Raw genomic sequence first — 144,179 nt, 5'->3', positions numbered from 1 at the left:
ATTTGCCTTATTCATCTAAAGGGGAATTGATGTGGAATTAGAGTGACTAGGCTGTCAGCATTACTGATCCTCTCCCAATTACACTCATTTAATTATCTTCACTCATTGCTTGTTATGGCTTGGATGAATGTTCATTACACAGAATTACAGTGGTATTGAAAAAAACCATCCTGCTGGGTGTGCCATAAATGCTATGCTGATTAAACTTCGAGACTGTTATTTTTGCTCCAGGGATTATTAGCATGAAACAAATGATTTTGCATTCAATAAGTGCTCAATAAATATTTGTTGAGTCAAATCAAGTGTTTTCTAAATGTTCAGCTTTTGACAAGTCTAAAGTACAATACGTGGTGGCATTATTTGGCATTTGATTTGGAACCAGCCTTTCTGTAGCCTGTAACCTTTTATGTAGGCTGTAATCACACTCATTCTATTTTGAAACTTGGACAATCACAAAGCTGGAGCTCACTTTGAAATCAACCAGCTTTTCGCACAGCTGCCGTAACGTCTTGTGCAATATTTCAGAGGCGGAGAATATTCTGTTGGAAAAAGCCAAATGATGTAATGAGAATTCAGATAGTCCCAAACAGGGTTAGCAGAAAAATGTTTCACATTTGCAAAGTATTTTGATCACATCACGGTGCCTGAAAATACCTACAGTGGTTGGCAAAAAAATTACACTAGTTTCAGACCATTAGAATCCATAGGGAAAGTACTCTGGTATAAATAAAGTAGTTTCTCAGAATAACTCACTTTAAGGTAGCATTAGAAGATCCTGTGAACTTTCAGCTGATATGTCTTTCTAAAGGAAAAAAAAAACATTGCATAAAGCAATGAAATATGTGTCTCAGTAGAAGGTATGAATGACTGTTAAGGCACTGTGTGAAATGAAGATGGTTTTGGCTGGTACGTTGTCACTGTACATGGTGTCAACCCGTGAAGACCATTACCTAAAGCCAGGGTCACTGTCGTTGACACCTTTTTCTGGGAATGATAAGTCCCATCAGGATGTGCTGTTCATGGAGATACCTCTAAAATGTTTCTCAAAGTAAAGGTGCCAAAGAAAAACAAATAAACAAAAATAAAAGGTTCTGTAAACAAAGTATTGTGTGGAATACGGGCTTCTGTATCCATTCCTTGGTGAATCACAACACATATTAAAGCCTGGGAGAAATCCTGAAGTAAAGAAATCATTTAAACTTTATTTCACCTAGTAGGTCCTTCTTGTTTCTTTTCATTTAACCTTGTCAATATCTCATGAACACAATCTTCTTTATACACTTTGGGAGGGGCTTCTCTGGAATGTAATCCACAAATGTTTAAGAGGATCCCTTAAACATGTCAAGTGATTCTCCCCTTTCCACTGACAAGAAAATTACTGAAAGGCCCAAGAGCACCTTTATTATATGCTTCAGAAATTGCAAACAACTGGTTTAATCGAGTAATCTATTATGGGCTCTTCTCTGATTGTAACTTCTATAGCTACTGAAGTGCTACTTTATTGCTGAACACAGAACTCCAAGGATTCTCTGACTTGGGTTTTACAATTAAAGATTTGGCCTGTCAACTCTTTTTTTACCTGGAGGAGAGAACAACTCTTACTTCTGTGTCTCCAAATAAAATTTATTATTAGTATTTAGGCAATGTGATCACTTAGTTTCAGGGTTATTTTCATGTATATTATTCAAATGATTACTATGTCACAGTAGACGTACTATACACTGGAGAATATAAAGATGATCATGTCACAGACCTTGACCCAGAAGAATTCAGAATGTAAAGAAGAAAGTTAAACAACCAATCACATCAGCATTATGATACTTTGTAGGTCATTGCAAAATACTACAACACATAGATGTTATTAGTTCTGCTTTGAAGGACTTGGGAACAATCCAAGAGGTTGATAAACAAAAGATGACTGTGCATTCCCCAGGTCAAAAATTCATTTGTTTTTAATTAATATTTATTTAAAATATTTACTGAGCACCTATTTTGTGCCATACACCCTTCTAAGCATTAGGGGCGCACAACGAACAAAAGGGACAAACACATCTGCCTCACAGAGCTTATTTTCTAGTGGTAGATATAAATTATGCATGAGAAAATCAATATATAAACAAAAATAAATAAAGCACATATTCATTTAGAAAAGGATAATTACTAGAAAATAAAGCAAGGCAAGAAAAGTAACCTGAAGAATCTGTGGCAGCAGACAAGGGTGAAATTATAGATAAGATAGCCAGGGAAATCCTCACTGAGGTGACTTTTTAGTAAAGACCTGAAAGAAGTGAGAGGGCAAGCCCAGGGAACATCTGGACACAGTTATCCGGGTAGTGGGAGTTGTGAGGGCTAAAACTACAAGCTGTGCAAATGCCTGGCATGTGCGAGGAAGTGAAGAGGCCAGTGTGGCTGCAGCAAAGGAGAGGGAGAGAGTAAAAGGAGATAAGGTCAAGAACTAAGGGGTCCAGGTCAAGGAGGCCTTGTGGGCCGCAGTAATGACTCTGGCTTTTACTTAAGTAAGATGACGAGCCATGGGTGCTGAGCAGAGAAGCACCATGAACCAAGTTACATATAACTGAATGTTAAATATAGCACTCATATTGGCATGTTGAGAGTAGATAAAAGGAAAGTAAAAGCAAAATAAGAGAAATACACTAGGACGTTATTAAAATAATATAAATGAAAGTTGATGGAAGCTCAGGTCACAATAACAGAATGGGATGGGAAGAAGTGTTTGGAGTCTGAGTATATTTTGAAGGATTTACTAGTGTATATAGAGCCTGAATAAAAAAATTAAGTCAAAACCACTCCACATTCCTTAATGGAGTTGCCATCAACTGAGTTATAGAAGACCCAGGATGAATCAGTTTTCTTAGAAGAGAAAATTTTCCTTGAAGTTTTATGGCCCCTTATTTACATGGGCCCCTTCCAAGGCCTGGGAGAGGGCCTGAAAATATGCTACATCAATCATATCTTTCCGTAAAATTTGCCAAAGTAAGATATTTTAGCCCACTGTGATTTTTCTTTATTTTGCATTCCTCTTTATCATAATCCTCCTCCTATCTGGTGGTGCTGGAATGGCCGCAGGTACTTTTGGGATCTAAATGAAGATAATTTGAGGATATTATTAGATTGAATTTAATGGAATATATGTATCACTTCTGTGTATAGTTGTTATTGCTAACCATTCTCCTATACTCCCACTACTGATGTGACAATTCATCTGGCTTTGTGACATAAAGGTATAAGGCCAGAATTTGCAAATGAACATAGTCTATTGCATACAGGAATAAAACTATGGGTAATAGAGGAGAAACAAGGGTTGAAATGTACTGAACAAGGTTTAGTCTGTGGAAAATATTTCTAGTAATCATGTATATAAGACTGTAGGCAGAAGATTCCATACTTATTGCCACCTAGTCAAAAGAGAAGTTCCCTTTTATTCTGATTATACTCAGTGATGCAGTTTATACAATTATGACCACAGAAAAATATTTTATGAGAATCATACAAAATAGAATTTATCAGAATTTCTTTATCTGTAGAAGTACTACTATAAAGATGGAGTGTATCTATGTGTGAGGTCACACATTTTATGCATTCTAATGTATCAGATCATATCTCAATATATCTGTTTCATCTTGTTCTCATGAAGCTTGGCGGTTCCTTAAAATGGTTCACAAAAGTGCCACCTTGAAACTGAACCTGAAAAATATGTGCTCCAATGACAAAGCTCCTATATATATTCATCACTAAATTAGTGGTTGTTGTATTGACTAGACTCTTGTATTTTTGATTATCCAATTCATGAAGAGAAGTGAAATCATATTAACATAAGGGAAATATATTTAACTTTACTTCTCAGTTGACACAAAATAGTGACATTAACAACAACAAATCCTCATAATATAGAACTGTTATAAAGATCAGTGACAAACTGATTAATGTCCTTGAACAATTCAAATAGTATTTAAGATTGGAGAATACTCAAGAAAACTGTGTGTTCCTTGATATCTTACAATTCAAATAAAATACTTGAAAAGGATTTTAACCAAATTTTACAATAATTCTAAAATTTTACATGGCATTTCCAATAACAGGTTGTGAAGCAAAAAGAACATTTCTAGCATATCCAAATAAGAAAAAAAAAATCATTTATGTTAGAGGAATAACCGAATTATCTTTTTCTTCTCTCTAATAAAATTGATATTATAAAATTATTGGAACATGATGAGGTAATCAAAGAATAGAGGAGGGAAAGGATTATAGAGGTTTTTCAGGCAGTTTATTAACAAAAATAGTATGCTAGTTTTCTGGATTTTGAAAAGCTTAAAGTATTCATGAGTTTATAAAATTTATAATTTGTTAATATTTCTTTTCTCATCTATTTGTTATGAGAAGCATGACAGAAAATGCCTGGATTGCTTTGAATAGGCTATTGGAAGAAATATGGTTGTTAATGACTCTGTTACTGAAGACTCAGAATAAAGTGAGGAGCTTGGTAAAGAAAATCTAAATTGCCTCAGAAAATATATGAATCGTCATGAATAAACTGTTAGCAATATGGATGTGAAAGATACTGCCAATGAGAGCTCAGAATGAAATGAGAAACGTTAGCGGAAACTGGAGGAAAGGTGATCCTTTGTTAGTGGCAGTAAGCTTAGTGGAAGTGTGTCCTGCAGTTATGTGGAAATCAGAATTTGTAAGTGATGAACTTGAATATTTAGGTGAGGAGATTTTCCAAGCAAAATGTTAAAAATACAGAAAGACTTGCATATTTATTTGGGGAAAGTGTTGAATGAACTTCTTGATGTTTATAATAAAATTTGAGAAGAAAGAGATAAATTTAGGGGAAAATTGTTAAATGAACAGGAACCAGGACTTGAGGATTTGAGAAATTTTCAAGCTATCCAGATTGCAAAAGTTGCTAAAATTAAGAGAAAGTATGCTTTAGATGGAAAACCCAGAGCATGGTTGTGTAATTTTTGCCTATGCCTCAGAAAGATCAGAAGGTCAGAGTATTCAGACATTATGTCACATAAAAGGCTCTTTAAAGAGACTAAGGAGTGTGGATCACAGATATCATTTAAACCTAAAAGGATCTAGGAAGCTTAAGGGCATTGTCCCCCAGTCATGTGAGCAAGTGGGGATGGGATTATCCAGGAAAGATCTATGGACAAGCCTCTTCCTATTGACAGGAATCTCTGTGACATACATAGGAGATTCACAAGGTTTTAAGTCCTTCATACAGCAGAAACAACACCAGCTTGGACTGAAAAGGACAAAGAAAGTACAAAATGAAAGAAGTCTGTAGCTGTGCACCCTCCTGTGCTCCAAATACTAATGGCAGGAAACAGGCTGACATAAAACAACTCAGCTGCAAACACTTGATACTTTTCATGAAAAAAGAATGACTCGGATGGGAGATGCTAGAGCCTAGAGGGTAGAACCATTAACCATAGAGGATTATCCCCAAGTCTTGAAATCTAATGGAGTTTGCCAGGCTGAGTTTCAAAAGTTCTTGGGACTGGTGACTACTCTTTTCCTTTCATTTTATCCATTTCTGAACCGTATGTCTGTAAATATTATCCTATGCCTGTCCCATATGTATTATGGGTGCAGATAATTTGTTCTTTAGTTTCACATGTCCATAGATGGAGAGGAAATATGCCAAGAATAGATTATCAGAGAATCTCAAATATACCTAATTTAGATGATACAGATGATGATATTTGGGATTTTTCACCCTATGAGATTTAGATGAGACTTTGGACTTTGAGTTGATGCAGTAATGGGTTAAAACTTTCGGGGATATTGGGATGTATTGTAAGTATTTTATATGTGGGAAATGTGGATCTTTTGGAGCCAGAGGGTGGACTGTAGTAAGTACAATAGAATAATGGTCCCTCAAGATGTCCATGTTCTAATGCCTGGAGCTTGTGAATATGTTACTCTATATGGCAATAGAGACTTTACAGATGTGATCAAGAATATGGACTCTGAGATGGAGAAATTATCCTGTATTATACGTATATATAATCATATGAGTCTTTAAAAGTGGAGAACCTTTCCTGGCTGTGGTCAAAGAAACACGTGATGATGGAAGAGGACTCAGAAAGATGACATATGACAAGGACTTGACCTGCCATTGCTGGCTTTGAAGAGGAATGAAGGGGAACATTAACCAAAGTATTCTGTGGTCTGTAGAAGCTGAGAATGACTCAGTTTATAACCAGTAAGAAAACAGGAACCTCAGTCCTGAAATTACAAGGGACTAAATTCTCCCAACAACTCAAATGAGCAAGTAAATATATCATGCCTCGGAGATGACAGAAAGGAGAAGAGCCCTACTGACATCTTTATTTAAGTGCAGTGTTACCTGGATCAGACTTGTAACCTATAGAATTGTAATATAAAAATGTTATGTTGATTAAGCCATTAAGTTTTTCATAATTTGTTATGGCAATGACAGAAAATTAATACGGATGTTATTGAAAACTGTAAGCTTGCTATTTATAAAATAGCATGAAATTCAGTGTGGCTATAGCACAAAGTATTTAGTTAGGAATGGCAAGTAAAGTGATGAAGCTACCAAGAAGGATGGGGTCAGATTATGCAAAGCTTTTCATCTAATGGGATCCTTGGTTATATTAAATGGAGACCAACCGTAGCCACTTTAGGTAAAAAGAAGAAAGATTAGTGTTTCTATTACATAAAAAAATTTAAAAATAGGAAAGAAAAAAATCAATAACCTGGTGTAAAAGTGTGCAAGAGGTGTAAACATACAGTTCTCAATAAAATGAAATGAGAAGATACAAAATGACAAAAGATAAACTTTCGCATAGGTCTAGTCAACATGTTCTTTAATACTATTAACAAGTTGTTTATTTTTTATTGAAGTATAGTTGATTTACAATATTGTGTTAGTTTCAGGTATACAGCAAAGTGATTCAGCTATATGTATATTTATTTTTTTCAGATTATTTTCTATTATAGATTGTTACAAGATACTGAATATTGTTCCTTGTACTATACAGTAAATCCTTATTGCCCATCTATTTTATGTATAGTAGTTTGTACTTGTCAATCCCATACTCCTAATTTATCCCTCCCCCTCTTTCTCCTTTGGTAACCATAAGATTGTTTTCTATGTCTGTGAGCCTATTTCTGTTTTTTCTGTTTTTGTTTTTATAATTTTTATTGGAGCGTAGTTGCTTTGCAATGTTGTGTTAGTTTCTATTGCACAGCAAAGTGAATCAACTATATGTACACATATATCCCCTCTTTTTGGATTCCTGTTTCTGTTTTGTAAATAAATTTATCTGTATTTTTTTGGATTCCCCATATAAGTGATATCATATAATATTTGTCTTTTGCTAACTTACTTCACTTACTATGATATTCTTTGTGTCCATCCATGTTGCTGCAAATGGCATTATTTTGTTCTTTTTTATGGCTGAGTAATAGTCCATTGCATGAATGTAGACAGATAGATAGGTAGATGATAGGTAGATAGATAGATAGATAGATAGATAGATAGACAGATAGATAGATAGATATAGATACTACATATTCTTAAACCAATCATCTGTTGGTGGATGTTTAGGTTGTTTCCATGTCTTGGCTATTATAAATAGTGCTACTATGAAATTAGGGGTGCGTGTGTCTCTTTTTTAAATTTTTTTAATTTAATTTTTAATTGTTTTTGGCTGCACTGGGTCTCTGTTGCTGCACCTGGGCTTTTCTCTAGTTGAGGCGAGCGGGGGCTACTCTTTGCTGCAGTGCACTGGCTTCTCATTGCGGTGGCCTCCCTAGTTGCGAAGCACCAGCTCTAGAGCGCAGGTTCAGTAGTTGTGGCTCACGGGCCTAGTTGCTCCATGGCATGTAGGATTTTCCCGGACCAGGGCTCGAACCCGTGTCCCCTGCATTGGCAGGCGGATTCTTAACCACTGCGCCACCAGGGAAGCCCACGTGTGTCTTTTTGAATTATAGTTTTGTCCTGATATATGCCCAGGAGTGGGATTGCTGGATAACATGGTAGCTCTATTTTTAGTTTTTTAGGAACCTCCATACTGTTCTCCATAGTGGTTGTACCAATTTACATTCCCACCCAGTGTAGGAGGGTTCCCTTTTCTCCATATCCTCTTCAAATTTATTGTTTATAGACTTTTTGATGATGGCCATTCTGACAGGTGTGAGGTGATACCTCATTATGGTTTTGATTTGCATTTCTCTAATAATTAGTGATGTTGAGCATCTTTTCACGTGCCTGTGGGCCAACTGTTTGTCTTCTTTGGAGAAATTTCTGTTTAGGTCTTCTGCCCATTTTTCAATTGGGTTGTTTGCTTTTTTGATATTGAGTTGTATGACCTGTTTGTATATTTTGGATATTAACCCCTTGTTGGTAGCATTGTTTGCAAATATTTTCTTGCATTCTATAGGTTGTCTTTTCGTTTTGTTGATGGTTTCCTTTGCTGTGCAAAAACTTCTAAGTTTGATTAGGTCCCATCTGTTTATCTTTGCCTTTTTTTTTTTTTGGCCTCGGGAGAGAGATCTAAGAAAATATTGCTATGATTTATGTCCAAGAATATTTTGCCTATGTTCTTGTAGGAGTCTTATGCTGTCATGCCTTAAATTTAGGTCTTTAGTCCATTTTTTTAGTTTATTTTTGTATATGGTGTGAAGGAGTGTTCTAATTTAATTGATTTACATGTAGCTGTCCAGCTTTCCCAACACCACTTGCTGGAGAGACCATTTTTAATCCATTGTATATTCCTCCCTCCTTTGTCATAGATTAATTGATCATAGGTGTGTAGGTTTATTAATAAATTGTTTTTGACACACCTCACAGTGACTGAGACACTGTAGTGCTTAAAGATCCTATAGTTTTAAGTGTTGGCTTTCTGATTTTTCTGGCTTCTGCATTAATCTCCAAACTTGCTCAAAATGCTACTATCACTTTTCCTTCTTTTCTTGTCTACCTTGCTTTCTGTCTCACTTCAACTTGGCTTGTTCCTAGAGTAAGAAATATGTGTATTTTCAATTACTTCCCTGAATCTTTATTCAATTTTACTCCTATTCCTCCTAAGTGTTGCTTCTATGACTTTGTTTTGACTACATAATTTGTCTTTCCTTCATTCTCATTGTCACTTTTAAATATTCTTTCATAATCTACTAGGATCAATGCCTGCTTCTTCTAGAGATGAAGATGGGTAAGTTGATCTTTTTGACCTGATGTTTCCTAGAAAAGAATCACTTCTAAGAAACATAGGAAAATGGAGACCTTTCTCTCTCTGAACACACAAGACACCTTCCTATTAGAAACCATTTACTATGGACTTCCAGACAACTTTTCTTTCCACTATTACTTTTTATTGTAATTATTATAACAATCTCTCATTTTTCTATATTACATAAAATCAAATGTAAACTCAACCTTTGAGATATGAAACTCTTTCCTCCAGCATGATTGGGATCAAAATTCATTTTTGTAATATTTAATTTTTAATTTAATTTTTAATGCTGACAACTTAGAAATGTTTCCACTTCATAGTTTATTAATGATAATAATATTTAAATATTTATGATTGTTGTCAAATTTGAGAAATCCTCTCTCAACTTTCTTTCATATATAAATTGTACAATTTTACAGTATTTCAAGTTTTATTGTACAGTGGCTAATCTTAAATATTCTTTCAATTGAAAACACTCATTGGCCAGTGTGCCAATAATTGGAAATGGTTATACAAATTAACTTTGCCGCCAAATAGCTCAAACATGCTTTCTCTTCCACTGTTCATATACTTTCATTGCCCAGGGCTATAGAACATATTCATATTGCAATGAGATTTCTGGCCCTAAACTTCAGGCTCACAAGTCAGGCAAATCAGCATAGTGGGTGTGAAGGGTGTTTCTGGACACCATTCCTTCACCAGGATAGCAAGCAATAAATGAACTGTAAATGAAAATGATCATAAACCATAAAATGATCATAAACCATAAATATATCCCACTAAGCTCATCTTCTGCTTGGCTGCAACCCAAACATCCCATTCCAATAACACCTAAGTAAAGAAAAAGTATAATAAGCAGGAAGTCAGTGTGATAAAAGATGGTGCGTCCTAACTAATTGCACTTAAAATACTTTACTTTTAAAGAATATATATATATATATATATATATATAATTGAATCAATTTGCTCAAAGTACACCTGAAGCTAACATAACATTGTAAATTAACTATACTTCAATTTTAAAATATGGGTATTGAAAACAATTAAAAAAAATACTTTATTTCTAAAAATTTATAAAATTGTTCAACCATGTGAATATATTACTAGGACCTCTCCCAGGGGAAGCAAAGGAATCTGAAGCTTAAGCTTTTTATTAACTTCACAATAAATCCACCTATGAGTAGAATGCATAGTTTTATGAATAGGAATCAGAACTTCTAATTCTATTTATCAACTTTATGCTCATGAAAATTGTCCAGAAGATAATGGAATATAATGCAATGAGATAATTCAATGTGATGCCCAATTAAAAATTTGTATAAGGCCATCAGATGGGCTGGGAGCAGGGCCAGGGTGAAGGGGTGGTATTGATGAGAAGAAATGCAGCTAATAGAGAAGATAAATGAATCCAGCCTAGTGATTCCAATACTCAAAAAGTTACAATGGTTCAGACCTAGTCATTTCTTCAGAGTTTACCCTAAAGCAGGCCTGTTTACCTTCTTACACTGTAAATTGGGTGGAGGCAAAAATTGCTCAATTTATGTGAACTTGTGATCATCAAAGCATTTATTAACTCACTCCACTATGAACTGTGACAATATTAAAGTGTGTGTTCTAGGCCTTAAGACACTGAAAAATCCATTCCAATAGCCCTCACTTGTAACACATTTTCTAATGTTATAAAGAATCTGTTGTATGAAATTTTTTAAAATGTGTCTATGAAATCTGGATAATTTATAGTTCTCTTTTTTTTTTCTCTAGTCTAACGAAGTGAGCAAGAGGGCTGAGAATAATTTTCTGTTTTAAATACTGTAAGTATAAATTGTCCTCAACTAAATCACCCAATAAATGAACATCTTAAGCTTATAATATTACATTTTCCTGAATAAAAGCTCTGGACAGGAAACAATAAAATATTACAAAATGTAATTAATACATATAAGCTTAAAGCATTTTTACAGAAAAAGAGGGAGAGGTTTCATTTTATTTTCAGGAATAAAACATTATTGCAGAGCTCATTGTGCAACTTAAAGTCTAAAGCTTCAGTAACATGGTCATTTAAGGCACATAAAGAGTTAAAAAACAATCTAGTATGCCAGACCCATTAACATAACAGTTTTCTACTGGTTCCATAGATAGTGAAAATTTCCTATTATACTCACGCTGGTCTTTATTACATGCCTTTTTATGAACACAATAATTTCATAGTCCATTTGGTTTGATTTTGGTCAGGAGACCAATAACAAGTGGCTCTTTATTCCCAGAAACATCTCCATCCTTAATGCAAATGAAGAGCTCATGTTCCCAAGTACTTAGAGCAAAATTATTGGAGATACAGGAGCTTGTGGCTTCAACTTCTGACTGTGAGACCTTAGAAAATATTTTATCGAGTTGTGCTTCAATCACTACAGCTTTTAAAATCAAAATGTGAGTGATGAAAGAAATAAAAATAAAACCCTAGATTATATTCAGGTGCCAAAGCTGAATTTTGAAAATCAGAAAATGCCATAAGTGCAAATACTCTATACTTACACTATATTTACATACTCCCTTACAGACTACAATTTTGCCTCCCTAAAGAGTCTATACCCACTTGGTGGCTAACTTTCCTCCTTGCTCCTGACCCCTTATGATAATAATTTACTAAAACTTAGGAAATTCCCTCAGTTTTTCCCATCCATACTTCTAGACTCATCTTCTTTTTTTCTCCTTGTTGAATACTGAGTATAACTTAGGGAATAAATGCCTATGTTCTGCCCCTACTTTAAACTCCTTCCAGTGCTTTAATATACCCATAATGTTAATATGTATATCCACAGGGTAGTCCCTGTCTATGGATTTCATATTTCATTCTGTGCTAATATGCAGATAGTTTATCTTCTTTCCCATTATGCGAAACCCGGAATCACTATCTTGACATGCATCCGTAGCTACTCTAAAAATCTACATTTAACTTGGCTCACAGAGTTTAAAAGAAGTGTAGACCCCCCATCCCAAGCTTACCCTCTGCCTTAGATAATTTCAACAAGTTATAAAAGAATGAAAAGGGACGACTATGAATTCTCAAACCAATGGTTTAAAGGCAGCCAATAAAATCTATAAAAATGCATCAGGAATCTATGCCACAGAACTGCAGACTAGAAATCACAAATAAATGTGCTCTTGCCTTTGTCATAGCCAGTTTTATGGGCTTTCAACATCTTATCTGGAATCACATTACTCTTCTCAATGAAGTGCTGAGATGCCCCCCATCTTTCTCAAAGTGCCTTTCTCTCCCATTCCACTAAATCCATATGAATGTCCATTCAATCTTTCTATCTGGTGGGACTGTCTGATCTTTTATGAGATCCTTAGAAAAGAAAAACAAGCTACTCTTCCCTGTAAGTTAACCAATTCAGGGGTTTCACTATATTTTCATTTGAGAAAAGTGCAGTAAAACTGCTCAGGCCTGGGGGACACAAATAATATCTCATATCTCTTTGATGTCCTAACAGAATCTAATACCATGCCAGCATGCAGTGTTCACTCAAAAATACTAGTGGCATACAAATTACTCGATAGCATAAATCTAAAGTATGTGGCATTTTGCTATTGCCATGGTCTCTAATGCCTCCTGTGTTGTGGTGGCCAGAGCCCCTCAATGCCACAGAGGGAAAAAAAATCAGTTAAAAAATGAAATAATTATTTACATTTTAAATTTCATGGCAGGAATGCACATTTAAGATAAATCATAAATGGGTTCAGAATTTTTCTTTAACAGATTAAAAAATTTTCATTCCTTTCCACATAGACGTGTACACACTTACACAACATAGGCTGACAAGATGTAAGCAGACAGCTCTAGCAGAAAGTAAAACACATCATCTCCCATGATAGAACATCCCCAATAATTTCTATTTTGAGAGACTTTGTATAAAAGTTAGATGTCTTGTACAAGTTCATCTTGTCTGTAAGGATTCTGCGATGTATTTTATTTTTACAGTGTTGTTGAATGTCTACTCAATATATTATTGTGTTAGGATGTCAATCACAAAGGGACGAAGTTAATATAACAATACATGGGAAACTCTGGCATGTTGAAAGTCAAGGGTCTGGCATTGAAAAACTTTTTTCCCCCTGTAGAAAACAATTTTTTACTGGGTCTAAACTGTTCAGTTGAAATTTGTTACCAGTTAGCCTGACTACACAATAATTTTCTACATGCACACTCTTTCACACTCACTCCTGCCATTACCCCTCTTTTTATCTGCACAGTTTACCAATATAAAGAAATTGCCTAATTCAAGTACAATAATGGTAATCACTATCACATTTATTATTTCCTTATATGGCACCTCACATTGTTACGGTTCAATTATCTTATTGAAAATATGCTGAACACTCACAACTACATCATTAATAAATTCTATTAAAGTTGCAGCGACCTATACTGTGTGGTTTTGGTGAGATCTGGTTTCCTAATGTCACTCTGGTCATAGGCAGATTTTGCCCTTAGCTCACTCAACACTTGGTCAATGCCCTTGCCTTTGTCTTATAATTCTAGTACATAAAATGCAATTATAGATAAAATCCCTCTTGAGACTAGTTTTTCATTGTCTCTCCAAAGTAAGTTTCCTTTATGCATTAAATCATATCCCAGGACATTCCACAACACCGGCTGCCACTTGGATTCTTGTTCTCTCTGTATCAAAGTGGCCAATTTATATTCTTACCCTAATACTTCTGAGTTCTAGTCAATTTCCCTCATATATTTGTAGCTATGTTTTTTTTTAAAAAATAGGGTTCTTGATGTGTTCATAGGTAATATAATCAATAATATACTTTAAGTAAAAATTTGAATAAAATAGATTATTTGGAAACTAAATAAATTGTAGACTATTTTTAGTATCCTAAACTTTCAACATTAAAAAAAATATTTTTCCCCTCTATGTATTGCTGCTATCAATTCTGTGGCTTTTGGCTATAATGGTGTGTTGATTTTCATCTAATCCCTATAACAACCATTTTATCTTTCTTGTTATAAGCCATATGGCCTTTGAATTTTTAGTTATCATTGCATATTATGGGCCTCACTCAATACTCCCAGATGACACTTTACTTTGTTTGTAGTGCATTTGTTTTTCTCCCTCAGTAAAATAATTATTTTAACAGAAACAGGTGGATCGAAATTGTGATCTTTATCTTTTGTATTAAAATTATATTTAAATCTTCTGCAGGTAAAAGAGCTATGTTACAAATTTCAAAGATCTAGTTAGCTTTAGTTTCTAAATGTTATCACATTTTTAAAAGCTTTTAAAATCTTTCCCCCTTCTCTTTTCCTCTCTCCCTCCCTCCTTCTTTTCATCCCCTCCTTCCTTCTTCCTGCCAGTAAATATTTACTGAACACTTATTTGGTACCAATAACATAGTAGATACTGATGTTATGGCTGGAATTAAGACAAGCACCCTCATTGGCCTTACAAGCTATTGAAATATGTTGACATATTTTTAAGTGTTAGGGTATAATTTTGGAATGCTTTGTAATTTCTTATAAACCCATTAGCTTAAAGTAAAGCTAAATGTATCATAAGAGATTAAAATTCCAATCAGATCATGTTGGAATCCTACTACTTTTTTTTTTAAGTTGTGGGCTGTTCTTTATTTTTTTTCCCAGTAATCTCTGTCTCTGCCAGTCATTCTGAGTTGGCTGCCATTTCCTTTCAGTCTCTGCCATCTTTTTGGTCCAGCAGGGTTTCTGATCCAATTTTTTTCAGTTTTATTGAGAAATAATTGACACAGATCATGTAAAAGCCTAGGGCAAACAGCATGATGGTTTGATTTGCATATTTTGTGAAATGAGTACCACTGTAGGTTCAGCTAAGAACAATCATCTCATACAGATACAATAAAAAGAAAAGGAAGAAGAATAAAGAAAAAAATTTTTTTCCCTGTGATCCATTTTAGGGTCTACTCTTTTAACAGCTTTCCTACATATCACGCAGCAGCGTTAGCTCGAGTCATCATGTTGTACACTACATCTCTAGTATTTGTCCTGTAATGGGAAGTTTGTAACTTTTGATCACCTTCCTCCAATTCCCCCTCCCCCAACCTCCTGGCTGTGGTAATCACAAGTTTGGCTTTTTTTTTGCTATGAGTTTTGTTGTTGTTGTTTTTTAGATAGAATTATATTTCTTATATACACCTGATGTTTCAGATCTACATTATTTTTGGGGGGGGGGGGAACCACATACACTGATGGGCTTATTCTTCTGATATTTAAAGGTGGATGTCTGAGTAATTATGATGATAATAAATTTGGATAAATAAGTTAAGACACAAAAAATATAATTGTCACCTCTATCTTTCCTATGAAAGAAATTCGTCTGAGCCCTAAAGGTCCCTGAGATCCAGAGTCAGCACATACAATAGTTACAAGGGTAAGTGGAGTGTGCAAGGTTATGTCTCTCCACCTGCAGGATGAGGCACATATTTTTTTCATACAAAAATGATATCTGACGGCCCAACCTTGCTCCTAAAAGCCTATAACTTCCAAGAAAGGGACTCCTTTTATTTGCTCTCCAGTAACCTGCAAGCTAATGGTGTCCTTGGATATATCTTTGAAAGTTTATCTTCCTTTCTTCAACCCGCAAATCAACCGTAACTGCCAACCTAAGGTTTTCTTTACAACAGTAAAAATGGAATGACTATGTGTTTTCTTTCTCTCTGCAAAGGCTGGAAGCCAAAAGAAAGGCAGGAACTCAAAATATTGTGGATTGTTTTGGCAGCCCAAGCAGCCAGCTGTTAACTGGAGTTCCATAGGACTAGCCAGGGATGTCAGTAGTTGACTCTGGCATCTATGTTATGAATGACATCTTGGGATAAAATCCCCCTTCTAGTTTCTTGGCAGCTTAAGAATCTCAGATGGAGATAAAAACATGGCTCTCAATGCCTTGATGAGTGGCTGGAATATTTTGGACCTGCTTGAGCCAGTATGAGATTTGTGCACATTTCTGATTTTCAACCCAGTTTTGAATTGATATTCAACACCCAAGAAGTAGAGACTTACAATGAAAAACATCTTTAATTGGTTCAAAGCTTCAAAGTTCCATTACTGTGAAGAAAGAATATTTGTACAGGTTTTTCTGATCTTTCATCTGCTCATGATTGCTTTTCCTAATCAAAAGTAGCAAGGTAAGAGTCTTTCTTATTTGCTGTTTGAAATACAGTACTAATCTCTGTAGGCAAGCAGAAGGAAATTATTCTTTTCACTAGCAATAGCTGTTTAAATTTCAAAGATTATATTAAAATGTGCATCCTCATTCTGTTTACAGTATTCTAATCCTTTCCAGTAGCAGCTTGGATATTATATCACAGTGGGGTTTTTTCTTTTTAGAAAAAAGCAGAAATGTAGACTCAGGATGCTCAGTTTGTAAGATGGGTAAACAATGATTGTTATTAGGACATGTCTGAAAACGGAGCAGGAGATGAATAGGTGAATTAAGCCACCATATGCCCAGCCAATTAAGTTAAATCCTGGAGCATTAGAAAATGCTAATCTGATTTAAATAGGAAATGTTTTGCCTAAGAACACAAAGAAATGACAATAGACATCAATCATATATTGCTGACTAGTTACAGCCTAAATGCTTTACAACTATGGAATAAAAACATTATTTTAGGAAAAGCAAACTAATTCACGATTACTTCAGAAAATTTCTTCTTACATCGAGGCCTTGTTGAAAACCTCACCCACCCAGCCATGCACACACATATACATACGTGTGTGTATGTTATATATATATATGTATATGATTACTAGTAAATACTAACATACTTCACTGCTAACGTACAAAGTCCCCAGAAGGAATAAACAACGTGTTTGGAAAAACCATGATAAAATGAAGAGTGCCTTCTACAATACTCTGCATTTGTAGTTGAAATTGTATATCTTAAGGAAAACAGTTAAAGGATGATTTTTTTTTTTTTTTTGGTCTGGAAAACTCTGTAGATCTTCTCTTAAACATCAGTGTTATGAGGAAAACAGCATTTAAAGATTTTAAAATATTTGTTGTTTCACTCGACGGGATTCTGTGGGAGTAATTACATAGCCATATGGTGATGGCTTAAGAAATTACATTTTGTCTATAATGTCTGAGATTCTATTTTTAGTCTCAGTTTGCTTGACTTCAATTATTACATTACATACATTTTAAATAACAATTTGTTGAGCACTTATTATTTTAGGCATTGTGCTAAGGAATTTATAACATTGTCTTATTTCAACCTCACAACAATCCTGTCATGTACTATGAGTATCCTTACTTGACAGATTGTAAAATAATCTTAAAAAGTTATATAATCAGCCCAAAGCTATATAGCTAGCTCTCTAATGCCTTAATTAACTCCTAATCCCATGCTATTGAAAATTACTGTATATATATTCCTCATAATTTTCATTCATTCTCAAAATTTTCTGGTAATAAGTAGACAAATATCACTGAGGTTTTATTTACATGAAAGACAGCTAGGTCCACTACAAGGCTTACTCTCATGACCGATGACTGCCGTGTAGAAGATGACTTATGCCTTGGTTGTTTATTTAGGAATGAGAAGTATAGGACCTATGTATGTCTGTCTATTCCAGACAGAACTGAGAGCAAACAACTTAGTAATGTCTTTGTCTAATAATCTGCACTGTCAACTGTGCAGTGAGGACTGCGTAGCCACAATAGCCAGTGATGAGGAAAGGGAGATGGAAATGCAGGGATCCGTTTTGAGATCACATCCTTCTAATTGGTCATGGTCAACCCAGCTCTCCTCTCCTGGATTACCCTCTATCCACACTTGATTCAGTGCAAAACAAATACCCTCTGACCACCAAAAAAGATACCCCAAAAGATATCCTCTTTTATAGTACTTTACATACAGTAGAATTAATAGAGGGCAGATTCATAACCCCAATTAACACTGGCTTAAGTGTAAGCCTGACTAATAAAAGATAAATAATCTAAAGTGCTAACTTAAAATATGAAGCAATAATTTTTTATGTTTTATTTTTATATGACACATCACAAACAATAATTTTTATGTTTTATTTTGTTATATGAGACTTCTAAATATCATAATAGTATGTTATTAATTTTCAATGATTTTCAAACTAGTGTTGAAACATCTTTAATCAGTCAAGATGATGCTCCAAGATTTATTACCCATTCTTGTATACAAATAATGTCCATATCTATTTTAACATGAGCTAAAGGTGTTTACAGTTTGGAAGAAAGCCCCAATCTTTGAAGGCAGACAGAAAATTACCCTTTTCTTTAGCAATTTAATGTATATTTGATGTTTACATTAATCATTTTTTATATATTATCTTCTCTCCCAGATTAAAGATACATCATATTTGACAGTTTTCATTAATCTCCCTCAAATTTCATTATGACTGCAGAATTCTAATGAAGGTGTATATTCACTTGTCTTTTCCGATAACCTAAAAAATGTCATTACATTTTTGGATATAAAATAGGGAAAATTTACTTTCCGGGTTAGTAAATATCTTGACCTAGATATTAAACCTTCTGAAGTACATAGGATAAGAAACAAAGTCAAAAGTTGTCCCTAGGGATGTTTATACTAGATGATAAGATTTCATTAGAATGACTGGCAAGTTTCAGCAATTTTCTACACATACTCCAAAAAGACTTTTCCCTCAATCTCAACATAGCATAAAATTCCAAAGAAATATATATGGTTTAATCAAATAATGAGATTTGAATATCCATTTTAAAGATAGTTCACCCAGTTTTCCAATTGGATTGTTACTGCCATCCTCACCACAATTGAATTTAGACACACTGGAGTGGAATATTTAAAATTAGAGTTAATAGCAAAGAAGTAATGGATGATTTGGTTATTTTTCAAATAATTGAAGAATGACTTTCCCTATATTCACTACTGATAAAGAAAAAAATTCTGCAAAATGCCCCTACAAATGAAGTACCTTAAATGCTGAGCTCTAATCACCCATTTCTCCAGTCTGTCAGTCTTAAAATACTGCAGAGCTGACTTCCCAGATGCCAGCTGGCAGCCCAATTTAAACAAGCAGCAGCCTAGAGAAGTATACAAAAGAGATTAAAAGCTATCTCCATGCTGCGTGTCATGAAGTCTGCTGCCATCTCATGAACAATCACAAAGAACACAATGCAATGAAAGAGTTAATTAGGAACTTAGACAAAACTCATGGCATGTGGCTAACTTCCTTTTTAACCCTATTTGTTTTAATATTTGTAATATGATGTTTGTGCTTTCAGACTGCATAATAAATTCATTTGAGGACTTTCTGAATATATTCATATCCTTCAATTAGATGAACAATTGAAAAAGTTATTCCTCTAAGAATGCTTTTCATCAAAAACACCATTGCAATTTCAAAGCCATTGTTTGAAGCAATCAGTTAAATATCTGGTTTTATAGAGGCCTCTCACTTTTTGGTTGCCCAAGGGAAGTCTGGCTACAGTATCCTACTGCTCTGAAATCAAAAGAAGCAAGGAAATTATAAAGGTAATTTAAATGAACCTATTGCTCAGCGATGCTCAGCAGACATAAATGAATACATTTTTTAGAAGCTGTGAATACTTTATCATAACCATTGTTCTTTTTAATGTATTTCAGAGGCATTGCAGGTATTATAATTCCAAATGATTTCCACTTAAAGTCCTCACTGCATACGGTTTGCACTTAAACTGAAATCCCAAGAAAAGGTCAAGATGAGCACGATCACCTCTACACTGGTACGCAGAATGATAAAGGTCCTAGATGTGCAATTTATAAGCATGCAAACTGCAATATACATGCTAAAAGAATGTAGGATTAACTATATGACCAGAAAAGTTTAAGTATTTAGGGTTAATTATTAGGTTTATTAAATAACCATATTTCTTTTTTTAACATCTCTTCCTTCTGATTCTCTGGTTGCCCAACTTCGAGATGTTTAATTACACGTAACTTGTTCAACAAAGCAAAAGAAAAAGGAGAGACATCTCAGTACTGCTGTAGCCTTATCCATCTTATACCAGATCTATTTTTAGATTGGTGCCAATGGTCAAAATTCTATTTTTGAGGCATTTTAAGGTTCAAGTCAAAGTTAACCCGGAAGCACCATTCATCTGTCCATTCATTTGTTCATGAGGAACAGCACAGCAGATTGGTTAGAGCTGAGAGCATTTATTTGTCCAAGTCCTAGCTCTACCACTTACTTACCCTGTGTCCTTTGATAATATGTTTAACTTTCCCCTCTACGCTTCAGGTCATCATCTTAAAAATGGGGACAATTACAGAACCTCCCACTTAAGGTTTATAAGTGAATTAAATGAGAATTCCATTTAGGTAGTACTCAGTTTAGACATGACAGAGAAAAGCCCTCAAAAACTATTACTTTTAATTGCAAAACCCTTGTTTTATATTTATTATATAACAGTGCTATGCTAGAAGCTGGAAACACAATAATGTATGATATAGCCCTCCACTCAATAGATACAGCTTAGTCGAGGAAACAAAAGCAAATGATCATAAAGGGTAGAATATTCGTGGTAAAAAATATGCAGAGATTTATAAAGGTACTTCATATAGTCAGGGGGTGAAAGGAAACGAATCCCAGAAGATGCCATCTGGGTCTATTCTTAAAGCATAAATAAATACTTTCTGAAAAGTTTCAAATTATTTGTATTTAATTAGATCCTTTCTTGCTTCTAGAAGATTTGGTCCTTTTTCCAACCTCTTTCCTGTCCTCTAATCTTTTACTCATCTGTATTAGCAGGTAGCTGAAAGGATATAATGTGAAACAGAGAGATACAAAGATGATAACAAAGAAAATCGATGAAAATTGGTCTTGGATAATAGCTTGCATCCCCCTTTGATATAATCTCCATGATGTCCTAGTGATAGGATTTCCTAGGCTTAAAACGGCTAAATGTAGTAAGTTCTAGAATTACACGAAAAGTGACCCAATATAACTTTCTAATAAAGTTAAGGGGGAAAAATCCATTTGGTAAAGAGTTTTCTATTGTATTCCAAAAACTCTGAAAAACAGGAAGGATTTGAAGGGAAGACTCAGGAAAAATAACTGTTTTAAGTATAGGAGAAAACCATGAAGTCACAGATCCCCTGATTCCAAGGGTCCCAAGAAGTCCAACCCTTTCAGTACACTTAATTGAAGTTCTCAAAGTCCCTAAGCCAAAAAAATCATCAATCACAAACATTAAGAAAGTAGTCACAATTGTCATGTCCTGTGTTAAGATTAAGCGTGGACAAATTAACTAACTATATCAGGAGAGGACAAATAGGGACCAGTGAAAATTGTATGAAACTTGCCCACCATGTTGGAACAGGTACTTTCTCTTGGAAATTTTTTGGATTAATGTTTAGGAAGGGATTGATCAGAACACTGTGGTAAAGGAGAGGGAGAGAAAGTGTATAAGCGATGACTATGTCTTGCTTTAACTTGCCCTTTTGGTTCGGCACAAGACTCAGTCTTTTAAAAGTCGGAAGGTTTTTATTTTTTTAATTTATTTTTTTAAAGCAATTATTTTTTTTTGAATTATATTTTATTTTTTTTTTATACATCAGGTTCTTATTAGTCATCCATTTTATACACATCATTGTATATGTGTCAATCCCAATCTCCAAATTCATCATACCACCAACCCCACCCGCTGCTGCTTTCCCCTCTTGGTGGCCATATGCTTCTTCTCTATATCTGTGTCTCTGTTTCTGCCCTGCAAACCGGTTCATCTGTACCATTTCTCTAGGTTCCACATATATGCGTTAATATACGATATTTGTTTTTCTCTTTCTGACTTACTTCACTCTGTATGACAGTCTCTAGATTCATCCACGTCTCTACAAATGACCCAATTTTGTACTTTTTATGGCTCAGTAATATTCCATTGCATATATGTACCACATCTTCTTTATCCATTTGTCTGTTGATGGGCATTTAGGTTGCTTCCATGACCTGCCTATTCTAAATAGCACATCAGTGAACATTGGAGTGCATGTGTCTTTTTGAATTATGGTTTTCCCCTGGTATATGCCCAGTAGTGGGATTGCTGGGTCATATGGTAATTCTATTTTTAGTTTTTTAAGGAACCTCCATACTGTTCTCCATAGTGGCTGTATCAATTTACATTCCCACCAACAGTGGAAGAGGGTTCCCTTTTCTCCACACCCTCTCCAGCATTTGTTGTTTCTAGATTTTCTGATGATGCCCATTCTAACTGGTGTGAGGTGATACCTAATTGTAGTTTTGATTTGCATTTCTCTAATAATTAGTGATGTTGGGCAGCTTTTCATGTGCTTCTTGGCCATCTATATGCCCTCTTTGGAGAAATGTCTATTTAGGTCTTCTGCCCATTTTTTGACTGGGTTGTTTGTTTTTTTAATATTGAGCTGCATGAGCTGTTTATATATTTTGGAGATTAATCCTTTGTCCGTTGATTCATTTGCAAATATTTTCTCCCATTCTGAGGGTTGTCCTTTCGTCTTGTTTGTAGTTTCCTCTGCTTTGAAAAAGTTTTTAAGTTTCATTAGGTCCCATTGTTTATTTTTGTTTTTATTAACATTACTCAAGGAGGTGGATCAAAAAAGTTCTTGCTGTGATTTGTATCAAAGAGTGTTCTTCCTATGTTTTCGGCTAAGAGTTTCATAGTGTCCGGTCTTACATTTAGGTCTCTAATCAATTTGAGTTTATTTTTGTGTATGGTGTTAGGGAGTGTTCTAATTTCATTCTTATACATGTAGCTGTCCAGTTTTCCCAGCACCACTTATTGAAGAGACTGTCTTTTCTCCATTGTATATCCTTGCCTCCTTTGTCATAGATTAGTTGACCACAGGTGCGTGGGTTTATTTGTGGGCTTTCTATACTATTCCATTGATCTATATTTCTGTTTTTGTGCCAGTACCAAACTGTCTTGATTACTGTAGCTTTGTAATATAGTCTGAACTCAGGGAGTCTGATTCCTCCAGCTCTGTTTCTTTCCCTTAAGACTGCTTTCGCTATTTGGGGTCTTTTGTGTCTCCATACAAATTTTAAGACATTTTGTTCTAGTTCTGTAAAAAATGCCATTGGTAAATTGATAGGGATTGCATTGAATCTGTAGATTGCTTTCGGTAGTATAGTCATTTTCACAATGTTGATTCTTCCAATCCAAGAACGTGGTATATCTCTCCATCTGTTGGTATCATCTTTAATTTCTTTCATCAGTGTCTTATACTTTTCTGAATACAGGTCTTTTGTCTCCTTAGGTAGGTTTATCCCTAGATATTTTATTCTTTTTGTTGCAATGGTAAATGGGAGTGTTTCCTTAATTTCTCTTTCAGATTTTTCATCATTAGTGATAGGAATGCAAGGGATTTCTGTACATTAATTTTTTATCCTGCTACTTTACCGAATTCATTGATTAGCTCTAGTAGTTTTCTGGTAGCATCTTTACGGTTCTCTATGTATAGTATCATGTCATCTGCAAACAGTGACAGTTTTACTTCTTCTTTTCCAATTTGTATTCCTTTTATTTCTTGTTCTTCTCTGACTGCCATGGCTAGGACTTCCAAAACTATGTTGAATAATAGTGGTGAGAGTGGACATCCTTGTCTTGTTCCTGATCTTAGAGGAAATGCTTTCTGTTTCTCACCATTGAGAATGATGTTTGCTGTGGGTTTGTCATATAGGGCCTTTATTATGTTGAGGTACATTCCCTCTGTGTTCACTTTCTGGAGAGTTTTTATCATAAATGGGTGTTGAATTTTGTCAAAAGCTTTTCCTGCATCTATTGAGATGATCATATGGTTTTTCTCCTTCAATTTGTTAATATGGTGTATCACGTTGATTCATTTGTGTGTATTGAAGAATCCTTGCATCCCTGGAATAAATCCCACTTGATCATGGTGTATGATCCTTTTAATGTGTTATTGGATTCTGTTTGCTAGTATTATGTGGAGGATTTTTGCATCTATATTCATCATTGATATTGGCCTATAATTTCCTTTTTTTGTAGTATCTTTGTCTGGTTTTGGTATCAGGATGATGGTGGCCTCGTAGAATGTGTTTGGGAGTGTTCCTTCCTCTGAAATTTTTTAGAAGAGTTTGAGGAGGACGGGTGTTAAGCTCTTCTGTAAATGTTTGATAGAATTCACCTGTGAAGCCATCTGGTCCTGGACTTTTGTTTGTTGGAAGAGTTTTAGTCACAGTTTCCATTTCATTACTTGTCATTTGTCTGTTCATATTTTCTATTTCTTCCTGGTTCAGTCTTGGAAGGTTATACCTTTCTAAGTATTTGTCCATTTCTTCCAGGTTGTCCATTTTATTGGCATAGAATTACTTGTAGTAGTCTCCTGGGATGCTTTGTATTTCTGCGGTGTCTGTTGTAACTTCTCCTTTTTCATTTCTAATTTTATTGATTTGGGTCCTCTCCCTTTTTTTCTTGATGAGTCTGGCTAATGGTTTATCAATTTTGTTTATCTTCTCAAAAAAACAGCTTTTAATGTTATTGATCTTTGCTAAAGTTTTCTTTGTTTCTATTTCATTTATTTCTGCTCTAATCTTTATCTTTCCTTCTGCTAACTTTGGGTTTTGTTTGTTCTTCTTTCTCTAGTTCCTTTAGGTGTAAGGTTAAATTGTTTATTTGAGATTTTTCTTGTTTCTTGAGGTAGGCTTTTATTGCTATAAACTTCCCTCTTAGAACTGCTTTTGCTGCATCCCATAGGCTTTGGATCATCGTGTTTTCATTGTCATTTGTTTCTATGTATTTTTTGATTTCCTCTTTGATTTCCTCAGTGATCTCTTGTTTATTTAGTAATGTATTGTTTAGCCTTCATGTGTTTGTGCTTTTTACGTTTTTCTCCCTGTAATTGATTTCTAATCTCATAGCATTGTGGTCAGAAAAGATGCTTGATATGATTTCAATTTTCTTAAATTTACTGAGGCTTGCTTTGTGACCCAATATGTGATCTATCCTGGAAAATGTTCCATGCACACTTGAGAAGAAAGTGTAATCTGCGGTTTTTGGATGCAATATCCTGTAAATATCAATTAAATCTATCTGGTCTATTTTGTCATTTAAAGCTTGTGTTTCCTTAGTAATTTTCTGTTTGCATGATCTGTCCATTGGTGTAAGTGAGGTGCTAAAGTCCCCCACTATTACTGTGTTACTGTCAATTTCCTCTTTTAGAGCTGTTAGCAGTTGCCTTATGTATTGAGGTGCTCCTATGTTGGGTGCATATATAATTGTTATATCTTCTTCTTGGACTGATCCCTTGATCATTATGTAGTGTCCTTCCTTGTCTCTTGTAACATTCTTTATTTTAAAGTATATTTTGTCTGATATGAGAATTGCTACTCCAGCTTTCTTTTGATTTCCATTTGCATGGAATATATTTTCCATCCCCTCACTACAGTCTGAATGTGTCCCTAGGTCTGAAGTGGGTCTTGTTTTTGTATCCACTCAGCAAGCCTGTGTCTTTTGGTTGGAGCATTTAATCCATTCACGTTTAAGGTAATTATCAATATGTATGTTCTTAATACCATTCTCTTAATTGTTTTGGGTTTGTTTTTGTAGGTGCTTTTCTTCTCTTGTGTTTTCCACTTAGAGAACTTCCCTTAGCATTTGTTGTAGAGCTGGTTTGGTGGTGTTGAATTCTCTTAGCTTTTGCTTGTCTGTAAAGCTTTGGATTTCTACATCAAATCTGAATGAGATCCTTGCTGGGTAGAGTAATCTTGGTTGTAGGTTCTTCTCTTTCATCACTTTAAGTATATCATGCCACTCCCTTCTGGCTTGTAGAGTTTCTGCTGAGAAATCAGCTGTTAACCTTTTGGGAGTTCCCTTGTATGTTATTTTTCGTTTTTCCCTTGCTGCTTTCAATAATTTTTCTTTGTCCTTAATTTTTGCCAATTTGATTACTATGTGTCTCGGCATGTTTCTCCCTGGGTTTATCCTGTATGGGACTCTCTGCGTTTCCTGGACTTGGGTGGCTATTTCCTTTCCCATGTTAGCGAAGTTTTCTACTATAATCTCTTCAAATATTTTCTCTAGTCCTTTCTCTCTCTCTTCTCCTTTTGGGACCCCTATAACGCGAATGTTCTTGCATTTAATGTTGTCCCAGAGGTCTCTTAGGCTGTCTTCATTTCTTTTCATTCTTTTTTCTTTATTCTGTTTTGCAGCAGTGAATTCCTCCATTCTGTCTTCCAGGTCACTTATCCGTTCCTCTGCCTCAGTTATTCTGCTATTGATTCCTTCTAGTGTATGTTTTAATTTCAGTTATTGTGTTGTTCATCTCTGTTTGTTTGTTCTTTAATTCTTCTAGACCTTTGTTAAACATTTCTTGCATCTTCTCGATCTTTGTCTCCATTCTTTTTCTGAGATCCTAGATCATCTTCATTCTGAATTCTTTTTCTGGAATGTTGCCTATCTCTACTGCATTTAGTTGTTTTTCTGAGGGGTTATCTTGTTCCTTCATCTGGTACATAGGCCTCTGCCTTTTCATGTTGTCTATCTTTCTGTGAATGTGGTTTTTGTTCCACAGGCTGCAGGACTGTACTTCTTCTTGCTTCTGCTGTCTGCCCTCTGGTGGTTGAGGCTATCTAAGAGGCTTGTGCAAGCTTCCTGATGGGAGGGACTGGTGGTGGGTAGAGCTGCCTGTTGCCTTGGTGGGTAGAGCTCAGTGAAACTTTAATCTGCTTGACTGCTGATGGGTGGGGCTGGGTTCCCTCCCTCTTGGTTGTTTGGCCTGAGGCAACCCAACACTGGAGACTACCTGGGCTCTTTGGTGGGGCTAATGGCAGACTCTGGGAGGGCTCACACCATGGAGTACTTCCCAGAACTTCTGCTCCCAGTGTTCTTGTCTCCACAGTGAGCCACAGCCACCCCCTACCTCTGCAGGAGACCCTCCAACCCTAGCAGGTAGATCTGGTTCAGTCTCCTATGGGGTCACTGCTCCTTCCCCTGGGTCCCGATGAGCACACTACTTTGTGTGTGCGCTCCACGAGTGGAGTCTCTATTTCCCCCACTCCTGTCAAAGTCCTGCAGTCAAATCCCACTAGCCTTCAAAGTCTGGTTCTCTAGGAATTCCTCCTTCCGTTGCTGGACCCCCAGATTGGGAAGCCTGACGTGGGACTCAGAACATTCACTCCAGTGGGTGGACTTCTGTGGTATAAGTGTTCTCCATTTTGTGAGTCACCCACCCAGAAGTTATGGGATTTGATTTTATCGTGATTGCACCCCACCTACCGTCTCATTGTGGCTTCTTCTTTGTCTTTGGATGTGGGGTATCTTTTTTGATGAGTTCCAGTGTCTTCCTGTCAATGATTATTCAGCAGTTAGTTGTAAAAGTCAGAAGGTTTAACCTGCTGTGTTACCTTTACAAAATATCTTGTGGATAGAGAACATTTGCCACAGCTCAGACAATATCTGAAAATAATACTAGTTTCTAAAGCTAAATGTAGTCTTTATATAGAACATCCATAAAACCTAGTATGACATTCGTTTTCCTTTTATAAACAGCTCTTCTAAAATATGTTTAAATAGCATTCTGCTTCAAGACAGTGAGTGAGGACCTTTTGAGATTGTATGAATTATTCCTCACTAGTCAAGTACATAGGGTGGTGAGGGAAGGTAAAAATATTAAGGGGAATTTCATAAGACTTCTAAATCCATACGGGAATGGGGTAAGAGAAGCAGGTATTTATATGCAATATGAAAGACCTAAAAGAAATAGCTCTGAGGAAAGCTTTTTGAGCACAAATGTTTATTTGTATGGACAATAAAGAAGAATCAGCAAATCCAGCAATCTAGTTCAGTCTTTTTGCTAAAGGACTGAAACAAAATCCTACTGCAGCACATATGCTCTTAAGAAGCAGCTTGAATTAACATTACTTACGTTCTTAGAACTTTTCAAAAAGATATTTTAGAGTGAGAACCAAAATATACCATGCTTCTTGAACAACGGTTAGAGCAGGCTTTGGCACATATAGACTGAAGTTTAAAAGAAATGACCACATTTACAGTGGTGATGGGCCTTTGGGGAAAAATATGTATGGATGGTAGGTGGCTAATTGGGAGAATAAGCTATTTCTGCAATTGGTTGAAGAAAAAAATGAAATGCAAAGGGTTGGAAAAGTCATGGGTGTAGAGCACAATAGAAAGGTAAGAATCAGCAATTTCTCTTTTAATTTCAAATGTCAAACATGGTTTAAGACAAAAATTTGTTTCCTGAGGACGTCGGCACTCAAGGTGGTTCTCTAGGTGAATTCACCACTGTGCAGGGCTTCAAGTTCAGAAAGCAGGTTTTTTCAGCACTAAGAGAGGAGTTTGTATACAAATTAATCAAGTTTACAGAAATTGATTTTTGAAAATCAGAGCACCTGGCAATTCACAAAATAGAAGTAAAAATGACAAACATCTGATATTATATTTAGCTTCACAAGTCATCAATAGATTAATATTAAAACCAAGTTGGTAATTTGCACATTTAAAAAATATAATTAATGGTAAAGCCAAATTGTTGTCAAGTATGTTACAAAATGAGCATTCCCAGCTAGTCCTTTTGGGTACATAAACTGATACACATGTTCAACAGAGAAATTTAACAAAATTACCAAAATCCTTTTATGAATATTTATGGGTCTAAATCTAGGAAATTATCTTGTTACAATTAGTTGGAAAGTACATAAAGCTATATATACAAGGATGATCTTCAAAACATTGCTGAAAAAAGAAAGAAATGGAAACAACCCAAACTTGAAAACATTGGTTTGGGAATAAGCTCAGGGAAGTAGAACTGGGAGAACTCTGTTTTACTGGGGAGCTCAATTTATTTTAACTCCTCTGGAAAGAGACTTACTTTATGAACAAAAGGCAGATGGTCTGCCATGGAAATGTAGGGAAAGGAGATCCATTATTCAAGACCCTTGGCTAAAGAAGGCAAAGTTGAACATTACGGCTATGTCTGAAATATCAACTGAGGAAAGACGGTCTCAGGAAAATTTATCTGAGTCACTTCTTAATATCATCTTACATTTTTGTTCTAATCATATGTCTACCAGAAAAATTCCTGATAATACAGTTGTCTATTTTTTTTTAAATAGGAAGAGATTGTATGATTGGCTCTCCAGAGAATTATGGTCTACTTGCTAGTTGGATTTATCCTTGAAATTTAATTAAATGATATTCTTTTTATTAAGCCACATTTGCTTTGATGTTAAAAATTTAAATAAACTTTTAATTTTAGAATAGTTTCAGATTAACAGAAAAGTTACCAAGTTGGTATAGTTCCCATATATCCCTCACCAAATTTCCCCTATTATTAACATCTTACATACAAATATATTATGTTACTATCTGACATTACTATATTGCGTTTGTCACAACTAAGGAATCAACACTTACACATTATTATTAACTAAATTACACACTTTATTCATGCTTTGACTTCTTCATTAAATTTATTTAAGAAGGAAATGACGTGCTTAATCTTTCCATGTTATTTGGTCAATATGCTAAATGTAAAGTTTTAGTAAATAGTTATTCATTCTTCCTGTCTAAAAAAAAAAAAAAAAAACAAACTCAAAAATTTTTTCTTTATTTCCTAAGATATACATAAATGTATGTACTAAGTACCTCCATATTGTAATATTTTAAAACTTTCCCAAATCCCTGCAGAGAGGAATAATTCTGCTCTGCAAATCAGGCAGTAATTTAAATAAAATAATTTTAATAAAATAAGATTTACTTTAAAGAATTGGCTCACAGGATAGTGGGGGCTGACAAGTTTAAAATTCATAGGGCAGGCTGGCAGGACTTAGTCAGGAGTTGACTCCAAAGTCTTGAGGCAGAATTATTTTTTCTCTGGGAAACAGTTTTTGTTCCTAAGATCTTCAAATGATTGGATTAGATCTACCCACAGTTTGAGGGCAATTCTCTTTACTTAAGCCAACTGATTACAGCTGTTAACCACACCTGCAAAATACCTTTACAAACACATCTAGATTAGTGTTTGATTAAAGTATTAGATACTACAGCTTAGCCAAGTTGGCACATAAAACTAAACATCATTGCAGGACACATAACTTCTGACCACATCCTACTAGCCATAACTCAGTTAAAAGTCACTAGAAAGATGATAGATAGTAGATAGATGGATGAAGGGAAGGAGAGAGGGAGGAAGAAATCACTGTCTCTCAGTATTTTAATTTTAAAAAGAATGGTGGTTATCAATTAAAGCAGCTTTATTTTGTCATAAAGCTAAACTTTTGCTAAACTTTACATAGGAATTATTAAATTGAATTACTTAGAATAAATGTTTATATAATAATCAGCATTCTTTTTAACAGTATTCTTTAATTGTTGCAGAAGATTTTACACCTGTATAGATCAAGGATTATTGGTCCTTGAACAATAGTCCTTTGTTGGAGCAAATCTACAAGAAAATACTTTATCATAAGTCCTTGTCACACAGCAAAATGAACATAAAGTGATGAAAGTTTATTCTATACCACATATACCTTCGTTTATATAACACCTACTTCATCACCTTCATGACAGTTGTCCTATATGTCATCAACTGCCTTGTACTTTAGGGGACTCAACACCTAATTTTTAAAATGTAAACAAAGCAGAGAGAGCACATCTCCTCATCTCTACAGAGAAATAAGTCAGACCAAAATCTCTTTTATATTTATTTCCATTATTTTGGCATTCTCACATCTATGGTAGGTATGGGAATTAAAATTAGAGTTAATATTTGAAAGTTTTTCTTAAAAAATAGAAATTTTAAAGTATTCAGTTGTCAGGCTAGTTTATTAAATAAAAACTAGCAATAGAATCCTTATATAGCCAAAATCAGCAGCAAAATAAATATCTAGAGACATTCTGTTGAAATGTCTCTAGGGTTGAAAATCAAATATTTGAACAGATTCTGATACTGAAGATTTAACAGGTAGGGAAAGGAAGTAAAGAATAACATAAAGTGTAATTCCACGATCTTGCTAAGTTACTCTAGCACTAAATGGCTCAAATGTTCAAAGAGAAATCATTGCCAAACTCATATTCTTAGCTTTTCCTCAGGTGGACATCTTCACAGTGTTTTCACAGACTCCTAGGATGAACCACTCAAAGATAATTCACTTGTCAAAAACTGACATATTAAAAGAGTGGGGAAAAAATGAGACAAGATTTTTTAATAAAACCCAACCAGGTTTTCCCTCTTTGGGAGAGGAATTATCTGAATTCTTCAGCAGCTTGGTGACTTGCAGAGTTTCTTGATGCATATTAGAATTACTTAGGGAGCTTTAAAAAATACTGATTCTAAATTAAACACATGGGGTTAGGGTGGTGTTTGGCATTGATATTTTTAAAGCTCTTCTGACTGTTTTAACAGGCAGCTGTGGTTGAAAGTTCTGAGGCAGTAGAAAAACAAATGAACCTCCAGTTAGACACCTAACTGAACATATATGTTTGCCCCCATTTGTTGCTCCTCTGAGTCCCAGCGACTGGATAAATGTGTCCATCTGGCTCCTAACAAGGACTTCACTCTTTGCAAACATACTACCTAAGCCTTTATTCTTTCTCTTAATTGTCCTTTTTGAAAACCTTTCATTTGATTTGTTTAACTACTCAGAATTCTCATGAATTAGTTGGGGGATAGTCCTGAGATTCTCAGGGCCTGAATGTTTTGTTCTATTGTCATTTGAAAATGGGTAATTTCTAGTCATTCAACGAACCTGTGTGTCATTGTCCAGTTTTCCTATGTGTACAAAGGTCAGTGGGACCAAATAGCACCAAATACTTGGAAGTTGTGGTAGGATTTTCCCCAAGACCAATTTAGAATTCCAGTGGACACCCTAGAAAACGTAAGATACACATACAATAACCCACTGTGTTGTGTCTTACAATCAAAGAGCTCATAGACTCCAAATATTCCATTGTCAGCATTTTAAAAATTGGTATGGCAGATATTCAAGATGGCAGAGGAATAGGTGGACGTGGAGTTCATCTCTCTCCACAGAGCATCAAGAATACATCTATAGATGCAATGATTCTCAAAGAACGCTGGCTGAAAACTAGCAGAAGAGCTTGGACACAAGAAAGGACTATAAAGATCTCATCATAACTGGTATCAAGAGATCAAGTTTCAACTTCTCAGATTCTTTATTTTGCTTGATAAAGCTTGCTGTAGAAGATCATTCTTCGAGGACCTTCAAACTGGCAGAGGATATAGACATGGAGATCACCTTCCTCCCCAAAAATACAACAAAAATACATCTACATGTGGAACAACTCCTACAGAACACCTACTGAACGCTGGCAGAAGACCTCAGACTTCCCAAAAGGCAAGAAACTCCCCACGTACCTGAGTAGGGCAAAAGAAAAAAGAAAAAACAGAGACAGAAGAATAGAGATGGGACCTGCACCAGTGGGAGGGAGCTGTGAAGGAGGAAAGGTTTCCACACACTAGGAAGCCCCTTCACTGGTGGAGACAGGGGCTGGGCCAGTGGGGGAAAGCTTTGGAGCCACGGAGAAGAGCACAGCAACAGGGTTGCACAGGGCAAAGCAGAAAGATTCCTGCACAGGGATTGGTGCCGACCAACACTCACCAGCCTGAGAGGCTTGTCTCCTCACCCGCCAGGGCAGGTGGGGGCTGGGAGCTGAGGCTCGGGCTTCTTCGGGGTTCAGATCCCAGGGAGATGACTGGGGTTGACTGTGTGAACACAGCCTGAAGGGGGCTAGTGCGCCACAGCTAACTGGGAGGGAGTCCGGGAAAAAGTCTGGAACTGCCTGAGTCAAGGGATCATTGTTTTGGGGTGCACAAGAAGAGGAGATACAGAACACTGCCTAAACGAGCTTCAGAGGAGGGTGCGAGACACAGGTATCAGCACGGACACCAGAGACAGGCATGATATGCTAAGGCTGCTGCTGCAGCCACCAAAAAGCCTGTATGCAAGAAAAGGTCACTATCCACACCCCTCCCGGGAGCCTGTGCAGCCTGCCACTGCCAGGGTCTCATGTTCCAGGGACAACTTCCCTGGGAGAACACAGGGCATGCCTTAGGCTATTGCAACGTCACTCTGGCCTCTGCTGCTGCAGGCTCTCTCCGCATTCCGTACCCATCCTTCCCCACAGACGGAGTGAGCCAGAGCCCACTAATCAGCCACACCTTTAACGCCCTCCTGTCTGGGCAAAGAACAGATGCCAGAAGTCGACCTACATGCAGAGGCAAAGCCAAATCCAAAGCTGGGCCCGAGGAGCTGTGCAAAAAAAAGAAGAGAAAGGGAAATTTCTCTATGCAGCCTCAGGAGCAGCAGATTAAATCTGCACAATCAATTTGATGTACCCTGCATCTCTGGAATACCTGAATAGACAATGACTCATCCCAAAATTAAGGCACTGGACTTTGGGAGGAACTGTAGACTTGGAGTTTGCTGTATGTGACTGACTAGTTTCTGATTTTTATGTTTATAATAGTATAGTTTTTACTGCTTGTTATCATTGGTGGATTTGTTTACTGGTTTGGTTGCTCTCTTATTTTTATTAGTTTTTAAACTTTTTTATTTTAATACTATAAAAATTTTTTTATTTAAATAACTTTATTTCATTTTATTTTATTTTTCGTACTTTCTTTTTTTTCTTGCTTTCTTCTGAGCCATGTGGCTGACAGGGTCATGGTGCTCCAACGGGGTATCAGGCCTGAGCCTTTGAGGTGGGAGAGCCGAGTTCAGGACATTGGACCACCAGAGACCTCTCGGCCCCACATAATATCAATTAGTGAGAGCTCTCCCAGAGGTCCATTTCAACGCTAAGACCCATCTCCACTCAACGACCAGCAAGCTACAGTGCTGGACACCCTATGAGAAACAACTAACAAGACAGGAACAAAGCCCCACTCATTAGCAGAGAGGCTGCCTAAAATCATAAGGTCACAGACACTCCAAAACACACAACCAGAGGCAGTCTGGCCCACCAGAAAGACAAGATCCAGCCTCATCCACCAGAACACAGGCACCATTCCCCTCCAGCAGGAAGCCTACACAACCACTGAACCAACCTCACCCACTGGGGGCAGACACCAAAAACAATGGGAACTATGAACTTTCAACCTGGGAAAAGGAGACCCCAGACACAGTAAGTTAAGCAAAATGAGAAGACAGAGAAATACGCAGCAGATGAAGGAACTAAGTAAAAACCCATCAGACCAAACAAATGAAGAGGAAATAGGCAGTCTACCTGAAAAATAATTCAGAGGAATGATAGGAATGATGATCCAAAATCCTGGAAATAAAATGGAGAAAATACAAGAAATGTTTAACAAGGACCTAGAAGAACTAAAGAGCAAACCAACAATGATGAGCAACACAATAAATGAAATTAAAAATTCTCTAGAAGGAATCGATACAAGAATAACTGAGGCAGAAGAACGGATAAGTGAGCTGGAAGATATATATACTGGAAATACTGGAAATAACTCCTGCAGAGCAGAATAAAGAAAAAAGAATGAAAAGAATTGAGGACAGTCTCAGAGACCTCTGGGACAACAATTAAATGCACCAACATTCGAATTATAGGGGTCCCAGAAGAAGAAGGGAAAAAGAAAAGGACTGAGAAAATATTTGAAGAAATTATAGTTGAAAACTTCCCTAATATGGGAAAGGAAATAGTCAATCAATTCCAGGAAGCAAAGAAAGTCACATACAGGATAAATCCAAGGAGAAACATGCCAAGACACATATTAATCAAACTACCAAAAATCAAATACAAAGAAAAATTATTAAAAGCAGCAAGGGAAAAGAAACAAATAACATACAAGGGAATCCCCATAAGGTTAACAGCTGATTTTTAGCAGAAACTCTGCAAGCCAGAAGGGAGTGGCAGGACATATTTAAAGTGATGAAAGGGAAAAGCCTACAACCAAGATTGCTCTACCCAGTGAGGATTTCATTCAGATTCAACAGAGAAATTAAAAACTTTACAGACAAGCAAAAGCTAAGAGAATTCAGCACCACCGAACCAGCTTTACAACAAATACTAAAGGAACTTCTCTGGCAGGAAACACAAGAGAAGGAAAAGACCTACAATTAAGAAAATGGTAATAGGAACATACATATCGATAATTACCTTAAACGTAAATGGATTAAACGCTCCAACCAAAAGACATAGACTGGCTGAATGGATACAAAAACAGGGCCTGTATATGTGCTGTCTATAAGAGACCCACTTCAGACCTAGGGACACATACAGACTGAAAGTGAGGGGATGGAAAAAGATATTCTATGCAAATGGAAATCAAAAGAAAGCTGGGGTAGCAATTCTCACATCAAACAAAATAGACTTTAAAACAAAGACTATTACAAGAGACAAAGAAGGACACCACATAATGATCAAGGGATCAATCCAAGACCAAAATATAACAATTATAAATATTTATGCATCCAACATAGGAGCACCTCAATACATAAGGCAAATGCTAACAGCCATAAAAGGGGAAATCGAAAGTAACACAATAATAGTAGGGGACTTAAACACTCCACTTTCACCAATGGACAGATCATCCAAAATGAAAAATAAGAAAACACAAGCTTTAAATGACGCATTAAACAAGATGGACTTAACTGATATTTCTAGGACATTCCATCCAAAAACAACAGAATACACTTTGTTCTCAAGTGCTCATGGAACATTCTCCAGGATAGAGCGTATCTTGGGTCACAAATCAAGTCTTGATAAATTTAAGAAAATTGAAATCGTATCACCTATGTTTTCCAACTACAACACTATGAGACTAGATATCAATTACAGGGAAAAAAACTGTAAAAAATACAAACACATGGAGGCTAAACAATACACTACTAAATAACCAAGAGATCACTATAGAAATCAAAGAGGAAATAACGAAATGAAAACACGACGACCCAAAACCTATGGGATGCAGCAAAAGCAGTTCTAACAGGGAAGTTTATAACAATACAATCCGACCTCAAAAAACAAGAAATATCTCAAATAAACAACCTAATCGTAAACCTAAAGCAATTAGAGAAAGAAGAACAAAAAGAAACAAAAGTTAGCAGAAGGCAAGAAATCATAAAGATCAGATCAGAAATAAATGAAAAAGAAATGAAGGAAATGATAGCAAAGATCAATAAAATTAAACGATGGTTCTTTGAGAAGGTAAACAAAATTGATAAACCATTAGCCAGAATCATCAAGAAAAAAATAGAGAAGACTCATATCAACAGAATTAGAAATGAAAAAGGAGAAGTAACTGACACTGCAGAAATACAAAGGGTCATGAGAGATTACTACAAGCAACTCTATGCCAATAAAATGGACAACCTGGAAGAAATGGACTAATTCTTAGAAAAACACAACCTTCTGAGACTGAACCAGGAAGAAATAGAAAATATAAACAGACCAATCACAAGCACTGAAACTGAGACTGTGATTAAAACTCTTCCAACAAATAAAAGCCCAGGACCAGATGGCTTCACAGGCGAATTCTATCAAACATTTACAGAAGAGCTAACACCTATCCTTCTCAAACTCTTCCAAAATACATCAGAGGGAGGAACACACCCAAACTCATTATACAAGGCCTCCATCACCCTGATACCAAAACCAGACACAGAGGTCACCAAAAAAGAAATCTACACGCCAATATCATTGATGAACATAGATGCAAAAATCCACAATAAAATATTAGCAAACAGAATCCAGCAGCACATTAAAAGGATCATACACCATGATCAAGTGGGGTTTCTGCCAGGAAGGCAAGGATTCTTTAATATACGCAAATTAATCAATGTGATACACCATATTAACAAGGTGAAGGATAAAAACCATATGATAATCTCAATAGATGCAGAAAAAGCTTTCAACAAAATTCAACACCCATTTATGATAAAAACCCTCCAGAATGCAGGCATAGAGGGAACTTACCTGAACATAATAAAGGCCATATATGACAAACTCACAGCCAAAATCATTCTCAAAGGGGAAAATCTGAAACCACTTCCACTAAGATCATGAACAAGACAAGTTTGCCCACTCTCACCACAATTATTCAACATTTTGGAAGTTTTAGCCACAGAAATCAGAGATGAAAAAGAAAGAAAAGGAATCCAAATTGGAAAATAAGAAGTAAAACTGTCACTGTTTGCAGATGACATGATACTATACATAGAGAACCATAGAGAATCTACCAGCAAACTAATTAAAGTGGCAGGATACAAAGTTAATGCACAGTAATCTCTTGCATTCCTATACGCTAATAATGAAAAATATGAAAGAGAAATTAAGGAAACACTCCCCCTTACTACTGCAACAAAAAGAATAAAATACCTAGGAATAATCCTACCTAAGGAGACAAAAGACCTCTATTCCGAAAACTATAAAACACTGATGAAAGAAAGTAAAGATGATAGAAACAGATGGAGAGATATACCATGTTCTTGGATTGGAAGAATCAACATTGTGAAAATGACTATACTACTGAAAGCAATCTACAGATTCAATGCAATCCCTATCAAATTACCAATGGCATTTTTCACAGAACTAGAATAAACACTCACAATTTGTATGGAAACAGAAAAGACTTCGAATAGCCAAAGCATTCTTGAGAAAGAAAAACGGAGCTGGAGGAATCAAGCTCCCTGACTTCAGACTATACTACAAAGCTACAGTAATCAACACAGTAAGGAAATGGAACAAAAACAGAAACATAGATCAATGGAACAGGAGAGAAAGCCCAGAGATAAACCCACGCACATATGGTCACCTTATCTTTGATAAAGGAGGCAAGAATATACAGTGGAGAAAAGACAGCCTCTTCAATAAGTGGTGCTGGGAAAACTGGAGAGCTACATGTAAAAGAATGAAATTAGAACACTCCCTAACACCATACACAAAAATAAACTCAAAATGGATTAAAGACCTAAATGTAAGGCCACACACTATCAAACTCTTAGAGGAAAACATAGGAGGAACACTCTTTGACATAAATCACAGCAAGATCTTTTTAACCTACCTCCTAAAGAAATGGAAATAAAAACAAAAATAAACAAATGGGACCTAATGAAAGTTAAAAGCTTTTGCATGGCAAAGGAAAACATAAACAAGAGAAAAAGACAACCCTCAGAATGGGAGAGAATATTTGCAAATGAAACAACACATCAAGGATTAATTTAGACCACTTTAGACCTAGGGACACATACAGACTGAAAGTAGGGGATGGAAAAAGATATTCCACGCAGATGGAAATCAAAAGAAAGCTGGAGTAGCTATACTCATATCAGATAAAATAGACTTTAAAATAAAGAATGTTACAAGAGACAAGGAAGGACACTACATAATGATCAAGGGATCAATCCAAGAAGAAGATATAACAATTATAAATATATATGCATCCAACATAGGAGCACCTCAATACATAAGGCAACTGCTAACAGCTATAAAAGAGGAAATTGACAGTAACACAATCATAGTGGGGGACTTTAACACCTCACTTACACCAATGGACAGATCATCCAGACAGAAAATTAATAAGGAAACAGAAGCTTTAAATGACACAATAGACCAGATAGATTTAATTGATATATATAGGACATTCCATCCAAAAACAGCAGATTACATGTTCTTCTCAAGTGCGCACGGAACATTCTCCAGGATAGATCACATCTTGGGTCACAAATCAAGCCTCAGTAATTTTAAGAAAATTGAAATCATATCAAGCATCTTTTCTGACCACAACGCTATGAGATTAGAAATGAATTACAGGGAAAAAAAAACGTAAAAAACACAAACACATGGAGGCTAAACAATACGTTACTAAATAACCAAGAGATCACTGAAGAAATCAAAGAGGAAATAAAAAAATACCTAGAGACAAATGACAATGAAAACACGACGACCCAAAACCTACGGGATGCAGCAAAAGCAGTTCTAAGAGGGAAGTTTATAGCTATACAAGCCTACCTCAAGAAACAAGAAAAATCTCAAGTAAACAATCTAACCTTACACCTAAAGAAACTAGAGAAAGAGGAACAAACAAAACCCAAAGTTAGGAGAAGGAAAGAAATCATAAAGATCAGAGCAGAAATAAATGAAATAGAAACAAAGAAAACAATAGCAAAGATCAATAAAACTAAAAGTTGGTTCTTTGAGAAGATAAACAAAATTGATAAGCCATTAGCCAGACTCATCAAGAAAAAGAGGGAGAGGACTCAAATCAATAAAATCAGAAATGAAAAAGGAGAAGTTACAACAGACACCGCAGAAATACAAAGCATCCTAAGAGACTACTACAAGCAACTTTATGCCAATAAAATGGACAACCTGGAAGAAATGGACACATTTTTAGAAAGGTATAACCTTCCAAGACTGAACCAGGAAGAAACAGAAAATATGAACAGACCAATCACAAGTAATGAAATTGTAACTGTGATTAAAAATCTTCCAACAAACAAAAGTCCAGGACCAGATGGCTTCACAGGTGAATTCTATCAAACATTTAGAGGAGAGCTAACACCTATCCTTCTCAAACTCTTCCAAAAAATTTCAGAGGAAGGAACACTCCCAAACTCATTCTATGAGGCCACCATCACCCTGATACCAAAACCAGACAAAGACACTACAAAAAAAGAAAATTACAGACCAATATCACTGATGAATACAGATGCAAAAATCCTCAACAAAATACTAGCAAACAGAATCCAACAACACATTAAAAGGATCATACACCACGATCAAGTGGGATTTATGCCAGGGATGCAAGGATTCTTCAATATATGCAAATCAATCAATGTGATACACCATATTAATAAATTGAAGAATAAAAACCATATGATCATCTCAATAGATGCAGAAAAAGCTTTTGACAAAATTCAACACCCATTTATGATAAAAACTCTCCAGAAAGTGGGCATAGAGGGAACCTACCTCAACATAATAAAGGCCATATATGACAAACCCACAGCAAACATCATTCTCATTGGTGAAAAACTGAAAGCATTTCCTCTAAGATCAGGAACGAGACAAGGATGTCCACTCTCACCACTATTATTCAACATAGTTCTGGAAGTCCTAGACACGGCAATCAGAGAAGCAAAAGAAATAAAAGGAATACAAGTTGGAAAAGAAGAAGTAAAACTGTCACTGTTTGCGGATGACATGATACTATACATAGAGAATCCTAAAACTGCCACCAGAAAACTGCTAGAGCTAATCAATGAATATGGTAACGTTGCAGGATACAAAATTAATGCACAGAAATCTCTTGTATTCCTATACACTAATGATGAAAAATCTGAAAGAGAAATTAAGGAAACACTCCCATTTACCACTGCAACAAAAAGAATAAAATACCTAGGAATAAACCTACCTAGGGATACAAAAGACCTGTATGCAGAAAACTATAAGACACTGATGAAAGAAATTAAAGATGATACCAACAGATGGAGAGATATACCATGTTCTTGGACTGGAAGACTCAACATTGTGAAAATGAGTATACTACCCAAAGCAATCTACAGATTCAATGCAATCCCTATCAAATTACCAATGGCATTTTTTATGGAGCTAGAACAAATCATCTTAAAATTTGTATGGAGATACAAAAGACCCTGAATAGCCAAAGCAGTCTTGAGGGAAAAAAATGGAGCTGGAGGAATCAGACTCCCTGACTTCAGACTATACTACAAAGCTACAGTAATCAAGACAATATGGTACTGGCACAAAAACAGAAACATAGATCAATGGAACAAGATAGAAAGCCCAGAGATTAACCCACGCACCTATGGTCAACTAAGCTATGACAAAGGAGGCAAAGATATACAATGGAGAAAAGACAGTCTCTTCAATAAGTGGTGCTGGGAAAACTGGACAGCTACATGTAAAAGAATGAAATTAGAATACTCCCTAACACCATACACAAAAATAAACTCAAAATGGATTAGAGACCTAAATATAAGACTGGACACTATAAAACTCTTAGAGAAAAACATAGGAAGAACACTCTTTGACATAAATCACAGCAAGATCTTATTTGATACACCTCCTAGAGTAATGGAAATAAAAACAAAAATAAACAAATGGGACTTAATGAAACTTCAAAGCTTTTGCACAGCAAAGGAAACCATAAACAAGACGAATAGCCAACCCTCAGAATGGGAGAAAATATTTGCAAACGAATCAACGGACAAAGGATTAATCTCCAAAACATACAAGCAACACATGCAGCTCAATATCAAAAAAACAAACAATCCAATTGAAAAATGGGCAGAAGACCTAAACAGACATTTCTCCAAAGAAGATATACTGATTGCCAACAAACACACGAAATAATGCTCAACATCATTAACCATTAGATAAATGCAAATCAAAACTACAATGAGATATCATCTCACACCAGTCAGAATGGCCATCATTCAAAAATCTACAAACAATAAATGCTGGAGAGGGTGTGGAGAAAAGGGAACCCTCTTGCACTGTTGGTGGGAATGTAAATTGATACAGCCACTACACAGAACTGTATGGGGGTTCCTTAAAAAACTACAAATAGAACTACCATACGACCCAGCAATCCCACTACTGGGCATACACCCTGAGAAAACCATAACTCAAAAAGAGTCATGTACCACAATGTTCATTGCAGCTCTATTTACAATAGCCAGGAAATGGAAGCAACCTAAGTGTCCATCAACAGATGAATGGATAAAGAAGATGTGGCACATATATACAATGGAATATTACTCAGCCATAAAAAGGAATGAAACTGTTATTTGTAGTGATGTGGATGGACCTCGAGACTGTCATACAGAGTGAAGTAAGTCAGAAAGAGAACAACAAATACGTATGCTAACACATATATATGGAATCTAAAAGAAAATAGAAAATGGTCAGAAGAACCTAGGGGCAAAACGGGAATAAAGATGCAGACCTACTAGAGAATGGAGTTGAGGATACAGGGAGGGGGAAGGGTAAGCTGGGACGAAGTGAGAGAGTGGCATGGACATATATACACTACCAAACGTAAAATAGATAGCTAGTGGGAAGCAGCCACATATCACAGGGAGATCAGATCAGTGCTTTGTGACCACCTAGAGGGGTGGGATAGGGAGGGTGGGAAGGAGGGAGATACAAGAGGGAAGAGATATGGGGACATATGTATATATATAAATGATTCACTTTTTTATAAAGCATAAACTGAAACACCATTATAAAGGATTATACTCTAATAAAGAAGTTAAAAAAAAAAAAAAGACCCTACACAACCAAAAATAAATAAAATAAATAAATTTTTAAAAAAATAGACAGTATGGAACTGGCACAAAAACAGAAATATAGAGCAGTGGAACAGAATAGATAGCCCAGAGATAAACCCATGTACATATAGTCACCTTATCTTTGATAAAGGAGGCAAGAATATACAATGGAGAAAAGACAGCCTCTTCAATAAGTGGTGCTGGGAAAACTGGACAGCTACATGTAAAAGAATGAAATTAAAACACTCCTTGGGCTTTCCTGGTGGCACAGTGGTTGAGAGTCTGCCTGCCAATGCAGGGGACACGGGTTCGAGCCCTGATCTGGGAAGATCCCACATGCCGCGGAGCAACTAGGCCCGTGAGCCACAACTACTGAGCCTGCGCATCTGGAGCCTGTGCTCCGCGACAAGACAGGCAGCGACAGTGAGAGGCCCACACACCGCGATGAAGAGTGGCCCCCACTCGCTGCAACTAGAGAAAGCCCACGCACAGAAACGAAGACCCAACACAGCCAAAAATAAATAAATAAATAAATAAAGTGTAAAATTAAAAAAAAACACTCCTTAACACCACACACAAAAATAAACTCAAAATGGATTAAAGACCTAAATGTAAAGCCAGACACTATAAAACTCTTAGAGGAAAACATAGGCAGAACATGCTATGACATAAATCACAGCAAGATCCTTTTTGACCCACCTCCTAGAGAAATGGAAAGAAAAATAAAAATAAACAGATGGGACCTAATGAAACTTAAAAGCTTTTGCACGGCAAAGGAAAACATAAACAAGACAAAAAGACAACCCTCAGAATTTGAGAAAGTATTTACAAACGAAGCAACTGACAAAGGATTAATCTCCAAAATATACAAGCAGCTCATGAAGCTCAATATCAAAAAAACAAACAACCCAATCCAAAAATGGGCAGAAGACCTAAACAGACATTTCTCCAAAGAAGATATACAGATTGCCAACACACACATGAAAGTATGCTCAACATCACTAATCATTAGAGAAATGCAAATCAAAACTACAATGAGGTATCACCTCACACTGGTCAGAATGGCCATCATCAGAAATTCTACGAACAATAAATGTTGGAGAGGGTGCGGAGAAAAAGGAACCCTCTTGCACTGTTGGTGGGAATGTAAATTGATACAGCCACTACACAGAACTGTATGGGGGTTCCTTAAAAAACTAAAAATAGAACTACCGTATAATCCAGCAATCCCACTACTGGCCATATACCCTGAGAAAACCATAATTCGAAAAGAGTCATGTACCACAATGTTCACTGCAGCACTATTTACAATAGCCAGGACATGGAAGCAACCCAAGTGTCCACCTACAGATGAATGGATAAAGAAGATGTGGCACATATACACAATGGAATATTACTCAGCCATAAAAAGAAATGAAATTGAGTTATTTTTAGCGAGGTGGATGGACCTAGAGTCTATCATACAGAGTGAAGTATGTCAGAAAGAGAAAAACAAATACTGTATGCTAACTTATATATATGGAATCTAAATAAAAATGGTTCTGAAGAACCTAGGGGCAGGACAGGAATAAAGACGCAGACATAGAGAATGGACTTGAGGACACAGGGAGGGGGAAGGGTAAGCTGGGACGAAGTGAGAGTGTGGCATGGACATATATACACTACCAAATGTAAAATAGATAGCTAGTGGGAAGCAGCCGCATAGCACAGGGAGATCAGCTCGGTGCTTTGTGTCCACCTAGAGGGGTGGGATAGGGAGGGGATAAGGTGATACATGTATATGTAGAGCTGATTCACTTTGTTATACAGCAGAAACTAACACAACATTGTAAAGCAATTATACTCCAATAAAGATGTTAAAAAAAATTGGTATGGGGAATATTTTAACAGATAGGGAAAATTAAAATTTCTTCCCTTAAGGAGTCCTTTAAAAAGACTAATAAAAACATTGAGGATCTAAAATCCAAACTTGAAGTATCCCCTCCTTCTGAGCCAACTCAGGGTTGTCCTGCCTCCTGGCTCCCTGTACATTGATTATCTTCTCCTTTGTGATCAGTGCCTCTTGCTGCACCTCCACTGGACCCTTTTCTCTTCCCTGTACTACCCCTTCCTAAACATAGCCCTCTCACTGGAAAATAACTCCTCACAGTGTCTTCTAATGTAAGTGAGGAAGAACACACAAACTCCAGTGGAATTATACCTTCAAACATTTTTCAAACTCAGACCTATAATCAGCTTTCTTAACTCTCAGACTGAAAAACAAAAATTTAATGAAGAACTGAGAATTGTCCTTAGGTCATATAGTATGAGACTTCCTGACCTTTACCAATTAATATATCCTCTTATGAGACCCAGAGATATAAAAAATCTGATTTTATTTTTTTTTAAAGTAGAATAGGTTGATTACAAAATTATATCAAACCTATGGATCAAAATTCAAAATGGGTATAAAACAGTGCAAGACCTCTTAACTGCTATCTCTGATGTCTTTTCTATGAAAGCTGTTCAGTCAAAAATTCAGTCCTGTAAACAGGGAAAAATCAAAATTACTCCAGACTTTAAAGGCATAGCACTACTATCTTTTGACATTATACCAATCTCAACAGAGGGAAAATTATATCTACCCTATGTAGCTTCTTTGTTCATGATTTTAAAACTGAGGTGGCAGATGTAGTAAGAAAACAATATAAGATGTACTATTTGCCTCCTGTCTGAATTACAAGAGCTGGCAAAAAGAACAAAGCAAAACAAAAAATATTTTGAAGATATTTTGACTACAAAAATAGAAAATATGCAGACCCAATTAATACCTTTTCAGATTAAGCAACAAGGGTTCTTCCATGTCTAATCTACACAAACATATTCATATTATAAGAAAAAGGGACACTGGAAGAACATTAGCCCTGCCTTTACTCAGAAGATATCAAAAGACAAAGGACAAATTTGTCTAACAGAATAACATGCTACAAGAATGTAGCATCTCTATTCTGCCCAAAATTGCCCTTACCACAAAAAGGAGACATTTCCATGCAACTGGCAAAAACACTATATTCCAAAACTAGCTGATCGTATGACCTTTTTATTATTCCTTCCTTGGAGGAACAAAAATATTTCATGGTAAGAATCTCAAATACCCCTCACACTTCTGTCTTCATCTCAACTACTTCCTGTCTCAACTAATTCCTGTCTGTCTGAGACATGGCAACATAATCAACATGCTTTTCTACTTAGGGATTTCACTCCAGTGAATCTGCTGGGACAAAACCTACTTTAGAAATGGGATGGCTCTATTACATTTGGATTAGACAGCCAGTTTCTAGACAAATATTCTCAGTGTGTAGTTTGATGAAAGCATAGTTGTTGCTTGAAACCACTTCTGTTAATACCTAAAGATCTGAATCTGTCTCCAAGAGCTTCTAGGCTAGAAACAGTTCAGATGCAGGACACATAAATGAGGCTGAACTCTTAATGGCCTCAATCGATCTGGCTGAGCCCTTGAAATTAGCCCAAGACCCACTAAAATGAGTGACTGCTCTAAAAAGAGCTGTGGCCCATTATATTTGTGTACCTTCGGAAACAACTCATTAGTCCTTGTATTAGACCTTGTACAACTCCTGTTCTGCCCATCAAAAAGACAAGTAGATGCAGCTACTGATTTGCACAAGTTTTAAAAGTCATTAAAAGATTGTGCTTCTCTGCTTCCCTGTGTTCCCCAACCCCAATATCATCTTTTCCTTGATCACTCACATAGCTATTTACTTTATGGTGTTAGATCTACACTCAACATTTTTCAGTATACACTTATACCCAGACTTATGGTATCTAGTTTTTGCATTCACTTGGGAAAAATCAATAATACACTTGAATAGTTAGGCCCCAGGGTTTACAGAAGTACCCTCTTACTCCTTGCTTAATACTTAATCATAAACTTAGAGACATTCTGTTCCCAGGAATCCACTCATATACAATACGTTGATGATCTTCTATTATGCTCTCTGAGAATCTTATAGACTTAATTCCCTTCACTTGAGAATAGCATTACCATAAAAGAAAGACAAAGTGTCTACCTATGAACTCTAATTTTGTCAGACCTAAGTGCATTATCTAGGCTATAACATTCGACAAAATGGAAAGTCTCTTTCTTCTCAAATACTGAAAACTATTCATGACTTTCCCTGGGTAATTACTAAAAGGATTTCTTGGTCCCATAGGCTATGTGGATATCAAATTCCTAACTTTTCTGATATGATAAATGCTGACACACATAAACCTTTTCCTTGGATAGACACTAGGTTGTCTTTAATAATTTAAAAAACTCACATAGAAAGCCTCCTTCTTTAGACTCCCCAGTTACTACAAATCTTTTTTTCTAATTGAACCTGGAAGATCAGGTCAAGTTTGGGGTGCACATACAATGGATATGAGAAACATATTACTTATCACAGCCTCTCATTGACTTTGGAGCAAAAGCTAGTCCTCTCGTTCATGTGCAGTGGTGGCAGTAAAGTTAACTGGGGCCTCTGCTGACTTAGTTTTAGAATATCTATTTTATCTTATGATTCTTCAGGCTACTCATACCTTACTCTTGACTAAAAACACCCACCATTTTTCTTCTAGATTGACCTTGCATTTAGGAACCAGACAAAGAGGCTCTTAACTTGGATATAAATCTAATCTACTCAGTCCTGCTCAAATCTAACCCTCTCCCAGAAGCCAAATCTGCACAAATAGCTGAAACTGTAGCCCTTACTTGGCCCTTCCAGTCAATGGAAATAATAGAGCAAATGTGTATAAAGATTGTACAGATACGATTTTGAGGTGAGTCATAATTTTTGTATGTTTTTTCCAGCTTCTAGAAGCATCCATTTTCCTTGGCTCATGGCCTCTTTCCACCATCTTCAAAACTAGCAACATTGCATACCTTTGATCATTCTTCCATAGTCATACTCAGCCTCTGACCATAGCCTGGAAAAGTTCTTCTCTTTTAAGGAAGAATAAGATTAGGTTGAGCCCATGCAGATAATCTCATCTCATGATCCTTAACCTTAATCACATCTGTAAAGTCCCCAAATCCACTTTGTCATGTAAGGTAACATATTCACATGTTCTGAGACATCTTTGAGGGACCATTATTCTGCTTACCACAACTGGAAATAACCCACATATTAATGTGGTAGTTTGCGTTATGTCAATTTAGTTGAGTTGGAAACTATGTTTTCTAGAATTCTCTTCCCAGCATAGTTCCATGTAAGAAGAGTTGGCTAAAAGAAGGACTTCTTTGAGATTTGGAAGGAGTAAACAAAGCAGCTGTCATTATTCTCAGACTGTTATGGTCAAGTAGATAGACCAAAAAAAAAAAATACTGTCTACTTGCTGGCCTTGTTGATCAAAGTTGGCTCCTGAACCACCACAAATCACTTGGTCTGTATGGATGAAAATACCTCCCCACAGGTCCCTTCCACTTTGGTAGTTGGATATGTTTGGCTTTTTGGTTCTACCTGAAAGTTTTGACTTGCATTATGATGCTGTTTCAGGAGGAACCTGGTTAGTGACTCTCTCTCTCTGACTCCTGAATTCTCCCTTCCAGAACTTTACTTTCCCAGCTACTCTCAAATTTGTGTAAAGTCTATTACTATACTAAATATTTTATTTTTATAATAATCATAGTTGTCCTGGTCCCCTAAAAGAATCCTGATGGATACAGCCAATAAAAAGTGAAATGGATTATTAAACTATGATATTTCTGTATGTAGAACATATCTCAAAATGAAAGAAAGAAAGGAAGGAAAGAAGGAAGGAAGAAAGGAAAGAAAGAAAATATCAGTGCATGAAATGAGTACCTGCTGCCCCAAATACATTACAAAACTTTAGTTTGAGTCTCAACCTGAGGGAAGACTTCTTTGCCTCTCTTTTTCACAGTGTTAATCCCTTGACAAAACCCAGCAGGTGAGTAACCTTAGTAAGAAGTAAGCATTTGCACCAGCACAAACTTCTCTCCCTAAGTAAACAAATTCTCCACCTGATAGGGTTTTCCTTACAAATAAAAACACCCCAGGATGAAGAAAGGGAAGGAAATTCTTTAAAAATGGATTTTATACCAAGAGTTTTCTCAGAACATAGAGCAGTGTCACTCTTATAAATGTTTCCCATTTATTGAGCTCTTACCAGTGCCCAGCCTTGTGCTTAAGCATCATTTCAATCCTCACAAAAACCCAACGGAAAGCAGACCTAGCTCCTCATTTTACATATGAAGAGACTGAAGTTCTAAGAGTTTAAATAGCTTTCCACAGGTCACACAGTGAGTGTTAGATCTGAGAAGGAAACCTAGATCAGATCTTGCTAACTCTAAAGTCTGCGTCTAACTAATATGGGATCTAAGGAAAAAACAAAAAACATATATTTTAAATAACTACAGTTTGCCTGGCTCCACAGTTAAGCTCTGAATTGTGTTCCATGACACCTGGCATTTGCTGCTTGGACAGTATTTATCATTCTCACTTTGTTCAAAGAAACCAGCCCCCCACCCTACGGAATAACTTAATAAGAGGTATGGAAGGAGGAGTCAGGTCATGTGGAGTAAAGCATAATGTACAGAGAAGTAGTGAATCACAGAGGTTTGGTCCCCTGGCTCTGGAGCTAAGATGGATCTGAGTTTTCATCCCAGCTCTGCAGAAAGAAAAATGGAAGGAACAGGAGGAAAGAAATCTTTGACAGCTTTGGTGTTTTATTATTACATCCACAATGCAACGAGATGAGTTGATCTCAAAAATATTAAATTTCATAATTTTTTTCTCACTACCTATCACTGGGTAGTATTTTGTTTTCAACTTTTTAGTCCATGTACTCTTACAACAAACATTCTTTTTATAAACAAGGTCAAACTGCTTTCTTCTAGTCCAGACTGGATATAAACACATCACATTAAGCTATGGCTTGGGTCACACTGAAAAGCTCAGGTCATGGGAGAACAACTGTGTGATCAATGGCTTCGGATGGTAATGGGACATATCAAGAAAGAAAAAGAATAGTTTAGCCCAGGACTAGACTAAGTAAAATGCTATATCATATAATTAAAGCCATGGGTTAATACCAGGCTGAATACTTGGAGATAAACACATTCAGGAAAGTTGAATGCCAGGAATTGCATATATTTGGGTGGAAAGACCATTAACAGTAATTTCATACTGAAACCAAAATCAGAATGTATCTTAAAAGAGCAACAGAGCAGTCAGCTGGCAGGGGTCCAAGTACAGGCAGTATGAAGACTGCAGGCAGATGGGCACTGCAGAAGACTGTTATTATTTCACCAAAGGAATTTTGTTAGAGCAAAGGTTAATCTGAAATCCTCTGTAACATATCCACTTTATACTCAAGGGCTAAAATTTCACTGTCTATGATATTTCCCATCCTTAATTTTACATCCAACCACATTGTGTCATAGAGCCTAGTAGGGGTTCTGCAGAGAGATCACATGACAATATTAAGAGATTCCAATAATAAAATATCACCATTATTAAGGTTGCAGGATACAAATTAATGCACAGAAATCTCTGGCATTTCTATACACCAACAATGAAAAATCAGAAAGAGAAATTAAGGAAACACTCCCATTTACCACTGCAACAAAAAGAATAAAATACGTAGGAATAAACCTGCCTAAGGAGGCGAAAGACTTGTACTCAGAAAACTATAAAACACTGATGTAAGAAATCAAAGATGACATAAACAGATGGAGAAATATACCATGTTCTTGGATCAGAAGAATCAACATTGTGAAAATAATTATACTTCCCAAAGCAATCTACAGATTCAATACAATCCCTATCAAGCTACCAATGGCATTCTTCACAGAATGAGAACAAAAAATTTTACAATTGGTATGGAAACACAAAGGACCCTGAATAGCCAAAGCAATCTTGAGAAAGAAAAACAGAGTTGGAGGAAACAGGCTCCATAACTTCAAACTACACCACAAAGCTACAGTAATCAAGACAATATGGTACTGGCACAAAAACAGAAATATAGATCAATGGTACAGGATAGAATGCCCAGAGATAAACTCATGCACACGTGGGCACCTAATTTACGACAAAGGAGGCAAGAGCATACAATGGAGAAAAGACAGCCTATACAATAAGTGGTGCTGGGAAAACTGGACAGCTACATGTAAAAGAATGAAATTAGAACACTCCCTAACACTATACACAAAAATAAATTCCAAATGGATTAAAGACTTAAATGTAAGACCAGACACTATAAAACTCTTAGAGGAAAACATAGGAAAAACACTCTATGACATAAACCACAGCAAGATCTTTTTTGACCCACCTCCTAGAGTAATGGAAATAAAAAACAAAAATAAACAAATGGCACTTAATTAAAGTTAAAAGCTTTTGTACAGCAAAGGAAACCATAAACAAGATAAAAAGACAACCCTCAGAATGGGAGAGAATATTTGCAAATGAAACAACAGATCAAGGATTAATTTCCAAAATATACAAACAGCTCATGGAGCTCAATATCAAAAAAACAAACAATCCAGTTAAAAAAATGGGCAGAAGACCTAAATAGACATTTCACCAAGGAAGACATACAGATGGCCAAGAGGTACATGAAAAGATCCTTGACATCACTAATTATTAGAAAAATGCAAATCAAAACTACAATGAGGTATCACCTCATGCCAGTCAGAATGGCCATTATCAAAAAATCTAGAAACAATAAATGCTGGAAAGGGTGTGGTGAAATGGGAACCCTCCTGCACTGTTAGTGGGAATGTAAATTGATACAACAACTATGGAAAACAGTATGGAGGTTCCTTAAAAAACTAAAAATAGAACTACCATATGATCCAGCAATCTCACTACTGGGCATATACCCTGAGAAAACCATAATTCAAAAAGAGACATGTGCCACAATGTTCGTTGCAGCACTATTTACAATAGCCAGGACATGGAAGCAACCTAAGTGTCCATCAACAGATGAATGGATAAAGAAGATGTGGCACATATATAGGAACAAAATTGAGTTATTTTTAGTGAGGTGGATGGACCTAGAGTCTGTCATACAGAGTGAAGTAAGTCAGAAAGAGAAAAACAAATACCATATGCTAATGTATATATATGGAATCTAAAAAAAAAAAAAAAAGATACTGATGAACCTAGTTGCAGGGCAGGATTAGAGATGTAGACATAGAGAATAGACTTGAGGACATGGGGTGGGAGGGGGAAGCTGGGGCAAAGTGAAAGTAGCATCGACATATATACATTACCAAATATAAAATAGTTGGCTGGTGGGAAGCAGCAGCATAGCACAAGGAGATCGATCGGCTCCATGCTTTGTGATGACCTAGAGGTGTGGGATAGGGAGGATGGGAGGGAGACACAAGGAGGAGGGGATATGGGGACATATGTATGCATATGGCTGATTCACTTTGTTGTGCAACAGAAACTAACACAGTATTGTGAAGCAATTATACTCCAATAAAGATCTATTTAAAAAACACACACACACACAAACAGAAAAATAACAGTAAAAACAAAACAAAACACCATTATAAGAGAGGCCGCACATTTGAATATAAAATCCCTTCCATTGTAAAATTTTCTGTGAAAAACTAAATCTAAAAATTAAATCTTTTTGCAAGTTAAAAATCCAAATTTAAAGTCTCGAACAAAGGCCAAACTCAAAATATCTTGCTTTTGTGAATTAATTAACATTCAATAATTATCCCCCCTCCCAGCCCTCTAATTCTGCTCTGTCTCAGCTGTTATAGTTAGGGTTCTTTTAGCAGCTGAAGCCTTGGCTTTTCACTGGAATCAGTGTGGTCTTTTAGGAATTAACTTGTTGAATTATTCAATAATAAGTTTCTCCTGAGCCTTACTTTGAAGAATTCACAGTGTTAGTAAGACACAAGATTTTCACAGCTCTGGCCCTATACCCTCCAAATTTAGAAAATAAGCCAATTCCCCGCCCATAGAACCATTGTCATAGGTAACAGTTCATAGAGCCCATGGCTTAGAACCTCAAAAGTAAGTGGGAATGTAGTTGAAGTCAGCCTACAACTGGTTTTTTTTTTTAGAATCCAAAAGTTATGAAAATAAACTCAAACGGAAGACTTAGCCCATAAAGATTTTAATTATGCTAGTCTGTTTACCTTATCTTAGAAGGGGTAGAAATCCACCAACACAAATGATTTATTCTCCTAGAGAATTGCACTGGAAAAATTACTGTCTTCTCTCAATCTATAGAAAATTTATGATGGTGATACGTGGCACTCACTAATTATAATTTGAAATGCCTTTCTTTCTCAAGTAGTACATTTCCCTCTGGTACTGAATTAAGTGGGGGACCCACATGGAAACACTGTGTCCACTCTCTCACTAGGTAGGCATTTTCAGTTCTGTATCACAAGAGCTATTTCCCCTGCCTCTTGTAAAATTGTTCAGGACTCTCTCACCTGCATTCTAAGGAACGTGTCTTCTTCACGCATCTTTCCCTGTGTCATAACACACTGCTGTGTCATGAATGGGTTACTCATTACTGAGCACTCGTGTCCTCCAGGCAGGTCATAGCCTGGTACATTTACTCCAGTGAACAGCAAATATATTATCATGTTCAGTATGTGCAATGGCATGAAAAAGGCTGGGAAACCCTGAAACCAATCCAGAACCAAATTACAAACACCTAGTGAGGTATCTCTTGAGCCTGCAGACAGCAATATGAGTACAAGATTATTTCCCTTCCTAACCCTCACTGCCGTACACAGTGAAATGCAGTTTGGAACAGGCCATCTCACTGTACCTGACCAGACCTGTCACTATCAGCTTATGTTTGGAACTTCACCAAATCTCTAAAGCTTTCACAGGAATCAGCTGCTTTGCAAGTCAAAAGCAGCAAATACTCTCTTGTACTTTATATAAGCAGAACAGCTTCCCTATAACTGAGTCCTTGCCCCTGTTGTTTCAAACTCATAAGATTGATGATAGGGTGACCATATAATTTATTATACATTTTGGGTCATAAAATGGAGCACTAAAAAGCATTACCTGAGACTTTCTTGAGCAAACTGGGACATATAGTCACCCTAGTCATTGAGGAGCAAATCAACAATCAGGAAATAAGTTAATAAGGTTAAATAAGATCCTGAGAATAGGAATTACTGACCTAGAAATAGGATTGTTTACTCGACACTGAGTCAGGGCTCCACCAACAGACGGAAGTTGAGAGGCCCAAGTTGGGAAGATTATATTACATTAGAAAGAGAGTTATTTTACTAATGGTTAGTTCTCCATCTTTATCTTCTACTTCTCAACAAATTTTGACCTGTTTGATTCTTGTTTCTTTATTGACAATCTTTATGTACTACTGGATAATCACACTTAACAGATTTTCCCATCAATTCCCGGCTTACACATTCTCAGTTGCCTTTATTGCCTCCTCCTTCTCCCCTGTCAAACTTTTAAATGTCAGACTTTCCCTGAGGACTCTCCTTGACCCTTTACTTGGTGTTCTCTCTCTTTAGGTGACTTTTACCAAATGGCTATAAATTACACTTATGCTGATGACCCTCTAAGTTACATCTCCAGACTGGTCAATTCACCTTTGCTCCAAATATCATAACTAACTACTTACTTGTCATCACCATTGCAACCTAATAAAGCCCAAGTAAAACATAAATTCTACCCTGGGAAATGCAATTAGCGTCAGACCTTCTATTTCTCAATAAATAGCACACCATTCATCTGGTATCTCAAATGTAAAAACTTGGTTTGATCCTTGAGTACTCTATTTTTTTCTCACACTCATCAACTAATCAATCACTAATTCTTCCTGTCTCTACTTCAAATATACCTCCCCAATTGGGTCATTTCTCATCTTTTTTATTGCTACAACCTACTCCAAACCATCATCATCTCTCACCTGGAATAATACATTAACTTCCTAAGAGACTTCTTTGTCTCCCACTCTTAATCCACAGTGATCCATCCTCCCCAGTGTTTTTCTGGGCTTATATCATTACTTCGTCCCTTTCTAAAAACTTACCAATAGCATCCCATGGCAACCAGAAAAAAACTTTACCACAGCTTCTAAGATCCTATAAAATCTGGCCCTTGCCTACCTCTCTGATCTAACCTCCCTTCACATTCACTACACTTTAGCCACACTCTCCTTATTTCTGTTTCTTTAAGAGGCAAAGATCATTCGCATCACTGAGGCCTTTGATCTTGCTATTTTTTCTGTTATGGATGCTATTTTCCAGAATTTTTGCGCAACTGACTTCACATTACCCAAGTCAACGTTCTCAGAGATACCTTTCTTCACCATGCTAGCTAAAGCTCTCCCCTCCCCTTGTCTATCCTATCTTTTTTTTTTTTTTAATTTATTTATTTATTTATTATGGCTGTATTGGATCTTAGTTTCTGTGCGAGGGCTTTCTCCAGTTGCGGCGAGCGGGGGTCACTCTTCATCGTGGTGCGCGGGCCTCTCACTATCATGGCTTCTCTTGTTGCGGAGCACAGGCTCCAGACGCGCAGGCTCAGTAATTGTGGCTCACGGGCCTAGTTGCTCCGCGGCATGTGGGATCTTCCCAGCCCAGGGCTCGAACCCGTGTCCCCTGAATTGGCAGGCGGATTCTCAACCACTGCACCACCAGGGAAGCCCTGTCCTATCTTATTTTATATGTCACTTATGAACACCAGAAAACCTAGGCCAGAATAACCTCCTGCATGTGGGAACTCTGAATTATTCACTGCTTAAAACAGTACCTGGCACCTAGTAAATACTCATTAGTTTTTGACTAACAAAAATGGAAAAATCTGTCATTCTGCAAAGTATAACAAAAATATCATTGAAACCACGTCTCAAAACTGTAGCCTTTATATATATTTCCCCAGATCTTTATTTTCACAAGCAATCTCAATTCCAAACCTTTTGTTCATTCCTGTTCATATTTTCATCTTCTCACATAAGTCTTATACAGCTTGCTTTATTTCAATAGTCCCCAAATCTACCATAATGGACCAATATTGTTTATAAGTTGGTAAATTTATAATATGCTTGCTTTACATATTATCACACTTAAACATGCTTATGCAGTTTTTGGTCCCTCTTTCTCCGTCATTTATTTGCTTGGCAGTTGAACATAGATATCGGTCCTGCAGGTCTCCTTCTCTAAATACAACTTCTTTGTCTTGTTCCAACCATAACCACAGGCCACCCCCCACCCCTTGCTTCTACACCACCCATCACTTCCAACATCTGGAAGTTATAGAAATCAAGAAAAAAGGAAAAATTATTCCTTTCCTATTGTGCACCTGCACTTGTTCATTCCCTGCCTATGTCAAAGAATGCCTGGATCTCAAGGATACCAACGCCTACACTCCCCTCCCAGCTCTCACTGACACTTGATGTTTTCACCCACAGTTTCGTAAATATATGCAGGCACCTTGAAAAGCTAATACTATATCATCGATTTAAAATTATATTCCTTAAATATGTTTCAAATTTTTAGAGGGTGAAAGAAGACTGATTTTTGCATTGACAAAAAGAGTATACAAAAACAACTTTGCTTCCTAGGTCTTATCCCCTGATTAAGTAGATTCCATGTTATGAAAAAATGCTACAAAGAGTTTTTTACTTTCCTGTTGTTCTTGTTGTCTTTTCAGTTTTCCTTTGCAGAGGTATGAACCAGACTGCTTCCTGAGAAGCATATTAGAGGAATTAAATTTAGATTAAATTAAATTTTATGAAAATCACTCATTCCAGGTAAACCACAGTAGACCCAGGCATTATTCCAGCTCAGATTTTAAACAGACTATAGCATCTGACTGTGGCAAAAAACATTTAGTCTATGCATCAGCACTGTGAGAATGCTTTAGTTTATTCTCTTCCTTTTCATTCAAGGGCACTGTCTACTTTGGCAGGAGTGTGGCCAATTTACATTTTTTTCAGTTATGTAAGGAGTTATGTGTGGAAACTTGGCTTAAACAGCTCTTTCATTTTAGTGATATTTCAGCTTCTCTTCTAGATGGTGCCCTGAACAATTGCTACTTGGCTGTCCTATCTCCAGATCTAACTCAGGTTTTACCATCTTGCCCAGTCTTTCTTCTTCCGTCACAAACTGTACCAGTTGCACTAACACCTTTGGGCTGGTGGTACACAGCCAACCATCCCCAGTGCTGGCTTTTCTACTGTCCTAACCCCAACTCACAGAACACATTTTATGCCTACTTGATATATTGGATTTAGAGTCGAGAGCAGGTAGATCTATACTCAGGAACCTCACAGGACAGAAGAGACAGGAATGCCAGTAAGGGAGGAACACAGTCTCAAAAGGAGAGAAAAACCAGACTCGAGAGTAGAAAAACATGGTACCAAAGAGACACAGAGAATAGAGACAGAGATGGAAAGAGAAGTTGATTAGCATTACATTGAACCAGGCAAAAAATTTAACATAGCATTGTTTTTAGATGTAAATGACCTGGATCATAGAAAAATAGAATTCTAAATTGATTCAGTTGTTTAAACCTAATGTTAATCAAGTCATATTCTTAAACCATATACTATTTATGTCTAATTACTCTGCAGGAAAGTATTACATATTGTTAAATGTCAAAGAAACCTGAGTGAGTTTTAGATGATGGTAACAATAAATCCATTCTCTCTGTGCTCTCTTCAGGGCTCCGGTGTTAGCTCCTGTGAACTAGCTCACAAAGTATGACTGCACCTGAGAAATGAGATTTCACAAAACCACAGGAAGAGTACCAATTCAGAGATTAAGAATTTTTTATAATAATCCAGTTGATAAAAGCAGAATGCAAAATATTTCAAGTACAAAAAGGGAATTGTTGGGCCAAAAAAATAAAAAGAGGGAGAGCACGACAGATTTCTTTCAGCTTTAGTTCAAGTTTGCAAATTGTAGAACTTGTTAGTAATTTCAGGTATTGGGTTTTTACAAATATCAAATCCTTTTATTTCAATTTGCTTCCATATAGACACCTATAATAAAAGGATTTGATAATCCATTTTAATGCCACACTACAATAATAGGTATTTTTTATCCCAGCAACCAACGGGAAAAAATATATTATAAAAAATCAGAAATACATATAGCTGAGAAAGAGATAGATGATAAATAACAAAAGAGAAAAACTGTTTGAAAATACTTCTTATCTATACTTTTTATCCTCTCAGTTATAAGCAAGCCTGTATTTTCTATCCCCTCTCTTTCTAAGTTATGTTCACTTCTTTCTAGTCATTCCCACCCTCTAACGGCCACCATTTAATTTGTTAAGAAAACAAAAATATATGATTAAATAACACAAATGTTTTCATAAATGTAAAATCCCATTAATCCAAGACTATAAGAAAATAAATATATTACATTTCATGTTATAGTAAATGCTTTTAAGATTGCTGTGCCTTCTTAATTCTTGTTATGTCTTGGTACTCCTTGCATGCATGTGTAGTTACATGTGTATATGTGTGTATCTGTATCATATTTTAATTTTATTCTTCAAAGCATAAGTTGATGTAAAATAATCTTAAATAGCTCATTGAAAGAAAACATGCATTGTATATGGTTGAAAATAACAATACACAATGAACATGGGCATGTAATGTAGCAAATATAAGTATTAGGCATTACTAATGCACTGGATGTCTTATAAATATAACCAAGCCAGCGAAACATAAATTATGCTTATCAAAAAACCCATCCTGACCCGAATTTCTGAATTTATAAAATTAGAATATATGCTTCCCTTCTCTGTGACCCTAAAGGCGTTAGGAACTACTAAAATAATAGAACTAAAAGGAGTGGACACTGTTTTCCTACCTCCCCTGGAGAAGAAAGCATCAGAAGCATGAGTGGAATTTGGAACAGCACCTGAACATCATATCCAGAACCTGTGTGAAAATCTTGAGCCTGAAAATATGCATCAGCATCCCTCATCCTCACTGAGGGCTCCTCAGTGCTCACTTGGTTGCCTTCCAGCATTCTTCCTTTCCTGATTTTGTCAAGAATCCATTCATCTCTAGCATAGCCCAGGTATGGTGCCTTAGTAAATCTTACCCACCCAGTTTCAGAGGTAGCCCTAATTTATTTCAGAGAATTTCCATTGACCTCCACTTGCCAGAGACTGGTCCAGGATAATCATGTGTGGCAAGCCATGGTCAGGCCTCTCAAACTAAACCTGGCGTAGGCCGGATGATTAGTAGTAAATGCAGCATGGAACAATATACTTAAATTCCCTTAGATGGTAACAGGTGGAAACAAGTGGTACATACTCCACCCAGACCCAAAACACAATAAAAGGCAACAAATTCAGCTGGCGTGGCAGATGCATCACTTTTCACAAGCTTCAGAGACCACCAGACTCTGGATGTACAGACTTCAAGAAAAGCAAGGAGAAATATTGAGATCTTATGCTCCTGAAGTACACTTTATGAGTATTTTCTCCATTGCCTATTTCCAGGTACAAGAGTAAACCAAACAGTGACATAAACCAAGCCCCGTATTTTGTTGTCACCATTTCTCAAACATGAAACTGATGATTTAATCTGGCCCTGCTCTTGGATGAGTCAACAGATTGGTTAGTACAGACAAGAAAGGACTGAAACAAGGATGAGGTCACCAGGCTATCTGGCTACCCTACTACCACTGGGATCAGGGTCGCTTGATCTGTGGAACCTGAGGGAAAATTTCTGGAAAGATACAGGTTATTTAATGACAGAAGATTTGCTAGCTCTGCCAAATCCCTTCCTTAAGCCATGACCCATCATCCCAATGCTACTAAGTTATGGGCCTCTTGAGGGAAATTTAGGAATGTGTAATTGTGAAACACCCAAACCTAAGCAAGCTGGTTATTAAGGCTTGGAACCAGAGTCTGGATTCAGGGTCTGGAGCTGGGTCTTTCTCATAGAATTTTTCAGCTGTGGTGGGATTTATACAAATGCCCATGGACCTGGGAGCACAGAGGCCAGGCCTTCTGGCTACAGGTTTACTATCCTTTATACTTTCTGGCTTCTCTTCTTGGAGGGTTCTAGGTGGGGGTTCCCAGCAGCAGTGGCAATCTCCCTTCCAGGGTCACCCTTGGGCTATAGTTTCAAGTAATATCTCATTCCTGTTGGACCTAATAGGTAATTCAAACTAATGTGGGTTCCTGTTCAAGATGGCAATGTAGGAGGATACTGAACTCACCTCTTCCCATAAACACACTGAAACTGCAGCTACGTAAAAAACAATTTCCTCTCAAAGAAACCCCCAAAATAGCTGAGCAACTCCTATACATCAGGCAAACAAGAAAAAACCCACATCAAAATGGGCAGGAGAGGCTGAGACACAATCTGGCCATAAGCCCCACCCTTGGCACAGCCACCAATGATGCAAAAGGAACTCAAAACCCTGAGCTTCTCCCTGAAGCAAAGGGTTTGAACCCCACATCCGGTACCCCAACTTTTAAGGCCTGCCTGCACCTGAGGGACGAACTCTCAAAACATATAGCTCTAAAAGTCAACAGGGCCTTCATCCATAAGACTATAGTGATCTAAGAAACACTTCTTAACGGGCTCTTGTGGGCTCACCTGACTACCTTCCTCCAACCCCCTACCCAGAGCCTGTGCAGAGGCAGCCAACTGAAATGCACAGTCTTCTGTGAAAGAGGCCTAGTCGCTTATCTTAAAGCTTGGACTTGAGGGGCAGGCACATATAATTTAACACAGATCTAGGGGCCTACTGAAATGCTCTCCAAAGATGGAGGCTGGCGGGTGCCATCTTTGCACTCTCCCTCTGTCTTGTTCCAGATCACCAGTATCTTCCAGAAAGGAGGTTGTGCAAACTTCTGGTGCTCCAGTTTTTGCAGATGCCACCCAAGGGACACCTCTTGATCACCTGGCTCTGACAGCCAGTGGGGTTTACATTTCTCAGGTCCCACAGAGCTGTAACAAGCAGAAAGAATTCTTAACAGCCACCTCCCAGGGCAGAAGACTGAAATGCTCAGTGTCTCTGGAAGAGGCCTATTATCTTCATAGCTGCAGCCTGAGGGACAGGCTTCCAATTAAACACATGTCTAAGGGCTGACTGTAATCCTCTCCAGAGACCTCAGAGGGCAGGTGCTATCTTTGTGCTCTCCCTGTGCCTTGATCCTTTACATTGGTCTTAGCGATGATTGTTTGGATTTGACACCAAAGCAGAGGCAACGAAAGCAAAAATAAACAAGTGGGACTACATCAAACTAAAAAGATTCTGCACAGCAAAGGAAATAATCAACAAAATGAAAAGACAATTCACCAAATAGGAGAAAATATTTGCAAATCATAAAGCTAATGGGTTAATATGCAAAATATATAAAGAACTCCTACAACTCAATAACAACAAAAAAAATCTGATTTAAAAATGGGCTGAAGGGCTTCCCTGGTGGCGCAGTGGTTGAGAATCTGCCAATGCAGGGGACACGGGTTCGAGCCCTGGCCCCCTGGGAAGATCCCACATGCCGCGGAGCAACTGGGCCCGTGAGCCACAACTACTGAGCCTGCGCGTCTGGAGCCTGTGCTCCGCGACAAGAGAGGCTGCGACAGTGAGAGGCCCGCACACCGCGATGAAGAGTGGCCCCCGCTCGCCGCAACTAGAGAAAGCCCTAGCACAGAAACGAAGACCCAACACAGCCATAAATAAATAAATAAATAAATAATAAAAAGCAAAAATTCAAATAAATAAATAAGTAAATAAATAAAAAATAATAATAAAAATGGGCTGAAGATCTGAGGAGACATTTTTCCAGAGAAGACATACAGATGACCAACAGGTACATGAAAACTGCTCAACATCACTAATCCTCAGGGAAATGCAAATCAAAACCACAATGAGATATCAGCTAACACTTGTTGTATGGCTATTATCAAAAAGATAAGAAAGAACAAATGTTGGTGAGGATGTGGAGAAAAGGGAACCCTTGTGTACTGTTGGTGGGAAAACCTAGAATCAAATAAATCTAAAGAATTAACCTGAAGAATTCTATACAAATACTTTACAAACAAAGGAAGTCTATCTAGTTTGCTAAAAAGTCACTTATATCATATGTATTTTTTCTATGAAACAAGCAAAAGATAAAATAATTTCTCACGGATTTTTAACCTATCAACAAATTCATAAGTACTCAAGAAGCATAATATACCTTTGTATAAGCATGAATTACTATTGTACTTCATTCCAGTAAGAACCCAATTTTAAAACGCATTAGCAAAAAAAAAAGCATTAGCAAAAATCACATTATTTTATATGTAATTAAAAATAATGGTAGGAGATAAAAACAAATGAAAAATAATTTTTATTTGATCAACTCCATCTAAATGAATGAAAATCCCTTATGAAGAGACCAAGAGGTCATAGTCCCATGTAAAATTCTTAAAGCTTTAAAAGAAATGTTTTATTCTATCTGTGAAGCACATTAAATTTTCTCTCCCTTAGTACTGTATCCAGTGAAGCAATTCTGATTTTTTGTACATTTCCCTATTAACAATGTGCATAGTATTCTGAAATAAACTGACAAACTTTACAGAGAAACAGGTGTTAATTCACTAGTTGATGAGCAGGCAGATATAAAGGCTTTCCATACTTAGTGTTTCCAAGGAAACCCCCTTTCGGTATACACTCGTTCAACATGCAAGCTTTAAAGGAACTGTATAGTCTCTGTGCATGTGAGAGGAAAGCAAAATAAAGGTGTAAGTTAAAATCTCTAGAATGAAACATTAGTTCCATGACAATGAAGAGCATTACAAGCATCAGCTAACCATATTGATTTGATTGAACATAAGCAAGATGATGTTTGAAAAAAGAGGAAACTAGAAGCAATAAATATGCCCTAGGGAACCTTGTTAGTGAAATATTTCAAAAGGGAATGCCATTGTAAACAATACCAGAATGACAATACAAAGAGGGATGAGACAAGAAAGCAAAATAAAGCAAGAGCAACAAATAAACAACTGAAACTAAAGAAAAATAAAGAAATGAATTAAGAAAGGAAACAAATCTGTATATTTGAGCTTATCAATGTTTATTCATAGCAACACTAATATAAAGAAAATTGACAAATGAGGTCAATTCCAAAAATCAATGGCAGCTGTAAAACTTTAAATTAGTCAGAACAGTAGGTTGCAATCTTACACTGAAAGTGTTTGATGTCTGAACTCTTTGGTGTACTCAGTAAGCATCCACTATCATCATTCATTTATGAAAATTATAAAGACTTATGAAATACTAAGATATGCATAAGTAAGAGAATACTTCTATAATATGATAATAATTTCATTAGGATGCTTTATTGTGCTTTCATGTGTATAATGTTATTATTTAATATTAACATTTTCAATACAGTCCCTGACATAATGGTTCAACACAAGATTTTTCGACTTCACATGTTTGAAAGCAATACCCATTCAGTAGAAATTGTACTTCAAATTTTGAATTTTGATCTTTTCCTGGGCTAGCGATAGGCGGTGGGATACTGTCTCCTGATGCTGGGCAGCGGCCGTGAGCCACGGCTCCCAGTCAGCCACGCCATGTCACAAGGGTAAACAACTGATACACTTACCACCATTCTGTTGTATAGTATAGCATTCAATAAATTACATGAGATATGCAACACTTTATTATAAAATAGGCTTTGTGTTAGATGATTTTGCCCACTGTAGACCAATGTAATGATTCTGAGCGTATGTAAGGTAGGCTAGGCTAAGCTATGACATTCAGTAGGTGAGGTGTATTAAATGCATTTTCTACTTAAGATATTTTCAACTTACAATGGGTTTATTGGGAAGTAATCCCATCGTAAGTTGAGGAAGATCTGTACCTAATTAACATGTTTCATGTTCAATGAAATGTATATGTATATACACAATTTTGTTGTTGTTGAAAAGCTGAGATTACACACACACACACACACACACACACACACATGCATACCACTTGAAAATGTCACAGGTCTAACATGCCTAACCCTCCAAGGAACTCTACAGAATAAAGTGATTAGCCTTCATACCTCCTGCATCATCACAGCAACATGCTAGTACCTAATACACTTCCAGTCACTGCGTACTTTGTCTTCTTTCACATGCTTCTGAAGGATGCTCCAACTTAAGTATGTAAATTATGGATAGAATGTAGATGTACCTTCATCATAAAGTAGCTCTATTAGCAAAGTCCATGTCAAGACTTCAAATGAAATTTGTGCTGACTTATTTTAAGAGAAAACCAACCTGCTTGCTTCCTTTTATATCTGTGGCATGGTCATATGAATGTTCCTGTTTTCTTCCTAGACTGATAAAGCTTGCAATGCACACACTGATGGAATAAGTGTTACTGTGTCAATGAGGCTTTAGGCCAATATATTACCCTTTCCACAGTGAGGATCTAAGAATTTAATTTGTGTATGTTGGATCTATGATGTGCAATGATATTTGAATTCAAAATAAAGCTGTCTGCTATGGGTAGATATATGTGTTATGCCTTGGGCCATCTATAACATGACCTCATTACTGCAATTCAAAGAAAACCGTAAAATGAAGAGCTAGTATACTAGGGTTTGAAATGACAAACCGTCATTACTTAGAATAAAAAAGATGATTCAGTTAAAAAGTGATAGTACCAAGATTCAAACAAATTAAGAGAAATTGCTATCTCTGTTTTGCCAGTATGATGAGTAGTGTACATCCTTTTGGCAATATAATGTTACATTTCTCCTTAAAAAAGATTTAAAAGTTCCCTGTTTAACAGCAATGGCACTAATATCTGCATTTTGTCTTATTTTAACAAAAACACTTTCATAACTGTCTAGGTCAGAGTTACAAATGGGGAAGCTAAAAAGTGACAGTTCTGAGATTCAAATTTGGATCTATATCACTGGACTTGAGGCAATAGCCAGCATCTAGACCCATATCCATTTGTTGCTCATGTGCTTATATGCTGGAGTTTAACTTTTCTGGGCTTCAGTGTCCTTATAAATAAAATTTAAAAATTGAATTAAGTGAGCATTAAGCTCCATTACAGTCTTTTAGAATTAGGCAGAATGTATATTTAAGTCTATGATTAGACAGAATCACAAAAAGGAGAGATTGATGAAATATGAAATTATGTGTTCTAAATGGAGCCTAGTGATTTGCAAAACATGGCTTTGCCTACAAAACTAAGTAAATTTTGCATTATGACAGGTAAACCATTTTGTGCGTGTTTCTTTTTTTTCTTTTTTTTTTTCCAGAAAACTTGCTCTCCTAACTCACAGGCCCACTAGGAGGATCAATATCAAAATGAAAAAGAAATATAAATACATTTTGTAAACTCTCCCCAAAAAAGCATAATATGTAATTTTATTCTGTTTTGTTTGATAATCTTTGTTTTTTGTTGTATAATCTGTTTTACAACAGATTTATTGAGATATAATTCCTATTACACAAAATTCACACTTTTAATGTGTATAATTCAATGGTTTTTAGCAGATTCACAGGGTTTTATAACCATTACAATTAATTTTAGAATATTTTCGTCACCTGCAAAACAACCCGTTTACCTGTTAACAGCCACTCCGATTCTCACCTCCCCCAGCCCCTGACAACACTAATGTACCTTTAGTTTCTATGAATTACCTTCTCTGGACATTTCATATCAATGGAATCATACAATCTGTGTCCTTTCGTGACTGTCTTCTTTCACTTAGTATAATGTTTTCAAGGTTCATTCCATGTTGTGGCACACACCAGTATGTGATTCCTTTTTATTACCTAATAATATTCCATTGTACGGATATACCAGATTTTATCTGTCCACTCATCAGTCGGTGGACATTTAGGTTGTTTCTACTTTTTGGCTATTATGAATAATGTTTCTGTGAACACTCATTTAAGTTTTTGAATGGAGATATGTTTTATTACTCTTGAATATATACCAAGGAGTAGAATTGCTGGATTGATGATAAGTCTAGGTTTAATATTTTCAGGAACTTCCAAACTCTTTTCCAAAGTGGCAGTAGCCATTTTACAATCCTAGCAACAATGTATAAGGGTTCTAATTTCTCCACATCCTTGTCAACATTTATCATTACCAGTCTTTATTTTAGTAATCCTAGTAGGTTTGAAATAGTATTTCATTGCAGTTTAAATTTGTTTTTCCCTAATAACTAATGATATTGAGCATCTTTTCAAATGTTTGTGAGTCATTTGTATATTTTCTTCAAAGCAGTATCTATAAAAGTTCTTTGCCCATTTTTTAATTGGGTTTTTTGTTCGTTTGTTTTTACTGTTGAATTGTAAGAGTTCTTTTATGTTCTGGATACTAGACCACTGAAAATGATTTCCAGATATTTTCTTCCATTCTGTGTGTATTTTCACTCTACGGGCGGCATCGTTAGAAGCATATATACATGTATATGATTTTAATAAAAAATATATAAATATGATTTTGATAAAGCCCAATCTGTCTGTTGATTTCATTGCTCATGTTTCTGGTATCATATCTAAAACACCATAGTCTAACTCAAAGTCATGAAAATTTACTTACATTTTCTTCTAAGAGTTATAGACCATTATAGTAAGTTTTAAAATTTTGAAGTTTGAATCATCCAACTTTTTTTTACTCCAACTGTTCTTCTTTTTCAAGATTATCTGGCTCTTCTGAGCCTCTTACATTTCTATATGAATTTTAGGGTCAGTTAAAATTTGAGAGACTCTGGAGCGACAAAACAACTTTGTTATTCTGTTCCTTAAAATTCCCCATATGTATTCAGGGTCAGGTCAAGGTTCTACATGCCATAATCCACTGAAAACTGAAGAAATTAGGCCACGAGTGAGTCCTATGAGTGACACCAACTGAACGGTCTTCCTTTATATTTATTTTTTCATACCTTTTCCATAAGCCTTTGTGATGACTGAAAATGATGAGAGAGTGAAAGTGAATGTCAGCCAAAAGAGAGTTAAGTGAAATGTTCTTTTCTAAAAGACCTTTAAAGCACAGCAATTACAAGTAGTGAGGGATAAGTTATGAGTCAGGATTTGTGCTCTGAATCTAATAAAATTTTGAACATATTTATAAACAATGAAGAAAAAGGAGGTTCAATAAAGACTATCAAATACCTGATAGTTTTGCTGTTTTTCTCTCTTTTAGTCTTTTACAGTTTTCCTAAATAAACCAAAGAAGTAAAGGAGATACATGTACATATATATAGATATATAGATATCATACATATATTACCTCAACCCATCATGGATTGCTTTGTATTTCTGTGTTTTACTACTAACTATGTTTTCCTAAATCTTTCAGTAAAATTGATTCTCTAGGTAGATATACAAATTTCATCCTGGAGTTTCTATAATTCCTTGGCACATTATGATGGATCCAATAAAGTATAAGAACCCCAAGTAGATATGGTATTGCACATCCATCCCTGTGTCTTGAATCCAAGTTCCTAATGTACCTCACTTTTTTCATTTAGAGTTTTTGTAGTTAATGAATGCTGAACCACTTTAAATAGTTTCTGGCTGAGTTTACTATGCTCTTCTCCTTTAACTGTCATTTGTGGGACTGGTAGAAATGTACATGAGTAATTGAACCCATAATTACCAAAATCCACACATAGTTGGGCATTCAAAAGGAATCTAAAAGCTTTTTATCTTTTACACCACTTGCTTTTTCAACCTTTAATTTATCCTGTATTATGCATGTAAGCTTAGAAAATACTTTTTAAAAAAACAACAAAAAAGACTAATTCAGGGTTAATGACTTTCCAGTTAAGATAGAGAGCAAGACAGCAGGAGAGATCTTTTTTTATTCTTCTAGTTAATCTTTATTCAGACTCCAAAACTCAGTTAATGTTATCTTACCAAATAAAAGCTTTCCAGGATATCACCCTATGTGCCCCTCCCTGTCTAGACTAGGTACTACTTTAAGCTCTCAGTATACTTTCTACTTATTTCTATCATAACATTTATCACATGTTTATAAGGTAAATCTCTCGTTGCAGATCTACTCCCTAGAGAGTGAGCTTTCTTAGTTCTGGACCATGTCTATCACCTCTGAAACTCTAATGTCCTACCCTGTGTTTAACATATGTTTGGTAAATAATAATTAAGGACTTGATACATTTAAAACCATCAATTCTCTGTCCTTCATTCCATTTTTATTCCTTTTGATCATTTTAAATGGATTTGGACCAGAACCTCATTTCAAAGTACTGTTTTTATTCTCAGCGAGGGTTCTCATTTGGCCTTTACTGGTGGGTTTTACTAGATTTCCATTCGTCTCCCAGGTTAAGGATATTCTCCACAGACAAACTTGTCTTTAGATTCAGAGCAATATCTCTGTTTATGATGCAGTGATCCATTCAAACTGTAATTCAGGAAGAGAGGCTACATCTCACATAGGATGAAGTTCATCTCTGATAGATGACTTTAGGCAGATTAGGAAGGATCCCTATCAGAATCTGCTTCCTGTGAGTCCAACACTGGCCAGTCCATTTTTTGGTTTTACACATTGAACGTGAGATACCTAACCCATTGTCAGCTATTAGTAATGGAATCTTGGTGTGAATTTATTTTACTGCTTTTTTCTAACATCTAGCTGAAATCAACTATCTTAAAGAGTAAGGTTTTACTAGAACAGAAATAAAGGATAAAGGGTTCATTCAGGAGCCTGTGACACACTTCCTGGGAGAGAAGACCAGGGACAGTACCTCATTAGCAGTCTGTACAAGGCCAGAGAGTAAAAGATGCCACTGGACCTGAGAGGTAACAATGGAAATACCTATTGCTTGTAGGCAACTGCACTGAGGCATTAAGGGAACACGGAGCGGGTGCAGGGACAGAAGACAAATTTCATCAACTCTAAAATGTGTGTGGCCTGTGCGATACCTCTTTTTAAAGAAACTGACAGAGGAGAGAGAAACAAGTGGCTGATTTCACTCTCCTGACTGTAACCCTGTTCCTTTCTGGGATTCTGTAAGTACTTCTGCAAAACAGTATTTTGGCAACATGTCTTCACATAGAGTAGATGTGCAATCACTCGAGGAATGAACGCAATCATTTTCATTTGATTTGATTGGATTCATGCAAAGTGAAAGGAAATTTTGCATTACAGAAATAATCCTTCATATAGAATATCCTCATAAGGATGCTTCAGACTTAAAGTTCACCCTCTCACCCTACCAGAGTCTACCAAAAACTAAATAGTGTCAGTATATCCTTTCAGCTAGAATCACTTATACAAATACCTAACCGGCATTCAGCTGCTGATGCTATTATTTCACTTTAAACTGACAATAAAAATCCTGCTGGACAGTTTACGACATGCAATCAAATCAATGTCACCAGAAGGATGAGGAACATTGTGTAACTCAGATTCTAGGAAAGTCATGGGCTTTTTCTGGGTTACAGAGGGCTCTAAAGGAAACACTGTTGATATTAAAGATACAAAGAAGGACTACCAGTAACTAATACAAAATCCCTTCCTTCTAGACTCTACCATAAACAAAAACATTTCACAACTTAATTACTTATTTGGGTCTCACAACTACCTTGAAAAGTAATCTTAATTGTATTTATCTTAATTGCACAGGGCTGAGACAAATGTTGCATAACTAGTTATTAGGAATGCTCCCACTGCCATTACTTTTCCTATATTTTAGTCCGTCGTTCTTTCACCATAACTAGTTTCACCAGAATCCTTCAACCCTTTCATTTGGTGGTCTTGTAATATACAAGCACTCTAGATCACAAGTTCCCAAAACTGTAGAAATCACAGACCAGTAAAAAATTAAAAAGAAATGAAAAAAAATGGAGAGTCTAACATACAGTTTCTAAAGCTTTGTTCTTCTAACAAACAAGCACCTCCCACCACCATAAAAGGAAAAATTTTATTTTTCAAAAGGTAGGAAGTGCTGCAACCCAAAATAAAAGGCTTTCCTTTAAAATGAATAAGTTTTGCTTTGTGGAAAACTCACTAGCTTACCTTTATTTTCTCATTTTGCCACATACAAGTGGAAACTCCTTCGTGACCAAGTGCACTGGAAATCCTTTTTGAGATACCATCAGCTCATTTTTGGCAAAGCCTTAACCATGGCTAAAAGGAGTTCATTCATTTTAATCCCATAATCATGTATGGACTACCTATTATGTTCAAGGCATTGATCTAGAGCCTAAATAATGTAAGAATCAGAACAGTCCAATCCCTGCCTTCAAACAGCTTATGATCTAATAAAGAAGATAGAAACAACCAACATAAGAAAAGACTGAGAGAAATGAAATGGGCTTAAAGGATAGGTGGTATCTCAAGAGCCAGAGGGTGTGTGTGTGTGTGTGTGTGTGTGTGTGTGTGTGTGTGTGTGTGTTGGAGGTGAAAGAATGGGAAAAGACATTCCAGAAAATAACAGGAGAAAGGCATGGGCTACAAAGTTCACACCACATCTCAGCAATAGTCAATGTGTAATTATTAAAGGTTTTGAGAGAAAAATATTATAGAGCAAGACTGCTTTCAGGAGAACCAATTTTAAGTTTTTTATTTCAGACAGTTATTGAGGTATATATGTTATTTCAAGTGCAAGGTTCACTGATTTTTAAATTCCAACCACTGGATTCATAATCCAAGAGGCTAAAAGAAAAAGATTCCATTGAATGAAAAACTTATTACAAGAGTTTCTTTGCATTTTGATGATCCAAAAGATGTGTCCCTGACATTGGCTTCCAGGATGAAGTAAGAATAAATCACCACTCAGCACTGGCCAAAGGGCATATGGGAATAAAAGGAAAATAATCTGGAAGAGAAAGCAGACTTGTGAGGACAAGCTGCTATAAAGCTAAGGAAGGACCAGGGTAGGAGATGGGGGGAGGGGTTCCAAAATAGAATTGCTTCTGATCAAGTAACTCACTTCACAGCAAATGACATCTGACAATGGACCCATTCCCATGCAATTCACTGGTCTTACCATGTTCCCCACCATCCTGAAGCAACTGACTTGGTAGAATGGTGGAATGGCCTTTTGAAGACTCCATTACAGTGTCACCTAGATACTGCTACCTTGCAGGGCTGGGGCAAGATTCTCCAGTGGCTGTACGTGTTCTGAATCTGTGTCTAATACATGGTGCTGTTTCTCTCATAGCCAGGATTCACAGGTCCAAGAATCAAGAGGTGGGAACAGAAGTGGTACCCCTCACTGTTATTCCTAGTGACTCACTAGCAAAAGTGTTGCTTCCTATCCCCAAGACCTCATGCTCTGCTAATCTAGAGGTCAGTTCCAAAGGGAGGAATTCTTCCACCAGCAAACACAACAATGATTCCATTAAACTAGAAGTTAAGACAGCCACCTGGCCACTTTGGGTTCCTCATGCCTCTGAATCAACAGGCAAAAAAGGGAGTTACTGTGTTGGCTGAGGTGATTGATCCTGATTACCAAGAAGGAATTGGACAACTACTTTACAATGGAGGTAAGGAAAAGTATGTCTGAAATACAGGAGATCCCTTAGGGCATCTCTTAGTATTACTATGATCTGTGATTGAAGTCAATAAGAACCAACAACAATCCAATCTAAGCCTAGACTTTCAGGGGTGAAGGTTTGGGTTACCCCACCAGGTGAAGAACCATGACCAGCTGAGGTGCTATCTGAGGGCAAAGGGAATACCAAATGGGTAGTGGAAGAAGATTGTTATAAATACTATGACCATGTGACTAGTTACAGAAATGAAAACTATAATTGTCATGAGTATTTCTGCCTTATTTTGTTATTAATATGACTGTGTGTTACATAAATATCTTTGTTTTCCTCGTTCTCTTATGCCCTTCTCATGTAACATAAAATATACTGACCTTATATTGTACCATTTAAGTATCATTACTTTACATCTTAGTGTTTAAGTTATGGGATAGCAAGGAGAAGAGTAAACATCACCCAAGGACTTTGCATCCTCTTCTGGAGAAAGGGTTAGTAAGTTTTCAGTTGTATGTAGGATAGCTATATCATGTTAACAAGTATGACCTTGTTATTGTCTTTATTTGGAGATTAAGTATACTTTAAGGAGATGTGTATGAGTGTCAAGTTGATAAGGGGTGAACTTGTGATGCTTAATTTTATATGTCAACTTGGCTGGGCCATGGTGCCCAGATATTTGATCAAATATTATTCTGGATGTTTCTGTGAGGGTGGTTTTTGGATGAGATTAACATTTAAATTGATTAACTTTGAATAAAGTAGACTGCCCTCTACAATGAGAGTGGCCCTCATCCAATCAGTTAAATGCCTTAAGAGAACAAAGAATGACCTCTCCTAAGCAAGAATGAATTCTGCCATCAGACTGCCTTTTTACCTTGAACTGTCACTCTTCCCTGAGTCTCCAGCATGCCAGCCTACCCCCATAAGCTTTTGGACTTGGCAATCTCCACATTCAAATGAGCCAATTCCTTAAAGTAAATTAATCAATCCATCTCTATCTCTCTCTGTAGACCTATGACAGGAGAGAGAGACAGAGAGATACACACACACCCTGTATATATAAATGCATACATATACACATACATATCCTACTGGCCCTGCTTCTCTGGAGGACTCTAATACAGATGCCTTTGAGCTGTACATACACAGAGATATAGGCATTCTGTAGCTATAAACATAAAGATATATATTAGGTTTAACAAACTTAGCAGCTTAAAAGAACACATATTTATTCCTTTTCTGTGAAGCAAGGTGTAGGCATGTCTCTCATGTCTCACATGTGTAGAGTCTCATCAGTTGCAATCAAGGTGTTGACAGGTATTGTGGTGCCCCCTGAGGCTAAACTGGTGAAGTACCCACTTTTCGAAGAATTCAGTATTTAGTGGTTGTAGGGTTGAAGGCTTCAGTCTTTCTGGCTGTTGTCTAGAGGTCATTCTCAGCTTCTAAAACCCACCTTCAGTTCCTTCCCACATGGATCTTCCAACATAGGCCACCCACAACATGGCAACTTTCATCTTCATAGTCAACAAAGGAGTGAGAGACTCCAGGAAGGCACTACATCTTATGTAATATAATGAAATAATCACATATACATTATCACATATAGCCCATCACCTTTGCATATGCTATTGATTAGAAGCAAGTCAAAGGTGCAACCCACACTCAAGGGGAGGGAATTACACAAAGATATGAACTCTAGGAGCTGGGGATCATGGGGGTAACCTTAGATCCTATCTGCTATAATATATATTTTTCTATAGACTAAATAATTATAAATAAGAGTTGCCACATTTTTCAGTCAACTTGTTCTTTCTCTTTGTTTCTTGAATATGATGAAACTGAAGGTCTATTCACATGGAAGGCTGACTATAAATTGTATCTGCAGTTTTGCATCCACAGATTCAACCAACCACAGAGCATGTAGTACTGTAGTATTTACTATCGAAAAAATACATGTATAAGTGGACCCATGCAGTTGAAACCCATGTTGTTCAAAGGGTCAACTGTATTTACTTTTCCTGAATACTCCCTGAATGGAGTAGGTTTAAATTAATGTGATTTGACCTTAACTTTTAGAATAATGCTATTAATGTCATGTGGGGTATGTTGATAATTAGAAAATATTTCTTAGACTCCTATTGTAATTATAACAGCTCACTTTATAATAAAATAACAAAGGTGGGCAGGTGATCTCCAGACTTTATGAGTTGCCTGTAGCTTGCATTTCTCTACCAAAATATTCATTTAACCAAAGTCACTGTTTCCCTTGTAGCCTCTTAGACGGCAACCACCCAATCACAGTACCCAAGGTACCACGAGGCTGAGGTGCTGTGTATATCTGTATATCCACACTACACAGGTTCCAAACCATTATTCTTCCATTGTTATGCAAAGCATATTCTGCCTTTAGGGGTTTCCTGAGGGGTGCAGAGTGGAGATTAGGGGTTTGAGTGCTATCACTCACCCCACCCCATGAGGAATCCAATCCTAAACGTGTGTTCACAGAGAACAACACTGGAACGGAAAACAAAATACCATTTCATTAACAGCTGAGTATGCAGCCAGTGTCCCCTGTGTGGCCTTAGAGAACAAGACAAGAGAGGCTTTCTGCATCCATAACCTTGAATCTGTGTTTCACATACAGGTCATGGAACTGGAAATATAGTTAGTCAGGGGTACCCCAAAGAAACTGCTGCTGCTTATCTGCTTCATTTATAGGGACAAATAACACAAGAGAAGGCATCATGCATGTATACTGACCACTAATGCACCGTAACATCATCCACTTTTGAAGCAGTAAAAATTGCCCAACAAATGTTCCAGATTCAGACCTTTGTTTCAAAGGAAAGTCAGGCCACTGGAAAGAATGATGATCATAAATTTCTCCTCATTCATATTCTCTTCACACCTTTATGCTTATTACCATTGTAACACTTTGAGGTGTCCAGCTCCTGGCCAAAAACCTATGTGTGATTTTTCAGGTCTGACCGTAGGAAATTACAAAGACTTTACCAGGCAGGTCTCACAGGGGAAATTGCTGTCCCCACATCAGACCTGATGAACAGAGAGTGCATCACAGTCCATGAAGGGAGTTACAGTAAAGGACCCAAGCCCCGCAGATCAGGCATGTTCCTACACATGGCCGCATTCCCAGCCCAGCTGCCTCCATTCAGAGTTGTCTTTATCTGGGGCCTTCCACTGACATCTTCCTCAGGCACCTCCCTTTATGGCCGAAAACTATTTACGAGGGGAGAAGGAGGCAAACTTGAAGATACTTTTTCCCCCTACTCTGACTCAGTACTCAGTACTTTTTTACTCCCAGCCCTTTCCCTTCTCCCTCCTTGCAGCCACCAGGTCCATAAAACTACAGGATCCTTTCGCTTGAGGCAGTGAGACCAGCCCCACATCTGTGCCATTCACCTGACCCTCAGCTGCTGCTAGTCCATGAAGAGAAGAAAAGGGTACACAGGAAAGCCAGAGCTAAAGACAGCTGAGCTGCTACGTGTTGACGCAGCCAATAAAGACAAGTCAAAATTAAAGTAACAGTCAAGCCTTTAATCACTTAGACCGTCTGAGCTCTTGACACACATGAATGTAAGATTTTGAAAATATGTTTGTCTCTTGCCCATTCCAGTGCTTGGTAGCCCACATCACAACACACACACACACACGCACATGCGCACACGCACACACACATCTTTCCCGAGGGCAATAACATTGTCTTATTCATTCTGAATCCTTATCACCTAGTTTAAGCTTTGGCACATATTTGGTACTTAGTATATTTTTATAGAACTAAACTGAGGTTTCTTTTCCAGTATATTTAGTGTTCATTGTCTCTACATCTGCTTTCAATGCAAGATGCATTTATAAAGTAATGAGATGTGGGGACTTCCCCGGCAGCCCAGTAGTAAGAACCCGCCTTCCAATGCAGGGAACGCGGGTTGGACCCCTGGTCGGGGAACTAAGATCCCACATTCCATAGGGCAACTAAGCCCTCTTGCCTCAACTAGAGAGCCCACGTGCTGCAAACTACAGAGCCCACGTGCTCTGGAGGCTGCGTGACACAATTAGAGAGAGAAAACCCGCATGCCACAACTAGAGTGAAGCCCGCGCACTGCAACGAAAGATCCTGCATGCTGCAACGAAGATCCTGCGTGCTGCAACTAAGACCTAACACTGCCAAAAAATTTAAAAAAAATTTTTTTTAAAGTGATGAGATGTGAGCATCTTTTAAAAGTCACTGAAGAATGTATAAATATAAATGAGTATTACCCTTTAGAGACAATATTAGGAAAATACTTATGATATAACAAACACTTGACAAACTGTGAGCTCTTCTAGAGGACCATCTATGACTATCCAAATTGCCAGAGACACATAACACCAAAATATCCAATAATGTGGGTAATAGTTGGAATGCCAAGAGATAAAGGCACTGAGGAGGTGTAGGGAGTGGTAATTAGATTGATAACATTAACATCAAAAGAGAAAAGGGTTTTGCCTACAGATTTTTTTTAAAGTACTGAGTTAGAAGGAGCAAAGTGGAGTTAAAACAGTGCTAACACCACAGGACAATCAGAGGGAACCAGAGAAAGGCAGAGTGTGGGAAGTCTCCATTCACAATGGCTACATAAATACAGGTCCAAAAAAGAACCAAGAGAAGAAGGAATTGCATGATACAATGAGAATGCAGGAAAGTTCATTCACAATGGAATCAAAAATCTATATGAGAATAGTGAAAAGTGATGGACAAGAATCCAGTAACAGAAAAAGTAGCAGATCAAAATATCTAGCTAGATTAGAGCAGAATCAATCAGGGTGCTTTAGGGTTTAGCTAATGATAAGGTCACCAGTGACCTCCATGTCGTAGAATATAATGTTTAGTCCCTGACCCTCGGCTTAGTTGGCCTATCAGCGTTTCACTCCCTCTTTTTAATTAATCCAACTGCATTTCTACCATTCCATTTGAATGTCAGTGAAATTCGCAAACATGACACATGCCAAATTGAACTTCTGATCTTCCCCTGCTCACACTCTTGTTTCCTTCTCAGTTTCACCACTCTTCAGTTGCTCAAAACCTTGGAGTCATCTTTGGCTCCTGTCTCACATACTTTAAAACTGATCAGCTAACAAAACCTGTTGTCTTAACATTCAATCGATATCGATTATCCAACCACAGCTCACGACCTCCATTGCCATCACCATTTCCAAGCCACAATCTCTCATCTAGATTGACAATAGTCCTCCAACCCATCTCCCTTCAGACTGGTCCCAAGAGAGCAGCCAGAGTGCTAAATCATATGTCAGATTATGTCACACCTCTACTCAAAACCCTCCAATGTCTTCCCAATCTCTCAAAGAAAAAATCAAAGTCCTTGAAGTCTCCTTCCAGGCCCACACAATCTGGTTCCCATTACTTCTCTTGTCTCACCTTTTACTTTTCTCCTCCTTGCTCACTCCTCATAGACTCCTTATTGTTCCCATCTCAGGGCCTTTTGCACCTGGTCAATCCCTTCCTTTGGAATAGTCTTCTCCCAGACATCTGATAGCTTATTCCCCCACCTCCATCAGGTCACTGAAATGTCATCATTTCAGTGAGGCCTTCTCTGGCAAACTACTCAAAATTACATCCTCTACCTCAACGTTCTTCCTAGTTCTCTTCTCTGCCCTATTTCTCTCCTAGTACTTATCACTATTGAATCTACCATTTATTTTACTTATTTATCTTTGTTACTTGTCTACTTTTTACTTTCCCATTCATCTGCTTTGCTCATTGCTGTATCCCCAGCCCCTAGAATACTGCCTGGCATATACAAATGTTGAATAAAAATTGTAGGAGGAAGGAAAAAAGGAAGATTTCATAATAACCAATATTTAGTGAATGCCTACTTTTAAGAATTATGCTAGTCTTAATGCAGAGGTTATTTATATTAACTTCCCACAAGTAGCCTGAGAAATATGCTATTATAGTATACCTTTAACAGATGTGAAACAGGCTTAGAAGTTCTAAGTAATGTGTCCAAGATCACACAGCTAACGATTCGTAATGAATTACCACTTTCTTTTGATACATATTTCATAAGATTAAGCTACCACTAGAGAGGGACCTTTTGGACGAATTATCCCCATGTCTGTGTAATGTGTGAGGTCAATTGTACACTCTTTAAAAAGTTACACATCTTGAATATGTACACATTTATGAACACTTGTCATAACAAAATTCTCATGGAAAAGTAAAGGTAATACTCATATTTAGACTAGTCTAAATAATATAACTCCCACGGGGAACTATTTTGAGGCACAGTAAATAATTTTAAAGTCTTACCACAGCATTTCCTTTTCTTCTTGTCTCCCATTAATACCAGTTTACAGTTGTTCTTTCCATTTTTATAACTCACTAGACTATGAAAATCACTTTGGTATTTTAAAATTGGGGGATGGCAGACTATGCTGTCAAATTTATACTGCTTGAACACTTGAACCTTCCTAATCTTGAAATGAACGTGGACATATTTTATTGAATGAGGTTTCAAAGCCAAACTAGTTTATGTCTTTTTAGAATGAAGGAAGACGGAAACTAGCATTAGTCAAAAAAGATACTGAATTTGTTTTTGAAACTTCTATATTTTTTATATGCTTTATATTTTTTAGCTAATTTGATAAACTTGAACAACTGAACTATCAGATTTTACTGGGTATTCTTTTGTAATTATAATTTTATCTCAAGAAATTAATTAATAATATTGCTATTTTCTATTTTTCATCAAAATGTAATGTGTGATAAAAGGTATCCTCAAAACCAGTATTAAACAATTTAGTAACCATGCATTACTAATTAATATTTAGAAAAGGTTCCACTTTTCTAAATAACATCAAATTTAGTTCATATTTGACATTGTGCTTAATCTCTCCTCATGGAGACTATTGGAACAGTTGGAAATGTGGTTAAATTAGCATTATCTGTAACTAATTTAAAATTTATCTTTACACTATCTTCCAAATTCTTGGGCTTGATTATTAAGTTCAAACTGAGAAAAAGTTATAAAAGTAAATCTATAACCAGACCTGCTTAAGACCTGATAATACATTCCCAAGCAGAACTAAAAACATGCATTAAAAATCACAGCTAAAGATTAGAGAAGTTTAGGGAAAAAAATCTGAAGAAAAATTATACGGATCTGAAAAAGTTGATAAAGTAACATGTTGCCTAAAAAATAAATTGGTTTACAATCCATATTTAATGGTTCCAATAAAGTTTTATTAAAGAGTATATTTTTCTCCTTCATTTAATTCACAATTTTATTCATTACAAACTTTCAAATTTATATGTTGCCAGGTTCAAATGCAAATGTTTCATCACTGTTGTCAGCCTAAAAAGAAAGGATTTTATAAATTCAAAGTGCAATTATTTGATTGCTCCTGGGAACTTAAGCTTTATTCTTTCTGCCTCAAATATCTCAAAAATAGATAATGCACACATAAAAAAGATCAAGCTGAGGTTATTTTGACCTAAGTAATGAATAAAACCGTAAGCTAAACCAAGAAGATCTCTAAAGGAATTTATTCTCTTCTTCTCATAATGCTCTTTTAATCTGTTACTAACATTGAAAAGGCATATAAAAATAATTAATTGAAGTCAAAGTATATTTCTGAATTACAAAATAAGGCAGCTATAATACAATAATAGTCCCTAAAAGTAGGGCCTGTAATACCTATCAATATATTCTTTGGCTCATAAATATGACATAAAAAGTTAACTATTTTAAACTAATGTAAGAAAAATATATTACTTCTGAGTTTTTCAGGTTTTTAAACAGAATTAAATTTCAAAACTATCAATATCTCAGATTTATTCAACCTTATAGAGAAGTTCATTTCAAATTTGACAACTGCATTTAATTTTTAAATGTTTAAAGAAACATCTAATTACATAAAATTAAGAAGCCTAAAATATCTTAAAAATTAGAAAATACCTGGAACTGATTTTCAGTATATATTTTTGTCAAGTGAAATTCAGAGAAAGTGATACCATGGGGCAATTTCTATCACACTATCCTCTCTCCCTCCTTCCCTCTCCGGCAGTTTGTAATCATTGTCACCAAATAAAGTGAGAGGGGTTAATTTGGTGAACTCTCCACTGAACCAGCTGAACCCCTTAGTATCTTTTCATTTTTTCCTCATTTTTTATTACATAAAAAATTTCGAAGGAGTTGCCTGATTTTAATCAAATGTGGACATTATTAACTTAAGTTATAAACATTAGCATAAATTTGAGTTGCAAACTGGGATACTGTTTTTTAATTCAATTCACCAAATAATTATTAAAGACCTCCAATGCATAAACCATTAGTCAGAGGTGGGGAGTAAAACTATAAACTCTCTGTGAGGCGGTCAACCTCCTGACATTTATGCCTTTGTGTAATTCATTCTCCTTAATGTGGGCTGAACTTAGAGATATGATTCAAACAAACAAAACATGGCAAAGGGATGAGATATCCCTTCCAAGACTAGGTTATAAAAGACTGTGTCTTCCCTTTCTGTCTCTCCCTCTTTCCCTTCCTCTCTCTCTCCCTCCCTCTTTCTTGCTCACTTTGATAAAACAAACTGTCATGTTTTAAGCTCACCTATAGACAAGCCCATATGGCAAGTAACTGAGGGCAGTCTTTGGCCAATGGCAAGTGTGAAATTGAGTCCCTCAGTGGAACAACCTGGAAGGAACTGAATCTTGCAACAAATATTGAGTGAGCTCAGAAGCAGATCCTCCCCCAGATGAACCTTGAGATGCCTGTAGCCCCAGCTGAGTCCTTGACTGCAGCCTTATAAGAGACCCTGAGCTGGAGGACCCAGTTAGGCTGCCCCTGGATTCCTGACCCAATGACTGTGAGATAATAAATGTGTGTTATTTCAAGCTGCTAAGTGTGGAGGTAATTTGTTACACAGCAAGCAAGAGGTAACTAAATACACTCTGTCATCTAAAAACATATAATCTATTAAAAGAATAAAGTTTAATATAAGGTAAGATATGATGCGCCAAGAGTTTTTTTTAAAAAACATGGTGGCACTAAGAATGATGATTTCTTCTTCTATGAATCATGCCAGTAAAAATTTGACATTAAAATTATAATTCCAGATAAGTAGACTTATTATGCTGATCATTTCACAGTACATACAACTATCAAATCATTATGTTGTACACCTGAAGCTAGTATAATATGTCAATTATGCCTCAATAAAAATTTTTTTTAATTAAAAAAAGAATGATGATTTTTGACAAGGAATATTTATTAGGACAGAGATTGCAAAAAGAAGAGGGGAAAGTGAAGGACTTTTTTTTTTTTTTTTTAGAAAGGATTCCATGGGCCCTGAATGTGACCCTAAGGAATCTGCACTTTATCCCATATGTGAGGAATCATTAACGGTTTTTGAGAGAAATTATGTGATGAGATCCATATTTTTGGAAGAAAATTCTCGTGCCATTAGGTACCCTGGATTAGAAATGAAAGAGAAAATAACTAGGCCATTGAAAAGCCATTGCAAAAGTCCAGATGAGAAGGAATGGGAGTCTGAACCATGGAGAAGTGGTAGTAGGAACAGAAATGGGGAAACGGGTGGGAGGTGGTTGGGAACAAAATTAGCGAGACTGGCAAAGAGAGGGCTGTGGGGAAATTGAAATAAAGAGGGAAACTGAAGATGGTACTGAGATGTTCAGCCTAGTTGACTTGGAGAAATGGTGACATAAAACAAGAAAGGGTGCACAAATGGAGGAACAATTTAAAGGGGCAGAACTCACCTTGATTGAGTAACAGCTGGATAATAATGTCAGCAGTTTTAAATACATTGTGATCCTTAAGAACAAAGTCAGAATTGCAGGTAAGGATTTGGGAATAATTAATTTAGGGGTCCTGGTTAAAGCCATGAAAAGAAATGAGATTGCCCAATGAGTGATTAGAAACCTCGTAATACTCTCCACTACCCACAGGCTAAAATATATAATAATTAGTTACCCACTCATCCAGCCTCAGCTGCTGCACACTCTAACCTACCCTCTATATTCCAAATGCACAAAATGACAAACGGGTCTCCCAAGACACACTGCATGTTCACACCCCATGCCTGAGCCCTTGAAGCTCCCATTCCTGAAATGTTCCCTTCCCCAACACTCATTTAGCCTCTATGGAACTTCAAATGTCACCTTTGTGTTTCCAGAGCACATATCCTTTATCACATTATATTATCAAAAGTTTTCTTAACTTTCTGTCCAACACATTAACACTAAGGCAGAGATCATGACTTATTGTTTATACCCAGTGGTACCTTGAATATATAGCATAAACTCAATGTTTAAAGCCAAAGTAATTACTAGAAAAGAAAGAGGAAAGTATGAAGATGGAGAGACCACAAAGAAAAAATGGGGCTTATCTACTTTTAAGAGGCAGACCAAATAAGAAGAAATGAGGGGTCTAAGGAAGTGAAATTATTTTTTGTTATGTAAAAAGGGTGATACCTCCTAATACTGAATTGAGAGTTCTCTTCAGTCCCCATCTCCTTATTGATTAAACATGTATCAAGGGACTTCCCTGGTGGTCCAGTGCTAAAGAATCCACCTTCCAATGCAGGGGATGTGGGTTCAATCCGTGGTCCGGGAAGATCCCACATGCCTTGGGGCAACTAAGCCCGGACACCACAACTACTGAACTTGCGCGCCACAACTAGAGAGAGAAAAACCCACACACCACAACTAGAGAGAAGAGAAGCCCAAGCACCACAACTACAGAGAAGCCCATGCACCACAGCGAAGAGCCTGCACTGCCACAAAAGATCCCGCACACCTCAACAAAGACCCCGCATGCCGCAACTAAGACCCAAAGCAGCCAAAAAAAAAAAGGCAAGTTTAATTTTTTAAAAATACAATAAAATTATTTTGTGACATTTGGAATATTTTTTCAATAAAAATAAGAACACTTTATCAAATCTACCAGGAATTGGCACTATCCCTTAAAACATACTCTGCTCTGGGGAGACCTTCAAGATGATGGAGAATAAAGACATGGAGACCACCTTCCTCCCAACAAATATATCAGAAATACATCTACATGTGGAACAACTCCTACAGAACATCTACTACTGAATGCTGGCAGAAGACCTCAGACCTCCCAAAAGGCAAGAAACTCCCCACGTACCTGGGTAGGGCAAAAGAAAAAACAAAAAACAGAGACAAAAGAGTAGAGATGGGACCTGCACCAGTGGGAGGGAGCTGTGAAGGAGGAAAGGTTTCCACGCAGTAGGAAGGCCCTTCACGGGTGGAGACTGCGGGTGGCAGAGGGGGTAAGCTTCGGAGCCATGGAGGAGAGCGCAGCAACAGGGGTGCGGAGGACAGAGTGGAGAGATTCCTGCACAGAGGATTGGTGCCAACCAGCACTCACCAGCCCGAGAGGCTTGTCGGCTCACCAGCTGGGGCGGGCGGGGGCTGGGAGCGGAGGCTCGGGCTTTGGTCAGATCCCAGGGAGAGGACTGGGGTTGGCTGCGTGAACACAGCCTGAAGGGGGCTAGTGTGCCACGGCCTGTCGGGAGGGAGTCTGGGAAAAAGCCTTGAACTGCCTAAGAGGCAAGAGACCATTGTTTCAGGGAGTGCGAAGAGAGGGGATTCACAGCATCGCCTTAATGCACTCCAGAGATGGGCGCGAGCCACGGCTATCATCACGGACCCCAGAGATGGGCACAAAATGCTTAGGCTGCTGCTGCAGCCACCAACAAGCCTGTGGGCGAGCACAGGTCACTATCCACACCTCCCCTCCCAGGAGCCTGTGCAGCCCGCCACTTCCAGGGTCCCGTGATCCAGGGACAACTTCCCCGGGAAAACACATGTAGCACCTCAGGCTGTTGCAACGTCACGTCGGCCTCTGTCGCCACAGGCTGTCTCCGCATACCGTACCCCTCCCTCCCCCCGGCCTGAGTGAGCCAGAGCCCCTTAATCAGCTGCTCCTTTAACCCCATCTGTCTGGGAGGGAGCAGACGCCCTCAGACGACCAACACACAGAGGCCGGGCCAATCCAAAGATGAACCCCAGGAGCTGTGTGAACAAAGAACAGAAAGGGAAATTTCTCCCAGAAGCCACAGGAGCAGTGGATTAAGTCTCCACAATCAACTTGATGTACCCTGCATCTCGGGAATAACTGAATAGACAACGAATCATCCCAAATTTGAGGTGGTGGACTTTGGGAACAACGGTAGACTTGGGGTTTGCTTTCTGCATCTAATTGGTTTCTGGTTTTATGTTTATCCTAGTTTAATATGTAGAGTTTATTATCACTGGTAGATTTGTTTATTGATTTGGTTGCTCTCTTCCTTTTTTTTTCATATATAGATATATATATTTTTCTCCTTTCTATCTTTTTATGACTATGTATGTGTAGGCTTCTTTGTGTAATTTTGTCTGTATAGCTTTGCTTTTACCATTTGTCCTAGGGTTCTGTCTGTGCATATTTTTCTTTTTTAGTATAGTTTTTAGGGCTTGTTATCATGGTGGATTTGTTTTTTGGTTTCGTTGCTCTCTTCTGTCTTTTTTTAAATTACTTTTTGATTTTTAAATTTTTAATATTTTGTTATTTTTTATTTTAATTTCCTTCCTTCCTTCCTTTCTTTCTTTCTATTTCCTTCCTTCCTTTCTTTTCTTTTCTTTTCTTTTCTTTTCTTTTCTTTCTCCATTTCCTTGAGAGCCGTGTGGCTGACAGTGTTTTGGTGCTCTGGCAGGGTGTCAGGCCTGTGCCTCTGACGTGGGAGAGCAGAGTTCAGCACGTTGGTCTACCAGAGATGTCCCAGCTCCATATAATATCAAATGGTGAAAACTCTCCCAAAGATCTCCATCTCAACGCTAAGACCCAGCTCCACTCAATGACCAGCAAGCTACAGTGCTGGACACCCTATGCCAAACAACTAGCCAGACAGGAACACAACACCACCCATTAGCAGAGAGGCTGCCTAAAACCATAATAAGGTTACAGACACCCCAAAACAAACCACTGGAGGCAGTCCTGCCCACCAGAAGGACAAGATCCAGCCTCATCCACCAGACGCAAGAACTAGTCCCCTCCACCAGGAAGCCTACACAACCCACTGAACCAACCTTAGCCACTGGGGACAGACACCAAAAACAATGGGAACTACGAACCTGCAGCCTGCAAAAAGGAGAGCCCAAAGACAGTAAGTTAAGCAAAATGAGAAGACAGAAAAACACACAGCAGATGAGGGAAAAAGGTAAAAACCCATCAGAACAGACAAATGAAGAGGAAATAGACAGTCTACCTGAAAAAGAATTTAGAGTAATGAGAGTAAAGATGATCCAAAATCATGGAAATAGAATGGAGAAAATACAAGAAATGTTTAACACGGACCTAGAAGAACTAAAGAGCAAACAAATAATGATGAACAACACAATAAATGAAATTAAAAATTTTCTAGAAGGAATCAATAGCAGAATAACTGAGGCAGAAGGAAGGATAAGGGACCTGGAAGATAAAATAGTGGAAATAACCACTGCAGAGCAGAATAAAGAAAAAAGAATGAAAAGTATTGAGGACAGTCTTAGAGACCTCTGGGACAACATTAAACACACCAACATTTGAATTATAGGGGTCCCAGAAGAAGAAGAGAAAAAGAAAGGGACTGAGAAAATATTTGAAGAGGTTATAGTTGAAAACTTCCCTAAATCAAGTTCAGGAAGCGCAGAGTTCCATACAGGATAAATCCAAGGAGAAACACACCAAGACACATATTAATCAAACGACCAAAAATTAAATAAGAGAAAAAATATTAAAAGCAGAAAGGAAAAACAAGCAATAACATACAAGGGAATCCCCATAAGATTAACAGCTGATCTTTCAGCAGAAATTCACCAAGCCAGAAGGGAGTGGCAGGACATATTTAAAGGGATGAAAGGGAAAAACCAACAACCAAGATTACTATACACAGCAAGGCATTCCTATATACTAATGATGAAAAATCTGAAAGAGAAATTAAGGGAACACTCCCATTTACCACTGCAACAAAAAGAATAAAATACCTAGGAATAAACCTACCTAAGGAGACAAAAGACCTGTATGCAGAACATTGTAAGTCACTGATGAAAGAAATTAAAGATGATACAAACAGATGGAGAGATATACCATGTCCTTGGATGGGAGGAATCAACATTGTGAAAATGACTATACTACCCAAAGCAATCTACAGATTCAATGCAATCTCTATCAAACTACCAATGGCATTTTTCACAGAACTAGAACAAATAATTTCACAATTTGTATGGAAACACAAAAGACCCTGAATAGCTAAAGCAATCTTGAGAAGAAAAATGGAGCTGGAGGTATCATGCTCCCCAACTTCAGACTATACTACAAAGCTACAGTAACCAAGACAGTATGGCACTGGCACAGAAACAGAAATATAGATCAATGGAACAGGATAGAAAGCACGGAGATAAACCCACGCACATACGGTCACCTTATTTTTGATAAAGGAGGCAAGAATATACAATGGAGAAAAGACAGCCTCTTCAGTACGTGGCGCTGGGAACACTGGACAGCTACATGTAAAAGAATGAAATTAGAACACTCCCTAACACCATACACAAAAATAAACTCAAAATGGATTAAAGACCTACATGTAAGGCCAGACACTATAAAGCTCTTAGAGGAAAACATACACAGAACACTCTATGACATATATCACAGCAAGATCCTTTTTGACCCACCTCCTAGAGAAATGGAAATAAAAACACAAATAAACAAATGGGACCTAATGAAACAAAAGCTTTCGCACAGCAAAGGAAACCATAAACAAGACAAAAAGACAACACTCCGAATGGGAGAAAATATTTGCAAGTGAAGCAGCTGACAAAGGATTAATCTCCAAAATATACAAGCAGTTCATGCAGCTCAATATCAAAAAAACAAACAACCGAATCCAAAAATGGGCAGAAGACCTAAACAGACATTTCTCCAAAGAAGATATACAGATTGCCAACACACACAAGAAAGGATGCTCAACATCACTAATCATTAGAGAAATGCAAATCAAAACTACAATGAGGTATCACCTGACACTGGTCAGAATGGCCATCATCAAAAAATCTACAAACAATAATTGCTGGAGAGGGTGTGGAGAAAAGGGAACCCTCTTGCACTGTTGGTGGGAATGTAAATTGAATCAGCCATTATGGAGAACAGTATGGAGGTTCCTTAAAAAACTAAAACGAGAACTACCATTACAACCCATCAGTACGTCTACTGGGCATATACCCTGAGATAACCATAATTCAAAAAGAGTCATGTACCACAATGTTCATTGCAGCTCTATTTACAATAGCCAGGACATGAAAGCAACCTAAGTGTCCATCGACAGATGAATGGATAAAGAAGATGTGACACATATATACAATGGAATATTACTCGGCCATAAAAAGAAACAAAATTTAGTTATTTTTAGTGAGGCAGATGGACTTAGAGTCTGTCATACAGAGTGAAGTAAGTCAGAAAGAGAAAAGCAAATACCATATGCTAACACATATATATGGAACCTAAAAAAAACATCATTCTGAAGAACCTAGGGGCAGGACAAGAATAAAGATGCAGAGGTAGAGAATGGACTTGACATGGGGAGTGGGAAGTGTAAGCTGGGACAAAGTGAGAGAGTGGCATGGACTTATATACACCACCAAATGTAAAATAGATAGCTAGTGGGAAGCAGCCACATAGCACAGGGAGATCACCTCGGTGCTTTGTGACCACCTAGAGGGGTGGGATAGGGAGGGTGGGAGGGAGACGCAAAAGGCAGGAGATATGGGGATATATGTATAGGTATAGCTGATTCACTTTGTTATACAGCAGAAACTAACACAACATTGTAAAGCAATTATATTCCAATAAAGATGTAAAAAAAAAAAACAAACATGCTCTGCTCTATTTGATAGAGCTGTTAACTAATAATTTAACTGCATTCTTTCCTTAATGCTTCCCATGACATGTAAGACCACTATTATTTCACATGATTCTTCAAGACTCGATCGGCCTCACTTTATTCCTTAGTACACACTTGTGCAGATTCTCATGGCAACCCAAATAACTGTCTTCAAATATTGTCAATACGTCCTCTTAGTCAAACAAGACCTTTCTAACTCCAATCTTCCTCACATCTAAGACATTTCCCCAAGCACAGCTGCTTTTTTGCTCTCCAGCAATTTCATAAAACTGGACAGTTGAAATATTATCCTACACACAGACCACTGCCTTTACCACAGCCATTACTTGCCACAATTGGCAGTATATGAAATAGGCCTGATCTGTACACTTCAGCCAGTACAGGCCAGGTTTTTCTTGCTTGTATTCATTTGCTTGTTTTCAATATTTTATCTGTGAGGGAATATAAAATAACTGTTTGTTACTCTGAATGCTTTCTTCCCTAAGGTCCCTATTACTCCACCTCTGTTAAAAGATGTACCAAAAAGATGTTAATTCACGTTTGTTTGAACACTGTATATACATACCACAGTAGAATTCTGCAAAAATTGGAAACATTGAATGTAACTTTTTTCCAGTATAGAAAACTGTCAACTCTTCTTTACAAGACAAATTTAAAAATTTTTTAAATAAATAAATCATGCTATTCATCACCTGATAATGCATTCCCAAGACAACTTCCCTAAATGTTTGCCCAAAAAAGACTGACAGCACAGGGTAATTTTTATTATTTTAGGGACTAGATTTGCCTTAAAATCAGTGGCAGCATAATACAATAAAAATAATACTATATTTATAAATGGTATCTGTTGAGTACTTAGTAGGTGCCAGACAATGAAATAACTGGGCCTCAGATGGGTTAAATGACATGCCCAAAACAGTACAATTAATACATGGCAAAAACAAGACTTAAATCCAGGACCCTGAATCCAGGATCTTAACTCCTGCTTTATAATATGCAAGATCTGAAGTTATATAACACCTTACAATTTACAATGGAACTTTAATATTTTATGGCCTTCAAAACAACACCAGTAGGATGTCAGGGCAGACACACTGTTAATTAACTAGTGGTGAAGTCATATTTGTTGATTTTAAGAACCATTTTTTATGAACTTTTCTCCATGAACATGTTTTGAAAGTGATTATCATGGAAATTTTTAAAAATTATAATTAAAATATAATTATTAGGGTGTGCAACAAGAATATATAACTCCTTTACCACTGTTTACTTCCCATAAAAATAAATATCTATTTTGGCAGGATTCATTGCTAAGAGCCCTCAGAGCTGGTACAAAGGTCCCAACTGAAGTAACGAACTGTCCACCCACAAACAGAAGGTATTTCCTCAGATTCAATATCTCAGTTGTTCGCTCCAGCCAAGGGCCACGTCAATCCCCAAATCCTCCTTTCCAATGCCTTGCCTGTCCTGCTCTTCCTTCAAGGTCTAGTTCCCTAAGTCTCTAGAGGAAAAAAAAGAAACCTCTCCATTTCATATGTATGGAACACTTTCTTTGTCAGGCAAGAGTATAAAAAGTTGATGATGTTTGGACTTCTCTTGTGGCACAGTGGTTAAGAATCCACCTGCCAATGAAGGGGACATGGGTTTGAGCTCTGGTCCAGGAAGATCCCACATGCCGCGGAGCAACAAAGTCTGTGCGCCACAACTACTGAGCTTGCGCTCTAGAGCCCGCGAGCCACAACAACTGAAGCCCGCGCACCTAGATCCTGTCTTCTGCAACAAAAGAAGCCACTGCAATACGAAGGATGCGTACCGCAGGGAAGAGTAGCCCCTGCTCACGGCAACTAGAGAAAGCCCACGCGCAGCAACAAAGACCCAACGCAGCCAAAAATAAATAAATTAAATAAATTAAAAAAAAAAAAGTTGATGATGTGTATTCTCAAGGGGAATATTTCAGAGGGGGGAATAGTCTAAAAAGTACCACTATGCACCTTCTAGCATTTCTGTACATAAAAGGTGCTTAATAAAAGTCGATTGATAAAAAGTGGGACCAGCTATCTTTCCTAGGGCAACCACACCTCTTCTAGCTCTTTCTTGGTGCTTAAAATAGCTGGGTGAAAATTCTATTTAAAAAAAAAAAATCAAGAAGTCAAATTCTGGACTATAGTTTTTAATAATGAAAACTAATTGAAAAAACCACAGGCTGACACAAAGATGACATATACTGCACAATTCTCCAGTGGGAGAACTCAGCAGGAGGTTTGGCTAAGAATATCTGCTTCCTTCAGGGGCCTGTGGAATGAGTTGAATCCTGAGTTTCAGCTGAGAACTTTCTTTGCTGGTGACTGAGCAGAAAATAACCACCCCAGGTCCTATCTGACACACACTCTTCTCTTCAAACCACGGAGATGTGAGAAATCTCTAAGGACTCTGTGTCTGCAGCTACCACCATAAATTTGTAGATGCCTCTATTGAGAGTTCTACTGGCTTCCTTAAGAAGTTGCCTATAGTTACAAGGCAGCTGAGCCATTTCCCCCCATATCATGGTGAAGTAGACTTCTGTGAGGGGGTTGTCTTTAGGGGTCAACAGGCCTGTTTTTGCTGCAGTTCTGCAGCCTCACTCTCTGCTCAAGGAACACGGGTGACTCTAGATGAGAGAGCTCACCTCAGCCCAGGTCGGAAGGAGCAGAAACAGCAACCGACATTTTTAATAGATGTTTCCTCCTTTTTCCATCAAAGACATCTAACTGCTAATCAGAGCTTCTGATCGGCATGCGATACCATTACAGAATTATCAACTTAGCGGATATAATTCTGTTACAGAGGAGATATTTGACAGATTAGTTAGCTCATGACACTTTATCATGAGAAGCTATTTTTGTTAGACTTTTTACATTTTTGAAATGTCTCAAAGATTCCCTACTATATTCCCAAACTCCAAGGAGACCAGGAATGCCGAGCTGCCGCCACCAACAGAGTTAGAACAAATTTCTCAACATTTAAAATTGTTGTTTAAGCTTTTTGAATATAAAAGAAGGGATTTGTGTGTGGAAATTCACAGACAACCAAGGCAAGTATAATCCAGATGTCAGCCGAGGTCATTCTCTGTTTTATGATTTTCTCTAACCCCTATCTCATGTCCAGGGAAAAGCCAATCCCTTAGAGAAAATCTTGCCAGAACTTGGAAGCTTGCATTTTGTCACCTCTAATTCTCATCTCCTCTCCTGCTAAATTCTCACCATTACTTGTCTGACCCAACGTATTTCTTCTCTTCTCTCTGCTCAGCAGGATCTCAGACATACAGCCTTTTTCTTTGATTTATCCAAACACTATTCAGTCAAGACATTTGTATATATCACAGGCACTACTGAAGGTGTGTGTGATAGAGCAAGGTACGGATGATTATAGCTCCTGATAAGAAACAGTGAAAACCGAGTATAGACAGTCTTTTAATCATCCGTCTGCTAGGAATCTCACTCGATATTTCTCTATTGTCCCCCACTTGCTATTGTGTTTCTGACCCTCTCTTTTTCTCTCCTGAGTTCACTCCCACCTTCAAGTAACCATTTATTTCTGATGCAGTCCAGCCATCAGTCTCGTTCAAACCATACCCTGGAGGTCTCTTGCTTTCCAACATAAAGAGGTCTTTCACGGTGTCTTGTTAAAAAATGTCCATCTACTTTAAGAGAGAAATCATGCCACTCCCTTAGAGGTAGAGCAGTGACCTTCAGTTGTGCTTTTTAAATAGCTCTGTTTTTTATTGTCTCTGAAAAGGTTTTATCATCCAAACAAAATGCTTATATTAACAAAAAGTTAACTGAAAGTTTTGATATAACTCCTTGACAGCCGTACTATTGCAGTGTCTGCCTCAGGAAGTATAATGTAAGCAACAACTGAAATTATCTGTCCACTTACAATAATATTATAAAGTGCAATTAAAGAAGAAATGTGACCTGCCTATTCACTTACATCTTTAAGTCTCTACTCTTTTCAACCTTAAAACTAATGGTACATTTGTCATGACCTTAATCAAACACAGATATCCATATTCAGTATTCAGGTTAAATGGAGGATTTAAGCCAGAGGTTAACTATAGGAAACCACTTTATTTCATTATAATTGTCATTACTTAACTAAACCATATTACACAATGACTCCAAAAGTAATAGTTATATTGAGTTTGATTCCACTAGCTGACAATATGGCTAAATATTATGGGCTTGTGTGCATGGATTTACGTGTATGCACGTGTACATTGAGTTCATTTCGTTATATATTGCAGTAATTTAGACTGTTAGCCAAAAGAGGATTTTAACACTCTTTCTTTTATTTTAGTAAAATAAAAAGACTATTTTGTAAAGTTTTGCTTATCACCTCTGTTTTGCTCAAGACAACATCCTCCTTTAGTAAAGATGCCATTAAAAGATAATTGGACAGTTAAATATGATGCCCATATCTAACCTAAACAGAAGAGCATTCTAGAGCTATCTGTTTAGGAGAAATTTAATTTTTTATTTTTTTAATAAATTTATTTATTTATTTATTTATTTTTTGTCTGGGTTGGATCTTTGTTGCTACGCGCGGGCTTTCTCTAGCTGCAGCAAGTGGGGGCTACTCTTTGTTGCGGTGCACAGGCTTTTCATCGCGGTGGCTTCTCTTGTTGTGGAGCACGGGCTCTAGGCATGCGAGCTTCAGTAGTTGTGGCTCGCGGGCTCTAGAGCACAGGCTCAGTAGTTGTGGTGCACGGGCTTAGTTGCTCCGCTGCATGTGGGATCTTCCCGGACCAGGGCTCGAACCTGTGTCCCCTGCATTGGCAGGCAGATTCTTAACCACTTACGCCACCAGGGAAGCCCGGAGAATTTAAATTTGACAAATAAAATCAGCATTGTTGCAGAACTGCAATATTTGCTCAAGCCATGGAAATTGTAATTTTCTTGTACCAGTTTGTATTTCAATCAATATTTATGGAGTTCTCCAAACGTGCCTCTTAACTAAACCAAAGTTTGCATTCATAATGGCCTTTTACAAGTGGCTTGGCCAAAAATAATGCAATACTATGTGTCTCAGAATTTAAACGTATTAACTTAAAATGACTATAGTTTATAACATGCAGACAGACAAAGTATAACAACCAGACCAGCACAACCCAGAGAGTGTATCAAGATAGTTATTTGGATATTCAGGGATTTGAAGCACAGAATCTATGTAAGGGAGAAACAACTGGAGAGTGTACTCTGTTCAAAACCATTGGAAAAAGTACAGGTAGAATTCCTATCACCTCACAAGTGTTCTTTCTTATTTACATACCATGAAACCCATCAGATGCATTGTATTTACAGGGTCTAGTGACTTAAACACAGCAATAACCGCAATAACAATGAGCATAAATTTTAGGGGGAAGGTGAATCTGAATTTAACATTTTAACATTGGATTAAAATAACTTGCAAAATATTTTTTCATAAGGTCCTTTGCCAAATGTTTAGTGTGACTGACTACTATACAAGATTGCACTATCACAAAGGAATTACTGTAGACTCTATATTCCTAATACAACCAACAGCCATCCATTTCTCACTACTTCACTGGTACCACCCTGGGCTAAATCATCATCATCGTTTACCTGTATTTAACCTTTTCTTAGGTCTCCTATTTCTACTCTTGCACATCACAGAGTAGAAGTAATCCCCAAAAAAGTCTACGAAAAATAACAAAAAAGTCTATTATCAGTGGAGTAGTCAGAGGGAAAAGACAAGTCAGACCAGGTCACTCCTTTGATCAAACCTGTAAATCATTCCCCTTCTCACAGCTAGTAAGAATAAGACAAGGCCTTACATAATCCACCCTACTTTGCTCTTCCTTGCTTACTCTGCTTGCATCCACAGTAGGTTTCCTTTTGGATCCTGACATATGCTGACATGCTTCCAATTTTGAGCATTTGCTATACCTTTTCTTCTGCATGGAACACTCTTTTCCCAGATAACCACTTGGCTAATTCCCTCACCTTTTAAAAATATATTTGATCAACGTCACTTTATCCATGAGGTCCCCATATTATTTAATATAGTAATCTACACAGCCTCAAACCTCTTTCCCCCACTACATTCCTAATCCTAGTTGTCCCATTTTAGTTTTTCCATAGCACTCATCACCTTTTATAAAAGTATGTCATGTCAATTTCTTGTTCTGTTTCTTGAATGTTAGCTTCTCAAGGGCAAGTGCCTTTGCCTTTCCAGTTCACTAATATATCCCATCTCTAATATAGGGCGGGCACTCCAAAAATATTTGTTGAGTGTTAAATGAATGCAAATATGATATAAATGTAACACAAGGAAACTTCCAGTCACCAACATAGATAGTATAAAAGCCTCATGGAAAAGACTTGGTTTATGTCACTAAGTATTCCAACCTAAGAAATCAGTATTATTAAATGACTCCTCCATAAGCACCAACAGATGTCCTGAAGTATTCTTCCAGGAACTGAGAATATTTACTCTCAATGTGCAATTCCTGTTGGCCTTAGAATTTTATATTTTATCATAGAAACCCAAATCCTTGCATATTATCATTTTTATGAGTTCTCCATTATTTCATTATCTTTTCATTCTCTTCTTACTTCTTTTTGGTTTCTTTTACTTTGCTCTCCTCCTTTTCCTTCAACTTAAATGTTAGTGTGACCTTAAGTTTCCAACCTTGGTTGTATTCCCTTCTCATTTTGTATTTCCTCTGAGCTATGTCTTCTATACCTATAAAGCCAATTGCCAATTAACTGGATGTTAAAGCTTCCAGCTCCAGTCTTTCCCCTAATTTCCCTCCCTATAGCCTAACTGCCCATGACAGTGTTTACTTGGATATGTTACAGGCATGTCGAATACAAAATATCAAAGACAGAACAAATGATCTCACCACCATTGTAACCTAAAGAATTCTCTACTTGAATTCTTTACCATGGCTAATAGCTTCATTATCAACCTGGTTGCCTAAACCAGGAACCAGGGATTCCTCTCGGCTATTTCTTTTCTCACCTGCTTTCACCTCCTGCTACAACTGTTCAGTTCCTAAGTATTGTTAATTCCATCATATAATTATGTCTCAAATAATTTTCTTATTCTATTTCCCAAGCCACTGTGATAGTTTCTTACCAGGATTATTGCAACAGCTTCTTACCTGAGCTCCAATGCCTGTTCCCCTCTCCACCACAATCCCTTGCCTCCAATTTGTTTGTCCGACAAAATCCTATTTAACTTTCAAAGTTCAGCAATGTTTTCCTTACCTCCTCTGGTGCTCTTTTATGCTCCAAATAATGCTTATCAAATTGCATTTTTAATTCTTTGGGAATGTCAGTGAGTCTGCTTGCTGGCTTCAGGCAGTGGAATCACTCAGCCTGCTCAGAGGTAGAGCAAGGGGCCAAGGGTGACCCCCCTGCAGAAGACCACAAAAATCTGGGAATGTGAACAAGATGTATCTGATACACAGTCAGCCACTGAAAATAGTTTTTCTAAGTTACTCAGAGGACAATTCAAGATTTGCCAAACCTTTTTTCCTTCCAGACATCCTTGCCTATGTTTGTCCTTTGTTCATTTTTACAATAGTAATATAATACTTTCTGTTTTCCATAGAATAAATACAAGTTTATTTACAAGGTAGGCAAATACAAGGCAAGGTATTTGTCTACCTTATAAGACACAGGCCACCAACTGCACCTAATTTTCCCTAGTAAGAAACCCAGAAGCCTTTACTATACAAGAGCTAGGGCATAGATGAACCAAGTGATACCATACATTTCTTCAGTTGTAAACATATTTCTCTCAGGATATAGAACCATTTGTTGCAAGACCCCCGGAATTACCTCATATTTGTTTTACAGCTAAATTCCTCACACATACTAGATTCACATAGCACAAAAGTTTATTAAAAGACTGTGATAGCTAGAATAACATATACCAAAATATTAGCAGGAACATTTTTTATCCTCTGTGTTTTGTATTTTCCAAAATTTTTACATTGAGCATATATTCTTCTTATGCTAGGAAAAAAATTTAAATTGTAACGTGATTATAGGGAGGAAAGGCTGAATTCTAGAGTTCTAAAAGTTCAAAATGGTATTTCTTTATTGCTATTGGTTTTTAGGTTCTTTAAGCCCCTGAAGTTATATGTAGCAATAATTTAGAACACAGTTAACCAGAGTTCTTCTAGAAACAAAAATGACTAGTCCTTAGAAACCCTATTCAACCCTTCCCAGTATATGGTTGCTCATTATGGCAACCTTGACTCCTCCCAGTCCTGGGCCAAAGTATCCTGGAAACTGAAATAAAAAGAATATGGTTTAAAGCAAATTTGGTTTCAAGATAATGCATTAATCTATCTTTATTTAATCTCATCTTGCTAATTAAGAATAGAGTTAAACTTAAAATATTGTTCCAATTTTTAAAAAAAGATTGTCCCAACTTTAGACTGCTAATTATTATGCTAGCAGAGAACTCATGAATAATTTTTAGTTTATATTGCTGAAAATGAATTTGCTCTCCATGGCAAAAAGAGGATCAAGAATAAAAACTGTTTTGTGACCCTGTGAATCATTTATAAATTTTCTTTCTAATTGAGATAATATCAGCACGTTTTTTTTCCTTTCAAATAATTTACTCTTCTTTTACTCTAGAACCCCACTAAAGATACATGTAAGGCACTGAAAGGACATTCATTTTAGTGGAGTTCAAAAAAGGTTCTGCTTAAAAGCAAAACAGCCATAAACAAAAAAAATAAAAGCAAACAAATAGAAAGACATCCTAGATTTGTCATGACTCTGATGGTAAGAAACAAAGATCAAGCAGGATATGTGCAGCACAAGCTCTGAAAGATATCAATATGAGCATCTATGCTACTGCCTTCACCACAGGTACGCTGTGCTGGGCTTGCAGGAAATGTTTTAACCTAAAGGGCACTGAGTCGATCCCTTGTGCTCAGAGACCTTCAAGTACTGGCAGGTGGCATTTCTCATAATCAAAAACACTGTAACACAAAAGCGCACTTCTACAGTGAAAAGGATCCACTTTCAGAGTCAATGTTACCTCCGCTTCCCTCGCCATGAATAATCATTAATGATTCCATGGAACTCTCAGCAGGATTGCAGGTGTGCCTCTGTTTGCTAGTCAGAGTGTCATATAATCAAAGAACTGAAAAGGACCTTTAGGAGTAGGTAATATGGTACTTCATTTTGCACAACACCCAGGGAGATAAGTACCTTGTTCTTCAAACGTTCCGTACAGAGAATCATTATCAGCACGTTAAGGTAGTTTGCCTCTTAAAAGAATTCCATATGTAATTGTTTTATAACTGAAAATTGTTAACAAACCTCACACAGATGCATATATCATTTTCTCAAAGCTAACTCAACTTTAACATAGCAATTTCAACTCCAAACCCGATGCATATATTTGAAAACTAAGTAAACAGCTTTGTGGAAGTGAAGGCCTACATTATCAATCAATTTGAGAGCTAACTCATTTTTATACCAAGGAAAATCCCCTCTCTCCCAAACATTCATCTTCCTTATTTTGGTGTCAAATTTTAGATTGCAGACAGACAAGAAGTATCTGTCTACACAGTACCCAATTCCATTTAGTGTACCAAATAAGAATGTCACAGATCGGTCAGGTTTGACATGAGCAATTAATAAAGTGGTGTGAGAAGAGAAAAGTGACTTTTTTCTCAACTTGTTTTTGCCAATAATCAATGCTAAAATGGGTGTGGTATTTCCATAACACCCTTTGTAGAGCAAAAGCCTGGTGACAGTGTAACAAGCTAGAACTTGGTTCCAATGAAGCATCTTTTAATTGAACTATAGATGGAGGATAAAAAGTAAACAGGCTTTGCAAAAAAGACAGACTTGGGCCCTAGCACTTACTAGATTTGTGACCCTAAGGAAAGTAGTTAACCCCTAACACAATACTTCCTTATCTATAAAATGACAAGGATAATAATAATATGACAAAGATGGTCATTTTAAATGAGATTTTTTTTCTAAAGTCCTTGACCCCAAAAGTTACTTGTAGATATCCTGCCTACATACTCCAAATGATAGGGACATTTGTCCCAGTTTGAAAACACAAAATGCATTTGTGTTATATATTTTTATAAGTTTTATTGAGTTATAATTCACACATCATAAAGTTCACTCTTTTAAAGTGGGTTTCAGTACATTCACAGAATTGTGAATCATCACCACAATCTATTATACTTTTAAAGTATTTTCATCACCCTGTAAAGAAATCCCATCCCCATTAGCAGTCACTCCCATTCTCTGTCCCCACCCATCAGGCCTAGGCATCAACTAATCTTTCTGGATCTATAGATTTGCCTATTCTGGACATAATATACCAATGGAATTATACAAAAATGTTGTCTTCCGTTGGCTTCTTTCACTTAACATGATGTTTTCAAATTTCATCCATGCTGTACCATGTATCAGTACTTCATTCCTTTTATTGCTGAATAATATTTCACGGCATTGATATACCACATTTAATTATCCATTCATTACTTGATGGGCATTTGGGTTGTTCCAACTTGGGGTATTGTGAATAATGCTGCTGAAACATCAGTGTACAGGGTTTTATACTGGCATGTGTTTTCATTTTTTTGGTTATATATCTAGGAGTGAAACTGCAGAATCCACTTTTGGCAACAATGATTGACACTTGGGTATACATCAATGAGTGAAATTTCTGAATCCAATAATGGTAACTCTATATTTACTATGTACAAGAACTGTCAAACAGTTTGCAAAAGTGGTTGCACCATAAACAATTCCAGCAGCACTGCATGAGGATACTAATTTCTCCACACTCCAGCACTTGTTATTGCCTGTTTTTTTTTTTAATTTTAATTTAAAAAATTATCAGCAGGTGTTATACAGTATCTCGCTGGGTTTCTGATTTGTATTACTCTAATAACCAATGATGTTGGCAACTTATCATGTGTGCATAGGTCATCTCTGTTTCTTCTTTAAGGAAATATCTGTTCAAATCATTTGCCCATCTTTAATTGGGTTATTTGTCTTTTAATTATTGAGTTGTAAGAGTTTTATCTTCTGGACATAAATTTGTAAATCAGACATAGATTTGCAAATATTTTCCCCTGTTCTGTACACTGTCTTTCCACTTTCTTGATGGTGCCTGAGACACAAGTTTTTCTTAATTTTAATGAAGTCCAGTGGATCTATTTTTTCTTTTGTCTCTAGTGCTCTTGATATATCTAACAAACTATTGCCTAAACCAGGGTCATGAAAAATTACTCCTAGGTTTATTCTAAGAGCTATATAGTTTTAGCTGTTGCATTTATGACTTTGATCATAAATTAATTATAAAAGTTTGTTAATTTTTATATGGTGTGACATAGGGTCCAACTTCATCCTTTTACATATGAATATTCAGTTGTCTCAGCAGCATTTGTTGAAAACACTATCATTTACACATTGAGTTGTCTTGACACCCGTGTCATAAATCAATTGACAAAGGTAAGGTTTTATTTCTGAAATATTCTATTCCATTTATCTTGTGTCAGCACACAGTTTTGATTTTTGTAGCTTTGTAGAAAGTTTTTGAAATTGAGAAGTGTGAATCCTCCAACTTTGTTCTTTTCCAAGATCGTTTTGGTGATTCTTGGTTCCTTGCATTTCCATATAACTTTTAAAACCAATTTTCATAAAAGACGGGTGGGAGTTTCATAGGGATTGCCTTTACTCTGTAGATCAATTTTAGATGTGCTGCCATCTTAACAATAATAAATTTTCTTATCTATGAACATGAGTTGCATGTTGAATCATTCTGTGTAATTTGTACCTTGCTAGAAACTTGTTCCTTCACCTACATTATGCATTTTGTTGGCACAGTTGTTCACAGTATTTCCTTATAAATCTTTTTATATATGTGTAACATTGGTAGTGATGTACCCTCTTTCACTCCTGATAGTAATAAGTCTAGCTCTTTTATTTCTTGCTTATTCTGGCTAATGATTTCCCAGTTTTGTTGATCTTTTCAAGACTCAATATTTTACTTTTTTGGATTCTTTTATTTTTAAATTCACATCTATTTCTTCTCTAATCTGTATTACGTTCTTATTTCCTTCCTTCTTTTTAGTGTGGGCTAGTTTGTGTGTGTGTGTACATATATATTTCCATAGATATCTCTTAGGTCTAGGTGGTTTATAGTGTCATTCAAGTCTTCTCTTGTTAGCTGTTAATCTTATGGAAGATATCTTGTTGATGATAAATCATTTTTTTCTTCCTAATTTCAAGGTTATTCTTTGTCTTTAGCTTCTACAGTTTGACTATTAATTTGTCTAGTTGTGAAATTTTTTGTGTTTATTTTACTTGGAGTTTCTTGAGATCCTTTAATGTGTAGATTCATATTTTTCATCAAATTTGGGAAGCTTTCAGCATTTATATCTTCAAATATTCTTCCTGCCTCTTTCTTTCCTTTTCTTCTGGGACTCACATTATGCACTTGTTGTATTCTTAATGGTATTTCATGGGTCGCTGAGGCTCTCTTTTTTCTTGATTTTTTATTTTTTGGTTGCCCAGGTTGGATAATTTCAATTGACCTATCTTTAAGTTCACTGATGCTTTCTTCTGTCAATTCAAGCCTGCTGTTGAACACTTCTAGTAAATGTTATCTTAATTATTGTATTTTTTAACACTAAAATTTCTATTTGGGTATTTAAACAATTTCTATTGTATTATTGATAGTCTCTATTTGCAAGACATCATTATCATACTTTAATTTTTAAGATATTGTTTCCTTTAGTTCTTTAAACTTATTCATAACAGCTTTTTTAAAGTTCAATCTCTATTAAGTTCAACATCTGGGCTTCCTCAGACACAGTTTTCATTGATTGATTTCCCCCCCTTTGTATGGACCATATTTCCCTGCTTCTCTGCTTGCCTTATTTTTTTATCAAAAACTGGTGTTATAGGGCTTCCCTGGTGGCACAGTGGTTGGGAGTCTGCCTGCCAATGCAGGGGACACGGGTTCGAGCCCTGGTCTGGGAAGATCCCACGTGCCGTGGAGCGACTAAGCCCGTGAGCCACAATTGCTGAGCCTGCACATCTGGAGCCTGTGCCCTGCAACAGGAGAGGCCGCGACAGTGAGAGGCCCGCGCACCGTGATGAGGAGTGGCCCCCGCTTTCCGCAACTGGAGAAGGCCCTTGCACAGAAACGAAGACCCAACACAGCCAAAGATAAAAAATATATAAATAAATAAATAAATGTATATTAAAAAAAAAAAAAGAAGCCATGAATCTTTCCTTTAAAAAAAAAAACAAAAACTGGTGTTGTCATATTATAATGTGGCAACTCAAAGTGAGATTTCCCCCTCCCAGGGTTTGTTTTCATGACTGTTGTTGTTGTTGTTGTTGTTGTTGTAGCCGTTACTGTTTTCTTGTGATTTTCCTGGACTGATTCTTTACAGTCTTTATTTCTGTGTGCATTTCCACTAAAGTTTCTGTTTGGTTAGCTTAATGGTAGGCTAATGATTAGACAGAGATTTCCTAAAATACCTTGAACCAATAAAGCTCCTGCTCTTTGCTGAGGATCTCTGTGTGTATCAGGACAAAACAATGCTTTGGAAGTTTACTACTCTACCTTAGCCTTTGCTTCCAGCTTTTGTAGAGCTTTACATTCAGCCAGAGGTTAGAAATCATGGCTTTCCCAGGTCCCTCCAGAGCATGCTCACAGCCCTGCACATGCACATGGACTTTAAGATCCCCCGTAATATACTGAAGCTTCTAAAAGCCTCCCATGAATGTACTATCTCCTTGATTTTTCATTTAAGTTTTGCATCCAGCCTCATTTTCCCCAACTGGTATCATTTTTCTCAGGTAGCTGTGATGGTAAATAGTTGATACTGACATTTTTTTGACAGATGGCAGGGGAAAGGGCTTCTCCCACTGAGTGAGTTGTGAGTCAATTTAAATATAAACAACTTGTGCTGGGCTTTTCTAAGGATCTAGCCAGATAGGTCAAATATTGACAATTCCCTTGAGATGGGGCATTTTGGAGATATTCAAACCCATTCTTCTCCTCCAATGATCTCTAAGTTACTGACATTCACAACAATTGTGGCTGCAAGGTTGCTGGCTTTCAAAGCTACCATGGTGCTGGGGAGAAGGGAATGGGAATAGAACAAATTACAATGCCACAGGTATTACTGTTCTTACCAACATTCAGTAATTTTTCCTTATAAAAACACTTCCCAGATTGTTGCAACCTTGGGTTAATTCCTAGAGTTCTGAAAACACTGACTTTTACAATTTTTTTTTTTGCTAGTGTTTTCATTGCTTGTATACAAGAGTGGATTTTCAGAGGTCCTTGGTTCCATTATTGCAGAAATGCTTCTCTGCATTTTTTTAAAGTTGAGAAATTTCATTTAAAAAAAAAAAACTTTAAACTTTTTTTTCCCCAGAAAAAATTTTGGAAGGTATCAACCTCTTCATTTGAAATTGTTCCTATGGAATGAATATTTTAATTGTAATACCATAGATTCTAAACACAACAGCTACCCAGGCTCCTGAATCAGCCAGATCTAGGTTATAGTCGCAAGTCTGTCACTTATTTGCTCTATGAATACCAAGTTTCTTAAATTCTTTCAGCCTCAGTTTATTTATTATTAAAATAACACCCACCTGCAAGGATCACCATGAGCATTAAGTATAATTACATGTATATTCCATATATAAAAGGACCAACACCTAAAGACTTCAATAAGTTATATTTACTTTCCCTCTTCCCTTCCTTTCTAAAAAGTACATTTACTGAAAGACGCTTGACTTTACTGCTTGATTCTTTAGAGTAATAATGCCATCTGCTGGAAATGCCAACATGATGACCAACAAAGAAAATGAATCTTGTTAACAAACAGACACTACATTTGATGCTCCATTATTGCTGCCCTATTGAAAAACAGGTCAAAGTCCTGACATTTTCTCAATATATTTATTTTTAAAGGTGCCTCAGACCCCCCAACACACACACACACACACACACACACACACACACACACACGTGTTATTTAAATGGTTTATAATTACAGTAAGTCCTGTTTTTTCAATATCTTGAAGGGGAAAATTACCAGTACAGACAAGTTACCATTAGTTAAACTTATTCTTGCTTTCAAATGTTTGTTATAGATCTGTGAATTTAGCCATAAAATATAGATGTTTTTAATCATATGGGGCCTAGCTACTAACAAAAGAAATTTTAAAAACTATTAGATCTCAAGTTTCTATTTGACAAGAAAATGACTCAAACAAGTTAACTATTATTGTTAAAAGTAAATATAAAATGTACTTTTATAAAGTAAACTAGTCCTTGAAAACTTTCTAATTGTGCAACAATAAATGATTGATTACATAAATTAAACCATAGCACATACTTACTATAGAATATCACATAGTCAAAAATCAAGTCCTCAAAAACATTTAATAACATGGCAGAATCATTGTGACTTATTATATATTTAAATAATTGAGTTATAAAATGATTAATACAATTTGATCAAAATTTTGTTCAGATAAGTAAACAGAAAAACTACAGATAGGTTGGTAGACCCAAATGATCACCAAAATATTTTATATCTTCACTGTGAGATTGATATAATTTTAGTTTCTTCTTTATGTGTCTAGGAACATAAGTTTTTAAATTTTCTATAATGAAACATTCTAGACATTATAGACATTTTCTTACAATATTTTCTTCTTGCTTATAGAAATATATTGGTGTGAGTCCTGATCTTTTTTCTCGATGTTTTCTGGTTATTGTTGGCAAAATTTTGGTAGATTACTTCTGTCTAAAACATCCTTCCCATTTCCTGGAGGATGCTTGGATGAAAAATAATGATTCTTCACAGTCTTCTTTCATTTACAGTAACCCAAGATTTGATCTGACATAAATTTTTAAGAATTCCTAAAAGCTCAAAGTAGAAATTTGTATAGCTAAGAAATGTTGACCATCATAAAGAAGTGTTACAATCTTCAATGCTATAATAACTCCTTATGTTTATGTACTGGAAAGGCTGAGGCACAATCTAAACACAGTAGGAAAAACAAAGAAAGCTGAACACTGCTCAGCATAATGACATACAGAGGCATTCTCTCCCATTTGTTCAAGGGAAGTTCTGCAGGATTATAATCGCAGTGAGGAAAATGTTTCTTTTTGTAACATGGATTTTGGCTTTACCGTCTGTATTTGTGCATGTGTGTGTAACTCATTGGACACTGAAAAATAATGGAGAGGGATAGGTGTGATTCACTGGAGAGAATACTCCCAGAAAACTAAATTTGGAGGGGACAGCCCAACCTCACAGCCTGCTGGGAAATGTTTATGTCACATAATAGGAGCAAGGACAGGAGTGGGGTTTCCTAAAGGGGCATGGAGATTTACATGCAGAAGTGTTGAAGAATGAAACACTTTGAAGCAGTCCTGAAAGCAGAAGAGGAAGGCTCTCAGGTACACCCATGAGATCTGAAATAGATATAACCTTTTTGTTCTCTTGCCATGGTTCATGAGTACCATGACATTTCAAAGTTTGATTTAAAATGTATTTTTGTGTCTCACACAGAATTTCTATTAGACATATCAATTCCCCAGTAAAATCTGTTATAGCTATCTAGAATTTGTAAATGGTAAATCAGAATTAGGAAAGATAACATAGAATATGGGTTTTCCTACATTTATTTCATTAAAATCTAATGTGGTAACAGCTCCATGAAAGGAAAGATGCTGAAGAGGATGTGGAAAAAAAAGGAACCCTCCTACACTGTTGGTGGGAATGCAAATTGGTGCAGCCACTATGGAGAACAGTATGAAGTTTCCTTTAAAACAAAAATATACCTACTCTATGACCCTGCAATCCCACTCCTGGACATATATCCAGAGAACACCATAATTCGAAATGATACATGCACCCCAATGTTCACTGCAGCACTATTTACAGTAGCCAGGATGTGGAAGCAACCTAAATGTCCACTGACAGAGGAATGGATAAAAAGATGTGGTACATATATACAATGGAATATTACTCAGCCATTAAAAAAATGAAATAATGCCATTTGCACAACATGGATGGACTTAGAGATTGTCATACTGAGTGAAGTAAGTCAGACAGAGAAAGACAGATATCATATGATATCGCTTATATGTGGAATCTAAAAAAAAATGGCACAAATGAACTATCTACAAAACAGAAATAGAGTCACAGATGTAGAATACAAACTTATGGTTATCAGGGGAGAAAGCGGGGTGGGGGTGGGGTGAAGGGATAAATTGGGAAACTAGGATTGACACATACACACTACTATATATAAAACAGATAACTAATAAGGACCTACTTGTATAGCACAGGGAACTCTTCTCAATACTCTGTAATGACCTATATGGGAAAAGAATCCAAAAAAGTGTGGACATGTGTATAACTGATACACTTTGCTGTCCAGCAGAAACTAATGCAACATTGTAAATCAATTATACTCTAATAAAAATTTTTTTAAAAAATGATCTAATGTGGTAACAGCTCCATGAAAGGAAAGATGGTAGTAAAGGAATTCTGAGAAGTCTCCAACATTAATCTAGGTTTTTAGTCTGGGTCAGATCAAAGCACAGCATGGAAACTCAACTATAGCACAGAACTGACTTAGAACTGGATGCGCTACAAGCCAAGTTTTTTCCCTGAATACCTGAGTGAGAAGTTATCTTTGAAGGGCTAGAGTAGGAGGGAGAAATGCTAAAATCATGGTCACACATACACATTTGCAGGCTAAGTGATCACTTGAAATTCACGTCAACAGAAACATAATTGAATTTCTTCAAGTGGTGAAAAGCACTGTGTTTGTAAATGAGAGGAAATTCCTACCCAAGTCGAAAAATAGGTCAGTTAAGCTCTTTAACATAAATCACCTACATCATATCAAAGCCATAAAGCTGAAGAGACTAGGGGCCTGATTTCAACTTGGGCAGCCAAAATTGTTTACTTTGTTTTATTACTATTTTATGGTAATTAACAACTCAATAATTACCACCCTTATTAAGTGCTTTTAACAAAAAATATCACAGAGAAATAGGTTATTTCCATTTGACAGAAGGAAGCAGGGATCAGAGAGATTAAGAAACATGGTCTCAATTGCAAAGCTTGTAAATGACAGAAGTAGGTTCTAAAGCAAGTCTGCATGACTCCAGATTTTCAAATATTTATCAAAGTTTTGTTCTTTGCTTTTACTAATGTGATACATTTTGGATGTAAGAGCATAGGTAAATAGACTTTAATTTTTTTAATGTAAATCAAGGACAAAGAGAAAGAGGCATTATACAAAATTTCCTTTCTAGTCTAATGTCTGATGTCACATACTATCTATACTGCCTGAGGAAATATATATGTGTAGATAAGTGTCACAGAGAGAGTCAAAATATAAACCAACCCTACAAAATCTTCAGGAGCCAATCAAAAACATTATTGGGTACTATCAATGAGTACTCATTAAGTAAATAAAAATAACATTAAAAACTGCAAGTAAAGAACAAGCGTAATTAATCACTAAATTGGTATTAGAGATAAAAAGTAGGGCAGAGGTCCAAAGGAAGGGGATAGTAACAACTGGGTCAGAGAAGGAAACTTAGACCTAGAAGAAATTATGTAAGTAGAAAGGGCATGGAGGAACACAGAAGGTGAGAACTTACAGATGAGAATATTACCATGAGCAAAGGAACTAGAATAAGAAAGCTGTATTAAACTGATAGGCCAGCTAGGAAACTGTCCTGGTGTCTATCTACAAAAGGCACTAAGTTATCAACAGGATAGATCATAAATATGATGCTAAGAGCTCAGTTCACAACTTTGTGAATACTCAACAACATGTAGGTCAACTCTACTCCCACTGAAGAAGAAAATACCTAGCTGGAATAAAAATTAAAATAAGTGAAAATCTTTGTTGTTGCGGATGCCACCCCCAATAATGTTGAACAAATACTTCAAGAATGTTGGATTCATGGGTTGCTAAATTACTAGCCTGGTATGGGAGGTTCAGTAATCAGCTTATATAAGAAAACTAAATGCTTCCATTCAGTCTGACCTGGGAGAATGAGTGAACAAATATGGCTGGAATAAAGAAAGTACTTAGAGTTTAGAGTCAATTTGTAAAGGTTCTTAAATGACTGACTAGTATCTTTAAACCAACAGTCCTTACCTGTACCTATTACCCCAACTACTCAGAGGCAGACTTCCAAAGTATGTCTACAGATGTTATCTCCATTGTATCTTCTTGTGTTCACTCCTCAATCCATTCCACTCTGGCCTCTGGCCCTCACAGACATGGAATTACTCTTATTAAGGTCATTGATGGTTTCCATGTTGCCATGTTAATGGATCTATCTTTCTGTCCTCACTGTATTTCTTGGCAGTACCTGACAGAGTTAGCTCCTTCCCTCACAAAACACTGCAGGACTTTGGCCACCCCAATTCAGTCTTCCTTTCTAGCTCCCTGCCCTTCCCAGAGATCCAAATGACAGAGTTCCTCAAGATGTTGCACAAACATCCTTCTTTTCTCCCTCTACACATTCTGTCTGGCTTATCTCATCTTTCCCATGGCTTAAATATGGTCCATATGATGCTATCTCTCCAATATACATCTCTGGCTTAGACCTACCCTTTGTATTCCAGTCTTTTCTATTCAATATTTTATATGCCATCTTCACTTGGATGTCTCACAAGAGGCCAAAGTTAGCTTGTCCGATATTGAATTCTTATTTTACCTCAAAATATGTTCCTTACCTACTCTCCCTCTCTCAGTAAAAGTAGGCTAAGAACCTAGAGAATGTCTTTATATTTCCCTCTCCTTCACCTCCCAAACCAGTCTATTAATTCCTGTTAATTTTGCCTCCAAATTATATCTTGTCTCTGTTTCTCTCCAATTCCAGGACCACCACCATAGTCCAAGACACCTCTTTCACATAGAATGCCTCCAAACCAGTCTCCTCCTTCTGTGTCTCTCTTCTAATCCATTCTACACAGAGCAGCAGAGTAAACTCCTAAAAATTAAAAATGTAAACCAAATCTCGTTCACATCTGCTTAATACCCTGCAGAGTTTTTCATTTTAATTGGAATGAAATCCAAAGGCATTACATGCCTTAGCCTCTGATTATATCTTCTCTTAGACCTCTCTCTCGCTGTTCACCATACACCAGCTGCACTGGCCTTCTTTCAGTTCCTAGAACAGGCCAACCTATGTGCTTGAGAGGCTCTTCTCAAGAATATTTACATGGCTAGCTGCTTTCAATCCTAGTGGGTTTGGCTTAAACTACACTAGCTCAGAAAGCCCTTTCTGACCACTGAGTAGAATTCTTTTTCCACATCACCACAATTATTTTCTGCAATAGCATATGACTGGTTTCCTTCATAGCACTTTATAATTTCAAATGCATCTTCACATTCAGAACCTTTAACTGGTTCATTTTCCTAATCTCTTTATTCTTTTTTCATAGAAGTGATTACTTCCTTTTATCTCTTAAAGGAACCTCACCATTTGTATTGTATTTTATTTTTTAGTCTGTGTGAAGCTTTCTCATTCTTTTAAACTCCCTTTCCTCCTTCCCCAAGTCCATCTCCTTTCACTGCTCCACGACCAACCATTCTAATGTTTTAAGTATCTCTTTAATTGTATATGTCCTTTTAAATATGCAGTGCTAATTTCCTGGGCATGGATGTGTAATTTACATAAATGCTACTGGTTTGTAGAGTTCATTCTGTTTCTTGCTGTTTTTACTCAGCTACATGTTTTAGAAATCTATGTTGTTCTATGTCCATTTAGCCACAGTTTCTAAGTGCTACATACTATTCCATTGTATTCGATCTCTTTGTTGCCTCAAGCTCCCCACTACCACTAACAAGCCTACAAAAAATATCTTTGCACACATTCTTTATGGAACTGCTGCTCTGGGGGAAAAAAAAAATCCAGGCATATACAGGCCATAGCAAATGTCAGTATTTAATTTGACTAAGTGTTGCAAAATTGCCCTCCAGAATGCCTGCTCCAATCTACATTCCTACCACGGTTCCTATAGTCTCATATCCCAACTGATATTTGGTATTTATCTTATTTTCTAATCTTTTTGCTCATTAGGTAAGTATAAAGTGATATTCCATTGTGTTTTTTAATATGCATTTTTCCAGTTACCATGTGTTTGAGCATCTCCTTCTATATCTGTTAGCTATATGGAATTTCCTTTCTATTCCTAATCCTTATTCATTTTTTTAACTGAATTTCAAAAATAGGTTCTGGACTTTCTTTTAATTGTTTTCTTAGGCCCATGATCTCCTATTTTTAGATTCTGTAATGTACTTTTGGACATCAATCTTCTTTATTTATTTGATGATTTGGGGTCATGAACTCATTTTCCACAACGGAATTTTCCTGAGTATGTTCTAAGAATTGTTGTCTCACCACAGAGCTTGGTGGCCTTGGTTCTCCATGGAGATTTCTGAGGTGTTGTCCTTAGATTACTGATGAAGTCTCCTGCCTGCTTTATTCCACATGGGCTGCTTCACAGGATTCAGTGCAAGGAAAATCCACTTTCTCATCTTGGAGAGTGATTATGTATTAATTAACTTTCTAAGAATATTGTTACTATAAGAAGAAGCGTTTCAAGCATGTACTCACTCCAATCTCTCATAACTGGCCTTCTGTGGGAGAAGGGCTTTTTGTTTGTTTGCTTACACATTGTCTCTCATCTACTAAAGTATTAGCTCTGTGAAGGTAGAAATTGTGTATGTTTCACACAACACATCCTAGTATCATTAGTACCTAGAACAATGACTGCCTCTGATAGTTACTAAAAATATATTTCTGAATGAAAGAGTGAATAAAACATGTAGCCCAGTGTTTCTTCCACAGTTGGGATCTCGATAAATGTTAAATCCTTGATTTTCCCTCTTCTCCCTGATATTTAGTAAAATTACTACAGTGATACACAGAATGTATTAGAGGTGTGAAAAACAAAAAGGAGGACAAAAAAAGCAAAAATTGCCTTCAAAATAGAAAGGTGACAATGCAAATACATAAAAGTTTTTTTTACTGAAATTTGTTGAAAAAGAGGGGACAAAACTTAAGATTATGAAAGAAGAAGTGGTGTCAAGGGAAAGAAAAGAAAGACCCAAAAATAACTGTAGGATGATTAGCTGGAATAATAGATTACCTGAAAAAGAAATAAGATAGGAAGTGTTATACATGTTGAATCTGACCTACTAAGAGGATACACAAGCTAGTAGTTGTTAAGCAGGCTTTGTATATGTAGATAAGAGTGGTTATAAATGTATACCTATAAATTCCAGAGTTATCTGCCTATTGTACATAATTGAAATCATGAAGGTACCAACAGTTTCCTCAAGAAAAAGGTATATGTAGACTAAACTAGGTGGCTGATAATCAAATCCAGTAAACCACCACGTGGAGGAGACAGGATTACAAAGATATTTAAAAGGAAACACACCACCAAAATTGGTCATACAGGTACATTTTGTCAAAGGAGAGAAATTCTAGGAGTGAAGATCTACAAGGTCAAAATAATATCTTATATTTATCAAGCATTATAAATGTACCACACACTGTTCTGTTTTGGGTTTCACCATCTAAGACTGGTCCAGAATGGCCTCAGATGAAATAATTGAATTCTCCTACACATGCTTTTTCTTATTAAGACGATTTTGGGAGGGGGGTGTCTGTGAGGGGGGCAAGTTTTAGGTTCACAGCAAAATTAAAAGAAGGGACAGAGATTTCCCATATATTCCCTGCCACTACACATGCATAGACTCTCCATTATCAACTTCCACCGCCAGAGTAGTACCTTTGTTCCAACTGATGAACCTACATTGATGCATCATTACCCAAAGTCCATGGTTTACATTATGGTGCACACTGGGTATTATACATTCTACAGGTTTGAACAAATGGATAATGACATGTATGCACTATTGTAGTGTCACACAGTATTTTCACTTCCCTAAAAATCCTCTGTGTTCCACCTATTCATCTCCCCCCAACTTCCTGGAAACCACTGATCTTTTTTATTATTTCTATAGTTTTACCTTTTCAGAATATCCTTTAGTTGGAATCATACAGTATGTAGTCTTTTCAGATTGGCTTCTTTCGCTTGGTAATAAGCATTTAAGTTTCTTCCATGTCTTTTCATGGCTTGATAGCTCATTTCTTTTTACCACTACTAATATCCCATTGTCTGGATATACCATGGTTTATTTATCCATTCATCTAGTGAAGGACATCCTCATTGCTTCCATATTTTGGCAATTATGAATAAAGATGCTATAAACATCCATGTGTATTTTTCTGTGTGGATATAAGTTTTCAACTCCTTTGGGTAAATACAAAAGTACATGACTGCTGGATGGTATAATAAGAGTATGTTTAGCTTTGTAAGAAACTACCAAACTGTCTTCCAAAGCGGCTATACCATTTTGCAGTCCCACCAGCAACGAATGATATTCTACATCCTTGCTAGCATTTGCTGTTGTCAGCATTCTGGATTCGGCCATTTTAATAGGTGTGTAGTGGTATTTCATTGTTATATTCATTTGCATTTCCCTGATAACATATGATGTTAACATCTTTTCTTATGCTTATTTACCATCTGTATATCTTCTTTGGTAAAGTGTCTTTTAAGGTTTTTGACCCGTTTTTAATTGGGTTGTTTTCTTATTGTTGAGTTTTAAGAGTTCTTTGTATGTTCTGGGTAAATGGTCCTTTATCAGATGTGTCTTTTGCAAATATTTTCATGCCGTCTATGGCTTGTCTTCTCATTCTCTTGACATTTGTCTTTCAGTTTTTAATTTTAATGAAGTCCAGATTTTTAATAATTTCTTTCATGGATTGTGCTTTTGGTGATGTATCTAAGAAGTCATCACCATACCTAAAGTCATCTAGATTTTCTCCTATGTTATATTCTAGGAGTTTTATCACTTTGTGTTTTACATTTAGGTCTGTGATCTGTTTTGAGGTAAATTTTGTGAGGAAAATGAGGTCTGTGTGTACATTCGTATTTTTGCATGTGGATGTCCAGTTGTTCCAGCATCATTTGTTGAAATGACCATCTTTGCTACATTGTTCCTCATCTAACAACAGTCAACTGCATTTATGGGCAACTGCTTCTGGGCTCTCTATTCCATTTCATTGATCTATTTGTCTCTTCTCTCGCCAATACCACACTATCTTGATTACTGTTGTTTGGTAGAAAGTCTTGGTGCTGAGCAGTTAGTCCTCTGACTTTGTTCTCCTTTAATACTGTGTTGGCAATTCTGGGTCCTTTGCCTTTCCATATAAACTTTAGAATCAGTTTGTCAATATCCACAAAATAATTTGCTAGGATTTTGATTGGTATTGCATTGAAGCTATAGGTCAAGGTGGGAGGGATTTAAAAATATTTATTCTTTCTATCCATGAACATGGAATATTTCTCCATTTATTTAGCTCTTTTATTTCATTCACAAGAATTCTGTAGTTTTTCTCATATAGATCTTGTACATATTTTGTTAGATTTATACCTAAGTATTTCACTTGTGAAGTGCTAATATAGTGTGTTTTTAATCTCAAATTCCACTTGTTCATTTCTGATGTACATGAAAGTGATTGGCTTCTGTATATTATCTGTATCCTACAATCTTGCTATAATCACATGTTAATTCCAGGAGGGTTTTTATGTACCCTTTCAGATTTTCTACATAGATGTTCATGTACTCTGTGAACAAAGACCATTTTATTTCTTCCTTCTCAATCTCTATACTTTTTCTTTTCTTTTCTTTTCTTATTGCACTAGCTAGAATTTCTATTATGACGTTGAAAAGAAGTAGTGGGAGGGCTCCACATGATAGATCATCCTATATCAGACCAGCCCAGGCTTGTTCATAGTAGGTTCAGGGTTCCAGGAAAGAGCAGAAGAGTGCAAGGTTTTTTGAGACCTAGGGTCCAAACTGGCACAACACCTCTCTTCCCCATTCTATCATCTAAAGAAAATTACTAAGGTGGTCCAATTTCAAGAATAATTAAATATATCCACTTTCCAAGGGGAGACGTTTGCATAGTCACATTGCAGAGGACAAGACTGAAAGGAAGCCATCAGTTGGGGCTATCAATCTACCTCAAAGGTAAAAACAACTTTCTAGGTCAAAAATCCTTTTGCAAGAAAGGTTGAGGACTCAACAGAAAGAGGATATTTTATTCTGGGTTTATTTTCTTCACATTAGAACTTGTGCATCAGTGTAGGAGTTCACTCCTTATTGAGGGCAGAATACCTATACAGTACTTTGCAACATGCTGGAGACTTGGGATAAGGAGACAGCAGCCCTATCCCCAAGATCTAGGAAAGTGTACAGACAAGCCAACAAATGTTTATAATAAAGTATGGTAAACTTATGATAAAGAAGCCACAGAGTCAATGGGATCAGGGAAAGCAAAGCTTGTAACATAAGTAGGTATGAGAAGGAAGTCTGGAAAGGAAAAATTGAACATGTAGAAAGAAGATAATTATCTAGATCTTTTTTCTTTTGTTCTATTCTAATGATAAAGGGCATATCTGGGACCAAATTTCATCAAGATTAAATGTTATCACCTCTCTCTTGACTTTCTTGTGGTCTCTGTTCCAACCTGTTTTCCCATATCCTGGTCATCACCACACTAACTATATCCCCCATAACTCTTATTGAGTACATACCAACTAGCTTACCCTCTAACCACTTCATTTCTCTCTGTTCTTCTGCTTCTAGGATTCACTGGGGTACTTACATCTCCCTCTCCTGTGTCTATGCTTCATCTCCAACACCTTAGGCTTCATAGAGAGAACAGATTTTTACCTTCATTTCTGTTATTAATAAGGACAGTCCATAGTAATTTGTCTGACTTCAAATTCTCACATAGTCTGACTTCAAATTCTCACAACTACTGTGATGTCCCCACCAAAAAGAAAAAACAAAAATGTTAGAAACTAATGCAAAATTAATGCTAGAAAAATGCCATAGGATACAATTAATTTTGCTACTCTTTAAATGAAAGGATTAGTATAAAGGACCATAGCCAAATGGCCTTTGATAACAAAAAATAAAACAGAGCATGTAAATACATGGCATGAAAATACTTGTAGGTGTCTCTATTAACACTTCTTTGGTATGTAAAGTTGCAGAATGAAACACAAACTCTCTGCTAATTTCATTAGGAATACACAAATACACAAATGGAATAATTGTCTTCATCCACAGCAGGACAATTTACCAGAAGAAGAAACCATTTAGATGACACAATTAAGTTATATTTCTTCTCCTTTGACTCCAGAAAAATTAAGAAGATAAACATTAATGTTATTTATGAGTTTATTTCAGAGTTCTCCCTTATTTTCCCTTCTTGCCTAGTTTTACCATCATTTACTGTCAGGCTCCTTCTATGTACATCAGACACTCTTGGTTTCCTATCCAACAGTCATTGCCCCTCTCTTCCTTCCTCATGAACATTGGTCCCAGTCCTAGCCTGGATGTGGAGCCTTAAATATCCTAGCCAATCAGAGTAGTTCCAATCCTCACAACAACCTGTGTTGTGATTTTGTCCAGTGAAACAGAAGTGCAAATATACTGGGAGGCTTCTGGAAGAAGTTTCTATTGTCATACAAAGAGACAAGGAAAAATGGTTACACTTTTGCTGGATGTCATCATATCTCCATGTGATACCTGGGACTGTAGCAACCTTCTTGTAGCCACATGGGAAAGAAGCCTCCATAACGAAAATAGCAGAGAGACAAGATAGAAGGAACCTCTATCCTTGATGACTTCATCACTATATCCCCTAATTAACCAACCTTGGAGCAGCCCTATTTTACATGACAAAATAAATTTTTTATATGTAAACTTTTGAGGGTTTGGGTTTTTCTGTTACATATAGCAAAAAGTATTCCAACCAAATAATCCACGCTAAATACAATTTTTTATTGTGAAATCTTGTAGGACATAATTTGGGCAGAGTGGTTATACGTCAAACTGCTTGGTATTTATTTAATAGAAGGACCTCAGCACCATGGAATGATGAGACCTCTATAACTAAATTAGCTTAGTAGTTATCATGAAGCAATCCAGACAAACCAAAATCATAAGACAGAGGTGTAAACTTGTCTTCAAAATACTGTTATTACTATACTGAAATGTTTCAAATTTTGTGACTACAGAGACAAAATAATGATGCAAAGTTGTAATAAATTAATGATTTCTAGAGCCAATAAAATTATTTTTCCTTTTAAAATGGAAACAAATGTTTCTTTATTGATATTGTACATAAAAATTTACAGATGACATGTAAAGAGTAAAACATATGTTTCACTAGCCTCATAGCAGAGGCAATGTACTTTAGTAGTCACGCTAAGGAATCTGGACCCATTCCCCAGTCCCTAAAGTTGCTGTTGATTATAGGAGCGACCTTTGAGACCAACATGGATCAAATTTCCGAGATTCACTGAAAATAACTGAGCCACAAAGACAGTTCCTCTTTGAAATTCTCACCTGTTCTTGCTGCTTATGACCAAAAATGTTGCCGCCATGGCTATTGCCATTTGTAAGGTAATCATGTAATACCAGCACCGTCTATGATGACAAAATATGGGATTCTGAGTTGCCTGCAGAAATTCTGCAGAATAATACAGCACACACCACGAGTAGTGACCTAAGTGAGAATTAGCAATACTCTGCCATCCAACTGTGTGACCTTGGGCACATCCCATCTCTGATCTTCCTATAAAACAAAGGAATTGGGACAGATGACCCTCGCAGTCCTTTTCCCTTCTCACATTTCATCGCTATTATCACCACCACAGACTTAGGATAGACTGCACGTTTTGATTACATCCTAGGAACTGGGCTAAGTGCTTTACATACTAGGTCTCATTTAATTATCTCAATAGCCCTATGAAGCAAGTACCCACTTTCCATGCTAAAAATTAGAAAACTCAGGCTCAGAGAGATTAAGTGATTTTCTCAGCACACCGGCTGAAATGGCTATAATTTCCTACTCTAGACTGCTTATTTCGAGTCACTAACAAATGACTAAGTATAGAACAAGTCTGAAACATATTATGATGCACCCCTGGTGTGGTACTTTGCTCTCAAAACTAGACATCTGGGGGGCTTCCCTGGTGGCTCAGTGGTAGAGAATCTGTCTGCCAATGCAGGGGACACGGGCTCGACACTGGTCTGGGAAGATCTCACATGCCGCGGAGCAACTAGGCCCGTGAGCCACAACTACTGAGCCTGCGCGTCTGGAGCCTGTGCTCCACAACAAGAGAGGCCGCAACAGTGAGGGGGCCCGCGCACCGTGATGAAGAGTGGCCCCCGCTTGCCACAACTAGAGAAAGCCCTCGCACACAAACGAAGACCAACACAGCCAAAAATAAATAAATAAATAAATAAATAAACTTATTTTTAAAAAACCCAAAAAACTAGACATCTGAACCATGTCGACACATTTTAAAAGGAAATAAAAACTAGAAAAAAAAAAACTCATTAGTAGAAAGTGGTAAGATCAATTTTCAATTTTAAATATCTTTTTTTTTATCAATATGTACTATTTGCCTATCTAAAGAGAAATCTTTGTAATTTTTTCCATCATACTTTATTATTTTTTTTTTTTTGGTAATGTCTGAAACATTTATATTAACATATTTCCATACAAATAACCCAATGAAAGTTTAGTATTAGTTGTTTTGTTTGTTTTTTTATACTGCAGGTTCTTATTAGGCATCAGTTTTATACACATCAGTGTATACATGTCAATCCCAATCGCCCAATTCAGCACACCACCATCCCCACCCCACCGCAGTTTTCCCCCCTTGGTGTCCATATGTCCATTCTCTACATCTGTGTCTCAACTTCTGCCCTGCAAACTGGCTCATCTGTACCATTTTTCTAGGTTCCGCATACATGCATTAATATACGATATTTGTTTTTCTCTTTCTGACTTACTTCACTCTGTATGACAGTCTCTAGATCCATCCACGTCTCAACAAATGACTCAATTTCGTTCCTTTTTATGGCTGAGTAATATTCCATTGTATATATGTACCACATCTTCTTTATCCATTCGTCTGTTGATGGGCATTTAGGTTGCTTCCATGACCTGGCTATTGTAAATAGTGCTGCAATGAACATTCGGGTGCATGTGTCTTTTTGAATTACGGTTTTCTCTGGGTATATGCCCAGTAGTGGGATTGCTGGGTCATATGGTAATTCTATTTTTAGTTTTTTAAGGAACCTCCATATTGTTCTCCATAGTGGCTGTATCAATTTACATTCCCACCAACAGTGCAAGAGGGTTCCCTTTTCACCACACCCTCTCCAGCATTTGTTGTTTGTAGATTTTCTGATGATGCCCATTCTAACAGGAGTGAGGTGATACCTCATTGTAGTTTTGATTTGCATTTCTCTAATAATTAGTGATGTTGAGCATCTTTTCATGTGCTTCGTGGCCATCTGTATGTCTTCTTTGGAGAAATGTCTATTTAGGTCTTCTGCCCATTTTTGTATTGGGGTGTTTGTTTCTTTGATATTGAGCTGAATGAGCTGTTTATATATTTTGGAGATTAATCCTTTGTCCGTTGATTCATTTGCAAATATTTTCTCCCATTCTGAGGGTTGTCTTTTCATTTTGTTTATGGTTTCCTTTGCTGTGCAAAAGCTTTGAAGTTTCATTAGGTCCCACTTGTTTATTTTTGTTTTTATTTCCATTACTCTAGGAGGTGGATCAAAAAAGATCTTGCTGTGATTTATGTCAAAGAGTGTTCTTCCTATGTTTTCCTCTAAGAGTTTTATAGTGTCCAGTCTTATATTTAGGTCTCTAATCCATTTTGAGTTTATTTTTGTGCATGGTGTTAGGGAGTATTCTAATTTCATTCTTTTACATGTAGCTGTCCAGTTTTCCCAGCACCACTTATTGAAGAGACTGTCGTTTCTCCATTGTATATCTTTGCCTCCTTTGTCATAGATTAGTTGACCATAGGTGCGTGGGTTAATGTCTGGGCTTTCTATCTTATCCATCATACTTTAAATGTGTATCTGTCTTTCTAAACAGTCTCATCATATACTCCATGTATTGCTCTTTATGGTCAACAACAAAAAGAAACTTTTGAAATAAGTAATATGTCATTTTATTTTGTCATTTTTTTTTTTTAAGTTTCTAGTTCAATTAACAGTTGGACATCCAACACAAGTATCATTTTATTTTGAAAATTGAGAGTCTGCTCTAGATACCACCCACTTGCCATTGTAATAGATAGAATTACTGATTATATATACCCTTCTCAAAAGAAAGGGAGGATACAAAATTGCCTCCCACCATTGTGACAGCACATGGCAATTACAATTAGCACCTAGAGAAACAGTACATAATTGCCATCCACTAAACTAACAGAGAGAGAGAGAGAGCGATTAGAGGCATAATAGCCAAAGCAGTAGAGAGAATGAACAACCCTCAGTCCTTATTCTGAGAGGAAAAGAAGGCAATCTATACTCAGAAGCACCATCTCAAGAGAAATCTTTTGTTGAAGGATGACTCATATTATGTCTTTTACAAGTTCCTTTTGCTCACTCTCCAGAAGAAACAGGAAAAGGTGAATATAAAATTGAAAAACAAAGGGTTTAGCCAGCCCACAGGTACCAAGAAAACAAAATATGATGACTTCACCAGTGACAATTATGACTTTATATACAGTGAAGTTTTAGAAAACAAGACATGAAATTGATATTTCCTTTGGAAGTTTATCTTTTCCTAGGAAATCAGATTTATACCCATAGTCAGTTATCACATGTTGGTGGGGATTACAAAACATAGATGTTCTCATAATAATACAGGCGTTGGGCTATAAGCTATTTCAACGTACAGATTTTAAGACACTCTTCATCTTCGCATGTCTTGCTAATTTTTTTATGTTTAATACAATGTTTCACCAGGCATATAATTCCTTCCTCCAAATTTGTCAGTGCTTCAGAAGAAAAGGAGGGCTGATTTTTCTATTTTTACTAATAGAAATTTATGGTGATAAAAATGTGTGCTCTTAAAGAGGCAGATTAAGGCTGATTCCTGCACTGCTGATTGATTGACAGCTGTGGGCCTTGGCTGGGTTTATATAGATGTTTCTTATAAAAACAAATAAATACCCACATTTACTATGCTAGTTCCTATTTTTGAAACAAACAAACCCCCAAAAAACTTCTGAGTCCCTGTAACACAAAACCCAGCCAATGCATGAGCAGAATTTGTATTAGTGTCATGGAACCATGGAATGTTCCACATATGTGCTTCTCATGTTTAACCACATATGTGGAATGTTTAACCACATATGTGCTTCTCAGCAATATAATCCATAAAGGGTACAGTCTGCACAATCTGCAGAAGCATGAACTGTGCTATAAGGAAACAATGTTTTTGAAGTTACAATGTTGTGATGTTTGTAGCAGGGCTGGTAGATTGAAAAGCCCATGAAGAGACAGTAATGTTTCTTTTTCACAAAGAAATCTACATAATGAAAGAGACTGTGGCATGTGGCAGCATAATGCATAATACTACATCATTTTTTTTTTTTTTTTTTTTTTTTGGCTGCATGTCTTGCAGGATCTCAATTCCCCAACCAGGGATTGAACCTCGGCCACGGCAGTGAAAGTGCGGAGTCCTGACCACTAGACCACCAGAGAACTCCCTCAAATTCTTAATACTCCAATGACTATCCTTATCATAGATTGAACAAATATCTTTGACACATTTTTATCCCTGCCTTTGCTTCATATGTTTACAGAAAACAAACATACTGAGGGTTCACTCTTCTTACTGAAAGTAAAGATCTTTATATACCTAGGAGAAAGAAAACCAACAACAACAAAATAAATAGAATAAGATTACAAAGCATTTAATTGTTAAGGTCATCATCCCATATTCTGACTGGAAAGTTCCTTCACTGGAAAGGCTTGGTGTCAGAATCTGAAAATACAATATTCTGCACCATTCAAGTTTCCAAAGGAACCCACAATTTCCCCAGTGAGCCAGTTAAAATAGTAATAATAACCATCAACAACATTTATAAAGTACCTAATATGGAGTGGGCACTGTTCTAGGATCTCTACACGTGTGTACCTCTCACCTAATCCTCACAATAACCCTTTAAAGAGAAATTGTTACTTATCCACATATCAGGCTGATTTTCAAAGTAACCCATTTGGGGAAGAAATGAGATCTGAGGATTATTAAAGCCAATCTGGGCTATGTGTGGCATTTCCCAACATGGTCATTTATATGGTTGCCCAAGCAATAATTATACAGCATCATTAGCATCTATAAACCAATATATTGACAGGAAAATCAGAGTAGGTTAATGGCATCACATCCCTGTCAACTCTTCTACCATGATATATTTTTCAGTTCTTATTGAAAATAAATAAAAACAATAGCAATATATTTAAACATTTTATATCATAAAAGTGTTATCTAAGATATGAACCATTGTCTTTGAATGTCCCTTAGACTAAGACTCATACAATCAATTCCTTCTATATGGAGAAGTTTTAACTCTGAACAACTACAAATGGGTCCTTTATTAGACACTGAAAGCTGTGTTATACAATCTGTTTCCCTCTTCGCTTGGCTACCGGGAAGATAAAAATTAAGGTCCTTAATTCAACTATGTCCGCTTCTTCAGTTTAGGTTTTCTAGTATATTATTTTCCTCCTATTATGAGATTATGAGCTTGTAATGAGCTAATAGGATGTTCATTCATCTTCACTAGGCCTCCCTCTAGCCCACTGGTTAAAAAATACTATGTTGGGAAAATACTCCCTGCAAATACTGACATAAGTTTGGGATGGACACTGAGGAGTTATAGTTTCTAAAAGCTTCCAGGTGAGTCTAATGTTCAGCCAGGACCTAGAACTATTAACACAGCCCTCTCAGCTCAGATCAAGAGTTAAATGGAATGCTGTAGGATTGCTGCGGAACAGTTTCAACTGAAAAAAAAAAAAAAAAAAAGATAAAAAAGAAAAAATCAAAAGCCCACTATGTAGCAAACCATCTTGCCTTGCTAAAAAAAAAAGGTGTTCCAGAAAATTCGAAAGATCAGTCTATGAACCACCATCCTCTTATATACAGCGTCTAGACAGCAACAGGGACACTCACTCCCTTTTGGTGAAGCAGAGTGTAAAGCATCATTAACTGCCCCTAATACTCATCTTGCTACGGAGGTGGAGGAGGAGTCGTCATTCAATTCACTCCCTCAGGGAGGGGCACAGTAGAGGCCCTTGCATGCTTCCCTCCTATCTACTATGAAGGAAATGGTGGCATTTTTCTTGATTTGCTAAGTCATTTGCTGAGTCACTAAAGCTGCCAGGAGCAGGGAACCACACAAGTGAAAGCAAGCAAAGCTGAGAGCAGGCATGGCTAAGATTCGAGAGTCTCTTCAATCAAGAGGAAGTAGTGTGGGTGCTCAACAGCGCATGAGGACCCTAGAAGCAAAAGGTCTCATCTTTCTAATCTTTGGTAGCAAGACAACTGGAACTGTGCACACAGAGCTGAGCATAGCCCCCAGGGGATAAATTACTACACTGCAGCTGAGAATCAGAACACAGGCTCTGGTCACTCAGAGAATCAATAACCAGTTTCACACAAGTGCAGCAGTGACCAAGAGGGATTGAATAGCAAACTCACCTCCTACAGATTTGTGGCTACATGTATGCAGATATCCCCAGTCACCACTCCAACTGTGGATAGTCACAGTCTAGTCATACGATCACACATCAACAGTCCAGGGCAAGGATGGGAAAGCAGGCCCAGGAGGAAAGGAGAGTATGAGAAAGTAAGTTTGAACCTTGCAGGTTTACACTTTCCAGAAACTCCCCCTTACATCCATCTAGACTATGTTGAAGTTGAGACTGATCTTATAAATTGGGAAGTGGCTAAGGTTTGGCTATCGAGAAAAAAAAAAAAAATCACAGGATTGGGCTGATATTTAAACTGAAATGAAATGAAATGCAAACTGTCTTCTTAAGGAAGCTGAGGTACTTCAAGGCCAAATACTACAGCTTGGGGAGAGTTTCAAATAAGAATACTTCACATTTGCGCATATCTAGGTGGTAACTATTTAACCAAGCTTCACCATAACTGTAACATTCTCCATTTCCATTTGTGTTTGTTAAAAGGTAAACTGAGGCATATTAAAAAATATAAGAGTTTATTTGAGCACAGATGGATTTGACCAGGGCTGCTATAGCAGATCCTCAAGTGAACAGGCATCTAGGCTTTTTTGATTTCTCTACTCCAACCTCCTTTGAACATGGCTGCCAACCTCAAGGTCATAAGATGCTACAGGATGCTTCCAAATTCCAGGAAGAAAGAAGGCAAAAGAGAAAAAATCCAAATGTGCCCATCCTTGTTGTCCCTGTTAGAGAGATGTCCTGAAGTCCACCCATGGCTGTCCACCTGCCTCATGATGGCCACATCTAGATGCAAACCAGGCTGGAAATGCAGCCTTTTAGCTGGGCATGTCACCAGCCCAAATAAATCCAGGGCTCTGTTACTAAAGAAGAGGAGAATAGATATTGCAGAGACAACTAGCAGTTTCTGGTACTTTTCCTAGGTCATGCATTTAGTTGCCATGGGAACAACAAGGAAGTAAGGTTGCTAGACCTGAGGTGAACCTTCTAGTGCCCAGACCATGTTCCAGTCTTTGGGAGACCTGCTAAGTGTTGAGATTTCCATCTTCCTTATTTCCTTATCTCACCTTAAAATAAAATCTTTTTTTTTTTAATAAAAAAAAAAAAAAGGATTTGAATCAGGTAGCATCGATCTAGCAGATAGAAGAACTGCACAAAATGAAAGACTTTTATAGGCAGAAAGGAGCAGGAACAAGGAAGTTATACTAGGCCAAAAAGCAGGTTGGTTGTCACAAACTTACTTTCCTTTAGGGGATGGCCGGGGACTATCAGGCAGATTATTACTGCTGATCTGGTAATTCCTAATTGACTGGTTTAAGGTTGCATTTCTGGAAGAGCCAAAACTGTAATTAAGTCTCAGTTTGGTGATGCGGGGCTTAACATAAGCAACTCCATTTTGGACCTATTATCTTGTTCTTAACATGTTTTAAAATTTGGAGCTCTTTTCTTATTACTCATGCTTCAGGAGTTTAGATTTAGTTTTTAATTACCTTTTAGCTGAAAACAGTTTCAAATGACTTTCAGAGGTCATGATATGCAAATAACATTCTGGCATTTATTTTGGTCAGCAATGATTAATATAGTATATGACCATAAAGTATCTATTGAACATATCTACATACTACAAAGATGCACTATTTTGCTATAACTTGGTGTCTTACATGTAATAAGACACTGTATTGATCTTTGAAGTCTTGAGTTATCGTGCTCTTTTTAGTTAAGAACTCATTCTCTGTATTCAGACATATCTAGATTCACATACATGTCCTACATCAAACTAGCTGTGTATTTTGAGGTAAGATATTTAACCTAAGATTTAGTTTCTTCATCTGTACTCAGGAATCTGATAGGCACCTAATAAGGCTACTGTAAAGATCAGACATGATAATGAATGAGAAGTCTAGCACTATGGACAGTAGTAAGTGCTCAATGAAGTCAACTGTGAGTTACTATTATTTCTACCATTGAGACAAATGGGAGAAAAGAGGTTGAAAAAACTTGTATGTTCAGGCTTTAACAGTAGACAACATAAAATCTAAAACACAAGCAGAAGACAGGAAATATCTTGCGTCCCCCAGTCTATACTGTGGTTCTCTGTGCGTTTGTTCGGATCTCTTACTATCTTTGGTCCTGGTTTGCAAACTGGGGATAAAACAAAGATTATTGTGAGGATTAAATTGATATCTACAAAGTGATTATCCTGATGCTAGGCACACAATAGGTGCCCAGAACAGGATAGCTACCATTGTTACCTGTCAGGAAAGATGTCTTTCCCCTAAAAGTTAGGGGGAATAGGGCTAGAAAATACCTAGAATAAAATGTAAATGCGAGGCCCTAATTATTTAAATGTTGAGTGGAAGTCAATTACATTTCCATTAAAATGCAAATGTGCGTTGGAATTCCTGCAGGGGTACATTACAAAGAGGAATGGGCTGCAGAGTGCAGACAGCAGCAGTAGGATCCTTGTGATGAGATGACAGGCATGAGGACAAAGGGTAGGAGTGGGTGCTGTACTAAGCTGGTGTGTGCTTTGAGAAGAAACAAAAAGTGAAAGTAGACGCTACCAAAGATGTGCTCCAGCACCTTGGGGATTGACCGGGGACACAGAGGCTGATAAAATTAGCCCTCCTACAGGAAATTAGCTCCTCTGGGGATGCCAGGAGATGCTGGCTGACTTGGAGGGGAGGCCAAGAACTCAGCCTGGTTGTCACCATAATCCAAAGGGATAAATTAGAACCACGACCAAGAAAGCTTCAGTTCACTAGAGACAGTAGTTTGAAAGTGAAACATTATTAGTTTCTTAGGGATGTCATAACAAATTACCACAAACTTGGAGACTTAAAACAAGAGAAATGTATTCTCACTGTTCTGGAGGTGAGAAGTCCAAACTCAAGGTGTCAGCAGGGCTGCACTACCTCTGGAGACTCTAGGGGAGAATCCTTCCTTGCCTCTTTCAGCTTCTGGTGGGTGTTGACATTCGTTGGCTTCTGGCCACAGTACTCCAAACTCTGCTTCTGTCTTTACATTGCTTTCTCCTCTGTGCCTGTCTTCTCTTCTGTCTCTTATAAAGAGCCTTGTAATTGGATTTAGGGTCCATCTGAGTAATGCAGGATAATCTCATCTCAAGATCCTTCAAAGACCCTTTTTCGAAATAAAGGAATATTCACAGGTTCCAGGGATTTGGATATGGACGTATCTTTTGGAGGGCCAGAATTTAAACTACTACGGTCCATCCTCTGAACCCCAAATTCATTTCTGTCCCATGCAAAAAATGCATTCAATTCATCTCAAGATTCCCCCCAAGCCACCAAATGTGAACCTATTACAGCATCAACTGTAAGTACCAAATTACATCTAAATATCACTAGTTCAAAAGTCCCAAATCTCATCCTCTAAATCAGGTACAGGTGAGACTCTATGTGTGATTCATCCTGGGGCAGAATCCTCCATCTGTGGACCTGTGAAACTTAAAAGCAAGTTACCTGCTCTCAAAAAACAATGATAGAAAAGGCATAGGATAAAAATGTTAGACATTTCCATTCTAATAGGGAGAAACTGGAAGGAATAAAGGGGTTACCTATCTCCAAAAAAAGTTTGAAATGCAGCAGGGGAAATTTCATGAGGTTTCAAGGCCTGAGAATAATCCTCTGTGACTCAAGGCTACTTGGCATCCATTCAAGGCCTGCAGTTCTGTCGTTTGGGCCCACAGCTTCTAGATAGGCCTCTGTGGCAGCTTTGTAGGCCTCTCAGCCTAAAGCTTATGCCTCTGCCTGTGGGATCACTGCTCTGCCCTTGGAGTCAGCCTCCTTTTTCTTGAAGGGTACCACCTGTTTGCAGGCAAGTAGCTCTATCAACCTGTTCCCTGCCTATAGACTCCTGGGAGTCCAATGGTCTTCTTTCATTTTATCCTGTCTCTGTCCCTTTTAGTCCAGGCTTGCAATGTGTCTGCTGATCTATTATTCTTACAAACCTGGTGGGTCTCCTGTGTATATCAAGGGGATTCATGTCATTAGGAGTGGGTCCTCCACAGATCTTTCCTGGATAACTCCATCTCTATTCCTGACTTCTGCTGAGATTGTTATGTGAATCCATGATTTACACATGTAATCTCTTCAAGCAAAATGTGGTCTAGCCCCACCACTGGCTTCTCTCCAGAGAATGCTTTCCTAACAGTGAATCTCCTAACATTAGCACTTTTTGCAATCTGGATAGGCTGTAAATTTCTCAAATCATCAAGTGCTGGTTTCTTTTGCCTTAACAGTTCCTTCCTCAATTTATCTCTTTCCTCTTGCATTCTACTGTAGTCAGAAAAAAAGAAACCAGGCCACATATTCAACACTTTACTTGGAAATCGCCTCAGCTAAATATCCAAGGCCTTCACTTCTAAGTTTATTTTCCACCTATACAGCAAGAATCATGTTTGCTCAATTTTAGAACAAAATGTTCTTCATTTCCTTCTAAGTCCTCACAAGAAATACCCTCAACATTCATATTTCTATGAACGCTCTGCTCATGACAATATATATATTCCCTAAGATGACATGTTTTCTTATTTGTGCTCCTCACTTCCTTCTGAGCACTCACTAGAATCCAGGCTTTTTCTATCACGCACCTCAAAATTCTCCCAGCCTCTAGCCATCATCTAATTCTAAAACCTCTTCCACACTTTTAGGCATTTGTTACAGCAACACTCCCTTCCCAGTACCAAAATCTGTATTAGTTTCCTATGGATGCTACAACAAATTATCACCAATTTGATGGATTAAAGCAACATAATTGTATTCTCTCACAGTTTTGGAGGCCAAAGTCCAAAGTTAAGTTTACAGCACGGGCACACTCCCTCTGGAAGCTCTATGGGAGAATACTTCTTGCCTTGTCCAGCTTATTGTGGCTTTCAGAATCCTTGGCTTCCTTGACTTGTGGCCACATTACTCTTATCTTTGTGCCATCTTCACATTGCCTCTTCCTCTTCTGTCTGTCAAATCTCCCTTGTGTGTCTGTAATAAGTATACTTATATACATATAAGTGTACAGATTGGAATACCCAGAAAAACCACAATACTAAGGTCAGGTCCTAAAAAAAAAGAGGGAAGGGAGTGGGATTTATAAATGAAGCAGCAAATGCCTTGCTAAGACTAGTCAGTGTTCAGCTACCTAGACACATGAGCAGCAGGAAAGAGTACTTGTGCTTTACTCTAATGTATCCTGTCTTCATTTGATCACTGCTGGTACCACAGACCACAGCAATATTCAGTTGTGCACTTCAGCTAACATGTATGTCTAACATGTGGACATCTAGAAAGGGTGAGAGGGAAAAGAGGACCACAAAGAAGTGAGACTGAACAGAAGAAAGGTCTAGAACTTGGAGGAATGCATACAATGAGGTAATGCACCCCCTAGCCTCATGCCCCGGAACAGTGGCAAAAACGCAAAAAAAGCAAAGGTGACAGGAGATTTTCAAAGAGGTAAAGAAGGGAATCCACCTGGATTGACATTATGTTCTCTTTTCATCACACTATCTTCAGTTCCTAGCTGAGCAACTTTCAGAATTTTCACTTAAATCTCTCTGAACTAAAACTGTGCCCAAGCACATTATCTGCCCCATGAAAGCCCCACCTCCTGGCAGGTTGCTGTACTGCTCAGTTTCTCAAGCCACTGCTTCTCTCCAGGGTTTCTAAAATCAGATTTTTGTGATTCTTATACTATATCCCATGCCTATCTAACCTATGACCTACGTTCCTTTACTGAAAGTTGGAGAATATTATTTGCTGAAGAGGAAAACCAATGAACTAAAAGAGTTAACAAGAAAATTAATACTTAAATGACCTTGAATCTTATAAACAAATGTCCTTTTAAATAAAAGAAATAGTTTTCTTCTAGGTCCCTGAAATTTCAGTCTAGTGTATGTTTTTATGGTCAATTTATAAAGCTCCTAAAATAGAATTTACCAAGAAAGCAATAGAACACAAACTCAATTAAGGAAACAGTCATCTCCCTTAGTATGTAAAGCAAGTACATCAAAAGGCAACTCTACAGCAAGATGTAGGAGCAAGGTCATATCTTCCTAAGGCTAAATTAAGATAAATTTCAAATCTCTCTCCTTAACACCTTGCTAAAGAAAATTGCATTTCTTTCTACTATATTTACGAAAGTTGCTGTGCTTCCTGCCTTTAATGACCAACCTCTTTGACCAGCCTCTGCTGAAATCTCATAAAGATGAACTCCAATTACAAGCATAGCACAGCGCTGAGGTTGCATAAGCTGACTGCAAACAGCTGTTTGGGGTCCAATGCCTAGATGAGGGCGCCACCTCTCTATTTTAGCTCTGTTTTAGAACTGCCCTTGATTAAACTGACCAAAGAGTATTATTTTCTTTAACATTCTTCTTTCATCATCAATATCTTTTTTTTCAAAGCATACAGAAAGAAGATCAAAAGAGCTGAGGCTTCTAGTCTGTCTGAATTACCCTGAGCACATTGAATGACCTTGACTAATTGGCTTCTAATGTTTCTGCTGGCTTAGCACAAAAGGCACTTCCCCTCTGTAGAAGCAGTCCCAAAGCACCTGAGGAAAGTGAGTGGGTGTCCTGGTGGGTATTTTATCACCTGAAAATTTAACAAGATTCATCAGTTTTCAAGGATCATATGTGCAACACAAGGTTAAGATAGATGTCATTAGAGAAGTAGACTCAGATTCCAAAAAGCCTCTGAGTACAGAATCAGAAGACTTTGAGTCCTTATACTTAAACAAACAAACACACACCCTGAGGCAATAAGTATGCCTAAAAACTGTCAAATATTTGCTATCAGTTTAAATCTGGATTATTTCAAATATCTCCCAGCATTGCTTGCCTGTTGTTGAACTGGTATTTCAGACTTATCTCCCTTATTCTCACCTATTGCTCTATTTCAGTAGCCGCTGGAATACAGCAGATCTTACCAATCCCTTCCATTAATTTCTTCACATTGTTCATTTTTAAAGCCACTCAAGTAAAAATAGCAGTGAGCACAAAACTATCACCAATGAATAAAACAGTAATAAAATTATGAAGTGACAAGGTAATAAAGACCTTAGAATATCCATTTTAAAATCTCCTTAGACACCATTTTTAATATCTTTTTTAAAAATTTAGTTACCATAACTAAATTTTCTATTAGTCTGTAGCAGAATAAGTTTTCAAAGTGTCCTGCTGCCATCCTGTCTTCTCGTATCAACCCGTGTCTCTTCTGGTGCTGCTTCCTCTGAACACCACTCCACATACAAAAACACATTTAAGGTGCTTTTTTTTTTTTAAGTGTTCCTTTACTGTAGAAAAAAAAATTTATAATGCTCAGCTTATCTCCCTTCTTTCTTCCTGTGATTCGATTTAAATGAGTACAAGTATTTTCAGTAGAGTGTGACTGTACTACACATGAAATCAGAGAATTTATTTTATACAACTGTTTGTCAGAGTAATCATTGTAACCAATAACTAGAGGAATTTCCTTGACCTATCCAGAGAACATGGCCACATATTTATAATTCTGAATTCATCTTGGTAATAAGACTCCAGAGATAGTTAACACATATTTCCAACACAATCTTACACAAAATGCAGTATCATCTAAACTCCAAGTTAGATTTCATTGGCTCACAAGAAGAACATACCCTTTGAATCCATATTTAAGCATGGGACTGTATATTTAATCAATTTTTGAGCAACAATGAAGTTGGGAATGGAACCTTAGACTCTAGGCCACAATTTGTACTTTGAAGATCAACTTGACAATAATTACCAAGTGTGACCAACTAGTCCTTGTAAACTTTGTGGGGATAAAGATAATGTCTAACATATTTGGCCTCTAGCAAATTGCTGAGACTAACAACTAAGAGTTTTATTATTCCCTCTAAAGCAGAATTCATATTCTACTCCCAGGTTTCTTCTGTGTCTACACAACAAAGTATCTACTGTGGCCTCCTAGAAAGTCACATACTGTTTCTACAAGGGCTAAAAGAATTTTTGCGAGCTGGTCCGGGAAACTCAATGGGACAATAATCCATTTAATTCTCCCAAAGTTACAGCCTAAGAATCCTCATGCCTTCTTAACTGATGTTTTTACCTCTTTTGCTAAGTTTCTGGATAAAATACAAATGTCTTACAAAAAATTGAACTGCAAATCTGAAACATAAAATCTCAAGCGTTACTGGTTTCTAAGTATTTAACTAATTTGTTGTAAATGTAGACAAGAGGAAAATGGAAGATTACATTTCCATTACACAAAAGTCTCTGGAGAATATTCAACATTTAAAACAAAGTACAAGGCTAAATAAATTACCGTAAGATAGAGTATAATGTACTTCACAAGCAAGGCATGGAAGATATAGAATATTTTGGATAAATATGTTTTGGACCAGACAACATGACTAGGCAGTCCAATATCTGATTTAATATCAATGGTGCTTTTTTGTTTGTTTTTCAATTCTATACTTCTTCACTGAGAGAGATTTTAAATGTATAAATATATTAATCAAGGAAGGAGCCAGAATGCCTAATCTCTTATTCAAAAGAAGACCCACTGTCATACAGAGTAAAGTAAGTCAGAAAGAGAAAAACAAATACAGTATGCTAACACATATATATGTAATCTAAGGAAAAAAAAAAAAAAAGGGTCATGAAGAACCTAGTGGCAAGACGGGAATAAAGACACAGACCTACTAGAGAATGGACTTGAGGATATGGGGAGGGGGAAAGGTAAGATGTGACAAAGTGAGAGAGTGGCATGGACATATATACACTATCAAACATAAAATAGATAGCTAGTGGAAAGCAACTGCATAGCACAGGGAGATCAGCTCGGTGCTTTGTGACCAGCTAGAAGGGTGGGATAGGGAGGGTGGGAGGGAGGGAGATGCAAGAGGGAAGAGATATGGGAACATATGTATATGTATAACTGACTCACTTTGTTATAAAGCAGAAACTAACACACACACACACACACACACACACACACACACACACAAAGAAGACCCATCTTGCACAAAGATGACATTTCATGCTTTCCTAAGAAATGTCCATTGAATTTACATTTTTAAATAATAATTTTTTCCTGTATTAAACAGTAATGTAATGTTCCAATTAACTTTGAGTCCAAAATAGGAAAATAGGAGGAAAGGGGTAGTGAATGAAAATAACCAGCTGTCTTCCAATTCAAGCAAGGGTCTAACGTGAGAGACCATTACATTGTCTAAGATCTTCCAGGGAAGTATTAAGAGAAGGTTGAGCAATCCAATGGTGACCAAATAGACTCCAATCTAAACATAATAGTGACTGTAGACAAAGGTTACTATGAAGGAAAAACGATGGAAATGTCATTCCAAAGAGAAAGTATATAATTTCATCTCAATTGTGAAAATCCCAGAGTAGCTCAGAGGAAACAGCTTAAGCCTACAAACCTCTAATGGTTATGATAAATTAAATTTCTTCTTAAAATTTAATAATATTACGTAATTTGCTTTTTCCAATTTACTTGAACTACGTCTTTATTAATCTAGTTTTATTTTTATTTAATTATTTGCATGGAGAAGCTTTATGTTGAAGAAAAAGGAGCAATCATTACAGAGGAGTTAGTTTTAATTTCAGAGTTATTCTTAAACTGTCACAGAAAAAAATGCATATTCAATGTTTTGTCATACGTTTATAGTCCAATTGCATAATGCCTCTTGTACATTTCATCAAAAGATGAGCATTTAATGATATATATGTCAAAGACAAATTCCTTCAGCTTGGAGTTAGTTAAAACTCCATCATAGCTACAATGATGCCACCAAGTGGCAAAAAGTGTCATCTCTTAAAACCTGACATTCTGAGTAGCATATCCTAAAAGGTACAGTAAGAAAATTTACAATTTAAAGGCCAAATTTCATAAGGTAGATTCTGTTATTTGTAAAAGCTTATTGTCATCCTTTGGTTCATTTTATGACTTCTTGTTTAATTCACAAGTCTTCTACAAATTCATTTGCAATGTGTCTTTTCCTCATTCATTCAGCATTTATTAAACACTCAACTCTGCAAGTCACAGGAACTAAGGTCTAGAAACACAGGAATTCACAGGACAAACATTGTCTCTACTTTCACTATGCTTAGAGTCTCACAAATTTTCCACCAAATGTTCTGACTTATAGCTTAAATTTTTTTTTAAATTCTTTTTAAAGCTACAAAACCCAGTCTTGTGAAAGATTAAGGAATCAAAAGTATCTTTGCACTCAGTTCAAGCATTCATATGTATTAAAGAACTTCTAGCTGTGATCTGCAACCTCCTGGAGAATAGCATAGCAGTTCTTTTGTCAATATTAATTAACCACTATGTATTTTTGTATCACTATTAGGCAGTTAAATGTGCACAGAATGATGTGCTTTTTTAAAATGGTCTATTGCCACCTAAATGACATTTCAAAGTGGTATTGATTTCAGGAGAGTAGCAAAAATAGGTCATTTTAGCAAAGGAAATTCTGCCATAAGTGGTTCTCACTGAACACAGACCTATTATCCTACATATCAAAATAACAAAATTCAGGCACTCAATGAATCTTTTTCATTAAAGTAATTCAAAACTCTGCTATTATTAGAGTGTCATTATAGGAAACTTTAATTATCACCATTAATCATCTGAAGTTCAGAAAAATGCTAGCAACAAAACAGAATCAAGGATCAAGCCAACACTATAAAGCTATAGTCATGAAAACAATACAGTACTGACATAAAAACAGACAAATAGACCAATGGAACAGAATTGAGAGCCCAGAAATAAATCCAAGAATATACAGTCAACTAATATTTCACAAGTGAGCCAAGAATATGCAATGGAGAAAAGACAGTCTTTTCAATAAATTGTGCTGGGATAACCAGATGTTCACATGTAAAGAATGAAACTGGACTGATATCTTATACCATCAGAAAAATTAACTCAAAATGGATTAAAGGCTTGAACATAAGACCTGAAACCATGAAACTCCAAGAAGAAACCATAGGCAGTAAACTCCGTGATATTGGTCTTGGTGATGTTGTTTTTGCGTCTGACTCCAGAAGCAAAGACAACAAAAGCAAAATTAAACAAGCAGGACAACATCAAACTAAAAAGCTTCTCCATAGCAAAGGAAATCATCAAAATGAAAAGGCAACCTACTGATTGGAAGAAAATATTTGCAAACATGTGTCTGATAAGGGGTTAATATCCAAAATATATAAAGAATTTGTACAACTCAACAGCAAAATATAATAACAATTAAAGAATGGGCAAAGAACTTGAATAGACTTTTTTTTCAAAGAAGATATGCAAAAGGCCAATAGGTACATGAAAAGATGCTAAGCATCACTGATCATTAGGGAAATGCTAATTAAAACCACAATGAGATATCATTTCACTCCTGTTAGAATGGCTATCATCAAAAAGACAAAAGATAACTAACACTGGTGTAGATGTGGAGAAAAGGAAATCTTTGTACACTGTTGGTGGGATCATTAATTGGTACAGCCACTATGGAAGATGATATGGAGGATCCTCAAAAAATTAAAAATAAAACTACATATGGTCCAGCAATTCCACTTCTGGGACTATATCTAAAGGAAACAAAAACACTTACTCGAAAATATATCTGAACCTCCATGTTCATAGTAGCATTATTTACAGTAGCCAAGATATGGAAACAACCTAAGTGTCCAATGATGGATGAATGGACACACACACACACAATGGAATATTATTCAGCCATTAAAAAAAACAAAAAAATCATCCTATTTGTAACAACATAGGTGGACACTGAAGGCATTATGCTAAATGAAAAAAGTCAGACAAAGAAAGACAAATACCATATAATCTCACTTATATATGGAATTTTTTAAAAACCTTATAGAAAAAGAGATCAGACAGACTTGTGGTTACCAGAAGCAAGCCCAAGCCAGAAGGTAGAGGGAGAGGAAATTGGTGGAAGGTGGTCAAAATGTATAAACTTCCAGTTATAAGATAAATAAGTACTAGGGATGTAATATACAATACGATGTGTATAGCTAACACTGCTATATGATATATATGAACGTTGTTAAGAGAATAAATCCTAGGAGTTCTCATCACAAGTAGAAAATTTTCTTCCACTTTTTCCTTTTGTTTTTCTTTTTATTGTTTCTATTGAGAAGATGGATGTTAGCTGAACTTGTGGTAATCATTTCAAAATATACATAAATCAAACCATCATGCCGTGCACCTTAAACTTATAGAGTATATAACAATTATTTCTCAAGACTAAAAGGATCAAGCCAAAACACCTTCACCTTAAAACTCACAACCTTGAGACACATGGGTGGAGTACTCCCTGCCAATTAATTCTTAGAAACGTTTCTGAAAAGAATTTATTTTCAAATTAATACCCCATTAACAAAATGGTTAGAGAAGAAGCCAAAAAAAAAAAAATCACTGCATGACAATGACAAAATTAAATGCTATGGCTAAACATAAAGATACTAGGACAAGAAACTTAACACTTCATTTTCTAAGATACCCCCTACTTTATATGGTAGGAAAACTTGTCGTCTTATGAAGACACCATGGACTATATATTTCAGGAGGCTAGGAGTAGATGTTAGAGAGAAAAGACATCCCTAAACAATGGAGGCTTTACTAAATCTATATGCAAATTAAGTTATACAAACAACAAACATATGTATACCTTTGCATAACCAGATAACTAAATAATGAAACAGCCTCCTTTCCATCTCATTTTTTTGCATCATTATTGCAACAATTCTTTTAGTCATTTAGGATAAAAACCAGGGAACCAGCCTTGACTTCTGCTTCTTTACCATTTAGATTTAATCTGATCTCTTTTTATTTACCCTGGAATTGCTTGAGAAGTAGCTGGTAAAATCATAAACTATGGAGACACACTACCCAGATTCAAATTCTATCACCACTGCTTTTACTTGTGTACCTTGAGTGACTTACTGTATGTTTCAGTCTCCTCATCTGTAAAATGAGGATAGGAGTACTTACCTCATAGAGTTGAGAGGATTCAATGAGGGAATATGACAGAAGTGCTCAGAACAGTGTCTACCACACAATAAGATCTGTAAAAACATTGGCTCGAATGATTTTTCCTTAGGTTTCTTCTTAATCTTAAACCACCTCCACACCAAGTCCACTGTTCATCACCTCAAGTTTACAACTGTCTGCAATTTGTTCCTCTCTAAACCCAGTGTCTTCCTCTTCCATTAGATCCTGAATGGGCCCTAGTGTCAGGTGACTCTAGCTAAATTATTATTTTGCTTGAAGCTCTCAATGGTATTTCCAAATAGTCCTTATTTTTCCAAACTGTCTATCATCTTACAGTACTTGGTGAAATCCAACTTAGCCTTTAATGCAGTAATTCCAAAATGAGGAAAAGAATGTCAAAACAGAATCTCCAGGAAACTTCTGTTAAACTATACAGACCACTCTCTTCTCCTCTGATTAGGAAATCGAAGCGTGTGATCAACAGCTCATGAGCTGCCTTGGTGTGGACCCAGAGTTCAAGCACAGATGAAGATCAGACACTGATTTCACACTTTTGATAGAAAAATGAAGAATTCGGAACCTCACAGTAAACTCAAGACAAGCTTCAAAAAGAGGAATAAAAATTCAAAGACCTTGGAACAGAATTCCAGCATGAAACCCAAGAGTGTGGACTCACAGGTTGCTCATAAATTCCAGGACCACTTCCACTACATCCACAGGTGGATGGAGGGCCATCCCCACCACCAGCTCTACCAGTGCCACCTCTACCCACAGGAGTTGCTCCTCTCCTCCAACACCTTTACCTCTACTAAATGGTATACCATATCCAACACCCAACTGAACAGCACCCCTTGTTCAATTTTTAACTTTTAATTCATATTTTTCCATGTCAAATTTTTCCTGTATATACATTTATCTCCCCCCTCCAAGCCTGTGAGTTCTTCAGTAGCAGAACCTTCTGCTTTTGCAACTTCTTCCACAACAATTAGCAGAATCCTAAGTAAATAACAGACCTGGAATTCACTGAGTACGTAGCAAAATGGAATACTAAATGTGATGCACATTAATATCACACAAAGTATAAGGTTAAACTTTTGATAATCAATTAATGCTATTGCTATTTTTCCCTCAGAATATTTCTGCTCCTGCTTCCTTGCTCTTGCCTTCAAGCATGGAGAACTGAAAAACTGCTTAACAGGTTTTCTAGATTTTATTTGCCAAACACATTTAACCCTTAAAGGAATTTAGAGGTTTCAAGAGTTTGGGTTGCAGATATACCTGGAACGTGGAAATATATTTATTTCGTACAAAACAAACTTAGGTGAGACCTTCCCAACCCTATGGGACTTGAAGAAGAAACATGTCTAGCTCTTCTGAGAGAAAGGTGGAGGAAAGGAGATAAGGTCAGAGAAAGCTGTGGGTCCACAAAAGGAGCCCTTTGCTGAGACAGCCAAGGAGGACCTCAAGGTTAGACCAAGAGGGAAAATGGCTATTTGAATCACAGGCAGATGGAACCACTGACACATTCACAGTGTCCTTGTCCTATGACCTGCACAGGAGTTGCTGAGATAGTGACTGAACCTAAAGGGCCAAAGCAAGCAGAGTGATGGTAACCTGGGTGGATATGGGAGCTAATGATCAAGAAATGTCCTCCAATAGTCTTGACACTGCTAATGCCATTTAGACTCCAGTGGGCAAGGAATGAAAATCCAGAGTAGGAGATCTTCTACTCTGGTAAAAAGAGGGCTGTAGTTAGATTTTGGGGGGTTTTTTGGGTTTTTTGTTTTTCCTGTTTTTTTAGAAAAAATGAAATTATATTTCTTGCATCTCTGAATTTGGGAGCTGAGAGTCAATCCCACTCCATAAGATTTATAGCTGTGGTTGTGGAACGTGTTTTACCATTATTTGTCATGACACTGGGTGTCAAGCAAGTTATGAGCATTATCTCATTTGATTCCTACAGAAAACTATGAAGAAATTGTTATTTTGCCATTTTACAAATGAGGAAACAGACTCAAGAAATTAAGTAACATATGCATCATTATTTTTAAATGGCAGAGCTTGGATGCAAACCTGTGTCTGTTTACTCCAGAATCTAAGCTCTTCACCACCACCCCTCCCTACCTCAGATTCCATTATCTGTTATTGAAGAAAATGAAAGATTTCTCCATTGTTCACCTAGACACATTCATTAATTCTCACCTATAATGAATAGCTTACTTTTATGGAAGTACCATGACTGTTATTAGTGGATTTGTGTCTGGAAGACAGACTATTCTGGTGGGAAGTTACAGTCAAAAAGGTATAATAAGACCCTAAACATCCATGTAAATGTATTCCAAAGAATTTGATATAAATAATAGGCTTAAATTGGCTCTTTAGGTTGATGTAATGTTAAATGCTCTTTACAAAATATTTTTAAATTACTATTAAAAGATAAAAATCATTTTTGTTTGGAAGTGTATACTAAGAAGCTATTGTATAATTCACTCCTTGTAACAATATTATGGGGTGGGTATTACTGTCCACAGTTTATACGGTTACCTTGAAATGAGGGTCAAATGAGGATCAGCAAGGATAGATGAAGCCTTATATTAGTACTATATTCAAGCAGAATTTTGTAATGGCTACAATTAATGTAAGTATTAAGTATCTAAATAACAAAATAAATATTTTAACATTAAAGGGAAAATGTATCAAACATGCACCCTCTCCTATAGAGCATTCTTCTTGTCCAACATTCAAAAAAGTAATATAAAGCAGATGTAGACATTTGATTAAAGCATAAAGACATTTAAACTACTGTACTTAGAAAAACCCGAGTTGTTGCTGTTTTTGGACTCATTATTCTCATATTCTTAACTGATATTGTAATCAGAGATTCTTACTACAGGCCAAACAGGCCATGGGATGGCATTCCACAGTGAAGATGGCTTTTACCCTTTTTCATGAGCCAATTGTGATTTTTTTTTTTTTAGGGTTAATTCATAGAAAAATGTAGGTATGTTAGTTTAACTCACCTTATCTCAGCAAAATGCCTACCTGAAGTATTCAGTGAAATGGCATTCTTTGAAGTGTAAATCAAATCACATTAAACCACTTGTACTCCTCCTCCCTATGGGGCCCCACCTAATCAGATGAGATGATTCGATAATGAACCAGTCTCTCTTCCTTTATGAGGCAAGAATTCCTTCCTATAATATTCTTAACAAAGTTTAATTCATTCTCTTCAAAAATACTGCCTGGGATGGGAGCTCAGAGTCCTATCAGGATGCAAAAATTATTCATTCTTCTTCCTATTGTAAAGAGAATCACCTTACCCTAACTTCCAGGTACAGTGAGCATTCTAGAAAGCGGGGCGTGATTTGGAGTCCACAGCACCTCACTCAGAGAAGGCACTCGATAAATATTTATTGGACAAAAGGACAAACAACAGCAACAGGCCCCTTTCTCTCCTCTAGAGCCACACAGAATAAACTTATTATTCTTCTCCCTAATAATCCTTTACATAACTGAAGAGAGAACTCTAAATTGTCACCCTCTCCTTTAAATCTCGTTAGACTTCATTGGGGAATGACTTCCAACACTTCAAAGTTAAATTTTCTTGGGGGGCTCCTCCTCCTCCTAAGCATGAATGTTAAAGAGCTAATGATCTGTGGGCAATCAATTCAGTGCCCTTCAAGAAATATGTTTACCTTAAATTTTTTTTCTACAGTGAATGATTATACCTCTCTTCAATTTGTCCTTTATACTAATTCAGTGAGTTATTCAGATTTGTATATATCATATAGAGTGGAGAAGCAAAAAACATGTTTATATGCAAAAGATACAAATAAAAATATATAAATACACAAATCTTACATACACAATATATACATATATACTATATATTACATATTACATACTAAGTTGTATTATATAGTACCTATAAATCTATAAAATTATAAAATGTAAGTTATCCAAATAAAATATTATTTTGACGAAAAATAAAAATTTTGAATGACTGAAAGTCAGATTCCAAATAATTACAGTAACCTCTAACCTTCCAGCATCTTTAACTGATGATGAATATATCAAATCAGATCATTTTCAAACTAAAGTGAACCTCAGAATTATTTAAGGTACTGATTTTATAGACAAAAACAGGGCTCACAGAGGCTCACTGAACCAAGTATTACAAATACTTAGTAACAGAACAGGAGCTCAGCTCTAAGTCTCCTGACTCCCTGGCCATTAGCATCCCTGCTTGAATATTAAATACTTACTGGAACACAAACATATTTGTAGAATAAAATTCAGTAAGTTGAAAATGTGGCATGCCAGATGACTAGTTGCAAGAGGAATGAGCGACTGAAGAATGTTATTTATTCATCCTATTTAATAATGCCAAAATCAAGGAAATAGCAGGTAGTGTAGTGTGGCATTTACAGCAATCATCTCTAAAAAGTCCTCATGTGTCTTACCAAAGTGAGTTGAAGCACTTTACACAATCATACTACAGTAAGAATTTCTCACCTGCAAATGATAATACAAGGACAGCGATAACAGAAAAGATATTTTGTGAACATCTGTAAGAGGAAAATATGCAGTAGCAGAGCATTAATCCATATGAATTGGACACTGCGAGCCCGCAATGCACATTTTATTTAACCACTTAACATTTGACTCCAACCACATAGATTCTTACTGTTAAATAAACTTGGAACACTGCACAGCTCATAAATATAATATTTCCTTGCATGTGCATTAACTTAAAACAGTCTATGTTTTAAGTTAATACATTTGCAAGCAACAATCCTTTACATTTTGCTATTGCTTGTTACAAGCCAATTCCATGGCATCCATATTCAGCAGTTAAAAGGGAGAACAAAATATGGGCAATTCTAAGACCACTCAAGACAGGCAAACAAATGTCAGTGCTTATTTGTAAATGAGAAGAGGGGAAGTTTGCCTGAACTGCTGATTGTGTCATTTTACAGTTTAAGATGCAAAAAAGGAGCCCCATTCACATTCCTGGGTAAGTACAAGTCCCAACGTCCTCCCCTTTATATATCCAGGGATTCCTTGCTAACTTAGTAGAACTTCAAGTGAGGGGCTGGAGGGGGGGATGGAGAAGAGGTGGGCATGCCATGGGGAAAGGAAACAGTTTAGAGCACTGCATGCATTGGAGGGGAATGGCTGAAAAGCAGAAGCTTTTGCTTTGGGTTATGTGTGAAGTGTGATCACTAAACAAAGTATTCTAGGAGTGAGGGTAATCACACTTCACGTCCTCTAGTTAATGGAAAGCTCTCCTTCAAAACTTTGACCCTTGGGGTAGAAACTCTTTTTGATTTCTGGATTATGCCACCTTGTGTGAAGTTGCCTCAGGGCAGGGGTCAGAATAAGTTTCTGTTTCCAGACTGCCGGCTTGGCGAAGAGACGGTCCCATGAGCTGAACCAAGTGAGGTAAAGGTCAGGGAGAAGCAGCAGGAGTTGATTCTTCTCCTGGAGAAGTAGGGGCTGTGGAAAGATGGCACCACTCTTACTGGTAAAACTAACTCTGAAATCTCTGTGACTTAAAGATTGAGCCCATCATTTATCATTGCGGATATGGAGCATATTTCTAGATACATCAGCCCTTCAGAGAAGGTTATATAGTCATTAGCATAGTTTGCCAAATCATTCTGGTCCTGCTGCCTTCTGAGTACGTGGTAGGATTACATTTCCTGGCCCCCTTGTTGTTTGGAGGTACCACAAGACTAGTTTGGGTCGGTGGGTTGGGAGGAGTGACATGTATCAGTTCTAAGGAAGAGCATTTAATTGCCAGTGTGACACCCGCAGAGCTCTATTTCTCTCTTTCAAGATGACCAGTAATGCCAGTGAGCAGGTAGACATGTAAGGAGAATAAGCGGGAAATTTTATTTTATTGTTTTGAGACTTGGGGGCTGTCTGTTACTGCTGTGTGGCTTAACTTTCCTTACTGATCCAGAGGGTAATTTTTCTATATTAAACTCAGTTGAGGGTGTTCCATACCTTAGGATACCTGTGCCCCAAGAGACCAGTTCTTTCAATTTACACATTCAGTCTCTTCCTAGGTTGAAGGCAACATTTAGAGGACTGAGTCAGAGTAGGCTTTTAGCACCCACTGCCTCACACACTTAAGGCCACCTACTCTTCCTCATCCTAATTCTGGGTTTGGCCAGCACTAGCCCACTAGCCTAGTCAGGACTAGGTCCAGTGTCTTTCTTTGCTCACAGTAACATCATCAGAGACCCTATCTGGCTCCCACACACTGGGGTTTGTTCAGAGACTCCTTAAAACTTATTGATGGATCTTCTTACCCACTCCTCCCAGAACTCTGATAAGACATGGAGGAGCTGTGTTCCATGATATAGAAAGAAGTCTCCTCTCCCCAAGATAGAGTCCCTACCAGATGTGTGTTGGCATAACTAAGAGAGATTAGCTCCAAAGAAAAGTCCTAATAGTACTATCATCTTTGTTTTCTCTATCCATTCAAGAATAGTTCCTTTTGTTCAAGAAGGAAAAGAAATTTAATCTATAATAGAATACCCATTAAAGTTTTGATTATATTTGACCCTGCTTTTTCCCATTCATTTCCATGCACAATTTTCAACCCTCACTTGATAGGCAATAATATTAAAGTATTTTGTGTATGTGTGTACACATCTCCATGTATGTGTATATGTGTGTGTTTTCTGGCTCTTGTTCTTCCCTATACAATGATACCGTGCACAATTCCAAAATCAAAAAGGCTCTAGAAACTGATCATTTTTTGTAACTCAAGAGGTGGCAAAAATCTGATATGAACAGACGTAAGGCTATTTATGGTCTTTATCTCACTTAGTATGAATATTCATGACTCACTGCAGAAATAGGAATTAACCTAGTTACAGACCCCACTGGGAACATTATGTAATAAACAGTTATAAACCACATTACCTTTCACAAATCTGAGACACAACTGGCCCTAAGAGTTCCAGATAATGGGTTGTGGACCTGTGTCCCCTCTAAAAACTCTCACCTATCAGGCCCAGTTGTCACATCAGCAGCAGTTCTCCACTAAATTAGAGACACATATCAAATCTGACTACAATTGCATACAAATGTTCCATAGTTACGACCTTCAAAACTTCAGAGACAGTTAACCCACTCTATGTGAGCTCTGATAGATCCATTCCACAATCAGAAGGTCTTCCGATTGTGTGCATGTTGTATGCAGAATAATGATCCCCCCAAAATATCCACGTCCTAACACCCAGAACCTGTAAATATGTTACAGCTTGCCTTAAATGGCAAAAGAGACTTTGCATATGTGATTAAGTAAAGGATCCTGAGATGAAAGATTATCTTGCCTTATCCATTGGGTCCAATGTAATAACAAGGGTCCTTATTACAAGAGGAAGGCAAGAGTCAGTGAAAGAGATGTGATGACAGAAGCAGAGGTGAGGGAGGGAGGGGGAGGGAGACAGAGGGAGGGGGTGTGGGGGAGAGAGAGAGAGAGAGAGATTTGAAGATGCTACACTGCTGGCTTTAAAGATGCAGGAAGGACCCACAAGCCAAGGAATATAGGCAGCCTCTGGAAGTTGGAAAAGGCAAAGAAATTAAATCTCCCCTAGAGCATCTAGAAAGAATGCAGACTGGTAGACACCTTCATTTTAACTCAGCAATACCAATTTTAGACTTCTGACCCCCAGAGCTATAAAAGAATAAATCTGTGTTGTTTTAAGCTACTGAGTTTGTGGTAATTTGTTACAGCAGCAATGGAAAATTAATACAGTGGGGAAGGCAATTAGGATAGAAATGCCAACGTTAACCACTGATGTTTAACTAGCCTAAGCCAATAACAGACTTTTTCCTTAAGGCATGAAAATATATTTCCCTCTGGAATGTGGAGGTCCTTTTTCTGATTTGAAGTGGGGGGGACAAAGTAATATATCACAAAGGATATGTGATTTTTTTTCTACATCATTTATTTCTTTCCTTTGATTGGCACGAGCAAAAAAAATAAACTTGGTAAATTTAAAATCCAGGTTTGTATGAAAACAGAAATGTTTTAAAATTTTGTTATTTAATAATTCAGTCTATATAATAATTCAGAGATCTAAAAATTCAGAGGCTCAAGGAGAGTTATATTAGAATGCAGAGAAGCCATAAGAATATTATAGAATACAATAAAGTATCTTCTAATAACTGTAAGTGGTGTAGACTTGTCTCACATAATATTTTCCTGGGGACAAAATAAAAACATATTTCCTTTTGTTTTAAACTCTCCCCCAGTTCTGAGGATATTAATATTTAAATAGCATTAATTAACCTTATAGTTTCAGCCAGGGGGTATAAGTGTCTAGATCGTATGATCATGTATGTGTGTCTCTGCTGTTGCCAGAACCATTGTTTGGTTTCAGCAGCTGGTATCTAAAAATATCTGCTAAAGAAAAAGCTGACTTCTCAGAATTATAACAGTTGATAAGAAACCATTTTCCCAGAATTTAAAAGCAGTTTTGCTTTAAAAAAAAAAAAAAAAAAATCACACACAGATTTTAAACAACTGTCTCTGAAACTACACAAGGGAAGAATGATTTGGTCAATACAATTCACTTTAATCCTCTAGCTTTCCTTCCTTTCACAGCTCAGTTTATAATTGGTAATTAGAGGGGAATTACCTTCTTTATTAACTAATAAAATAGAACCCCCATGGCTAGTGAGTAACAGCAAGACACAGGTCACACATTTTACCTGCCCCTTGGTATTCTTTCCCATTGATTACCGTGCCCTGGGTTGTCCCGCTCCTACACTCAAGCCTTTCCCAAGAGGGGGTGAAAAATCCGTTCTGTGGGTTCCCTTCAGCACTGATGAACCCAGCTAATGCTTCAAAGAGATGCTTTATTAGATGCTATATTAGTTTCTAGGGCTGCTATAACAAAGTACCACAGACTGGGTAGCTTAAACAGAAGAAATTTATTTCTCACAGTTCTGGAGGTTAGTAATGCAAGATGAGTAGGCTGAGTCTCGTCTGAGGTCTCTCTCCTTAGCTCACAGATGACCACCTTCACTCTGTGCCCTGGCATGGTCTTTCCTCTGTGCGCACACATCCCTGAGTCCCTGGCGTCCCTCTGTGTGCCTGAATTTCCTCTTCTTATAAGGATACTAGTCAAGTTAATTAGGTCCCCCTCTAATGGCCTCTTTTTTAACTCAGTCACCTTTTTAAAGGCCCCATCTCCAAATGTGGTCACACTCTGAGGCACTGGGGGGTTTGGGGGGAAATACAGAAATTTGGAGCAGGGAGCAAAATTCAGCCCCTAACAGATGCTGAGGAGAAATGGGAGGAGATAAGCAAAAGTCTGTCACATAAATAAAACAGTTCAGTTTAGGGAAGTGTAAGTTACTGTCGTTGCTGTTGTTGAATTCTGCTTTAGCTAGCATGCTCTTAAAACCCACCCCATTCCATATTCCTGACCCAGAGAAAAGAGAATATCCAGCTCTTAGTCTCAAAGGGTTGGTTCAGAGCCACAAACTCCACACCACATTTCTTTCTTCCCAGATCCCAGGCTGCCTCATGGGGAGGATACTTCTAGGACCCAGCAGCCTTTCAATCACCCTGATGCCTCCATGGTCCAAGAAAGATTCTAACTCTGCTATGGAAGCAGTGTCCTCCTATTTCTTTCTAGTTTCTGGTCTGAGGGACAAGCCTCTCTCCTAAGCAAACAGCAGCCCATGAGGACCTTATCCTCAGGGTAGGGCTCGGCTTGCCCTGTGGAGGGATGGGTCTGACTGTAATCCCAGGCTGAACAATATAGCAAAAATCCCTTCATCATAAAAAAGTATGCATATCAAAGAAACTATACAAGGCAGGAGTTGGATTATCACAATAATTCAAGGTGTGGCCAACACAGTATAGTTTTTGTTTCAATTTTCTCAAATGATATTTCACATGGCCAATAAATAATGTAAAACCTGAACTTTGAAAGCATCATGTGCTTTAGTTCTGACTTCTTTACAACATCAAAAGAATCAAAATACCAATATTAAGCAATGTTCCCTTTTTATTTTCTTTTCTCTTTAGCACATTCTAAAGAAGCAAGAAGAAAAAAACATTTTTAAATTATCATAGTCTCCTAAAGCATCAAGTATAAAACTATAAACAACATAATAAGCAAAATTCTATATGTATTAAGGTCTATTTTTTTAAATCCCGTACACTAGTTGAAAGATTAACATGGATTTTTGGAAGTAGGGGGAGATCTAAATGGGACCTAACAAATGTGTCTAAATGTTATGACTCTTTCAAAATGACAAATGATTCTCTTAGACTCAGCCTATGTGTAGGCCATATGATTACTGAATCCCCAGAACTGGAAAGCAACTTAACTGTTCAGTTCAATATCCAACACACTATGAAAATCCCTGCTGTGGAATACCTGACACATTGAATTCAGCAGCTACC

The sequence above is a fragment of the Balaenoptera ricei genome, chromosome 2 (assembly GCF_028023285.1).
Source record: "Balaenoptera ricei isolate mBalRic1 chromosome 2, mBalRic1.hap2, whole genome shotgun sequence".
Lineage (NCBI taxonomy): Eukaryota > Metazoa > Chordata > Mammalia > Artiodactyla > Balaenopteridae > Balaenoptera > Balaenoptera ricei.
The sequence above is the reverse complement of the archived record's forward strand: the minus strand, read 5'-3'. Positions refer to the sequence as shown.